This window comes from Corvus cornix, chromosome 7 (assembly GCF_000738735.6).
Source record: "Corvus cornix cornix isolate S_Up_H32 chromosome 7, ASM73873v5, whole genome shotgun sequence".
NCBI classification, from domain to species: Eukaryota; Metazoa; Chordata; class Aves; order Passeriformes; family Corvidae; genus Corvus; species Corvus cornix.
This window is the reverse complement of record NC_046337.1, coordinates 21900740-22044918: the sequence shown is the minus strand read 5'-3', so window position 1 is coordinate 22044918 and position 144179 is coordinate 21900740. Positions and strand designations below refer to the sequence as shown.

Genomic DNA, 144179 nt, shown 5'->3' with positions numbered 1-144179 from the left:
GAGAATGTTCACCTGGGAATAGGCTAATTGAACACTTGATGCCACTGCAAACCTACCTATGCATAACTAAAATGAGCACATATTTGACAACTGCACTGCATTTTAAAAGAAATTTTAAAATGCAGTGATTATAGAGCCCCAGGGCCTGATTTATATACATATCTGCTCAACACATATGATTTTATTTATGAAAGATAGGTTCTGTATCAATATTTTTGAAAATTAGGACCCAAAGATGTGTTTCATTAAAAATTTAGGGGAAGACCTTTTGGCAGAAAGTGGATTCAAGACCGTGTTAGGATTTTCTCTGGCTGTAGCTTTGGCATGAGATCTTTCTGATTTTACTGTTAAAGAGAAATAAAGCTTTTGTTATGTATTAGAATCTTATTTTTAAATCCATAGGTGTTTGGCATCCTCTGCAGAAAAAAAAAAACTGTGGGTAAGTGATCCCTGACATAACTGAGCTATTTGATATTTACATGTGACCATCATTATGATTTCAGATCCTCTCACAAAACTTAAATAAGGTGTCTGAATAGCCTACAGAGGGCTCTTACAGGTCTTTCTTTCTTTACTTGCCATGTCTAAAGGAAGTCAGGATTGGTTACAGCTGAATTTCTTCTAATTTTTCATTTCCCAGCAGTGCTGTATTCATCTAAGGTTTCTCCATCTTAACAGTTTTAGAGTTTAGTTAACTCTGATGCTGCTACTGTAATTCTGGAGAGCAGGTTACCAACAGTGCCCAAGAGAGCTGGTCTTCTCCAGATCTACTGTGTGATGTTCTCCACAAGGAAAGAGGACCCAAATTTCCCCACGCAAGGGAATTTTGTTACTGATGGTGCTGACCACACACGCAGCCCTGTCCCTTCCAGGCTCTCCAGCGTACAGCCTGAGCTGAGTACTGCTGCCACACACAGTCTGCCTAAATCTTGGCGGGGTTAAACATTCTTGGAAGAGATTGCTGACTGCACACTTAGCAAAGGAGCTTTTTTGGGGAGGCGGGTGAACCTCACCAGGTTCCCTGCTGGTGTTCTTCACTCCCAGACTGAATTACTCCCTCTATGGAACTACTCTGGAAAGCAGTGTTGAACCTCCAGCTAATACAAGCAATCACTGTCTGCCTGCTGAGCAGATTTTCCTACCGGGATTGTGAGCAAGAGCGTGATGCCCTCAGATAGGACTTCCAGTGGGGAACAAAGCACCATTGCTAGGTTTCCACATTCAAGAACAGGGCTCCTCCACACTGTGCAGGGCTCTGGTCAAGCTGGTGGCTGTGTGCCAGGGAGGAAACTCCCTGTGGCAGAAGTCTCAGTTGCCAGTGTAGGAGCTGAGGTACTGGGGGTGCAGACCCTACCTGAGTGGTGAGGCAAGGTAGTCAAACCTCCTTGTGGGGGTTTGGCTGCCATCCTGGATGTAAAAAGCTTGTTGTTTAGGTAGGATTTGTATAAAGAATAATAAAAATATCGAGAAAGGGCAGATAGGAGGTTGTGTGTCATAGTTTTGAATTTCTCTTTTTTTGAGTAACAAATGCTGATTTCTTTCATCACATGTTCCTTACAACCCCACTTTATCTAGCTATTGGATTTCTTGTAGGCATCACAGCATGAGCACAGAATTGGAAACATAGTGAGGACCTCAAGAGAGTGCCTAATCTGACCTTTTGGATGGAGACTAAATCAAGATGCTTGATTGCCTGGCTTGCCCTTCAGAGTGATGCCAGTGCATAGATAGTGTTTCCTGGACTGCCTTACACACCTGTGGATATGCACGTTAAGGCTCTCTATCGGTTACAAGAAAAGTGTAAAGGGCAGCGGGCTGAACAAGGCACCTGGGAAGGTCTCTGGAGTTGATGATTTCACTGGCATCCATTAATAAGTTGGGGCTAAAACCTCTAGTTTGAGAAGAAGCCAGCTGAGAATTTTACAGCTGTAGACAAATACCTAAAAGGATTCGGTTCATTAAGCATTAGCAAGAAATCACATAGGAGTGCCTGAATATATTTTAAAAACAAATAAAGTGTAAGTTAAATACACAGAAGGCTTTTCTCTCAGAGAATAAATAAAAATTTTCTCATCTTTTGCTAAAGGTCCGCAAGCAGGAGCTTTAATGGAGTTTAGAAAAAGCGTACAAATAAATGTGTGTGACCATTTCTTTCACAACCATTTAATTTCTGACAGGATTCATTGGCTTACAAAACTCAGGAGAGAAATTAATGTTTTCCTGGGATCTATGGGTCATCTCAACTTTTTTCTCAGTGCTCCTGAGACTCTACTACCCGTATTTCTGTTTTGTGAATAAAGTGGTTAAGTAACAAGTGATAGGCTTGAGATCATTCCAGCCAGTAAGTATTCAGACTTGAAGTGGAACTGGGAATGATGGGTCTTGGTCTCCTCAGTTTGTTGCCTCTGCCTTTTCTTCCTATAACGCTCTGTACTATAAACTTAAATTATTACTGCATGGCAGGAATCTTACCTTCATTAAACTGAGGGAGGTGTTAAAATTCTCCTCTGATCAACATCAGAGGAAAATACCTGTTTGAGGAAGGAATAGAATATCTGTATGAATTGTGATTATACTAGAACCATTAGAGCATTGAACTGACTTATTCTTTTATATGTAGTATCTGATATTGGGATGCTTGTTGTCTGGCAGACTTAGAGGTTGCCCTTTTGAGCTGAAGTTCTAGATTGGTTTGACACCATGCAAAATTAAAAGGCAGCGAGTCTGTGTATGATACAAATGCTTGAACACTTTTACAGCTGTCCATTTGACAAGTTTGGGGAAAATAAGCAAATAACGCTTAGCACACTCATTCACAGTGCTACACATTAAAAAAAAATTTAAAATGTGCAAACTTAGTTAATTGTAAGAAACCCAAAGAAAATACCACCACCAACAAAGCACGAAAAAAAAGCACCTCCCTGCAATGCTGTAGTCAATGGAATTAATGAAGTTCTGCAACTGCATTTTAATGCTTCCTTTGTAAAGAGAGAATCCCCTACATTTCTTTGACTTAATTCAGACTATATTTCTTCTATGCTCAGAATAAGAAAGCACTACAGTTTGTGTCAGTAAGTGCTACTTACTTATACATTGGATTTAATTATATATGAAGATAACCCTTCTGGCTTTAACATGCAGTCTTAGAGGTTGATACAATTTTGTCTATAGAATAGAATATTGCCAGTAAAAACTCAGTCAAAAGACTTAGTCTTGGAATGAATATAAAAGTTATGCTCCTTCTACAGACAAGCATATGAATACATATGAATGATTTATCTCAGCATCTTGGTTTCTTTCTTTTATTAAAAGTTACAGCCCTCTGTATTATACTTTGTTTCAGCAACATTTTCTGGAATGCTGCCTAGCACTGTTTTTCTTACAGTAGGTAGAAATTAAAAGAATATAAAAATGCCAAAACTAAGTAGTATTGATTATTCTCTTTCCAGTGATATAATCCTTCCAAACCCAAACTTTTAATTCCCAGCCTCCTTAACCTGTCGGGCTAAGTAGTCTAACTAGGCTTCACTTTTATGTGTTAAAAATGAGCTGGAAATTACTAATAAACAATTTTCTCTCATTTAAACTGTGAGAAACCTCTAACTTAGGGAAACTTTGCTTTTCCTTAGAAGATATCTTGACTTGGAGAAGAAAGTGTTTTCATTGCATTTAAGAGGCTCAGATATGATGAAGTTCCTTATGTGACACATGAACTTGGGAATGATCCTAGCTCTAGATTTTAGATACCTGTGATTCCCTAGGAAAAGTCAATGAATGTCCTGAACATGTAAATAGAGTTGGCTGCTGTGGCCTAAATATTGTTAAAAATCAATAATGATGGTGAACTGCTCAAAACTGCAGCATCCCCTGCAAGGGTCATGCACAAAGGCCTTTGTGAAAATACTGCTGTAAACTGAGGGTGACAAGAGAGGAGAGGGAGCTGTGTGAGATAGCAGGATCTAGCCCAGCCCATGCTGATGCAGGTGGCTCCAAACTGCTTTTGTTAAGCTGCCCTTGATACTGTTCAAGATTGTGCCAAGCACTGTGTATACAGCAGCTTTGAGCTCAGCGATTGGGAAGCATTTTTAAGTTGTCACAAGAAAATGAGTCAAAGCAGAAGCAATATTAATAACACCATTGTTATTCCTTTATTGTGGTATTTATCCCCACACTTAACATCTCATTTTACTATCAGATGCTCATACCAGTGAGAAGACAGTCTTTAGAACAGTTTATCAATCCTTTATCTAGAACAAGCTTATCAATCAAACCTTGTTGGTTTGGACTGTAATGGAAAGGCTTATCCTACCCTTTGTTCTCTGGTTTTCTCCTTTTTCTGCTTACACTAGAAACTTACTAGGGTTGATGGCTGTATCTGTCTAGTTGGACAAAGCACAACACAATTGATAAGAAAAAAAGCACGAAAACGAGACCTGAAACAGAGTATTGACAGGATATAGTCTTTAGTAGGAGTTACCCTATGGGGGTAAATCAAGGAAATAAATCAATGGGGAAAAAGAAAATGTAAATAAATGTATAAAACCGGGGAGATTTGTTACTAGAGTATCTGAAACCATAGAGTGACACCCTCCTAGTTTCTACTTTGGTCTGAATTTTCTTACATGACTTTAGAGAAGGAAAGAATACTTTAAATAAATTGCTGTTATCAGTGTGAAAAACAATTGGTTTTGCTTTTGTTTTGGAGCCTGCTTGGTGAATTTCCTTGAAATCAGTGAGGTTTGTGTAGGTCACTAATCTCAGATAATTAGTTCTGGAGGCAAGCCAGCTAAAGGGAAGCTCATCTTTCTCTTAAAGTAAGTGAGCAGTGCAGCATGACAAGGGAGAGAAAGGTCTGGTGATTTGTGCCCTAATGCTTATTTCTAAGAATTGAATTTTGGATGTGTTACGTGAGAAAAGAATACGAGTCAGAACTTGGAATGCAAAGAACGTATGTATTGGGTCTTGCCACTATAGTGGGCTACTGACATTGTCCATAAATTTGGATTGGGTTGAATAAGGGTATAAGAGGAAAGTAGGGTACAAGCTTGAGAAAAGCATAGGAAGACTTTCAGTTTAACTACGTCCAAAATTTAGATACTTAACTGTATAATAGCAGAAAAAAAGCAGCAATGCTTCATTTTCCAGGGTCTGCTGTAGCAATAATAACCTGTATGGAATGGCTCCCATGCTCCTTCTACTTCTGCTCTTGTCTGCAAGTCATTCTTGCAATAGGCAGGTAAGGATGAGTCAAGTATTCCTCCACATTTTTCTTAGCAGAAATAGATCCTGATACGTTTAAAAATCTGAAGGAAGAGCAGTTCTGCGTGTATTTAGTATTGGCTTTCATTGCAAAACAGGATATACTTCTGCCAATTTACAGTGGCAAAACTGGTGGTGTCACAGATCAAAGGACACCATCTGCTCAGTGCAGAGGGGAAAAGGAGGCAGCAGCAGGGTGATGGTTGAAGGGTGAAAATATGAACTCTTAGAGCCAAACCAAAAAACACTTGTCTGAGTGAAGTTTTCAGGACTGGGCCCTTTGGGAAATGCATGCTGATGAATGCTCTCTCTTACACTTGGTTGTAGAGCAAGATCAAGCCTTGTGCTACAGCTTTAATTTGATCTATGGTGGGTGTACACCAGGAGCCTCTGTCCTACTAAAGCATCTGTGATTTTGAGTTTCTGAGTTTGTTTTGACTCTCTTTTCAGAATTACTGTACATCCTTAAATGCCATTAATTTTGGATTGTTTCATACCTATTAAAATCTAAGAATCTCTCAGGAGACTCCAGGTATATTGCTAGAAAGTGTGTTTCCAAAACAAAACAGATTTTTTTTTTTTAAAAGACTGACTGCTGAGAGAATATGTGTGGTTTTTGAAGTAGAAGTTTTGTAGAAAGCCAGTTCACAAATGAAATTGTCATCAGATACAGTGGATCAAGAAAACATTTATAAAGCCTTCTATTGCTGAGCCAGGAAAGCCTGTTGTTAGTGACAAACATTAGTGATAGGCTCATATGACAGCTCTATCTCAAAGTTATTTACTTACTTTTTGTATGATAGGTACATTTCAGCTGATGGAGGCTAAAGTTTTTGTTAATATTAGGGATGACATAATATCTGCTGTACCAATCATATGTTTTTCTGTCATGGAATTTTAAAATATGTTAATTAATATCTTGGCAGAAAATGCAGTATGGCAGAGGTTAGTTCCTATGCAAACCTAAAAAATAAGCTACAGCAACAATGGGTTCTGGTAGAATATAATGAAAGACTGCTTGCCTAAGTAGGCAGGTGAAGCAGCATTTGATGCATCTCTGCTGTAGAGCTCAGAGTGTTGTATCAAACACACAAAGACATGCTGGACTTTAAGTCACTATTTTCTTATTGCAGAAGAGTGTACTCCATGTGCAGAGCTATGTGTTTGCTCTCACAATTGTGGTTTTCTCGCTTCCAGTCGTCCTGTTTGTAGTAGCAATTGCTTCTTGGTAGCCTGCTGGTGACCTGGGATAATCACCTTTGTTAGTTAATTACTTCGGGGAGCAAACATGGGATCAGATAATTTGTGAGTGATTAGTGGGTCTGGAAATGCGAGGAGGCTGATGACTTTGTACATGTGTGGAAGTGGACTGTTTGTTCTTCTGCTCCTCTGTATCGCCTATTAAATGTTTGACATTGCTGTAGTAAAAAGGGGGAGTTTGTGTGACTGCTCAGAGTGGTTGTGGTGATGGTTTCAAAAGAGAGAATCAGACTAAAATCACTAAAAATCTAGGTCAGCATCTCAAATCACCTTATGAATATCACTATAACCTGTTCAGCAGCTTACAATAGCTATTTAACCCAACTTGAGATTTATTTAATTAGAGAGTTTCTTTTAACAGTTTGTAAGTACTAATGGATGTGAATTTTATAAATTTTCTCACATGTGGGTTCATACAGTGTGCACTTTGTGTGTCTGCCAATGCAGACCCACATGCTATTTTTGAGATTCTTGATTATAGTGTGGTTAATGTATCAGCAGTACTTCTGCTGCATTAGTAAATGATGTTTATTTCTGTATGACCAGCATCACTTTGGGTCTGAATACATGAATATGCAAGTTTAAAATTCAATTTTTTTACCACTCGCTTTCCAAGTAAAACATTTAATAGAAAGTCCTCAATTAACCACAGCAGTAGGCATGTTTAGGTTCAAATATGGGACATTTGATGTCATAAAAAGAGTTACAAATGCTCTTCGCATATAATTAGCCTTGTGCTCAGGCCCTAATATTTCAAAGACTTGGATACATATTAAATCAATGGAAATATTCATCTATGAAATGTTAAGTAAATGCATAAATGTCTTTGCAGGATTGGGAAGTAATTAAGTGGAACGTTAAAAAATACCATTATGATCTTATCTAATCTAAAAGCATGCAGTATTAATGCTTGCTGTTTTAGTTGGTTGTACATGTACCACTTTCACAAACATATATATGAAATGGATATTTTCAAGAAAAATACCCAGAGGCTGGTTTAATAGATTTTACATTTTTGGCTTTCAGTATTAAAATGTGCTGTTACCACATTAATTTCCATCTAAGTGAACAGTAGCAATATGCTGCTGTTTCAGTGTGTATAAGCTTGGTGGCAGATTTTTTTCATCAGTGGCCAGAAACTATTTCCTTGTTATTACATTGAATTAAAAATGCATTAAAAATGAAGCATCGCTGCTTGCTGCAGAGAGACAGTTTGTCATGCTACCAGTGTTAAGACACTGTTACTTATTCTGAAGAGCAAGGAATTAAACACTCTGCAAAAGAGATCTGGGGAAGATGGCCAAAGTTATCCTGTCAATAGCAGCAATGTATCCAGGACAGCCGTGCTACTCCACTGATTGGGCTTGCAGCGTTTTTTAACTCCTTCTCATCTGTTCAAATGTAATTTTTTTCACCTGCTTTAAATTTATTAATAGCATCCATTCCTATTTTCAATATTGTATGATCTTTGGTTAAATAATGTGATATAAATACAATCTTGTATTTCAGATGGAAATATTAAGATTTATTTTAAATACTTATTAATTGGCCTCTTAAATGGCCACCTTGAGGATGCACCCACTTGTGTCTGGTAAGTGTAGTAGATCAGCCATTAAAAATGCCTTTTCCTGAAAAAGTACAGCTTTTGAGTTTTAGCAGTAGCCAAGCAATTGGTTTATGTCTTCTGTTTTGTTTTGTTTTTAGAAAAATAGGTGATGCTGTCTTTTGCTAATTCTGATTGAAGGGGATCTAGCTGAAGTCATGGTCCAATAATTGAAATACCTATGCATTATCAATATGTGCACAGTTGTCTTTCTGCTATTAACTGCACATGTCAGAAACATGATATTGCATTTATAGAGTTAAAAACAGGAAAAAAATTTTGTAAGTGTTCTGTATGCAAAATAAGCCAGCTGATGATTGCAGATATTAGCACCCAATACCTATGATTGTCATTGCATGACACATTTACACTTGTTCAAATGAATCATGCCTTTTTAGTTCAAAAAATGTGCCATTTGTGTCTGCATTCCTGCTACTAACAACATCATTAAAGTTTTTGCAAATCTTGTAATAAGATAAAACACAAAGTTCAAGATGCATTTAAGATATTCTGTGCTGCATCTTCCTGAAAAAAAAATTATTCCAGACAGAGCAGTGTAACTCTTTTGAGGAAGTTTTCCCCTAAATCACCGAAGTAAACACTTCTATCCATTTCCCATTCCACCAGCACTATTCCATGAGAGCTGGTGGTAAGCCCAGGCTTATTAGGCTCTGAGCAGAACTGAAATTTTTCTGAGACACTGCCCATTAGACAAGCAGCACATCTTCTCTGAGAGACATCAGGGTCATGGCAGTAGTTAAAATTTGTTCTCTTACTCAACATTATAATTTTTTTCAATAACAAACCAGTTCACTTCAATAATGTACCTAACTAAAACAATATCTTTTATTCTTTCTGATTTATTTCAAGTATTCCCTTTTATTCCAACTAAATTTGAAATAATAAAAATTTAAAACTAAATTTCAAAGGTTCAGTATCTGAAAACAAATTAAAACTGTAAAAGTTTCTTGGAAGTGTCAGTAAGACTGAAACAGCTAAAATGAAAATTTTCAGCTAACATGAATTTATTTTCAAAATCTGAAAAAACCAAGATACAAAAGAATGACTGTCCAGATACCACTTGTACTCAATAGATATATTTAACATTACTTAATGTTGTAAGTACTGATTTGAGAATGCTCAGCATGTTAGAGAGGTTGGAACCCATACCCAAATCCTACAAGGATCTGAGAACCCACGTTTAGTATTTTGGTATTAAGTCCAGTTTGTACAAATGGGAATGTATCCTGAATTGATCAGTGTTTGTGTTGTTGACAAAACTGATTTTTCTATCAGAAGATGACAGGTCATCAAAACAGATTTTTTTTGTTGTTGTTAATAGAAATTTTTCACTTTGATTAAATGTTTTTAAAAAGATTTTGCATGTGTCAGATTGGACTTTTTTTTTAAGAGTAAGAGAAATTTTTTTTTTTTAAGAGTAAGAGAAATTAACAGCATTATGAATAAGATGCCCGTTTAGAGAATCAGATATCACTTGATATATTGACTGACTTGGTTCTTGTTAGGATTTATTTTAATGCTGAATAGAGATTAATTTCAAAACCTCAACATTTTTCACAAAACACAACTGTTTTTCAGCCCTCTCAAGGTTTTAGGGCTCTGAGTAAGTGCAAAAGGTATTCTCAAGCTTATGAGACAGGAGTGAATGTGTTTATTGATGCCCTTGAGGATCACATTGTGCAGCAAGGATTGGTGAAGTGAATAATCAAAAAATAGAAACATTTGAATGCATAGGCTAAATTCTGTGTGTGTGTCCTAAGACCGGCTTAAGGATTTGTCTGTAAGTATTGTAAACTAACTAATATTAAATGAAATTTAGACTTGATTGAGTCTCAGCATGAAGATGCCAAGATTCAAATTGATTCATTAGCTGACCTGAATTCTCTGATAAAATTTAGTAGCAGGCACAGTCAGAGGATTTATCCCGGATGATGTTTGTGTCATTAACAGGAACTACCGCCGGCAACATACACAATGTCAGCCCACAAAAATAGAGAAAATAATAGACCATTTCAAACACTACAGTTATTTGGGGGGGGGGAAAAAAAGCAAATCTCTGTCATGTTAAAATATTGTTATTTTTGCTTTACTTATCACTTTACACCCAGTGTAACAGCCACAAGGCGACACAATGGAAGTTTTTGTGGAGCAGAGTGTGCTTGCTTCAAGGAGCTAGTGTGCCAATAGAGGCACACACCAAGAGAAGCTAACATACTGGGTGAATTATGTGTCCCATCACACCAATGACTGCAGAGCAATAAAACCACCCTAAGTGTTCTAGTTACAATCAATTACATCATGCTTTAATCACATTTTAATGATGTATTAACCAAGATTTCAACAGCAATTAGTTTAATGGGTGTTTGCTTTTTTTAAACTATTTTTAACTGTGGCTATATCCAGTAAGATTAAAAAAAAATAAAGCATTGATTGTGACCTCCTTCTACTCCAGCAATTTTGTGTGATGGGACTGAAGAGGGAGATTTTTCAGTTACTGAGTATTCATGACTGTTAAGTTAATAACGTGCTATGTGATTATATACTGCGGAATTCTTCTCATCTGCAAAGATTCTGCAAAATCTAACACGTTAAACTGGAAATAATTATTGCATCTCACATCCTTCAGGGCAGAAAGTAATACACTGGCTATTGCTATCTAGGCAAAGATAAAAGAAATGCAAAGTAAAATTATTAATCATACTAATTTTTAATAGAAGGGTTTAGAAAACTTCTGTGGCTGCCTGTAATATTCCCATTGATACATATTTTCCTTATAGAAAACTGACAAATGTCTCTGGAAATCCAGCTCTCTTTAAAGCACTCCTAAGCATATTAACAGATTAAGAAAAGAGATTTCACAGCAAAACCCACATAAAAACCAATATTAGGAGTGATACCAAACTTAAAGAATGTTGTAAAATGAGCATGGAAAAATGTACAAAATGAATTCATGCCCATTTACATGCTTTCAGTCAGGCTACCAGATAACAAAGCCTCTGTCTTTGTGTTAACACTGCAGATTAGGTCAAGTTTTTACCCCTCTGAGCTCTTTTCCTGTAAATGACGGGTTTTGATGTGAAACAAGCAACATGTCAAAGCAAGTTGAAAGATGTAGGCATTTTATGCCATGTCACAATGACAGGCCGGTGAATATTTGGGCCATTAGGGGCTTATTAGTGAATAAATGACCAGATGGTTCAGTGATGCACAGAGATGGACAGAACTGGATGCTACTAATCAGCACTGTCTGTACTTGATGTCAAATCACATGACACAGTAACCCATGGATACCGAATAAAAGTTACCATTAGCAAGTCAATTTGATATCTGTGTGGTGTAAACAGACTTATAACTGCACTTCAGAGCTGCCTGTTGTTAAGAAGAAATAATGGTAGGGTATTTATATAAACACACTCTATCTTATCAAGTTATGATAAATATAAATAGAATTTCAATTCCCAGGACCTCCTTTTTATTTTGCAGAAAGTGTGGAAGCATTTACATATTTGCCTCTCCCCACAGACAAAAAGGCTGGGCTGGAAATGCTGTAAAAGAGAAGCAAGAGGCACGTTCTTTGAACACCATGGTTAGCAGCACCAAGTGGTGCTTTGTTTGTGCATTTGTCACAGGAATGCAAACTTTGAGAACGGGACCCATTTTCTATGGGGAGGTTGTTTGCATTTTTGTATATTCATGCTTTGATTTTTTTACTGATGTTGATATATGTTTGCTTGCTGCTACCTTAGATTTTTCCCATGTGTTTTTTAAAATTTATTTTGAAAAACCCTTATTAGCAAGTCATTTCCAGAGCATTGCACCAGGGTCAGAAGCTTTGGGCATTTGGTAAGGACCAGATCCTGAGTCAGGGGCTGATCTTGAACCACTCTTGTAGAAAAAGCAGTGCCAGTCTGAATGGAAGGGTTGAGCCAAGGCTGGGGATGGGGGAGGCTTCACTGCTGCACTAAATCTCTATGAGCTTAAACTAAGTAAAAAAAACTTAAAATTCAGTTTTCCCCTGAATTTGGGGAAGTATGTTTGCAGACATAGAGATTTGGGATGCATCCTCATCTCCGAGCCCATGACAAACACACCAGTAATACATGTTTTTTGAGGCAGAAACACATTCATATCTGCTTTACTTCCTTCTTATGGTTCTTTTTAGCAAATGAGAACATATGTAGCATTAGGACTGAGGAGGATTTTTGATGATGTACTAATGTGATTGAGAAGGTGTTTTGAAATGGTGAATAAAACTTCCTTGAATTCTTTAGCCAGAAGTACCAGATGTAACTGTATGTGACCCCTTTTCTATGATATCCACATATGAATTTTACATAGTGGGTGAATAATGTAACAATATTTTGTGGCCTTAGTTGTGTTGGACCGTGAGTTACCCTTGATCCTGATTTTCTCTCTTGCATCTCCTTTGGGAAAGAATATAGGAAGAATTTTATGGTAGGAGTGGTCATGAAACTTGCTGTTCCCATGATTAAATAAGGAATCAAGTAAGAATTAGGCAAGTCCAATAAAAGAAGTACTCCTGTGTGAGCAGCCAAAAATATGCTCGCATTTTTGAGTGTACTAAATGTACTAAAAACTTGGATTAGCAAGAAATACAGCAGGATGGCTTAAAAGTGTGAAATATGTTGCCTTTTTAAAAATCCCTGTTGTGGCATGAGTGTGTTTTTATATAGAAGACACAAAGATAATGGAAGAGTATATATAAATTACACAAGATTGTCCTTCAGGAACATAATGCTCAACTGCTTGTATTGCTAAAGTAATTGTTGTGACATTGTATTAGCCAAAACCCTGGTGTTTTTTAACTGCACCTGAGCCAGTGATGATCTGAAGATGCCTTGGGAAAAAGTAAGAGGACACAGGACACACATGAAGGGATTCTTCAGCTGGAATTCATACTTTTGTGATGTTATAGAAGCTGAAGACCCAAATGGATTAGAGACATTTTTGGAAGAGAGCTCAGCAGCAGTTATTCATAACAATGGACTAGGTTCATCTTCCAGCTCATGAAACTCCTACACAATCAATTGCTGGAGGCTGGGAAGGAAAACCCTGCCAAGGGTGCTCTTAGGTTGGTCTTGTTCCTTTAATTTTTACCTAAATATGTTCCATCATAGCTTTTTCCCCCCCCTTAATATTAAATTCACCACTGATGTAATTTTAAAATCCCTCTATATTTGGAGAAAAAAAACATGCTTTACACTTTATGTGGGTTTTATTCTTTTTGCTACTAGACCTGGAAATGAGATATTCCAGCAAGCTTTACCAAAAGTTTGTTAAATGCCACAGTTTACCCAAATTGTTCAGCTGGCCATCCCTGAAAACTACATTTCAATCTGAAGTAAATCTTTAGTGGATCTGGGATAATTTCACTGATCTGACTAGAAACCGGTGCAATCTTAGTAGTTTGAGCACAGACTGAATTAGAGTTTGTACTCTTCTTTTAAATAAAAAAAAATCAAAATTGGATTCTGTAGTTAAGGAACTGTACAAGGAGCTAAAAAGGAGTATAATCCAAACTTATATAAATACTGTTTTAGCAAAATTCGTGTATTTCCTGAAGGTTTTATTTCAAAAGTAAATCTGATGCACAGGGGCTATTGATCAGCAGGTACTTGCTGTTAGGGACTTTCCCATTCCAGTTGCAACAGACTGCTTCCACCAATATTTCTTTCTCTTCATAGCTGGTTGGCTATGAGCTGTTGGTACAAGAGAACTCTTGGTAGATGACATGACATTCAGAGAGTATTCTTTTTCTGAAAATAAGGGTGTTGTCTTCATGTTTCCTTGTTGGTGGTGACAACGATGTTACTCCAAAAGAAATGCACCTTCCATAGAACAGCAATATCTTATAGAAATGCTTCATTTTTAGAAAAATAGATTTTGGATGAAAGAAATTTTTAAAGTTAATTTCATGGGAAGTCTGCCTGTATTGCTATACATAACACTTGCATGGCAGTAATAAATAATTTTGAGAAGAGATGTAAAATTGTTGTCACTTGTGGTGGCTGTCATGTCAGGTAAGGGCTGTTGAGTGGAAATGGTCAAAGGCCCTCAGCCAAAGTAAACATATAGAATGTTTATTGTTGTATGGAATGTATCACTGTAAAACAGTGAGAAACTAAGTGTCTGCAGCCTCACTGCAAAACACAGTGACCTGGCAAACACATTGTAAGAAAGGATTAATGTGGGTTTGCATGCAAATGTGATGGATACTTTCCCCTCTGGCTTTCAGGTTTGAAGGCATATGCTGGTACCTTATTGCTGGCTGGAGATTGTTTAGAGCCATCAGAGTCTCTGGAAAAAACTTTTCCCTCTTGAGCTTTGTGGTGTCACTTCTCCACCTGACCTGTGTAGCTCAGACAAAGATTTTCTCTGCAGCTTGCTGGACACTGGCACGGATGCTGTGGTGAGGCAGAGGACACAGGCAGTGCAGGAGAGCAGGTTTTGCCAGGCCTTAGGATCAACACTGCCTTGCTGTTCTTCAGTTTTCTTAACTCACATAACTCAAACCAATGTAAGGTAAAGTGCATCAAATGGCATATATTTGTAAAACTAAAAAACTTGAAAACATAGTTTACAAATGTTTATGAAAGGCAAAAGTTATGACAGAAAAGAAAAGAGAACACTATGTACAGATTTTCTTAAAATAAGATCACATCTAATGGCTTATCCTTGTCTCAGTGAGATCTGGAACATTGACTCCATGGACAGAGATGAAATTCAGTTCCATGTAATCTTCTGTAAAACTTTTTCGTTCAATGGTGACTATTCCAAAGCAACATGTCTCTGAGCAGTTTGACTGGGGTGAAGGTGAATACTAGCAACCTTCTGGCTGGTGAGAGGAGGATGAATGAAAGGGAAGACTATCCAAAACACACCTCCCAGGGTGTAAAATGTAAATGTACAGTAAAAATGTAGCCAAAATGCACAGAGAAATAGAAGAATCCCTTGCAAAATAGTAATTTGAAAATTTTACTGTGTATTTAGTAATCTCTGAGTAATCAACGTCCAAAGATTAGACAAGTATTTTGGAGGATAAATCTCATGGAATACTAACAGCTTTAGAGAAAGATTACAAAGAATGTATTAAGTAATTATGTATCTTAGTGGAGATGGAGAAAAATCTTCCTGCCCACTTAATGCCCATTTCTGTTCCCATTGCAGTCAATTGGAGTTTTGACATTGCCTTTTGTGGGAAAAGGTTGACCCTGTGTTTAGTGCACTACACTGAATAATTGCTACATACCTGCAGAATGACAATGAAAAAAATTATGTTTTTGACCTGCTGCCTCTGGTGGCTTTGTAAGTTTGCTGAGGATGCAGCAGCTTCATATAAGCTGCTGCTTATTTACTAATTAATTTACCTGTGAATATATGAATAGCTCTTATGCAGTGGTTTCCTAGCAATTCAGTTCTGATATGCATCCTTTGTTTTCAGTGACAGGATGCGTGGGTGACTGGGTGTGCATGACCACAGGCTTCCCTGTCATCAAATGTGGGGATAATTTCCATGATTACCTGTTCTTTTAGCAAATTAATTTGAGCAAGTCTCCTATTTGTCTTATACCTTCAGAGGTTTGGGATTTGAGTCAAACTCCTATCAGAAAAGCAAAGCAGATGATCATTACATCTCTATTCTGTATTCGAGTTCATTTTATGAAATTTATAAAGGAAGGTTTTTTAACACTTAAAGAAATATGATGGCTTAATTCTGCCTTGACAGAGAGGGTATTGGTTGGTGTTACCTAGCAAGCTCTTTCTTATAAACGCCAAGTTCTAGTCATGAAATTATTTCAGTATCAAAATTTGCAAGTGTGTGTCTGTTTTGTAAGTGTGCCCACATGGATTAGCTAAACTGCATAAAGGAAATGCTACTGGGTTTGTGTGGCAAGGTTGTGGGGGGGGATGTGGAGGGGGTGCCTAGGGTTGGCCCCTGTGAGAAGCTGCTGGAAGCTTCCCTGTGAAGCCAATGCCAGCTGGCTCCAAGACAGACCCACCACTGGCCAAGGCTGAGCCCATCTGAGATGGCAGTAGCACCTCTGGGATAACAGATTTAAGGCAGCAAAAGAAGTTACTACTCACAAGCAGTTGCAGCCAAAGAAGAGAGGAGTGAGAATATGTGAGAGGGACAGCTCTGCAGGCACCGAGGTCAGCAAAGGAGAGGGAGGAGGTGCCCCAGGCAGAGATGCCCCTGGAGGACCCCACACTGGAGCAGCTGGAGTCCTGAAGGAGACTGTAGGAAGCCCATGGTGGAGCAGGCTCCTGGCAGTATCTGTGGACCAGTGGAGAGAACAGCCCACACAGGAGCTGGTTTGCTGGCAAGACTCATTGACCCTCTGGGGGAGCCATGCTGGAGCAGCCTATTTCTGAAGGAGTAATAAGTTTTAATATTAATTTTCACCTAGGCTGGGGCATGAGCACCTACCCAAAAATACCAATTTTACAGAAAAAGACCAATTAACTATATAAAAGAACAAAAGAGGAAACAGAAAGTTCACTATTTTCTATTTCTTATGCTGTTCTTTTTCACTTTCCTGTTCTTCAGTCCCTCAATCTTGAATTAATTTTCCTCTCAACTGATCAGGAATTACGAAGAAACAAGTCTGGCTATGGAAAGGTGTGATGTTCCCTTTTTTGCCTTCTTCGGGTGAACAGACAAACTATGAGTGAAATACCTCCATAGCAAGAGTAAAGAAATCTGGAAATTTCTTCTTGTATGACCACGTGCAGGTGAGAACCCAAAGCACTACCAAAACAGACGAAATATTTTTCTAATATTTTCTATTCACGTTGGAGTTCACTCTGCCTGAGAAGTTTTTAGTTATCAGCTGGTGAAAGTAGAGGAGAGCTGAAGAGACACTGCTCTCATATGAGAAAAAGAAGAGAGGGAATTTTTCTCCCTGTTAACATCAGAGATGCTGTGGCAGTGCCCTTTCTGGGTTGAACACTAACCCTGAAGCAATGCATTAGGGCTTTGTGTAGACAGCTCGGTGCAGGAGAGCAGAAGAGGCTTACTCAGCTCTTTGTACAGACTTTCCATCCAAAGAAAAAGTAGCACACTGTTCTGTAGAGTCTGAAAAATCAGATGCAATGTGTTTCCTTCAAGCATCACAGCTCTTGAATATGGGCTGAGCTATGAAAGGCTCCTCCCTGCTCACTCCTTTTTTTTTTTTTATTGGTATGCGACTTTCAGCAAGCGTTATTAAAGAGCTTCAGCTGCCTCAGTACTTCCTAAATGTTAAAACATAAACATATGAAAACAAATATTCAGATTATCCTAAAATATTTAAACTTCTCTGAATTTGTTGTAGGTTTGAAATATTCAACACTTGCAATTTGGGAGTAGTATTGATTCCTACCTTTAACCAGGTCTATGGTTTAAAACAATTACGTAATTTGGGGAAATCTTAAAAAAAAAAAAAAAAAGGTTAGACTTCATTTCATACAGAAAACACTTTATATCCAAAGAAATATCCCTTTGCATTAAGTCTTATGCAATTATAATATTGTTTTCACTGGTTATGACTTGGCTCTAGGATATGAATTGTACCATGTTCAGAAACTAGCTTAAAATTCTGATTTACAATGAGCAAGGCATTTCGATGTTAGGATGGATGCTTGTTGTAATAAATATCTTTAACTGATGACATATAAAGAAATACAATAAATCTAAAATAAAAAAAGCAGCCGTACGTGTAGTGGTAACTCATCTTAAATACGTCTAACAGCAGATAACTTCCACTTTTAAAAAATTGCTTTTGGTTTTCTTATCCAAACAGATGTTTTCACTAGTCTGAGTCACAGTAAGAGAGGTCAATTTATTAGTTTTTCACAGCTGGAGATGTTTCATACAACAGTTACTACTGTTGGTAAACAAGCTTTTCCACAAACTGACTACACCACCTGTGTTTGCAGAAATCTAGATGTGGCTTCTGATGGCAAAGTTTTTTTTTGTGATTGGGACAGATCGAGGGAGGAAAAACACCATCTCTTCCAGTGATGATGATGCTGAGAACATGGAATACAACCAAAAAGTCATTGAGCTTTGTTTCTGCTTGAGTTGCAAGGTACAGTTCCTTTGCCTGAAGTGTCCATGCGTTGTTCCAAATGAATAAACCAAGTATGCTCATAATTCAGAGGAATGTGCAGAGATTATATTTATGCTACAGCATTTTGGAAAGGCAAATCTACACACAGCTGCATATTCCAATACTCTGTTCAAAGCCTCTAACTTTGTTTGGAGTCCTTTGCAGACCCCAGACTCTGAGGAGGGGGCCTATCTTCATTCACAGGTATGCCAGCTTGATGTCTTCAGTGACCCTCTCTACTATCAGAACACATGGAAAAAAAGGCAAGATGCTGCCAGTGCCAGGGTACTGTTGCAGAACAGAGTTGTGAGCCTTGCCCATGATCCTGAATGATTTCCTTCACTAAAACGATTGGAAAATAGCAAAGAAATATTATTGGGAATTAGAACGTGTCGAAAAGAGAAGCATGGTTTTGTTGTAGCACTAATAAGTCTCTTCTACTGTAATGACTCCTGTTTTTTCCTGCAGTCAGTTGGACATGAGTGAGTTCTCACAAGAAGCCCTTTAGTTTTTACTTTATTTTTCTTAGAATAACTAGGAATTAGCGACATTATTTTAACAATATGCTTGCCTGGGTATTTTAGGCAATATCTGTGGGCAGGCAATGGAGTCAAATAATACCAAAGATTTTCTCTAAGGTAGGAGGAAAAAAACCTTCTCGTATCTTTTTTTTTTTTTTTTTTTTTTTCTTCTCTTTCCAAGAGAAAACATGGAATCATTTTTAAATTCAGAGGGATTTTGAGACTGAGCTTTAAAATCCTGGGGTATATGTGTGAAATAATCTACCAACTAAAACCTACGGGCTGGTCAGCTGACCTACAACCCCTGCTACTCTGATACTCTCCAGTGTGCAGTAGTATATGATTCATATGCACTTACATCTGACTGTGTTCATCTTCAAAATAATCACTTCATTCTAGATAAATGTATTCAGTGCTATGACTACTCCATCCATCATATTAGGTAGGGTTGTGCAGCTGAATGCAGCTCTATTCCAAATAATGATGGTCTCTAATATTTTCCTGAAAATGTGGGTAATTTATTATCAAAGGCTAATTATGCCCAATACGGCTGCAGGCTGACATTTATTGCAAGAGGTGTGCTGAAGGGAGCCAGGAGGTATTGCATTGTCACCAGAGTAGTTTCTGGGAAGGAATTTAGCTGCTTGTCCAGCATTTCTGTCAGAGCTCTGGGAAGCATTTCCATTCCTGCAGTGTGCTGGATAAACTTGCTTCTCCCCTGTTTCAGGCAGGATTGATGGTTACCCATACCTTTCCTTGGTTAGGGATCACAAAAGCTCCTTCTCTCCCCACATGTGCTCCTGGGTAGGAGAAGCACAGCTGCTTTGTTTCAATGGCAGGGACATTCCTGCCTAAATCAGCCTCAACAGTGACCTCATTTGCAGGATACAGATCCCCACTCCTATGGCCTTGGTTTCTTGTCCAAGTGGCAACGTTCAACAATTTCTCTTCCCTATCTCTGAATGCACAGACAGGGACACAAAGCAGTAAAATCTTGGTTTATAGACATTTGCTTCTCACTTGTGAAAAATACAGCTTTCTGTGCCTGCCCAGGAAAACTCAGATCCAGAAACTTCCCTCAACATGCGATCTCTCAGGAAGAAAGAAGAAACATCACCTGTTCTTTCTACTGTAATTTAACCATTTATTTGGTTCTCTTCCATTGCTGCTTTTGTTCACAAATTAATAGCTGAGGAAAACACCATTTTAACAGCTGTGCAATAAGTTTTTGTTCATCTTGGGAATTTACTGCAGGATAGCTCTACCTAATTCAGATCAATGATAATTATTCATTGACTTCAGTGGGAATGAACACTACCTCTATTTTTTATTATTTATGCATGAAATATTTCAGTTTTCTGAATTCTTCTTTAACCCCATTTTTATGTTTACACTTCTCTTCTTGTGAGTGTTTTGCCACTGTGACCAAAGCATCCTTAAGAATGTCATCAGAGCCTTCCCATAATTATTAAGATGTCTTTTAGGACACATCTGTGGCTGTTATTTTCCAGGTAGAATAACTCAACCTCCCTAGCCTTTTCTTACAACTGAGATTCTAGAGACCTGATAGCATCTTCATTGGCCTATGGTGCACCCTTGGCAAGGCAGTACTGTGCTTCCTGCAGCACGGTTCTGCAACCAGGTCTGGGCGAGCTCCATATGGGTTACAGCTACTAAGGATCATCTTCTGTAGAAAACATATCACCTCCTGTTTACTGCTTTATCCCCTTGCTAATGCCACTTGATATTTGCCCCTGTCTGCTGCTGTGCACTAGGCTGATGGTTTCAGGGACTTTTCTACAATAACTCCCCAAAGCTATCGGCTGTGTTAGGGTGCTTCACCCAGGGATGGACTCAGCCATTTCACCACCAGGAAATTTATGCTGGGTAGCCCTGAAAAACAGGGAAAACGTTTTAGTTAAAGTGCTTTGTGAAAATACTTTTCTTAGTGAAAGCAATCACTGAAGATTATGCAATGATTCTGAACTCTGAAAAGATATTTGAGGCAAGAGAATAAAATAAATCATTTTAGCCATTCATTTTGACAAAAGCAAAACTGTAGAAAGCTTTATCCATTATTTTTGTCTTTGTGGAGCCATTCAAAAGCAATAGTAGCATCAGCAGAGTACACGACTGCTTTGTTAGAGGTGCAGTTCAGAGGAGCTCGATTTTGAGGTTCACTTGAGGTGAACAGTCAAGACAGCAGAAACCATACTCTGATCTGGGCAGAGATATTCAGACACAATCAGTAACTTCAGTGCCAGTGATTAATTTACTGAGACTTTAGGCAGAACTGTCTGCTCTTTAATTGTCTTTGAAGAAAAAATAAGCTTGGGGTTTATAAGCAGGTTACATATGTTTGGGCTGAATTAAGGGGAAGCACTCCTTCTCAATTTCATGATTTGTACTGGGAAACAAAAAGCAGGTTCACTTTTTAGCCCGATTAAGTGTGTTCATCTAATTATTGGAGTATAGAGTTCACTGCTGTCGTATGTGGGGTTTACTAGAGCACCTGTGGTCCAGCACTTGCATGCATGGTTCTCTTCAAGCAAGGCAGTACCTTCACCTCTCCACCTTTGATAAATGGTAAAAACCACACAACTCCCTAAAATCTTCTAAAGTCTTGGCAAGATGAGAGAGCTTTGTCCAGACTAAGTAAAAGGGAGAAGCAATTATCTGAATGAAGAAGGGTGTGTCAGTGAACACCTAGGATGAATCTTCATATTTATATCATGTATTTGTCGTATGTAGGAGTGAAGTCCAGCACTCGACCATTGATTTGAGGCAGGGTCACCTGAGGTACTGTCAGCCAGTGGCATGCATGCAAGACTACTTGGGATGGCTTTGGTTTGCCTTATTAGCTGTAGGTAATGTTATTCCTAGATATGACTCAGGAAACTAGTAATTTATTTTCAAAACACTGCATATCCAGAAGTTTTTAATTTTCTTTTTTCAGCTGCATCAACCCACAATTTAACTCTAAATTTCAGGTAAGCACCAACTGCAAGTCTGTGGAGGATGAGTTGAAAGGTGCTGTACCACTGTGTCAGGGTGGGCAGCCGTGTCAAGTGTCTCCTTGCCTCTGAAGACACGGGCTCAGCTGGGGATTGAGAGAGCATGTAAGCCTGGAACTGCAGGAGGTGAGCAGGCAGCATGGTGGGGGCACTGCAGTTTGGGGTGGGGAAATGGGGTGTCCTGAGATCTGGTGAAGCCCTGTATTTACAGGCCATTTTTCTCACTATATGGTTAATTTTTTTATTCTCAGTCTTCATTGAAGTAAGTGACTGTAAATAAGTTTGAACTTAAAATCCATTCAAAACTGTGAGAACCCTTATATAAATGTGTAGTTTCCACATGATCTGAAGTACTGCACACAGACAATCAACAGATTTCTATCAAACCATACTACACCATAACCTTTAAATCTTCCTGCCTGTTTAGAAAAGTAATACATTTTGTTTCTTATTTTTTGTATGGTACTCTAAACTGCAAAAGAGAAAGGATATAAGAATATGTATGAGCTAATGGCAAACCTTAAGTACTGTATCAATAAAGACACTAAAGAGGTGATAGAAAATAAAAGAGGCGGGGTCCTTTCTATCGATTGCCAGACCTGGGAATGTGTGGTAGCTGTGGGCATTGCTGTATTTCACCACAGCCACTGTCCTATGCACCCACTGCACCAGCAGAGAGTGAGGTGATGTGGAGATGTTATTGCTGATCCTGAACAAAGTATCAGCTGATTAATTAGAAAGTTATTATTTGAAGGCAGCATACTATTGAAGGATAAGCTCTAAGCTATCATTATTAATAACCACTTCTTTATATTGCTGCAGAACCATGCCGTTAAACCAGACCCTCCTGCTTGTCCCAGAGAGTTTGCAGTCTGCTCCTACGCTTACAACTCGAAGTCTCTACAGAGGGAAGGTAAGGTAGGAAATGTGTGCCAGGCCCAGGCTGTGTTTTGGGCTTCTCAGGCAGAGAGGGAACTGTGAGGTCTTGGTCCCAAACCTCCCACAGGCATTGCAGCCTGTTCAGCACTCTGGCGGGGCTCAGAGGTGCTCAGGATGTGACTCTCATGCTTTACTAAGGTATAGGATGGTCCTTGAGTAAAGCTCACATGGGCTAAGAGATAAGCAGCATTTTATCAGTTTTGTCCCCATTCCTCCTGCTACTACCCTTCTTGTCTTTGTTTCTGAGGTGTCGAGAAAAAAACCCCCATAAGATGCCTGGACATAAGAGGGCTATGAAATATGTTCTTCTGCTGTTCTTTTGTCCTCTATGTTAGAGGACAATTAGAGTAACAATTAGAATTGCTGCTCTTCTGTCAAATTTTACTTTATGCTTTTCTGTCAAAGTTTCTCAAAGTCTGCTGTGAAACCTACTAATGCTTTCTTTTCCTGTGTATCTGTTGAAACCATTGGAAATAAAACCAACACCAGAACTTCTCTGTAAAGACGCAGAATAAAAATACTTGTTTGTAGCAATTCCTTACATTGAGCTGGCAGGAGGAAAACCTCTCAGTTAGTGGAAAGTAACTTCTTTTCTGTGTCTATCTCCAAATTCCTGGAATCTGGTGTTGCTTCTCCCTGTATGCTATTAAATAAAAGACCATTAAGGAAACAATCATTACTGCAGGTAAACTAAAAAACCATTACACTTACACCAACTCCAAATGGGATAAAAATTGAGCTAATGAGTTTTTAGGTGACATTGTTTACCAAGAATTATAATTTACTTGTGTTTTTGTTAATTTAATTAATTGAGTAGTTAATTAAATATTGTCTGTAGGAAGCTGCCATGCAAAAAAAAAAAAAAAAAAAAACCAGTTTACTGCAATCCCACTTTTTTTAAAATGAATTTCATTGCCATCAAATAAAGAATGTGTTTGTGTTTGTTTCCTCTGTTTAAATTCTGCTTCCTCCTTGTGAAACTGTTAATATGGTAGAGCCCTGCTCTGAAATTGCCTACAAACTCTTAAAAACATAGCTAATTACAGATAGCCCAATTTAAACTTTACAGCATTCTTGATACATTCAGAATGTATGGAAGGCGGTTTGTGCCAGCCAGCAAGCAGAAACACATTGTACTTCTGTGAATTTGGAGATGAAGCAAGAAGGGCTCCTTCTGCTGACAGAAAGTGAGGCTCACTAAATACAACTGTGAAGAAAAAAATTAAAAATTATGGTGTTAATGGATTAAATTTTTGTAATTAACGCTGATCTTGGTTATGGATATTCCTCTGCTACGGAGTGCAGTGCAGGGGTAAAGTGATCAGAAGAAGAGTGCTGGAAGCACATTGTATCATATTCCAACAATATCAGCAAGTAGCTTGCACCTAATAATGGTTTGTTTGCATATTACTTCAGAAAAGTTCTGGGGATCGTTCCTGGGAGTTTCATGGAGCTGGGCACAGAGACTGCAGAAAAATGGAGCTGGGAAAGCAGCAAAACTGGACCATGCTCTGGATGTCCAGCAGCCTTTGGCAAGTGACTCAAGATGGATTTTTCTTTTAATTCTACTCTATAAAAGAAATAAAAATTATTTATCTTTACTGCTTGTAGGCCAAAAGCCTTCTATGTCAGGTATCACTACTAAAGGCTTTAGTGGTGCAGAAATGTTGTTCAAAGAGTGTGGCAGGATGGTGCTGTGTAAAGGGGCAGGATCTGGCAGCCAGCTTAGAGCTCATTTCTGTCACAAGAATTTCAGGATCACAGGAAATTGTAGAGTCTGAAGATCTGTAAGACATTGCATTTATTCTGAGATTGTACTATCTGAAATTGTTTTCCTAATTTTATCAATTTAAAATTGCTTAGCGTTTCAACTCAGGAAAAATGATGTAATTTCTACAACTCTTCTGAAGATTTGCCAAAACTGCAGAATGTGTGCCTGCCAAACTGGCCTGCAGCAGATGTTGATAAGGAGAAGTGCAAAGCCTCTGAAGCTCTGTTGTCCATGGGTCTGTGTTGAAAAGCTGTTGGTAGAGGATTGCTCCTGGGTGTGTGGTCTGCACAGAGCAAAGAAGTGCTGCCTTCTCTTACCTCCCCAGCCCACACACCCAGGCTCATTTTTCTCTACTCTTCTGGGTAGAATAGACTTGAAGGAGACTTCTTCCAGCCCCAGGAAGGCATCCCCAAGGACAAGAAGGAGGTCCTGAAACTGCTGAGCTCCTGTGCACTGTCCCAGCTAGGCTGTGTTCAGATCATCCTGAGATTCTGGAGGAGGACTGGGATGCACAAAAGCTGCCACTCAATGAGACATGTGCAAGGTGCTGCACATGAAAAGGAGGATCAAGGCCGTGACAACCTGGAGGGAAAGAAACCAGGGCACTGAATGAGTACTGTTTGCTTTTCCAGGTAGAAACAATTTTGGAGACGCATTTTGCACAGGAACCACCTGACATTTTCTCTCGACCTCTCAGAAGTTCTGCTTAGGAAATTAAATGTAAAACACCTTTATCTTGTTGTATGTCATTTCCTAAGTGACAGCTGATTACATTTTAGGAATGCTTTCTCATTTTCTGAATTAAATCAGTTTGGTATTCTGTAGCAGACAGTACTCATTAACCTTTTAAATATTGCCAAACTGGTTTGAAGCATTCAATGGAGGAAAAAAAAAAAGGAAAAAACCCCTCTGTTAAACATCTTTGTAATCTGATGCTTCTGGAGCAACAGGCAACAAATACTAGGTATTCTTGCTGTAGTGTATTAATGTGGCACTGGTTCACACTCTACTTGAGCAGATTTGAAGACAGCACAAAATACGAACCAAGCTTGTGATGTATAGTAGGAATGTCATTTATCATCTTATCAAAGTCTGATGTTTAGAATGATACTGATTTTCGTGATTAATGATTCCATATAACTCTTGTAGACTGTTGAGAAGAAGAAAATAAAAGTCCACTTTCTAAGCCTCACTAAGCACACATGGCAGAAACCAGGAGATAAGGAGTTGCAAGATCTCAAACCACTGGTTCTGTTGTGTACATGAATATGTAAGTAGAACTAAATGAGAAACTTAATGTGATTCTGCAGGTTTTTTGCTTCCCTTACCTCTCCCAGCCCTCAAAATACATTATGGGTAGTGACTGCATAATATCCAAGCCATGACTATTACTAAAAAGTACCTATTGAGTTGGTGAGTGAGGGGAAATGTTTAAAAGTGCTGGTATTATATGATGTTTGTGTGTCTGAGCAACATCTGTGATGTTTATCTTGTTAGTCTTTCTGCAATAACTATTGGTCCCTGATTCTTCAGTCCTGTAAAGACTCTATAATATCCCTATTTTGGGGAGGCTCAGTAAGAAACTAAAGTTACACAAATTAATCTATTACTTTGTTTATATCTTACACAAGTACCTTGTAAGCAGAAAACGTCTGTAGCCACATCCCCTGATAATGTTGCTCTTCCATGCAGAGCATGTGTGTGCCATCACAAAATGGTATCTGTACATGTTTTGGTGGGCTCTTTGGCTAATTAGGTTTTAAAACAACATAGTTAAATCGCTGGCACAGCCCTTCTCCCAAGAGAGGAAACTGGCTCAGACCCATTACTTTGGGGACCAATCAATATGGATCGATTCCTGCAGTATGGGGATAGAATGTTCCCAAATCCAGACTTCTTAGCCAGGGGGATTTCTCCCAAGTCCACTTTCTGGTAGCTTTGCCACCTTGTAATACAATGAAGGCAGCTAGTCAATCATTTGGCTCACAAGCAGTGAAGTACTTAGAGAGGAGTATGCTGGGGCCTTGGTATCAGCCAGCTGGTCATAATAAAACCAGCCAAGGCAGTTGCAGGCCAACTGAGAGAAATCACCCTTCTTTCCACATCTCCTGGCAAGGGGAAGTGCTGTTCTCAGTAGATCCATGGCAGGAGCCGTGCCATTTCAAGATACCTTCCTTGCTGTACTTTCTGGCCCATTTTTTCCTCTTCTGAAGAAAAGAAAAAAAAAAAAGGCAAGTTAAACTGTTAAGATGCTAAAACTTGTTCCTCACATTCCCCAAAAACCAACTTGGAACAGGAAAAAAAGAACGTAGAGGACACCAGTGTTCCACCCATTCAGTATTGTCAGAGTGAAGATGAGTCCTTAGGCTTTTTAGGAGGCTACTATATAACCAGCAGTCGTTAACACTGATATTTATTTAGAGTGTATGGTGAGATTCTTTTGTGCTGCTGAAAGAGCCACACTACACACTGAAAAGTAGGAATTCTTGTAATCTAAGGAGGTTTTATGGTTCCTTTAAACTGTGTCCTGGTGAAACAGTTGTGTGGAAAACCTTAAGACATGGAACTGTGAATTAAATCTTTATAGGAAATGTCCCTGCAAATAGAAGATGTATTTTAACTTGAAGTAGGCACAGTATAACCACAGTCATGTGGACTGAACATCAGCAATGGAAGTACTGCTGGGGATTGAGTGCTTTTCAACCCTGTTGTAGATAACTTCTCATACCAGTCGTGAGTCATGCCTAATGTGCATTGGATTTAGAACAAATCTTACTAAAGGGAACTATGGTGCACACACCCCACACCCCCTCCCTTTTACCTGCATATTGAATGCCTGGCCACCACAGAGGAAAAGAGGCAAGAGCAGACTCCTTGAGGCATGGTTTCCTGCCCAATGGCACAAATTTCACTGGGTTAACATGAAGGTCCTGTCAAGCCATGACTCTTCCTGAGCTTAGATGGAGTTTTCTGGCTACCAGAGCATGTCAGCTAATTAGTATTTAAACATCTGTGTAGCAAAGGCTGTATATGTATGAATTTTATGTTAAATTGAAATTATTTTTAACTCATAAAAGTTTATATTTTTTCAAGAATTTCTGATCTCTCAAGACAAGTGTTGTTTAAAAAATACATAGATATAAATGCACACACACACGCACACGCTTATGTAACAAATATACAGGTTAGAATTTCTCTCCCTGTCTTAAAAATCACAAAGGAATGAAAAAATCTTATGTGTATATAGTGTCCACACGGTAAAAGCAATTAACAATTTAGAGCATTTTGAGGCAGAGGGGCCCAAAATGGACACTGGTAGATACTGGGGAAGAACTGAAAAACTGCATCCAGCACACACATAGGCAGAGCCTGGCACAGCTCAGCGGTGCTGTGGGTGCCTGCTTAGTCCCAGCAGTCTGCATCCCCACACTTTCTCCAGGGACAGAGACAGAGCTTGCCTAAATTACCAGAAGGCACACACAGTTATTTCTCTAGAGTATGGTTAAGAAAGCAATCCATCCTCTCATGTTGTTTTCCAATTTGTTTCATCCTGGGACTAATGTGTAGCGACTGTGGAATATTGGGCTGTCCTTCCCAGTCCCTCCGAACCAGGACTCGATGGAGTTACAGGGAAGGGCTGGCTGTAGAACCACTGCTAGGAGATGCTTTAAAGAAGATGGTGTTAACTTCTTAAATATTTTTCACCTTTCCACATGCATGAGGTTTCCTAACTGGCAGCCTTTGGATTTTGTTGGTACTGGCTGCACACCTGCGCCTGTCTGTGCATTAAACCTTGACTGTAGGACTCTCGTCACAAATGAACTGTCAAATCATTACTACGTTTGATGCAGCATAATCTGTCTTGAAACTAGAATTGGTCCATCCAGGCTCAAATTTCACTTGCTACTGAGGCTAATATGCTGTTTTGAATATGCATTCATGGAGACTCGCATCCATCGGGATCCAGAGGGAGTACAAGCTAAGAGCAGATTTTCTGAATTAGCATGTCGAGAGGGAAGGGTCTTTCATTTAGACTGCTGCAGATGCCTCTCCCTCTTGTTCATTACAATTGCATTTCATCAGCTTTATGATGTCCACATGTCAATTGAGTGTGAGGATTTTGCACACAAAAGAGCCTCAGGGAAAACGACTTCACTAGCTAATCAGCTGATTATCATACCTCAAATGGGCTGCAGTGTGCTGCTCCAAATACTATATCAGCGAGAGTGGAATTGAAGATTAAGACAGCAAAAAGAAAGCTCTACAGCCCAGTTTAAAGAAATCAAACAGGAATTTGTCAGGGATAGAAAGAAGCAGATATAGCCAGGACAAGTGCCTTGAAAATATCCTGAGGCTGATTAAAAAAAATTACAAATGCCTTTCTTCAAAAGGTGTTGGGGGGTGAAAGGTTAATTAACTGTATTATCTGCCTGTTTATGCCCAGCTGTGTAAAGCTCAATAACACAAGCTCCCACCCTGGTTTTAACATTGCATCCAAGAATCAAGACCAGTTGCAAGAACAGCTTCTCCTAATAATTTAATTAGCCTCTGAACAAGCTGGATGCTCACAGCAAAGCAGACTTGTTCTCACAGCCTCCCTTTATGTGGATCTCTGTTCTATTTGGATCTGCTGTCTGGATGGGGTTCTTAGAGACCAATTTCAATAAATGATCCAAACACTAATGAAGAGGCTACTGCGGAGTCTCGCACAATAGCTCCTGGTTGCTCATATATATGGATTCCTCCAGCCCATGAATACAGATCTGTAAGAAGCACCATTTAATGGTTAGTGTGGGCTTTTACTTTTTGTCTGAAATTTACCAAAGTTTTATCCCAGCTCCCTGGAGTCCTCCCCAAGTCTATCTAAAATGCAGTTAGAGCAGAGGCTGTCTTTTGCTTCACAGAGCGTCTGCCTTATGCTTTCATCAGAGTAGTCTAACTCACACAGATGCACTATTTAACAATGCCATCCCCTGCTTTCATCAGAAGGGGGAAGGTTGCAGAGCTGAGCCCTGAAGAATAAGGGGGGCAGGTCCCCTGTGATCGGCGAAAGCTGAACATCGGTGCCAGTTTCCATCTGTCATGATAGCCTATCTCCGAACCTTCAATCTGTCAAAAGCTTGCTGCCTAGCTGAAGGCTCCAGGAGATTTGGTGCACTAAACACATTTGACAACAGCATTATCACTGCAAGGAGCCCAGCAAAATGCCATCAATGTGTTAATTGTAGCCGGCTATGTAAAATGTCACTTCCCATATCATTTTACAGCGGCTTTGCCTATTTTGCAGCTCCTAATTTTCCACCCTTTATAAATACGTGGATTGTTCATGTGGAAATGTGGTTCTTTTTCATGTCAGCTATAGTTTGTTGGGGTTTTTTCCTCCTTAAATGGAGGTTTAATTTGGGTCTAATACATTGCTCCAAGAAAGCAGCAGTATCTGTGGAAAAATAAATAAAAGGCATTCATGGAAATGAATTGTCTGTACATTGCTGCTGTTCTAATTTTATATCTCAATGGAGATTTATTTCTGGGTTTGTCCATTCTTTAGTGTATAAATGATTCATTGTGCTGCTGTTGCTGCAAACTCCCTTTATCGAGTGCATAGTATTTTTACATTCCTGAGAGTTTTCCTCCATCATGATGTAAGAACACTTCTGTAATGATAAACATGAGAGTACAGCATAAATAAATGAAAAATCCCCCTTGAAGGTATGAATGTGCTTTTTAGCACCCAAGTAACTAATATTCAATTTCTGGTACAACTAGTGCCAGGTGTTAAATTTCTCTAGTTACTGTCACTAATGCAAATTAGATTCTTTTTGTGCTCGTAAAAAATCAAATCCACATTAGAAATTAGCTATAAAATGTAATGACTTAAATGCTATAGTGTTTTACAAATCTCTCTGCATTTCTATAGCAGATAATGCTATAAAACTAGGAAAGGATAATAAAATATGGTAGAAAGTTGGGTTATTTAAAGGTCTATTGTGACTGCTTAGTCAGGGATTTGATGCATTATTTTGCTTTCTTTCCTTGTTGGTTGAAATAAGCATGCTTATGATTTCAGTTCTTTACCAGATTAGATGTAATCAAAATGCTTCTTCAAATGTCACGTTACTCTAGCTGCAAAGGCTGTTTGTATTATTGGAAAATATCATGTGGTGAAGTTTATAATATATTTGCAACTTTTAATCATTGGAATTGTAAATGTGTATGACAGCTGGTAAGAAAGTTGCAATGATCTTGTTAGTAGTTGGAATACTGAGATATATGGGGCTCTGTGACAATTTTCTAAACAGATTTTTATTTTTCCCCCAGCCCCCCTATATCTTTCAAAAACTCTGGTGAAAATAACTAATACAATGTTCATTCTTTTATACATTGTGGTTAAGTCTTTAAAAATTATGAAAAGCAAAAATTGTGTTTGTCAACCTTTAAATCCTATTTAAATCCTAGGATATATTGCCTATTGTGCAAAATGCCCATTTTTTCATCTCTTGCCAAGTGTTTGATTTACAGTATTAAAACAAAATTGCAGTAAAACTCTTAAGACCTCGGTGTATAGCATATTTCCTGCATACTAAAGGAAGTCTTGATTAAAATTAACATTTCTGAATTGCTGCATTACCATGAAGTGGATTCAAGCTCTGCAGTTCACAGTCTGCCTCTTTTCCATAGGAAGCATAAAAGAAATGTCATCCAGTCCCCCTGCAGCCATTGCCATGGGATGTGACCAGGGCACGGCACTTTCTCCACAGAGCTTGGGCCCCCTCTCCCTTAGAAAACATTTTCCCTATCTATTTCCTGTGTTCCCAAAACAAAAGTCATTGCAGAGGTGAAATATTTTTGTTCCACATACAACCTGTTATGCATCCCAGTTCTCATTTCACAATCATGAATTGGATAGTCCCAATTCAGGTCCCATCTGGATCTGAGCATAAATGTACGGACTGGCTCAAACCCAATCAGGAAGACTTGTAGAAATTCCTTTTATGAGTAAAGGTGATGTGACTGCAGTTCTCAGCCTTGAGTGACTGTAGTAAAACAATTAGCTTTGTTACCTGCAGTTGGACAAGAGATGAGAGAGGAGAAATATGGCTTTGATAGCTAGCTGGGAGAGTGATTGTTTTTTAGAGACTGATCCTGTTCAAGACTGAGTCTATAGAAAAGCTGCTGAATGGATATTATTACTGTTGCACTGTTTCACAATTAACAGTCTGTTGTGGCATCTAAAATCTGTGTCACACTGTTCTTTTCCTTTAGGTTTTCAAAAGTGACTAGGAAGAAGGAAGAGTGAGAGATTAATCTGGGAGTCCCTCATACAGCCTTTCTTAGAAAACACTATGGACCTTCTTTCTAAAACTCATCTGAAGTGCTTCAGGTACAACAAGTAGAAATATGTGGTCCCTTGAAAATCATGGTACAAAGATTCAGCAGAAAAGGTCAGTCAAAGCAGGGAACATGCATTCCTTGGGTACCTGGCTGGTGAGTGTATCAAGTACTTTGTCCCCAGTACCACAGGTATGGAATACTAATACAAAACTTGTCTTTAGAATATTCAGTAATTGGGAACAAAAGAAAGAAGTACTGAAACATAAGGGCCAGTACCTGCTATGGAGATCTCTTGGCTCCACCATCAAGAGTGGGTTTAAGGGCTGTGGATTGGCAGAGCACTGCTCTGTGCCACCTTTTCCTGCCAATCTGTCCAGTCCCAGCCAAATGATCTTGGTGAATTGTATGAAAATGCAAAATACAAAAATGCTTTGGTTTTGTTGGGGTTTTTTTTGGTAAATTAAATCTTTTCAGAAATTTCCACTAAAACACTCTACATTTTCACGTCAGGACACCATCAGTCAGTGTCTCACTCCTACATGCTGAGTTGAAGGAGAGCTTGCAAAACATACACTCATCTCAGAGAATTTTTATGTATGGCCCCAAATGAAGTAACCAGTAATTGTACCATGCAATGTGATCAAAAGCCATTGGGAAGTCCAGAGCTGAAACCTAATGCACGGCAAAGCCTGTCACCAAATATAACTGGTGTTAAACAACCTTGGGGTTTTCCGTATTCCCAACCCCACACAATCCTGTTTAGGCAGCTGAAAGGTAAATATCAGAAATGATTCTGTTCCTGACTGCTCAGCTCAAAAGGACTGCATGAGAAAGAGTCTGTATTTCTAGCAGAAAAAAGTACTTGAATTTTTTTGTCATTTCCCTGACAGTTTTCATTTATATATTCAGCCCCTATGTATGTCTTCAAGGTATTGAGATACTGCAAAATTAAAACTGAAATCAGCACAGGTGATTATTTAGATTAGTTAGTTTTATTCTATCCAAACCTTTCTAATACTTATTACAAGTTTCAAATATATGTTGTCAGGGCAGATCCTTAGCTGACGCCTTGCTGCATGTTCTCAGTGGGCCTGTGCTACCAAATATTTGTCCTGCCTTGTAACAAAGTTTTTCAAGATTTTGCAGCAGTCAGGATTTACCTCACACTGCAAGAAGTAGAAACTTCATTTGTCTGCATGCACTTGAGTCTGAGCCTCCAGAAGCCTGAGCAATGGGACTACATATGTTACAGTTCTGCTCAATATTTAATATGTGGCCTTTCCATTTGCAGTGCCATAAACATGCAAAGAGGTAGACAATATTTTCCTGTGATTGCTTGTGGTTAGTTCCTCTGCTACAAATGTTGAAATATTGTTTCTTAATTTTTGCAGATATTGTAGCAGATTGACAAATAGACACTTCTGCTGGTAATGAAAGGTAAGGAAATTTTCAGCCATAAAAAGAAGAATTTTTGAAATTTAAATAACAGTAGCGGAACCCTAATTGTAAAAATAATGCCATCGTAGTAAGAAATGTAAATAATAGCATATCATCTTCTACCCAAATAAAATTAATGGATAACCCTTGCATTTTAAACAGCAAACATTCTAATTGTTGTTTTTTTATTTAACTGTTATATTTTAGCAAATGACTTTGTATAACACATATACCTGCAAATAACATAAACTCTTTGGAGGGCCTGAAAAACAAGGAGAAGGCACCTTTCTCTTAAGTATTTAACTGGAATTTGACTGTTAACTTCTGAGTTATAAAGAAAGTTATTATTTTTATCTGAAGGGATATCCAAATGTTTTGGTCAATAATTCATCACCTTCTAACAAATACATTATTTAGTCTGAGATAACAAAGATAAATAGTAAGCAAGATGAACAAACACACGACCAGAGGTGTGATCTTTCTTTTCATGTTCTCTGTATTGGTGTCACTAAGGCAGTACCTGGCACATGCATTTGGGTCACCTAATTCTAATTTGGTTTCTAGACAGAATCATTTATTCATCGCCACAGAAGCTGCTAGGGTGGCATCTTCCAGTTCAGGATAGATGGCACATAAGTCTGAACTGGAAGCTTTGGTTCTGGTAAGTAAATTCTTCCTCCACCAAAGCCAATGGGAATGTCATCACTGACTTTGTGGGAACAACCTCACTGTGGTGGATCTTGGGAAATTTCTGATTTGTTTGAAACTCATGGGGAAAAGGGTTACACATGCTTTTCCAGTCAGGACCTATGCTGAACCACGAGGAGAGACTGCCCTAAAAAGCAGAGATTTGCTATTATTTTTCACATGAGTTGTCATTAAGACCTCATCTTCACAAAAATGACATTTTTGTACTCTATCTTCTTTCACCCTTTTTTTCTTAATATAGTTGTACTTTGCAGAAACTGCTTTTTTCAAAGCAGGCTAATGATAGCATGGGAAAAGGAGATCTTTACTTTCATACCTCCTTATTGGCAGTTTTACAAGATAGCAATATACATGTTTAGCATCACTACCTATGACAGTCTTTGTTAACTACTAAGCAGAACGTTATTTTTCCAGCAACATATAAAGCAGGCAAATGGCTGCTCATCATCTTCTTTTCAAGAATGTTGTACATACAATTCTCTCCTGGCTAATAGCTCCTTCTATTGTCCATGACTTATCATTGTCAGGATTCTTTGCATTTCCTCCTTATCTATTTTGTTGGAAATCTGACCATTTTCAAAGGACAGGCTGAATAATAACCCATGCAGTATAGTTTCAGGTAGACTAAAGCATATACTGTTTTAGAACATTTAAGAATATAACTTTCACTGGTATGTTTTTGCTCCAATTCTTTCCTTTTCTCTTCCTCTGTTTCACTCCTTTTTTTTAAACTCTTCTAAAGCCCTATAAAGTAAGTATCAAAGGTATCCTGGGTAATTAGCCATTACAGTACTGTCACAGAGGCTTCTGCAGTCAATACAGAGATAATTTGGGCAATGGTGAATGACAGCATTGTCCAGACTTTTGGGATAATCAAGGACACATCCAGCTGTACCAGACATCTGTCAGACCCATGAATCATTTCAAGTAGCTTTGCAATATTCAGGCAACTCGAGCAAAGATAAACACTTCAGCAGCACGCAGCCACGGAAAAATACTGCTGCCACAAGAAAGCATTTAGCTGCTCAGTGCTGCAGGCCTGTCTCTCAAAGCAGGAGAGGTACCACATACATCTTTTTGGTTTTGAAAGGGCACACATTTATAACATTACCTACTGTAGTACAACTGAAATAGCATCCCCTACACATGCACACACATATTCATTAGAATTAACTGAGGCAAAAAGAGAACAAGGGGAAAAGCCATACAAAAAACTCAAAGGCTGAAGTAATCCTGATAAGTGCAACATGCCCTCTTGCAAATAAGGGTATTTGTACTATTCATATTGGCCTGAAATTGCTAGTTGTATATTTTCTAGATTTTACATACCTGTGCTGGAACTGTTACTCTAAATGTTCATCAGGATTAACAAGGAACTGGAAAACTTTCTTGTAGTTCCTGTTGCTGTCACCTTAGTCATGTACTTGTGTGGGAGAGCTGAAAGAAAAAAAGGCAGTTCTGTGCTTTGATGTCCTGGGTAAGTCGTGGGGCAAAGTCTGGAGTTGTGGGGTTTGGGCTTTGCTGTGCTGCAGTCACCTGCGTGGCTGTGGGCAAGTATTCTCCAGTCTCTGTGATTTGGATTCTCCCTCTAACTACCAAGCCCTTCTTCGCAAAGCCCACTGACACCCCTCTGTTGGATTAAGTTATTCTCACTGCTTTGCAGGTGGGTGGGGATGGTTGCTGTGTCCTAGCACACTGGCTCTCAAGGATGAGTTAAGATGAAGGGGAAACCACTGGCAGGATGAGGTGAGCCAGTTTCCCTTTCCTGTTTGAGGTGACCACAGACTATGGAGGTGAGCAAGGAGTAGCCCAACTCGGATTCAGACAGTGTGGTTTTTGCTGCACTCTGCAGGCAGAAAAACTATATGGAATTGCTCCTCATAATTCTATAAAAATGCTATAATTGCACCAGAGAGTGAAGGAGGTTTCTGAACAACTGTGAGGTATCTGTCATACAAATATCTGCCAAAGACTTCTTTGAAATGTCACACTTCACACTGGAGTTGAAATTGGTTGTGTTTTTCCCTTGCTATCTTTATATAGCACTGATGGGAAAGAGTGTTATTAAGATTTCAGGGTAGCACTGAGGAGCTTTGTTCAACTCTGTCCAAGAGCATGTGTCTAAGAGCAAAGCAGCACTGGCAGAGAAAGCTCCTGAAAGCTGTTGCCAGTGAGTAGAAGGGCAGCATGGAAGGAGCTGGGCTGGGAGGTGCTGGAAGCAGTTGGTGATCTGGCAGGATGCAGAGATTGATTTGCTGTGAGTGCTGTGAATGCAGCAATTGCTTTTGGAAAGCAAGAGGAAGAATTGCTGGTGAGACATCAGGGGCTATGACTGACAGATTGGTAGCTTTCCAGTGACAGAATGAGGGGCACTGAAGTATTTGGGGAGAAAGAGTGAGCCCACCACCAGAGAAAATGCAATGCATTGATGTTGCTTCTGATTATGAAGATGTAGAATTGCATCTTGAAGAATTGACAGAGGTGTTGACAAACTGTTGCTGCATCTTCTAAACTTATATTTGTCTTTGTTCCCTGCTTTGGCCTTTTATTCTACCACTATTCCCAGCTACCACTGCAGTTCAGTGTCATTGTCACTTAGCTCTGAAGTTTAGGTAATTTAGGAACATGGGTTCCGTTCTTAGCAGCAAAGGTCTTCCTCTCATTTCCATACACAGGTATATTTTGTGTTGTGATAGAACTGTGGTAGATTGCCAGTTTCTAGCAATCCTTGCTGGTAGAGGACCCTGGCTGAGGGCAATCAGGTGCACTTTAATCAAACACTATACTTGAGTTCAGATAGTCCCACTTGATTTCTGAGTTCTGACACCAACTGCTGGTAGTTCTGTACTCACCTACAGTCTAGGTAACTCCAGTTCCTAATCCATAATGCATTGCCCACGCTATTTTGAGATGATGTTGGCTGTACCTAAGATTTTGCCTCAGTGGTTATTCAAACACACACACATAGACCAAATTTCCTTTGTGGCATGGTTCGTTCTCAGGTTTGTAAGTCTGTGTGCCAGTGGAAAATGACATAGTTGTTAGGGATTGCAACATCCCTCCAGCTGTGTTGGCTCCTTAATGTCCCCATTTGCATTGCTAAATAATTTGATCATCGATAAGAGAGAGTAGCTATTGATTGGAATAGACAGCAGTAACACTGCCCTCACTATACCTGTTTAATTTGCAGGTTATTTCTGCTATTTCAGTTTCCCAAGTTTATGTGTAGAAAGACACTGTTGAGTTCATATATCCAGCTGAAGATTTGATTTATTGTAAAATCATTTTTAGCATCTCATAGTAGCAATCTCTTCAGGTCACCTACCCTGTCATCCTCAAACATTCTTTCAGTATGTTTATGGAACTGTTCAGACCTTCTTTTGCTTTAAAATAATCTCTTGTTAATTGCAATTCATTTCCCCCTCTATTATTCTTCGAGCTTTTGCAGTTTGTGCAGATCTCCAGAACCAGACTTCTCCCTGCAGCCAAAAGCCTTGATCATGTTCATTATTTCTGTGCTGAAAGCACTTCACTAATTTTGCTGTGTTGCAGCAGGGAACCTTGAAGTTTATTTGCTCTTATACCTGGCTTTTGAACAGTTGTGTTCATTCATAAATGTGGAAACTCATTTCTCTTACTTCCTAAAATGTACATATAATTCTTCCACTGGAAACTGTGCAAACTGTCTGGTTATTTTTACCTCTTTATGGAAACTACCTCTCTTAAACACACTGCTCTCACATGATAGATTCTCTAGGGCCATTACTGCTCTTTATTCTTGTGGCTGGCTTTCAAGAAAAATTGCTTCAAATCAATGGGTCAGACTCTTTGGATTGGCAGAGCCCTGTCAAGTACAAACAGCAATGGTCCTGAGGAACTCCTTGCCACAGGATATCCCAAAGACCAAAATTATTAATATGTTTTTTAAGTGATTAGATAAATTCATAGATATTTCAGTTATTTAGTAATAATTAAATGAAGTGATCCTGAGAAAACTCTCAATACCAGTCCATAAATGGCTGGTTACTGGAAATTCAGTTAATATAGCTGACGAGAAACTGCTCTGCACACATCTTAGACTTTTTACTCTCTTCCTAGAGAACCAGAGCTGTTGGAGGATATCTGTCCTAACCCAGTTTATACTTTTAGACAATGTTTGTGGCCTTTGGAATCTTGTAAGATCATTTTTAGAAACAGGCTAATCAAAGATACATTAAAACTGACCTGAAGTATCCTAAAAAAAAATCACACGAGTTGCTATAGCAGTATGTCTTGTCTGAGCATGGGCAGTTGAGTCACTGTGCCTGCAGCAACAGCAGAGTCTCAGTAATAGAACTGGGCCCCCAGTCATTATGTGATCTCCCATCAGGAAGGGGTTCAAAGGTCCCCAGGAAATGAGACTTTGCCTCCTCAGAGTTACTGTAATCTCTAACCCATCAGCATATGGGAAGAATCTGGCCCTGCGCCTTCAGCTCACTTTAATCACACAAAGACCCAACTATCTACTATTGCTTTTTCATAATCTGCTCTAATTGTCATTGATTTGTATGTTCAGAATGTGCCCTGAGCTAACCGAAGCATTTTGTCTGTGTTTGTGGCTGACCGCCTTTGTTGCAGTCCTCGAACTGCTCTCCTTTTCATCAGGGGTCCCTGATGAAACCTTTTTCTGGGCAACACCTCCATGTTTTCCAGGCAGGGTCTTGCAATGCAAGGATTACCTGAGGCAGGTCCCTTCTGCACACATTTGACTGTCAGGTTGTTACCCTCTTCCTGGCTTCCATTCTTTGCAGTCATCCACACTTAAAACAATGAACAAACATATTTTAACAAGATAAACTGGCAAACAGATTATTTAATCAATTATGCAGGAAAAATTTATCACTGAGAACAATCTGGATAACCACAATCCACAAAAATCACATTTAACCAAAAGGACATATAACTTATGGTTGCAGTGAAAGAAACAGTGTTTAATTATTTGAACTCTGTGAGGTGACTACTCCAGTGGAAACTCAAATGTGATCAAGAAAACATTTAACACAGCAAGTATCTTTCATCTTGAAACTTACCATTTTTATGTGCAGTTAATCTTCTGGGCATTTGAATAATACACAGACTGATTTTTAGTAATAAAGTTGCTGTGTTTCAAACATTATTCAGTACTTTGCTGATTTAATAGATGAGGTAAGTTAACTGGACAAAATTTCCATGTAAATAAAGCATGGGTCAAAAGGACAGAAAGAGTGGTTTCTTCTAAATGTCACGTGTCATGGTGACCAGGCACATACTGGGCTCATTGTTCATACTTCTACCACCTGGAAAGAAGTGTCATTGTCCCTGCTAGTTCTTCAGTAAGGACAAAGCCTTGCACAACACAAGCAGCCTGCAGCAAAGATCCAAACCAGACAAGAAGATGGGTAGTTTAGTTGTGTGAAATGATTAGGATTCAGTTTGAGTAAGCTGAGGCACTACTGGGAATTTTTATGAGACCGTCTCGTTTTGATCACCTACAGTGCCACCCCTGTGGTGACAGACAGACAGTTCTCTGCTTGGGGCAGCTGTGAAGGGATCGGCTGGTTTGTGTCTCCATGTGGAGAGCCTGGCTTCAAACACGAGGCAGAGGTTCAAGAGAGGGAACCATTACATCAGTAAGTGGGACCAAAGGTAACCTGCATCTCAGGAGGGACCCTGACTGCCACGGGCAGTTCCTTCTGAGAAATAGAGCTGGGACAGCTTTGGGGTCTGGAACATCATCTTCTGTGGCAGCAGAAAATCTTAGTAAATATTTCAGATTACTTACTGAAAGTCCGCAGCAAATATTAAATAATGCAACTTGATCTTATTTCTGCCACAAATGGCAACATAACAAAATAAAGGAAACACTAAGGAAAGGGAAAAATTAATCTGATTTTTTGAGTACCTATCTCTTAAAACAATTATAGTTACTCTCAATGATGAAGAAATAAAAAGTACAGAATATGCAATGTCTGCTTAAATTAGTAGAAAAATCTCTTGTATTTCACTTGTACAGACAAAATTTAAATATTGGGGGGAAAATTTACAGCGCCAGGCACAGAAAAACAGTAGAATTGGCTGTGTTGAAGTTTTTCTCAGGAGAATATTTCTTTAAAAGAGAGAGGATCATCACTCAGGAATGATCAAGAGCAGTAACTTCCAATATTTTGCGTTTTTAAAAGCCTTTATCACCTGATAGAATTGTGGCCCCTCATGATGAGAATATAGCTTGCTGATAAAACAGCTTGCTTGTCTTTGCTGCCTCTTGCAGGTCTCTACACAGTCCCTGAATTCTCAGTGGTTATCAGAAGCTGTTTAGCCATTGTTGTAGGTAAATGTAGTGTGGCCTCAGTGCAGGGGAGCAGGATTCCTGGAATGCTTTAAGCGTCTCCCATGTATGTGATTTTATAACGGAACTTTGTCATATCTTCTTAGTAGCACATAATATTGGCAACAGCAGCAACAAAATCCTACCAAATTTATGTGGTCCAAATCCTTTCTGCTACAGAAAATCCTGCAGGAAAGGGTAAGGAGAGGAAAACACCACACTAGATTTGGAGGCTTCTCACAGCAGCTTGTGCCATAAACTGGGAGGAGACTCAGCAGATGGAAAGTTCTCTCTTTCCAATACTTTTCAGGATGAGTCTTGTGGGAGGTCTCCAATAGGGAAAAAGAAGATGACAGAGGCTGCTTAAGCTGCTTTTATTTTCCTGTGAAATGCTAGAGGCACAGGGTTTGCTGTGTAATGGCTTCATGCCTCAGACACTTACCTACACCTTTGCATTCCACTTTGAAACACAATGGTGGTGTACAAAGGCAAATCTATAAACTTGGCAGATAGAGCTGCCTGAGAACTGGAAAAATATTGCTTATAAACATCCCTTTTTTGTCCAATGATGCAATCATTATTTTTGTAACATCTCTAATAGTGACTTAGTAGACCTCAAAAGCTACTACCCCAATGAACCTAAGTGGAAAAGAACATTACTTTGCAGAGCAATTCTTCTGATTATTTATTCAAAGTACTGCTGTGGCTGTGGTGTAAGCACAAAGAATTGGACAACTCAGAACTTTTGTTCAGATCTACTGACACTGTCATCCTTGGGTAGCCTACCAAGGACAGTAATTCAGAATCCCTTAGGAGGAATTAAGTAGACACAGATAATCCTCAGTGCATTAAACATTTTTAAAAGAGTCTATAGCTATATTTTGTTCTGTAGACTTTTTTTTTAACTTTAGTAAGTTTATTTTGGTGATACAGAGTCATTTCTACAAGTGAAACTAGACACATGACTCTTAAGTTACCTGGGCTTTACCTAGGTTGTACTTGCTTGTACTAGGCTAAGATGAGTTCTACTTCTCTATGTTGCAGAGGAAGTTAGAATTATGAAAAAATATATAGATGCCCAAAATTCCTTAAATCTCTAGATACTAAGGCTCTTCAGGTGCAGTGTCAAATCATGCCAATATCACTTGATCCATCTCGACTTAGATAATCTGAAAGTTACTGTTTCTGTATTGCTCCAAATCTGTAGGATGGTAGGGGCAGGGGACCCAAACAAAAGCAAAATCCAAGACACCGCCACCACCTCAAAATATCTGGGTATCTCAACTTTTAAACTTAGCTGCCCTTAAGTCCTGCAGCACTATTTGTGGATGAAGAAGAGGGTTTCCCTTGTAGCCAGGAAAGTAAGAATAATTTAAAAGAATCTCTTTGAAGAAATTTCAAATCAATTACAGAAAATAAATGGTGCTCATTAAACTGGAACACAACAGGTATTGAATGAGAGCTTCGGTGGATCAATGCCATGTTTATTCCTACTGGGTCCCTCGTGGAGATGCTCAGGCGGCGCTCTGGCAGCACCCACGTGTGCACACAACCTCACCCTCACAGGTGGTCGCGAACAGCCGCTCACACCCACAGGCCGTGCATGAACCAGAGACAGAGGCGAGAGGGGTTCTCTGCGTGCAATTCCGAGGTGTTTAATGGCAGCACCCCGAAGGGAACAGAGGCAAGAAGAACACAAAACCGAGAGCCCGCGCCGGTTTTATCCTGAAAACTCCCAAAGGCGGGCAGAGTATCCAAAACCAGTAGTCTGAGGGCTAGGGGGCAGAGACAAGGTTGAATGATATAACAGGGGCCAGTGGGAGAAGGGATGGGAGGGGGGAGAGGGCCAGTGGCCAGTAGAAGCTAGACAAAGGGAGAACCTTCTCGGAGAGACCACTTTTAGGGTAGCTTGGGGGGTATAAAGTGAATTTAGCCACTGCAACAAACAGGAGCTTCATGTGCATGTTCAAAGGCAGGATTTGTATCCTAATCTGTATTTTTCCAAGAGCATGGCATGGACAATACAGAGCATTAATTTACTTCGAATGAGAACATACTAAATTTATATGCTACTTTGGCACACAGTTTTCTGAGCTGTTATTCCCAGTGTACTCCCTCCCATGAAGGTTACTGATAACACCCAAAAAGAGATTGCATTTCTTTGAAATGTAATTGAGCTTTTTGAGTTCCTCAACATTCATAGCATGCAAAACTCTCAATATGTTGTCTGTAGGTGACCGTCATCTCAGAAGCGTAACCCTTCTTCTGTCCAGAAAAGCTTGTTAGCTTTTGCAGCATGCCATCAACAGGAATATAGAGTATCTGCAACAAATTATTTTGTAAACAAGCAACTAATCAGGAATTATTTCCTTGCGTTATAGTACAATAACTTCCAATAATGAATGTATTCAAGAAGGCGGTTGTCTGTTTACAGATAATTCATGAACTGAAAAAGTGTTAAACCATATTTTTATGAAATATTAATATACTACAGCATCTGGCTTTGCTATATCATTGCAGTGTTTTGAATATAATTTAGAGTTATGTGAGAAATAATATAAACAATGTATTAATTCCAAATTCTATAGGCCTATTCTGTATCAGAGAAAGCATGTTAATGGTTCCCTGCCATATGGATGAAAATAGAGCTATCCCCTCCCTGTTCTTTTCATGAGGTTAAAGACCAAGCTAAGAAAAGATGTTAGAAGACGCCACAGGAAAGATTTCTCACATCATCAGGTTAAAAGTTCTAAGTGGGGCATCTGACATTTTCAAGAGATTCCTCTCTTTGCTTGGGACTGTTTATAGGCTGGCCATCCATGTCCCCTGAATACAGAAAGCTTGGGTCTTTCTTTCGCTCAAAAATCATGTATGGGTCTGCTTTTTACAGAGGTATCTATTCTGAAATTCCTGCATGTAAGTTTTTGATTTACAAGTGAAAAATATGTTCACTTGTAAGCATGTAGTTGTACATTTGCATTTGTAAGAATCTGCCTCTATAGGTTTCACTTAGCGTGGTGACCATTTTAAGCCGCGTGTAATTAATCTGCCATGGAAATTAATTGTTTATTTATTACGTAAGTATGCCTTTTATTAAAACTACTTTGTGAAAACCTAATTGCTACTATAGTTATATAGCATAACAGTTCCTCATATAAATACATGATTATTATGTACAGTCACTTATCTGTGAACGAGCTCTGCTACTACTTTCCTTAATTAATGATACAAAGGGCTCCTTCATCTTTGCATATTCCCTAGCTAGGACATTGATACTCATTATTTCCTAAGTCCAAACACTGAAACTGTGTCAAGAATGCATCTATCACCAGATGGGTACTTATAGTCAGCAGAATTTTCCACTGCGTCAGCAAATTCAGCAATTTGCAATTTCTGTATGTCTGATGTGTTTTTATTGGTGAAGATCACTTTCAAATACCAAGATCATGAGACTGATTCCTCGGTTAGTCTCTTCAGCAGTCGAATGTAATGACAGTAATTAACAGCCTGTGATTAGCAGCCACTCCAGAAACTCTTTGAATGTAAATTTGCTTCAACTAATATGCAGCACTTCTGTGTAATGAGAACTGTGCTATAGGTTCATGGTGAAATCAAATTATTTTCCAGCATTTAATCATACAAATAATTCTCGGTTAATCACTTAAACAGTAAACCTTAGTGTTCTAATAAATGACATTTGTCATTTGATTTATTACAAATATAGGTGATGGTATGGTGAATTGAGTACCATTTCTTCAAAAAAGGTCAAGAACACACTGTATGGATCACATAATAACTGAGGTGATCTCATTTTACCTTTTTGAAGCAATGTATTTTCAACCTTCCCTTTATCCTCCACTTTTTGATTCTTTATCCTCTCGCTTTCCTTGGGGTGCCTTTCCATATGACACCTGAAGTGTATCCCTGAATTGCACTTCCTCTTTTTCAGACTGTAGATTTCCAGGAAAACTGAACCAGTTGCACTTCAGTGCACTTGAAGAGGGTTGAAAGGAAGCAAGGCAGAATGACCTCACCTTGCCAGTGGACAGGAGAGACCATGAGAAAACCACAATGGAACCAGGAATTACCCATGTGAGTTGCTGTATTCCATTTTCTCTTTTGCATTTGCAAAGGTAAACCATACTGTTGAGAATAATCAAATTATTCCTTAGGTGGAGGAGTCAAACACATTTGAAAAAAAATATGCCTATTACCTAAGTGTAAACTTGAGAGAAAAGGTTTTCTCTTGTCTTCTGGCAGTTTGGGCAAATATGCACTGTGAGCAGTGACACTACAGATCTGGGACTGAGATGGGCTGCTTGCTTTCTCCTTCTAGAAGTCTATACTGACCAGAGCCCCCTGCATCAGCACTGTCCCGTTGTGGACCCTGAGGCAATACCCTCCTCACGGCAATTCTGTTGTCTAGTTCAATTCAAAACTGGGAGAAAGGAATAAAAGAACATAATTTGGGAGAGATATTTTGAGACTATTTTTAATTTATATTTAAAAGTCAAGTTTTTAAACTGGCTGGTTTGTCCCTCCCCATTCCTGACACTTTCTCTTCTAGCAACCTTGCTCTAAGCCATCTTCTTATTCACATCTTTCTCCTGACAGTAACACAGTTCTTCTTCTTGAAGAACTCCAGCAAAATTCAGTCCTGGAGTGAGTACAATAAACAACACCTTTAGCTGCAGTTGAGGCATGTATTAGCCCTGAATGCCTTAAGAAATGTTCTGAATTTATTGTAATGTGACTGTTGGATGAAATTTTCCCTCTTGGAACTTAGAGCTAAAAGCAAAGCACTGGGCAAGCACACAGTCTCTTTTATTACTCCCAACACCCTTGGCGTTGCACAGGAAACTCCACTTGACACTCCTTGCAGTGTCTGATGCCCTGTTCAGGATAGAGCGAGTGGAGCTCACAGATCTGATTCTGCAAGCTGGCACCTGCCAGTAAGGACAGGTTTGCAGCTTTTTTTAGCATTGTTCACCCAACACAATAAGGAGGGGATTTTGAAAGTCAGCATTCCTGAGGATAGGTAGAATGAAGGGGAATGGTTCTAATCTAATTGTAAATGCCCTGTTTTTAAAACACTTCTTGTCAATAAATCTTTCCATTAACAGACATTCTGGCAGCCCTCAGCACAGTCAAATCAGGAGTCCGGCTCCAGTTATGATATTTTATTTCCATTATTAAATGCACAACAAATTTGTAGAAAGTTACATTGAATTAGATGATTTAGAAATGTGTTCAGTCTTCAGAAGCTTTTTTTTGGTAGAAATACTGAGAATTTCCCAGACTGTGGCATATTTTCACCATTCTGCCTTTTACATTGAGCTTAACACTTAAAAAAGAACCTGTTCAGAAACCTATCTACAGACTGAGAACAGGATTGAGAGTGGGAGATTTTGAGCTACAATTACGTTTTTGCAGCCAAGTTGCTGTTTGGTTAAGCAGCTTATTTTCCAAGCATAAAGTGAATGAAATAATGCTTCTCCATCCCAGCAGTGAGTAATGTTGGTTTACAACTAGTTAATATTTTTAAACATTTAGATTTGTCTTCGAAGATGTAAGTAGAATCCTTTTTCCCACTATATTGCTTTTATCCCTATAAAGTCAGACATGGAAGTTGAGCTGAGTTCTCTTTCTAACACCTTTTATGTTGAATTTTTGGTTGCTGTCCAGTTTTCATCAAACTGCTGTCAGCTTTAGGCAGGTAAGGGGTATTCTTAGTTTTCTATTTCTTTGCTGCTCCCATGTCCCCCAGCCCTGAATCTGCCTCCATTTCTCTAATGTTGGCCCTACGCAGAGCATTGTGACCATTCCGGATATTGAGAACTGGTACCATATTAAGACAAGGTCTAACTGGCTGGGCCACATTCAGGTTACTCAGGGTTAAGTCTAACTCTTAAACCCCAAAAACCATTTTGTGAGGTAGTTTATCTTGTACACTTTTCACTTCTTTTTTATTTTAATTTATTTCTTCTGTTAAAAATCTTTTTATTAGAAGCAGGCAGCTCCATCTACTTGTGGCAGCATTCCTCCAATGCTATCATGAGATTCACTAGTGTTGTTCTATAAATGCCAGCCAAAATCTATCTGCAAGAACATCTGCTCAACAGTGCAAACCTGATGTAATTACCAACCATCATCTTTTATCCTCCTGCTGGGGCAACTGCTCCAAAGATGACTTTTTGCCCTGAACTAACAAGAAACTTGCTGTTATGTACAAAACCTGCCACAGAAAACTAACATGGCTTATACACAAATTCCAACAGAATCTTCCAGCTACAAGAGATAACAAATTCCCAAGCAGCATAAGTCTTGTGGAAATACTTATTTTTTTTTTACGTTCTTATTGGCTGCATCTGCTTCATACATTGTTGCTCCATGGGATAATTTTTAAGGGTTGGCAATAATCATATAAAAGAACTCTTTTCAAGAAATATGTAACAGCAAAAAAGATGTTGCAGATGCTCAAATTTGACTGTACTTAAGTTTTAACAGGATGTCATTTATGTGTGTATGTAAACAGGTGATAGATACCAGGAGATGGATATTCTGTACACATAAATATACACAATAAGTGTATACTGTACTTGCTTGTAGGAAAAACACTATGGTACTATGGCAGATAAATGTTGCAGAAATCTGATATACAGCCCAAACCTGCCAACAGCTTTTTTGTGACTATGTACTGATACCTTCCTCTCTGGAAATTGTTTCCAACATTGCAAACCTCCAAGGGCTTTCAATTAATTACAATCTTCTCTTTCAAGCAATCTGATAGATTAATGCTTCCATTTTCCTTGCACTGTAGAACTGAATTCCAGAAGAGCCGCCTACCTTGGTGTCCAGTTTCACATCCAGTCTTTGGGTGACTTTTCAGTCAGTAAAACTGTAATGTGCATCTTAAGTGTAAAACTCTGACCACCCCAGCACAGGAAATGTTATAATTACAGGGTTATACATTTCTCAAACAACATTGGTTTCACCTCATTCCTTAGGAAGAGCATCCAATTTTGATTGTACCTGCATAACCTTGTACCTCAGGTGTTTAGGGGAAATCACCTCACCTACAGTTTGCCATTTATGCCGTTTAAAAAGGCAGGGAAACCTGGACTGCTGAAATACAATCAGGAAGACACACCAAACCAATATTATTTGATGTGCAAATGCAACATGTACAGGCTGAGGTCTCCGTTGCATTTGTAAATAAATACATTTACAAACCACAGCTAAACTGGCAGAGCATCATGTCAGCATTGCCTGCCTGCCTAAAAATACGTGCCTGTGGCATCCAAGGCAAGAGCTCCTTGTTCAGGAACCTCTCTGCTTCTAATTCTTTATGACTTCCAGACTTGAATTCTGATTCCTGCAGATTTTGACCATCCCTTAGACCTTTGGTGGGATTATTTCTGCATAGCTGAAGCAGGTAGGGCTGTACTAAAATGGGCTATTTTCATAGATTTAGCAATGTCCCAGACATACATGTGGGGATTCCTTCTTGGAGGTAGCACAGGCAGGTAAATATTGGCACTAAGGGGCATTAATTGTGATATAAATCTATCTCCATGCAGAATGGTGGGCTTTGCACATTCTGTGCTATATTCTGATCTTGAGTTACTCTTAATCAACCCATTCTCAGTATTGAGGTCCACAGGGCTGCACTGTGCTGCACCAGCAAAGAACTTCTGTCAGCGATGGTGACTTAATTACATACTTCAAGGACATCTGCAGTAACGTTTATTCACCTCTTCATGCAGTTGCTCCAGACTTTTTGTTAAACCTGTTGATATTTTTATTTCTCTGGATAGCCTTCCTATTGCTGCATGTCTGTAGTTTATCATCTGAGGAAAGAAGCAATTGCAATGACAGAACTAGACCTTGTTATGCTATGAGTAATATTACACACAGTCCAGCACTTCTGGAGGGAATCTTGAATGCTGGTGCTCTATATACATGATAAACAAGGGGAATTGGGTTTGTATTTGAGATAATTTATGGTATAGGCTGCTTCATGTGTAGCTGCTGCTGTGCTGTTCTTTCATGCCAAGATTCATTACCCTTAATGGGTTGGCTAACATCTCTGGGACTTCTCAGAAGGTCTGTTAAAGAGTCCTAAAAGAAAAGTATACAGATGATAGCTTCACACGTTTTTAATAAACGTTTTAGACATTTGGAACATGTCATTAAAATTTTTCAAAAGGAACAGAAGGAAAGCATAGTACTAAGTATTTTCTTCTTCCTAGTCATTTTTGGGGTAATGAATTTTTTGCTTATTGAAGCCTATTTTGCCTACTCTTTGCCTGTTGATTAACAAAGAACCAGAACAGTTATCATATTGTTCAGTAGAAGCAGTGTTGAGTAGCACTCAATGTGTATTCCATATAAACCTGCATCCCTAAAATTGTGGCTTGTGCTTGTGGAGCAAGAATAGAAAATGGAGATAGAAGCCTATTGGATTAGAATGGCATCTTCTAGATCCACTTAGCAATTCTTTTGCAGAGGGATAAATGATAGGGGAGGGTAAACTGGGAGACTCAGGCTATAGCTACCAGTACACTAGACAATATGCAGTCCAATTACAAAAAATGAGCTAAGTTCTGAGCTACTATACAGCTGAGGCTAAACACACATTACTGGTGAGACCTGCCTAGAAAGCAATTCTAAATATTTCTATGCACAGCACATTTTTGGAGATTCACTTGTGTCAGATTTGGACCTCATACTGAGAAGTGCGTGTGGCAGCCAACACCAATTCTTGCCTCTTCCCCTGCAGGGAACTGGCTGCACATTCCTGAAGGGATCTGACACAGAGTTCTGTGAAGGTGATAGAACAGAGAACTGGAGAAGAGGCTACAGGCTGCCATGGTCTCTTCTGCCTGCATGGGGCCCCAGTGTGAGTAGGGAGAATCTTTTGAGGTTGGACACAGGGTCATGGGTGAGTGGTGGCACAAGGACAAGGATAGCAGGAAGAAGGCAGAGGGATGGGAAGCCTGCATCTCGTCTGCTTCATTCAGCAATGAGAACACCATTGAATCCAGCCCACTCCCCTGCTCTGCTGGCCCCCATGTCCAGCTCCTAAATCTCATTTGTGTTTGGGTGAATCTTTTTCGTCTTTGATCACCCAAACTCATTGTGGATGACACACCTTTGTTAATAATCAGTCTGGTATTCCCAGCTCCCTGGATTTCATTTTGGTTTAGAGTTAGTGGTCCTTAATTTTTAGAGTGATCCTTTGAGCCTCCACTACACCATTTCTAATATGGAATTCGGTATTTATATTTTGTTTAAAACACAGGGCTTGTTATCACAGTGCTTTTAGAGTTCTACTACACACATAAAATTTTTATGGTGCACTCCCTCCCTGAGAGAAGTCTCAGGTATATAACAATTTTTCTGGAGGGAAAAAAACCCATATTACAGCCCTGCTAATTTTGGGTCCACAAAAGTCTCTTGCTATGCATGACTGGTATCAATGGAAACAAAATAAAACTCCGTGGCTCCAAGAACAAAGCATCAGAGCATTTTCAAAACCAGCTTATTTTGTGCTGGCCTCAGCCCACTGCTGGTTTGGTGCCTGGGAGCCACAAGCTGCTGATGGCTGAGCTGGAGCCATGCTGGCCACCTCCCCACAGTGTCACCCAGTGTACATTTCTGGAGGAAAACTACTGTCTTACTCATCTCAGGTTTAGTGCTCTCTCCACACATCGTTTTTCCCTCTGTTTCAGTTTCCCTCCCAAGAGGCGAAGGTGAGGTCCTCACAGCCCAGCTGTGACGCAGTTTTGGCCCCAGTAGCAAGAGGCACAGAAACTCTGCACTGCTCCACTGCAGGAGCACCAGGGAATGGAGAGCCCCTTGGCTGGGGCCCTGCAAAGGCGTGGGGGAGATGCCCAGGCTGCCCTTACAGCGCTGCTGGCTTTCCTGCTCATGGTGCTTGTAGGCAGCAGGAGGAGAGATAGATGTAAGATGAGTAGGAATCAGATGTTTCCTTCCTCTTGTCCCTTCTGGTACAGTGCCTCTGTTGGCACAAAGCCCTTTCCCTGAGGCTGCTGTCAATGTAGTGTGACTGAAACTATTGCAAATTCCAGCTGGATGTCACCTTCAGGATCTGTACCTCTAATGCTCTTTACATCTGGGACAAACAGATGCTCCACCCCTTAGAGGCACTTTGTGTTCTCTGGTCATTTTTCTTCCATATGGAAGTTCCTGCTTTCCCAGGGAAATGGTGGTGTGTAACATTTCCTCAAACATCAAAAGCCTGAATGTGCACCTACCGGGTCTTCATTATGGGTTTATCTGTGGTCAGTTACAACAACCTGAACCTTTCTTCAAAATTAGTCAAACCAAACCAGGTCCTCTCTTAGCAGCTAATCAGACTCTTTGGAATATTGATACAGGTTTCAGACAATTCTTCAGTGCTTACTTAATCATCCTTTTCATCTACTTTGACAACATACCATAGTAATAATACTAATTATTTTTCTTACTACTTTAATCTGAAAGAGTAAATAGCATTGGAAAGGTGTGTATAGCATAGTTCCCCAAGGCTGAGGTCAGGAATTACTGGAAATATAACATCAAGTTCTATTCCTACAAGATTTCCAGACCAAAGTTATTTAGATACACTAAGTTGCAATTTACAGATTTTTATATTAAAAAACGAGATCAGCTGCAATGTATGAGATTTGGATTTTACTAAAAGAAAAAAAAGGTACATTTCAAAATTAATTATGCATGCTTGTAAGTATATGTAAGTGAACACCCTTAAAATCTATACACAGATTAGATTTATGGAGTAAAATTCAATAGTGTTTTACAAAGCAATAAAAGTACTTGTAGATTCTCATGAAAAACATCAATATATTTTAGTTTTAATAATGACAATGTTTAATAAATAAGATCCAGTTACCAGCTTCATGGATAATACAACATAAAATCTTTTCTCACATATCTATGCATTTCATTTTTATTTTTACCAGTCTCCTCAATTTGCTTTTACTATTTCTCCAATTTATTTATTTATTTTTACAATAGACCTTGGCAAATTGTTTTACTTTACTCCTTTTGCTTTGAATTTCAGGATGAGTAGTTTCATGCAGAATGGTTATTTATTTTTGTGAGGAAGTCTGTCAGGGAAATGGGTGTATCTTGTTTCAGTGATTTTTGCATAGAGCATGACATAATTATTTTTATATCTCTTGGCTGAAAAAGAATCTTGCAATTCTTACTGTCCTTGAGAGCTGTTGTCTTGGTATTTTCCTGTATTTATTCTGGAATCAATGCAAACAGATATAAAATAATCCAGTTTATTTCACTGGATCCTCTCTTGCTTTTACCAGAATACTAGCTTTTACCTACTACTTAGTATCAAATGGTGACACAACACTTAAAGGAAAAATTTATTTTTCAGAGATGAGGTTGTCTTTTCCTCCAGGCTTCCTGGGGTACAACTGCCCTAGGAGGGGGTATCACTGATTCTATCTACTTTATATGTGATCTTCAGATTAGCACAGAAGTTATTTCCCTTTGCTACAAGCACCACCTTTGAAGAAACTCCCCATTTCCGTTCCTTCTCTGAGCTGTGAAGAGGAGCTCACAGTTCCAGAGTGGCCAGACATCTGAACATGGTCATGTAAGTACAAAGTATTTGGAGTGAATGTTGCAGTGTGTGATTGGTGGTGGGTTTTAAACTGTACCCAGGTGCTGGAGCTGAAGCAGGAGGTGTTTGTTACTGCCCATTTAGCAAAGCACTGGCAGGACCCCTGTTGACCTTGTGTGTGTGACAGTGGGAGCAGCCCCTACTGTAAATGAGGATCAGCCTCTTCAATTGTTTTCTCCTTCTTGCCTTGGTGCTTATTTGGGAGCATGTATTAAGTTAAATCTTGTACTGGCTCGCTCAGCTGGTGCCACTCTGCCTCCCCAGAGCCAGAAGGACAAGCGGACAAGTCGTTTTCTGCTTTATTAAGAGATTTGAAGGTCAGAGCATCAAAATGGTAATTTCAATCAGAGCCAGTCTGGTTGCTCAGCAGACTAGCAGAGCTACTGTAGATTGCAGATCTTAATGCATGCAGAGACTGTGATCTAATTCTGAGCACTGCTTCTTGGGTCAGATCTGGTTGAGTCAAATTGCGATGCACCGGCCCATCGGGTCCTTCCTAAGGGGCTGCCTCCCACCTAGGTGGCAGCAAATAAAATACAAAGGAGAAAGGAAATGGAGACCTTGCTTTGCTGAACAAGCACAAATTTCTGCATTAAGGATTAGCACTTAGAAAATAATCCGCTGTTCCCGTTAGTGTAATCTCAGCAGACATACTAAATTCAGTGTCAAAGCCTTTGCAGGTACTGTCAAGTACCAGACAGGCACTCCTTGTAGATGGATGGGAGTAGAAAGCAGGGACTGGAAGAAAGAGAACAGATTAATTTCTTATTGTCTCTCAATTAATCCATGTAGTGCAAAATAGCATAATGTTGACTACAACAGGAGACATATCCAAAAAGGAGAGAGGGATTGCAATGGCTTGTTTTCAGGTGTAAATATAACACTTTTTCCTGACAGTATAATAACTAATGAGGATTTGTAGGCTCTTGAAGGAATAGCAGTATTTTTTAAACAAATATGTATGAGTTTTTAGACCCTCACTACAGCTCTTCCCTGATGCAGAGGTCTGTGCCCAGCCCCAGCACACTAACAATAGCAGAAACAGCAATTATATAGCAACTGTAAGTGAGTAACATTTTCCAGACACTGTGGGTACTGTGTTAGGAGGAAAAAAACCCCAAGCAAACAAATTAGCAAAATGAAAGTATAGCACAGCACTTAATCACATAGTTGTCTCATTTAAATCAGTGGGTCGACTCATTTTTGCGTAATTATGCATGTTTTTAAGACATGCTTGGTATGTCATGGGACTGTGTAATCTTATAATTGCAGCTATTCATTTCCCTTATGCTTGCCCTACCTTTGGAGGAAGGAATGCTCTTTTGTTCCTGGTCATGGGTAGCTGGTGTATGAGGTGTGGGCTTGTTAGCAGGAGCTGGTAAGAACTGCAATAGGACGCACAGCCACAGACTAAGTAACTACTTATTGTTGAAGAGATGGTAAATTACAGAAGTTGCTCGACTCCAGTGATACTACAGCAACCCTGCAGTAGACAATGAAAGTGGGAGGGTAAATGGCTTCTGCTGCCTTCCCTGTACACTGCAAAAGTTGAAACCAGTGGAACCCAGAGCAGGTAGGCATAATTACAAATGGGCAGCTCTGGAGAAGATGGAGTGCAGGTGGTGGGAGAACAGTAGTAAAATGATGTGTTTTATGTTACTGGTGTCCTGTCTTTTATTTACTTTAATCTGCTGGCAGGATGTTTGTCTGTAAACATTACCACAAAACACTTAAGCAGGAATAAAAGTAACTTTTATTGAAGGAATTTAAAAGTAGTCTCTGGAAAACATGCAAGAAACACCATGTGGACTCCACATCTTCTTCAAAGTAGAGCGAACACAGCAGGGATCTGCTACTGTCACCAAAACCAAATCAAAACTGCACCTTTTAATATTTATATAATTGAAAGTACAAATCCAGTTTACTGCCTGAAAGTACTAAACTCTCATGACAGCAAAAAACTCCTCTTTTCAAACTTGTAATAACATCAAATTAATCCTGTAGTTTTGGCATAAACCAGCAACATCAGGAAAAGAGGGCTTACCACATATTGCAAAATACAACTTTCCATTCTTTAAACTAATTAGAGAGGCAGCTAGTAGCACCACTATGGTTCTGTCAGCATTTCCACAATAAAACCCCCTTTTCAGGGCTTTATAACTTGGCTGTAAAAAATTAGCTTCAGGCTGAAGCTTGGCATACCATGGTTCACCCCAGCAGCAAATCAAGCTGTGCATGTGGTTATGTGTGTGGTTTGTTGATTGTTTCCTAAATACAAATTTTAATTAAAATTAATTTTGGCACTTCTTGGAAGACAATGATAAAATAAACGAATTTTTAAATGAACGAAGTTACATAATTTGGCAGGCTCCAGCAGCAAGTTGTTAGAAGTATGGAAATTTGAGGTGCAAAGAGTACAGCCTTGTGATACTTTTTTGTTTGAAATTAAATCATCAAGGGAAGCTTGAAAGCAGGTTATTGCACTTGCATGATGAACTTATTTCACAGGGTGTGACTGACTGCATGAAAGCCACCAAGCAGCTTTGACAGAAAAATTCCCCACGAAAGCAACTCACATGAGAGCGCACAGTCCCTGAAGCCCTTGGAACAGCTGTGCCAAAGGGAGGATCAGTGTCCCCTGAGTTGCAGGAGTGTCCAGGCCACTAAATGCTCACGTGGAGCAGCCATCAGTGCCCTTCTCCACTTTGCATGTAGCAATGACAATGTCAGCCTTTCCCAGAGATCAAACTGAGTCATCTCTTCCAGTTGTGGGTGGCAAACTGCTGATTGTTGAATTTCCGTATTATGGATGCTCTCAGTGCGTTATTTGTTCATAAGCTTTCACATAATCCATTGTATTCACACATTTTGCAGTGAGCTGACTAGCATAAATAATCTTGACTGTAAATGCTTCTGTTTCAGCTTCGCTGTGGTCTGTAAGAAAGCCCAAGAAGTCAGGATGCTACCATGCACCTGGAAATACTGCAGCATAGACAGAGAAGTGGAAGTATTTGAAAGCAAATCAGAAAGACTGGTAAGAGGGGCAAAGCTGACTAATTCTTTTTCGAGGGGAGTTCTCTTCATTTTAATAGAGTTGCATGTTTTGTTATTTTTCTTCAGCATTTTTAGAAGTTAATAATAGTTGATTATTAAATAAAAATAGGCAAAATATGCAAGCCTTGGAAGCTAAATTTGCTTCTTCCAAAGAAGCAAAGAGAAAGACTCTAAAAACACATAAGAGATGGAGAATGTCATCAATATGCAGTAACATGCTCTCCAAATCATTCTTCAATTTAAGTGTCACAAAGAAAACTAACAATCCACATCCAGTATTCCTCGATCAATGAACAGTTGAAGATGAAAATTAATATTATAGAGTAGAATAACCAATTATAAGCCAATTCAAAAGTCTATTCATCATGGACTCATTTTTGCAATGGGTGGATGAGACTTGAAAGGGAGAGAAAGTGAGTGAGCAAGCAGCACTGAGCCAACTCACCAGCTTCCCAAGCACAGAGCTTTGTCACTCCCCCAAAACAGAGTTTATGACTGATGAACAGTGAAATATTTGGGCTCAGCCCATCTCCCCAGCTACGAGGAGCCAGCTAAGAGCAGCCTCTCATGCAGAGGTAGGCTCAGGTCCTCCATTAGATCAACAAAATTTTGTTCCAGCTTTAATTTTCTCCCAGAGTAGCTGCCAGGATATCCTTGAACACATAAACCCAATTAAGCCAAGCTAAACTGATCATTAGGCTTTCAAGTATGTGTCTGCTGAAATTTTATAAGGCTGTAGTCTGCTTAAAGTTTCACCTCCTGCAGCCACTCGCAGTTGACCCTGGGAGTCCACTGAAACAACAGAGGCTCCTAAATTTCTGGGAGAGTCTTTGAGTTGTCTCAGAATTAGAGAGGCTGCCCAGATCACTGTGGCTCACAGGAGAATTGCTCCAAATTTTTTACTCCTTCCAGCTGCTGAGGTAGTACCCACTCAGAGTAGCTGGTGTGACTTCGACCTGACCTACACCTGTGGGCAACCCAAGAGTGTGCAAGTGGAAAAGCACGTGAAGCAGATGTTGTCAGAAGCCAGTTTCACTGACCCAAGCTAAGAAATCAACATTGGTTCTGTTCATCTGAGCTTTGTTTTCTTGCAAGGTTAATTAATACTTAAACAGACTGCAGGGCGAGGTGAGCAGACATATCAGAGAACACCTAGAGAGATTTTATACACAGTCATGGGCCAACCCCAAGGCCACAGCCAGTCTCTGTTCATCGTCATGTTCGCTTTTGCCTGTCTTATTAGACACTGTGAGCATGAAGACATCCTCTCTCTTTAAATGCTGTATGTTTCTTCATCCTTTAGCAGGTCTTCTGTGATAGTAAATATCTCACGTACAGTTTTGCTTAAGAGGTGTTTGCTCCCTTTGATTCCCTTCTGGGAGTACTCAACAGCTGGCTGGCTTAAATCCTGTTTTCTTAAATTTGGGGATGTGCTGACTACACTACATGACGAGCCAAATGCAGTCAAAAACATGTAAGAACATCATTTAGCATATCCTACTAGATTAAAAAAAAGATTTTTACATGCAAAAATTCATGTATTATAGTAGAGGAACATAATAACATAATCTTTTGTGGATCAGTAGGACTTTCAGGCCATCAATATCCATGCTATTGTGCTGTCGTTGCCTAGAACTGTATGGCTTCTACAGCTTCACATGCTGAATAAGCAATTGCCAATATTTAAAGATATCCTTTGCCTATTTGGAATCCCTTTGCTTGTTCTATTTTTTTTCTGAAAGGCACTGTCTGGCTCCTTTTTCCCAGCAGTTTTGATTTCTGTATTTCTACAAGAATCTCCTCTATGATTTCTGCAACGTTGCATACAACCCGACTGAATGGGAACCCAAGGTCTGCTGCCAGGGACTGCTGTGAACACAGGAGGGTGGAGGAAGACAAAACTCAAGCTCGGTCTTACATAATTCTGGCTGCTGGAAGAAATACCTACAGAGGGCTAAAATCAGAGGTGGTGTAAGAGGTAAGTCATAAGTACCTGTATCATAAACTAGTCTGAATTAAACGATCGAAACTAAAGATGGAACCATGTACATGAAAAGGGGAATACAGCAAATGATAGTACGAAATATATTCTTATTGCTTTTTGAGCTTCAGTTATCAGAAAATGTGTACCTCAGGCTGAACCTGACCCACCTGATATATACTGGGTGGTTACACTATGACTTCTGTCACTGCCTGTGACTGGTCTTGCACCGGCCAGGGGTCGAAAAAACAGGAAGGGAGAGTGGTAGTTTTTTAAATGTATATATTTGTATTTTTTAAAATTTCATAATATTCTTCATCAAAATCAAAAATTTAAAAATGATTAAAATAATTATATGGCGGTTATATGTACATATTTGTAAGTAATATGTATTTAATAATGCCTACAGTACTACACTTAGCTATTACTTCCTTGGCTTTCTTCCTTAAACTAAAGCCAACTTGGTGGTTTGTAACATTTTGGCAGCCAACAGGAAAGAGCAGAGAACATCCCATCACAGTACTGGCACCTACTGCCTATGCTGAAACCCTGTATGATTGCACTGTACTGGTTGCATTGTCCAGAAGGCCATCACAAGTTTCCTTTCTCAGTCTGTGGTCTCCAAACACTCCCAAGCCATGCTGGCAGGGAACAGTGACTTACAGGGAAATCAGAATGTTGTGCTACTGATGAATTTGGTCCTTTGTAAAAAGAGACTGGTACCCTTCTTTTCCTTCTCTCTCTCTCCAGCAGGAAATTCTTCTTTCTAATCCAATGATTCATACGAATCTCTTCATCTTTTTGTGTGAAGCTCTCAGTCCCACAATGAAGAACAAAAGCTAAATCCTACAGAACAACGTAAGGGAGATGCCAGTTATGATTAGGCTAAATTTAACACACTCTCCCGTGTATGTAAGTGTTTTATGTACATCATGCATGCAGCTAAAGGGGTAGATAGAAAAATAAGCTGGGAAATGGAAGAAAATGAAGTTCATAGCAAAGACTGTTTCCCCAAACAGAAAGACTGGGAATTCCTTCTTTCTTTTACTCTAAAAGAGTTTCCCTCCCAGCTCTATCTGACACCTTTCTGCTAACTCTCACTCTGCTTTTAGTTATCAGCTTGCTTTTGTTATCCTGTTCATAGGAAAAGAAAGCAAGCAGAAAAGACTGGAAAGCAGTGAGATGAGTATCTGTCAGTGTTTCATGAGAAGCATATCCTAGAGAGCAACAACAATCTAGATAAGGTTCAACTTTTCTTTGTGCTTGTTTTAAGGACAGTTTGGCAGCTCCATACTTCCTGTGTATACTTTGCAGTTTGTGCATAAACGTAAACTTCCTCCCCTGGGTATCATCCCACAAAGAAACAAATAATAATGGAAAAAAGTTTGAGGGAGATGCTTGTAAATTATAAAATCATATGCATCCATAGTGACATGTTTTGTATAAAGATTTTTGAAGTAGCCTTTTTACTCTCATGTGTAAGAAAGGCAAAATGCTTTTTTTTCATAACCAGTAACTATACAGATAGTTATGCTGGAATAGGGAGGGACAAACAAACCTAAAGATGACAGATCTGTACAGAAAGCTGTTAGTATGCCAGATCTTATTACAGAGCAGTGGGAGGCCTTGTACACTATGTACCAGCTCTATAGGGACCTCCATATTTAAAATGATGAAAAAAATGTGATTTGAAAAACCCCTCATGGGCAGCCTTCAAAGGCACAGACAGGTTCTGACTGGATTAACATTTATTGACTGTTTAAGCCTGCTTTTTTGCTTCAGGACAGAGATACACGAGTTTAATTGCAGAGGCTGTTCTGCCAACTGATCACTAGAGTGGCAACCAAAGCTTTACTAATCGGTCCTTCATTAAAGAAAAGTCTCTATTACAAAACAAATTAAGCATGCTCTGATCTCAACCCACAGGTCCAATGGCATTACAGCAAAGTTTAGGCTGCTAGAGCACTGAAAAACTTATTAAGGTTTAGCGCTGAGATAGCACTTTGGTATTGATTTTACAATACACAGGTATTATGATTTATGGAGTGCTGGTGTCACTCTAACAAGCTGAAGGACACACAATATCATCTCCAACATCATTAAAATTCAGAAGCCTCTAGAACTAGCTCATCAACCACCGTGCATTGTCACAGGCTATAGAGCTGTATTCCACTTGGAAAATACCTGAGTTTCCTGGACAGTTGTCTTCCGGAATAATTAAATTTTAAAAAAAACAACCAAAAAAACCCAACAACAACAAAAAACAACGCGGGGGGGGGGGGGGGGGGGAGGGGGGAGAGAATTCAAATTCTGCGTATGTTTTAAAACCCGTCCGGGAATGTGCAGCTCTGTAGTAGCAGGCGCTGTTCTTTACTATCGCCTGTTCGAACCGGGCTGCTCCGGCTTCTGCTGTCCGCTCTAAGGCACCGCAGAGCGCCAGGGCTGGCTTGGGCGATGTAAACCCGACGGGGACCGCTCGGTGACAGCCGGCCGCTGTTCTGCTTCGGTCTGTATCCCGAAAGCTTTATTTAGCCTAAGTTTGGGAGCGCACCGCATCCCAGCCCTCCCGCCCAGGCGGCCGCTCTCGCCCTTTTCACGGAAAAAGCCAAAACCCGGCAGTTCCGCATCACGTTCCCTTCCGCCCGATGTAAACAGAACCCGGCGCCGCCACCTCCAGCTGCTCACCACCCCCAGGCCGTCCCCGCCGGCCCGGCCGCGGCTGCAGCGGGAGCGGGCGGGCCCCGCGGCCCCTCGGCCCCTCAGCACCGGGCGTTCCGCGGAGCGCGGGCGCCCCCTGTCGGCAGCCGCGCGCCAGGGCTGGCCGTGCCGCGGGCGGGAGGTCCCGGGCGCGATTCCCGCCGGGCGCGGCTCCCGCCGGGAGCGGCCGGGCTGCCCCTCACACGGGTCCGCTGCGCCCGGGGCGCGCCCGCCGGCCCCTGCCCCCTGCGCTCCGCTCCTGAGCTCCTAGCGCCAGCCTCGTGTGCCGCAGCTGCTGGGGGAACGCAGAAAAGGCAGAACTCTGCCTTTCTTCTAGCGATCTCCAAGCGCAGGAAATTCTGCGCCTGCAATTTTGTAACTGGGATGACATTAGTACCTATAGCGTTGAGTGTGTCTGGGCTAGCTGAAGGACTTTGTCATGGCAAAATCCTGTTTTCGTGTGCCACCCTGCACTAAGTAGTCACAGTCTGTAATTATGTCGACAGGAATCCTCAAGCCCTGTTCTCTTATGTGCTGCTCTTCATACACCAATGGCATTTACACCGGCGCGACCAAATCGCTTAAAAAGGGGATGCAGGAACGACAGTACGAACCACCTGGCTATAAAACCCATTTGTTTTTAATGAGGCAGTGTAAGATGCCAGGTATCATATTATAAACATTTCCATTCTTTTACTCGGTGATCACTTGGTAGCTGTTACTTCCTACCTCAATTCATGAAAAGTGTTATATTGCTATTAGATTTACTATATGACTATAATCAAGTATAAAAACATACATTCTACCACCACTTTTGCGTGCAGCTCCCCTTATAAGCTGTGTGAATGTTTCGTGTGAAAACACTTCAAAGTCAGGCAGTTGGGTAGCTAAACTTATTAGAAAGCAGCCTTATCTGAGGAGTTCCAGTGTCCTAAATTGACAGAGCCTCAAGATGTGCCCCATGTTTCTATTTGGCATATACTTACCATTTTTTCCTCCCAAATTCTGGAATGTCTAAATATTTTTACCTCTAAGTATGCTTAAAAATGTCAATTAAAGTTCTAACATACTTCCTGAATTATTTTTCTGACTAACATTAAACTGGAGCTTATTGATCACTTTAATCTTAAATTATCCTTAAAACTCTTCAGATTTACATCTTACACCGATATAAGTTTTAGTTCAATCGGGAGAGTCTCTTGATCTCAAATTTCAGAAGTCTCATCAGCATAAACAAGATCAGGATCAGCCCATAATATGTGGGTAATAAATGTAAATGACTGAATGAAAACCCACACAAAAGTCTATATTATCATTTCTATGTGCTGAGAATTCAGTACCCTCCTTTTTTGGATCCCTTACAAATCTACTAAGACTCAAGCAGTTCTGCAAAGTGATACTCCAGTATGTACATCTGAGTAACAGCTAAAAGAATGAATTATTTTAAGCCTTCTTAAAATTATTATAATGTATATATCAAAGATTAGAGGGTTTTGACATTTGTGTAAATCTGTATTAAACAAAGACTTATTAGAGTGGTAGAAGTTGTTTATATTTTTGTTACTTATGTTTTTAAAAGCGTATTATTTCTAAGGAAGGAAAAAAAGGCTTTTCTTTCCAGTATAGCCAAGGATGCCTGATTGCAAAATTCAATCAGTCTGAAAATTAAAATTAGGAGGCTGGATCAGCATGAAAGCAATTGTGTTATAAGTCAGTGTTAAGATGTTATTGATAGAAAAGCTAATGCAATACATATTCTTCTGTCACACGTTTCTGGCCCAAAGCAATTTGCCAACCAGCAAACCACCTCAGCATAAACACTGGGGAGCCCCTGCTGGGTCCTGGAAATCCCACTTGTCTGCAAGTGCACAATATACAAGGCAAATCTCCATAAAGCTCAGTGCCACAGTTGAATACAAACACTCCTCAGGTCCTGCTGTGACTTGGCATACCCCGCTGGACAGCTGGAAACTGAGAGAAAAGGAGCTGCTGCCAATAACGGGTTACAGGGGATTGCCGGTGCAAAGTTTCCTGGAAGCAGGCAGCGACTGACATTATTATTTTGTTGGAGGATACTGATGTGATATATAAGATATATGCAATGATACACAGTTGCGTTTGATAAATATTTGATAGGATATACAGTAAAACAGCACCTTTTTGATATGATCCATGTGGTTTGGGTAGGAATTAAACACTGAGAAAAAAACCCCAAACTTGTCCCCACTTTATGTTTTACCCAACGTAATTCTGGATATCAGACATCGCCCTAAATGTCATTTTATTATGTGTATCAAAAAGACTTATTATGCTAAGGGTCATGAATGTGTATCTAACACCTTTGCAGCTGCAGTTTACTGTAGATAGTTCGCATACAGTCACTCTTTCATTTTTTTCTTGGAACCACTTGCAATGAATTGCTACCGGCGATCATTAAAAAAAGATTGCTCTTTTTATGTAGCTTGAATAGATGAAATGCTACTATCTGCATTCTGGTGTGAAGAATGCTTCAAAGACAATTCAAAGATATAAATGAAACAGCTAAACTAGGGATTGGCGTACATGATCATCATTAGTCTAACATAATATAATCTTTAATGTGAAGAAGCTACATTTTCTAACCCTGAATAAAAGTCCAGCATTCTCTATGTGTTATAATAAATTAATGCAATAAAACCAGGTACACTTATCCTGTAAAGAAGCTTATTAAGCAGACTGCTATGCTGCAAAATTCAGCATGCAGTAAACAATACTTTTTTTGTTAGAATAATGACTTACAGTTTATTCTTTTATACTGTGTAGCACTTGGGGACCACATCCATTTACCAAAATAATACCAAATTAGTACTGCAAATATTGAAATCAGACCTTTCAGACTAACCAGTGGCCTAATTTTCTCTTCAATCTGCTCTTAATCTCAATTCATCAATAACACTGCCTTATTATAGGACTTTGACAGTGAGCTGGAGCTTTTGATAAATTATACATCTCAAGCCAGATTTAAAATTTGAAGCTCAAGTGCTAATTATCTGTACAGGCCTAGTTAATAACGAGATTTCTTGTTAAGTATCTGATCACAGCATGGGCATCATTTGTCAAGAACCTCAAGTCTACCTTGGAGACTAGCTCTTCGAATTCTCCCTTGCCTACCATATGTAAAATTGGGATCTTTGTTTCTATAATAACCTTTTATTAGGAAGCTGACATAATGATTAAGTTCACTGTAGACACATACAATGAGTTAGACAATTACCCTTGCTGCTTTAAACTACTCAGGCTCCTAGCAAGACAAAATAATTAATATTGAATTTTAATTTGATGTGTTCCACATTTAAACCCCAATTTGCAAAGTACACCTGGAAGGCTGCCGCTGTTTCCTTGCAGTTTGTGCTGATGAAATAAAAGCTCCTGCAGTTTGAATGTAAAAGCACAGAAGGCATGATGCACCACAATCACTTCTCAGTGGAGCAAAGAATTTTCGAGCATTAATGGGAAAGGTAATTACCTAGGTCTAACTTTATAGCCTTTTCTCTAATGAAACTATAATCTCCCAGGCCTACATGGTTTAAGTATTTACATGATTTTAACGATTTCACTGCCATAACGGTTGTCACACATGGTAATTTAAAAACTCAGTGCCTTGAAACAAAGATGCTAATTATATTTCTATATTTTTATTATTGAAGTAAAGCTGGACTATGTGAAGCAACAGAACCATAATAAAAACAGCCATGCTCTGTGTTGCCTAAGTGGAAGGGGGTGGGGGACATATTTGTTCGCCAAAAAAAAGGCGCCTAAGAGCCTTCCCAACTGTACCTGTTAACTGTGCAGAGTAGGTTAGTTCCCCTGAGCTTTGGCTGTGGGGCAGAGCACACCCTTTGCTCTGAGGACCTTCAGTCTCTCAGACTTCAGGCAAAACTCCTACTGCGCAAACTTTCCTTATTAAAATACAAATGGTTCCCAACCATAACCACCAAAAGACATATCCCATCCAGACAGTACTGGCCTTGTAAGGAGGAGTCCTGGAGCCCTTCCCCTACACGAGCCCAGTGCTCCCATGCTAACACTATGCAGTCCTGATGGCAAGCACTTCCTCCCACATATAGATGAATTGAGCCTGAAACATGTGGGGAAATGGGCTTTTTGCCTGAAGGACTGGACAGTGCAGCTATTTGCAGGGTGTATCCTGCAATGTGGTTCCAATTTTTCAGAATGGTGCCTGGAGTGTCTGCTGGGGTGGGATGGGGCTCCCACCCAGCTCACATCATCTGCTGTTCCCAGCCTTTGCAGTCCCCTCTACGTCTCTCTCTAGCCTCTGCTCTTACTGTGCTGGGCGTCTTGGCTGTCGCCTCACCTCTGTGTCAGACGTGTAGGCTGGCAGGGGAGTAACAGCATTTGGAAAGTCGGCTTTCCCAATGATCTCAGCCCTGGGGTTGGGACCACTGCCTTTATTCAGCTCTAGCAAGGCTGGATGACTTCCTCCAGCCTTGGCTTTTGTCTGTGCTTGAGAACCTCACACCTTTAAACAAGCTGAAGTCATCGCTGCTGCAATTTCCAGGACAGTCTAATTTGATGCTCATTGTCATGGCACTGCTTTATTTTCCAAAACCTCACATCTCCTAGGTCTGGGCCTCAGGTGCAAAGTCTGGATCCATATCAAAATACAAACTTCCCAAAAAACAGGTGTGGAGATGCCTAATACAGATGCCTTCTGATTATTATTATTATTATTATTATTATTATTATTATTATTATCGGCTTGTGACACAACATGATACAAAGTGACACACTTAAACAGAAAAGTCAAAAGCTGCTTTGCTGGTAGGAAGGTGAGTCTCAACACCCATTTAGAGTGTCAGTGCGGAGCCAGAATTTCCATTTTGTAGAAAATTCAGATATTTCACTTTTTTTTCCAGTTCTTTAATGGAATGAGAAGACAAGAAAATAAAAAAAGATTTATCAAGATTATTTTTCTGGTTGATTGGAACTTACTGGTCTTCAAAATGAAGTCAAGACTGTAAGTAGTGTCTGTTGGCTTACAAATGTAAGTGAAAGATGCTGTAAGAAGATGTCTGGTAGAACAATCTCAGAGGGGTAAGCTCTGCAAACCCCTGGGGAGTATTGGGCCTGAAGGAGGAAACCATGGACAAAGAAACATGAACAATTTAAAGTGGTGACCAAACACTGATTTCTGCTTTAGCCTCTGTAACAACTGTGTTGTTGTAAGAAAGATTAGAAAAGACCCTTGGACGAAACTGTGTGGATCCTCTTAGCCAAAAAGGGGAACAAGTATCATTAGTTAACCTGGCAGTGACACAAGAAGCAAAGGAGCTGCCAGGCTGGGGAGGGACAAGAACATAGTGCTGGACTGTGGTTTTCTCTTTCTTTTTCTTAAGGAAAATCATCTTCTCTGCCTTAGCTCAAGGGTGACACTGCAGATGAGGAGGGAGATCATATGGCGTAACAATGTGTGATGACAGCAGGTAAAAGCTTCTTTTGACATGTTTCCAGCTCATAAACTGGGCTATATCATTCAGGGGAAAAGAATTAATAGTCTTCTCATCTCTTAACACTTTGAAGGAATACACCAGGATGCTGGATACTGAGGGAGAAGCCTTGTACCCCAGTTTTAAGGATATCAGCACTGGGAATATAAAATACTTTTCCGTTTCAACACTAGATGTTATAGAATTTCTTTTTTCACTTGAAAGCATAGATTTACAGAAACAGGCAGATGTTAGAAAGGATGAAATAAGAAGGTGCATTATTAAGATGGTAAAAATTGACAGATATATTTTTTAGCTACTCCAGTGTAGCCACTCGCTAGCAGTGTTGCCTAATTAGCCTCCACCTCTTACCCCAGGGAGGAGAAACTCTGAGAGCTGCTGCTTTCCTGCTCTTCCTCTTCAATGTGACAAACAAAAGCAGCCAATGCAGCTGCTCTGAGCCACTGGCTCCTTCAAAGTTGAGAACAGAGTGAACACCTTCTACTGCTTGCTTACTCCTAGCTTGCATATAATATAGTTTATATTTTATAATATGTGTAATTTTCTCCCTTGTCTCTGAAACATCTTGATTACCGTTGCTACTGAGTACTTTAAGGCATAGATCCACACCTTTTGAAGAGGCTTTGGAAGCCTTATGTTTTATGGTATGAGAAATATGAAAACTTCCAAGTAGATTCATGACCATTTCTTTCTAAAAGTTTTATAGAAAGAAGAAAATTATTATTTTACTAATAATGACTTTCTGAATGAGCTATTCAGATTAGGAAACTTCTAACAAAAATTTCTCATTAGTTTTAGAAAGAGGTCCTTTCAGGGTTCTCATGACAATTAAAAATTACTTTGCAGGACAGGTCTTGCTGGACTGACAGTCAAACCATTAATTTTTAGGTATGTAAAAATGATGTAATACTCAAGATATTAGATGTAAAATAACACTAGGATAAAGTTTAACTATATGAAAAAGCATTAGAATTTCAACACTTTGCAGCAATGTAGAAAATTTACAAATATTTACAAATGCACACAGGCAACACAAATTAGGCATCCCCTTTTTAATTTAGACATGCATTGGATTTTTTAGACACCATATTACCATGCACTAAAGCAGCCCAAATGGCTTATCAAAAACACTGCCAATGAAAAAACAGGTTTGTCACTTTGCTGATGGTCTTAGCAGATAAAGCAAAATTGCCACTATACATCATCCTTAAAAGAAAGACAATACCAAAGAGGAAGCTGCCAGAAGGTGCCATTTTCAGATGTCAAGATAAGGGATGGATGTCTGAATTAATGCAAGACTTGTTGCATGTTTTCTGTAACAGACAACCTGGTGCCCTGCTAAAGCAGACAGTGATGCTTGTGCTTGGATGCATTTCTAGGGTGTATAACTGAAGCAACCTAGAAGAAACTTAAGAAAACAAATACTAGTCATAGTATTCCTGGAGGCAACTGCTATGGGTTATTAATGGTCCTGTAAGCAATCCTTTCAAAGGTGTATGGAGAAACAATGTAGAGATTGAATCCTGGGGGTAACAATCCATTGGAAAAATCCATTAACCCAAAGGGTATAAATCGAGAAGCCACCTTTGGCCCTCCTGGGACAAGGCCTTCTAGGAAAGAATAACTGATGTCTGTGTTGTGAGCAGACTGTAGGTACTGTATGTCAGATACTGAGGGTGGGAATGTTGGTGCCATTAGGCAGAACAACAAGGTTAGCAGGCATTGCAAGGAGCAATGACAATATTGACAGTAATGTAAGAACTACAGTGATCCTAGGGATGGGTAAGTGTTTCCTTGGCAAAACAGGTGCCCACTAGGGCTGGCCGGGTTTCTGCACATCAGGAAGCACAGGTTTGGAGGGCTATTTTTTTGTATGAGGTATAATTCTGACAAGTGTCAAGATTACAAGGAGTGGTTGTCACCGAAGCTACCTCTGCTCTTGGAAGCAAGGAAAGGACCTCTGTGGAAGCAGCAATGCAGACTTAGGTTTACCTGGGCTTGCATGTAACATCTTTCTGAACCTTTCTGTATGTGGCTAGTGCTTGAGTTTGCTGGACTTAAGTGCATTGAACAAGACAATCTAAAACCTCAGCTGTGTTAAGGGTAGATTTGCACCTATTATGGAGTTCTGAAAATGGATGGAGATTAATCAATTTCATTTTGACAAGAAAATATGCTTCTCTGAGTGCCTGGAAATTAGAATTAATATTATTTTGGCCATGAACTTTTCAAGGAAGTTACTGTCCCACAATCTAAAGCTTCTTGAATGTGTCATTCTTAAACTGAAGAATCTGTCTGTACCACTTTCCTTTCCTATGTCTCTACCTTGCTATATTTTCAAGTTGTTGATCTTTCTTTTGCTATCAAAATTGCATTTCTGGCACAAACACAGCTGGTCCCCTTCACTGGAGTGTCCTAATGGCAGAGCTATAAGAACATGGAGTCTCACTAAGTTCTTCGTGTACCTCATCTTAGAGAGATGAAGGGTCCAGAGCAGAGGTATCTGTGAACAGGACATCTTGGTACCCTGGAGCTCAGAGCTGCTTCACTGCAGCACTGCAGACCCAGCAGGAACAGGACAGTCATGTGCTATAACTATAAAATCAGTCCTGTGACGCTCCTGCCAATGTTAAGGCTGTTATTTCTACAAAGCTGTGATATGTTTTTAAAAAGTGAAATCTAAAGAATTACCATCTCTTCACTGGCACAAGTGTAAATCCTGAAAACTCCTCTGGTACTGGGAGCTGTGACTGAGTTTGTCCCTACTGAGGGAGCTGAGAGCAGAGTTTAAATGTTAGGCATATTCCTTCACCTATAACCATGCTTGAGTTGGCTTCAAGAAAAGAGAGTTGTAGTGTTAAATATATTTAACTGCTAAATCTTTGAATTTTCACCGGTCATGTACAAAGCCAGAGTAATACCTGAATTACATTTCCACTGACTTACACTCTTCACAAATGAAAGCTAGTGAGATGACTTGCTAACTCATGCAGTAATTAGTCTTCAAGAGGGTAGAAGTACAGCATTAAATTGGAGCTCAGGTTACAGAGATGAAATCAAATGAACAAGTTCAGTATCTCTAACATCTTACTACTTATTCCACAAGCTGTCTAAGTACATCAAGAGATTTAATTAATTCTGAGATTCCCTGATCAGTTGCAGGAAAAAAAGACAAAACACAGAATATGGCAAAAGAGTTCTAATCAGACTGACCTGCTACGTGGCACCAGAATTATCAGTGTACCCTGTATACATGCTGCAGATGATATACTGTCTCTGCATCGGACTGTGCTGAGATTCAGACCTTCACCACAAGTTCCAGTACTCAGTAGGGCGGCTGGAAGAACCTGAGAAGACCTTAACTGATCAATTTGTCAAGTAAATTATGTTCATTGTGAAACTTCAAATATAAACCAAGTTTCTCACAAAATGCAAGACATTCCCAGCAAGTACAAGCTCTTCTGTGGATTAACAAAGATTTCTGTGTTTGCCACTCTCTTCCCCAGTATAAACCTTGTAAAAGCCAAGCCCTGCAGACAGCTGAGGCCTCTGTGGAGGAATGAGTGAAGCTTGAAACTGCCCCAGGAGGGAAGGGAGGATGGTCTCCCCACCACTTTATCTGACTAGACAGAAGGGTTTGCCCTGTCCCTAGCCAAGAGCTCAGCAGAGAGCAGTGTCACGCAGGGTCTGTGTCTGTCCTGCCCCGGGGGAAGCTGCCTGAGCATCATGGAAGCAGCAGGTCAGGCCTGGCTTGAGGAGCACCTTCAGGTTCTGGTTTAATTACCTGCTCTTTTGACTTCTGCAAAAGAATGGAAGCAATTTTTTGAGATGTGGCAGGTTCAGAGAGAAATCATGGTGTGCTGGGGAGTTTAAGTGGGGCATGGCTTATTTAATTCTCTTTCCTCCGCATAGCAGCTGGGCTTTGTATTCCAACTAATTTAGGTAGGAAGCTTTCTTTTATTTCATTGACTTGCAGCATGAATATCACCAACCGTAGCTGATAGCAGTGACCACTGCCAGAAATTCACCAATGCTTTTACGTTTGTAGATTCACAGTACTCCTTATTATGCCTGTAAAACACATAGCTATTTATTCTAGAACAGGAACTACTTAAAGCTCAACTATGTTAAAAAAACAAAAGTGAAAAAAACTAATCTTGCCTCCATCTCTCTGACAGGTGTTGTCACTGGGGAAGGACCAACTTCAGAGCCTGTGACAGTGTTTTCTTATGAGCTATTGGCACATTAGAGACCTACACGTTCACCTGAGGAGGAGCACACCTGTTCAGTCAGCCCATGTGCATGATAACATATGATAATCGTGCATCAGTGCTTCCGGGGACTCTGCCATTGCACCCAGACTGCCGAGAGATCATCCCATCTGTAATGCCAGTGCAAGGTCCTACACACACAATAATGTTGCAGCTTGTTTGGTACTATTTTCACATGCTTGTTTTGTAAGGAGAAGCTGACAAGGTCATAATCTAAATTCTCAATGGTCTTTTGATTTCAGAAGAAATTTTTAGCAATCTACAGGAGCCTAGAATTTGGTCAGCTTTCTACATCATGTTGGTTTAAGGACTATGCAGAATAATGTTTTTTCTTTAGAGGCTGATAAGTTCAGTCTTCTGCAGAAGCTGTTGACTACCATTAGTAGTGGGTTCATTTGTTCTCTGCTGGACACTGTCAGCCAGCAGGGGTTTAGGCTGTTGTGCAGCTCCCAGCTCAATTATTTCTCAGGGCTCTTTGTTTAATATAATGGGGTCAAATTCAGACTGTAGGTGGCTGATGATTTCTGGTCCAATTTACAATAGCCTGTCTGCAAGCCCACCTTGAATCCAGTTAATCTCTTTTGTAAAATGAAGTGAAAATTCTGCGAAGTGTTCAGTGTTTTGGTCCGATATTTAATTTTTATAATGTGAGCTGTTTAGCAATTTTTCCTGTTCAGAGTGGTTCTGACATGTTTGTACAGCTGTGCTGATAGAGGGATTATATTTATTTCCCATATTGTAATGCACTGCAATGGGAAGTTTTACTGCTGAAAGATGAAGAAATGGGAACAGGTTGAATACTACCAATATCTACCATTAACTGTTTTGTAAACCTCAAGTTTACAATTAATCCGATGCTCCTGATCACTGTTAAGAGTGTAATTTGATCTTAAGGAGGCCACAGTACTCTGGTTTGTTAGAATATAGGCATTGTACCTGACCAGTTGGCTTTTTGGAAAAGTTATTAAATTGCCACCTTGGCTGACTCACAAACACTGAAAAGGACTGTGAGTCTTAACTGCTTCAGCTCAGCCCAAATCTTTAAGGCTGGAACATTACAGCAGGGAATAGGTGTGATACTTACCCCAGGGATGAGGCAGAAAGCTCTGGGAATTCAAGGATCTTTGCAGAATAAACTGCTCCATTTATTTCTGTGTTTTATGGAAGGGCTGAAACAAAAGGTCTCAATCTCACACTGTCTAAACAGAGCAGCAATGAGACTACTTATCATCTTCTGGATTCAGGCTCTAATCCAGACTGTAACTCAGTGCACAGAGATACAGAGAACACTTGACATTTCATGATTTTTGAAATGAGGCAAACAGATAAGACCTTCGGAAAGCTTTAGCAACGGTGATCCAGAGTGCAGGCTATGCTCCTGTATCAGGCTATTTTTACTAGGAGGTACAGGGTTTAAGCTGGACCTCCTAGTAGTCTGTTACAAATCTTTGTTTTGCTGAAACAACAACATCTAACTGCAGAGACAATTTATGGCAGATTTTGTGTATAGACCTAGTGATGGACATAACCACCTGCTTGTAAAGGCAGGGTAGGAAGGCTTTGCAGTTTTATGGCGTATAGTACCTTTTCCTCTTAAACAAGTATCCTTTCTATAGCAGTCACAGTACCACAGCAGCATTTTTGTTTAATCTGAACTAGGTGTCATATTTACTCCCTCTATTGCATTCACTTCAATCCATGCATGTTTATTTCTTTGATACATACACAGATCTGAGCACTTGCTATTCCTTGTAGGGCAGGAGAAAGAGGCTGATATTTTGCTTATATTGCAGTTATCTGGTTTTACTCATTTACAAATAGAAAGGCTTAATTTTTACAGTTGTATCAAGAACTCTGCAGCTTAGAGATGCTTTCCAAATGTAACAAAACAGTTACCAGAGTAAGTGACTTAAAATGTAAACTAAGGTAAGTATAGGATTCTAAATATATTTGACTTTTTGATAAAATAAAGTAAGGTCTCTTTGCTGATTCCACAGTTGGTGGAAAAAGGTAGAAAACCGATTCCCCTTTATTTTCCTTTGTAGGTAAAAACATGAACGTTGATTCTTTGCCCATGAGATAAAACTTCTTTGTGGCAGTAAAGGATGCAGCTTGCAAACAGGAAAGCAGGTAAGTAGGAAAAAAACCACAAAGCTTACTTATTCAGGAGGAAAACTAAAACAGATATTTTATCTTTGAAAGTTATCTCTCTATTGAGTAAATAAGATGTCAAAACTAACTGTAGCCCTGGCTCAGCTTCTTCCTTAGGAACATTGAATAAAAAGTTTGAAACTCATTAAAACCTATAAGGACATAAGCAGAGGGCAGTAACCTTTAAAAGGCACTGAAGAAATTTCTAGATGACTCTAGATTTAATATTTCTATTTTACGTGTCTTCATTTCATATCTTAATTATTATTCTTTATTTCCACTTCTACTTTGAGCATTTTTATTGGAGTTAAGTTCTGAAAACTTTCAGAATTTTGAAGACAGAATAAATATTTCCTGTCTTTTTTTTTTCCCCTAGATGAGCACGCTTTTGTTGCCCTTTTACTTTCCTTCAGTTCTAGTTGTTAATGTATAAGAAATAGAATACGGTCTTATGAAAAGTTGAGAACCCTGAAGGTAAAAAGCCTGAAAAGTAGAATGTGGCACTGTGAGTAAAAGTTGTTGAAGCACCAGTTCAGCTAAGGTTTTGGTGAAGTGTCCCAGAAATGTCAATAAAGCACCGGCAAAAGAATCCGATGAGCAAGAAACTGCCCTAACAGTAGATATTTATCTGCGCTGAAAGAGAAAGTTCTTGGAAAGAGGGTATTGGTTCAAAGGCTGATCAAATATAAAGGGCTGAAAAAATGTTATTATGACTACCTTGACACAAAATAGGTGTGTTAATGAACACTGCAGATGATGCAAATTTTGAAGGCACTGATGGTTTGGAACGTGTCTGGAGTATCATAAGGTCAGAACTTAGGGGGAAAAAAGTTTGAACTAAAACTAAATGCAATGTTCAAAAGAACTCTAGCTGTAATCTGGAATTTCATCAGAAACATCAGATGAAGTGAAAGTACCCTTTAATCAGTCAACCTGTACAAGTTCAAGCCACCAATGCAACACATGTAGTAAAGATGTAAGAGTTCAGGGCTCCCTCTGTGTTTTTGCATGTTGTTGTATTTCAGAACATGGGTGTGCTCCAGGTATGCAAGGTTTGTCTAGCCTACTAATAATAAAGCTGACAAGGATATATGATTCTGGCTTTGCATATAACCTAAAAGAAAAAAAAAAAAAAAAAAAAACAGAGAGAAAGAAGATTCTATTTAAAAATTTATGCCAAATAGAAAAAGACTAATTTCAGGCCAGTTTAAAATTTAAATGGAAAATGAGAGAAGGTCCATCCAGCTCACCAGAAACCTGAGTTTTAAGGAAAGCAGAATGTGTGGAATGTGATTGTTATGGTGGATCCCTTACAATGACATGATTATTTATGGCTTCTAAGCCCTCTGAGCAATGTTTTCTTCATTTGATAGTTTGGCTAAATTGCAGTAGCACCTTTGGGTGCATCTTCAGCTCCTCTCAGAAATCAAAACTGACCATTAAACTAACATTAAACAGTGTCCAGAAAAGATTATCAAAACTCTTTCATCTGCACGTTGTGTTGTTAACTTTCTGGAGACTCACAGTCTTGCAAATGCAGTTCTCAATATTTTAAGATATAACTTTTACCTTTTGAATCATCTATTTGTATATCTCTGTGGAGAAAAGAGGGTTTTCCTGAGTTCTAGACCTCAGTGTACTTTTCATGGATGTTCAGGCAAACTAACTGCAAGCATGACGTGGTTGAGGAAGAGAGTGCATGAGCACAGTGGAAGGGATGAGGTGTCACTGTTTTGCTGCTTTATCGATAGATACCCATAAGCTGCTGGACCCCTCCTGCCTGCAGCTCTTCCTGGCAGGCACCCAAGAATGGCATGCTGTGGTTGTACACCGTGGTTGTCAGACTCAAGGGAAGAAGGCATTCCCCTGAGATTTCACACGTTTTCCATCAGTTTAGTTCTAACTGATTTTCAAGTGGCAACGCCAAACAGCCAGTGCTGCTCTTGATTCTCCAGGGTGACTAGGGAGACAGTAGCTGCCTTCAGCTCAGTAAAACCTTCATGCCACATAACTGCTGGGCATCCCCTTAGAGAAATATGCTTGGAAAGATGATATATCAACTTTTTTTTTTTTGTCATTGTCAGCCACCTTTGAAGCATTTTCTATGTGTGAGTCACCCTTTAGGCACCAGGTGGAGATAAAATTCCCAACTGTCAGAAAGTCAGAAAAACTGCTGGACCTTTTGGTACAAAAGATCATCCTCTTAAGGATACTTAATGGCTGGGTAGCAGTCTCCTGTGTGAATGTATCCAAGGAATTATAGCTTAAAATTGTATTAATCACTCCTAATAGAGATGGGCTCTTACCCCTGCTGTGTCCCTCACTGCTCCCAGATGAGAACTATCCCAACAACTTGGGATTAGCAAAAACAAACACTTGTTATACTATTATCTTCATAACTTTATTAACATCTTTGATTATAGAACAGATGGATGAATGTTAATCATTATATAATGGCAGATTAAATAGCTTGCACTGTATCAATCATATTTAAGTCTTTGCTTAACAAAGCAATAATTTAAGTTGGGTCATGGGTAGAGTTTGAACGCCAGGCCCTCAGATTAGCTGCTGGCTTCCTCCATTAAAAGAGTAAACCCATTAGCTGCTTGCAGTTGTACACTTACATCTGTGTACACTGGCCATTAAAATATGTGACTCATGCTGTGCTGGTGGATTACACATTGAATTTTGAGATTAAGAATTCCTAGGTTCCTTTTGTGCCTCTCAGAAGGCACAAAAACTCCTTTCAGAAGGAGTTTTGCCCCCTGAAAAGAGTAGGCAATGAGAAATGGGTCAGCTAGTGATAGCGTTGTTATATTTTTACATAAAACTGGTATAAGTGTTCAGGTATCAAAAGACTTCATAAAAATGTCTGGTTTGGTTACCATTGGTTCAGAGATACTTAAGAGCCAAATGAGCGTATTTGGTGTATGGACTTCGAGATCCAGACAAAAAGAGTTATTGAATTCCTATCCTGTCATTATGAGCAGAGTATAACTATGAGACTACAGTAAAAATTGCAGGGATTGCTTGCAGTATACTTTTTATCATCCGTTGCAGGTTAACTGGTTCACTGTAAACAAAAGTTCTTAGCGGATGTTTTTCCCTCTATGCTGTTTTTTGCTGTGCTACTTAAACCTTAGGTAACCTTAGACACTCTTCGTGACCTCCCCCAGAGTCAGCACTGGTTTGCACTGACTCAGAATCCTGAGTGCAGCTTATTAAAGTCCTTTATCTGCTGCTGTACCAGAAACAGCATGTCAAACTTTACTGAAGGTGACAAATCATGCCACTGACTGGAGGTAAGTTGTGTAATTCTCTGAACATTGAATGAAAGAACCAGTGGAGAGAGGCTTAACAAATCTAATGTGAATAAGAGGTCTTCAGTCTTAACTGTAAATTTGAATGCAGTGTGATTACAATGCCAGTCTTCAGAAAGCTTGGGTTTTATGGCTGTGTGCAGAGAACTGACTTGCTCATTTTGGTAAATAAACACACAATGTGTGACTGCTGCTTGACACTGTTAATGCAGAGCTGCACTTCCAAAGCTGAAGGCAAAATGTGGTAAATTAAAGATCAGCCACTAACTCAGAGTTTGAGAATATCACCTCTGAAAGCTAAAAGCTCAAGAACACACTTGGTGGGAACAGAAACTACTAATTCCTCATAAAAAACCCACTTCCTGTGGCATCATTTGGTTTCCTTGGGGGGGATCTAAAAGCAGGTCGAACTCTAGTTAACTTTGGAAAGCTCACAGTAAAAGGTACAATTGCATAGGAGCTCCATAGCTGTATATTAAGCCCTATAATTCTGCAAACTTTGCAAGTTTGCCCATCAGTCTTCCTCAAAACTTTACATACATACTTAAGATTAAAATTTTATTTGGAGATGTCATTTCACTTTACTGCGAATCAGTACATCAGCTCTTCTATAAGTGCACTCAGTTACTCCCTGAAGAGAGAGAAACTTAGGAGTGGTATATATATTTCCTGCTCATTACACTGTAAAAACCCATGGAGAACAGATACATTGATTAGCACAAGTCAGAAGTGCATCTTTGCCTTGATCAATACATTTGTGTGTTGTGGGCTGGCTAATGGCAAGTGTCAGAGTGCCCACCTGTTTGGAATAATTGCAGGATACAAGCATTAGCCTATTGAAAGAATGCATTTATTGGGCACAAAGAAAAATTTATGATCTTCAACTATACAGCCTGTGCAATAACAGTGACTGCCAAGTAGAGAAAAGATAGTTCAGCTATATTAAAATAGCAGGTAAATCTGGAGTCTGGGGTTTGCTCCAGGTATTTAAAGACCTGAGCAGAGCATAATGAAGGAACAGATGTACCACTTCAAGCCAGTCTGGTACATGAGTAGCCTCAGAGGAGCACTGGAACACAAAACGAGAAAAGATACAACTCTGATCAAAAAAACGTATATCCAAAGGCTCAGAAAATACAGATGCCTGCTTACAGAGCTCCTCTGTATGGATCCTTCAAATTTGGATATAGATATGCTGTAACTGTAATTCATGTCACTCCCTCATGGGAGGGTACTTTTTTATGCTCTTATAAATTATTTTATGTCTTAAAATAGATTTTACAGGTGAACTGAAACACTGTGGTGCTTTTAAGTCCTTTGATACTTCTGAAGGGCCATGTTTTCATTTTAAACTCACAAAATGAAGGAGGAGCTCTCTTTTTTTTTTTTTTTTTTTTGTTAATCCTATAAACCAGGAGATACAAAGTTCTCACTGGAGATTAAGTTAGGTTGCCTTTTTGGAATGCAGGAATTAAATGTTTCCCAGGAAAGCATCGAACCACAACAGTAAGGTTATTCAAAGATGAGCTGCTTTCAGTATTTTCTGCTGCTACTCCATACAGCACATTACACAGCAGGAGATAACTATTGTCTGCTGGCTCCACATCTCACTTGGCATTCTAATTTTGGGTACTCCAAAGCACAAAGAGGCATGGCTTTCCCAGCAGAATAGAGGAGACTCACAGCAGCTGAGCTGCCAAGAGCCCTGGACCAGCCCAGCCCGCTTGCCCTTCTTGGAGGGTACAAGAGATGGCCGAACACATCCTGGTGTACAAAGATGGAAAGTGAGGAACTTCCAACAAGAGGCCACATGTGTTGGACTGAGCTACCCTAGATATTTCATATGGTTCTAGGGATGAGGCCTGAAACACCACAGCTGCCAAAGCTGAATCATTATGCCCAGGGAAACATGAATTGGAGGAAACAATCACCTGAGGAAAGCACATGGTCAAGTGCTGGTACCCTGAGTGGGTGTCCTGACTTTCCTCAAAATAGCCTGATACAGAAATGAAGAGTTATTTGATCTGAAACTAACTAAATTTGTGTTGCAAGAGGATCTCTTTCCATATTGGAGCAGATAAACCTTTATATTTTCCCAGTTTGTTTAATACAAAGTGTTTCCAGTGCCCTTTCTCAGAGGCCATAGCCCTGTGGCCTTCTCCTGCCCCAGTCAGCTAGATCACCTTATCAGGTCAGAGCTGGAAGACTGGGGCTTGCACATCAATCTGGTTTTAGTGTGATTAGGACTCAGGACCTGTACCAAGTGGCAAACATGGCTGTTTGAGATTGTTCTCTGAAACCAGATGCATTGAGATTTTGTACAATCCACAAAGGTACAGGAAAATAAGATGGATTTTAAACAGTGGTTAAAGGGGAACACTGAATTAACAAAGCAGCAAATGACTCCCTCATCCTGTAGTTTTGTTTTTCACATGAGAAATCCTCTAAATACTGGTGTTAATTTAGCTCTGTTTTCACAAACTCTAGGCTGATGCATTCATTCTTCAGCAAAAGCCATCCCCTGAGTGCTGTGGCAAGTGTCCATGCTAACTGGAAAGAACCCTTTGGGACTTGCTCTCAGTACACCTGTCTTTCTCAGTTTGGAGAGCTCCAGATTTTGAGGCAGGCTTTAACTAAGTGTAAAAATGTTTCAGGAAGGTGGCAATGAGTAGCACAGAGAAACTACATTCTGGACTTGGCTGCTGAGTTAGATGACCCTCTGATACGTGTTGAAAGGATTTCTTGTGCATCCAAGAGGAGCAGCATAGGGTAAGACACCAGTGACGTGGGTTGTGGGAGAACATTTCAGATCCACTGATTTGTTTGTGAAATTTCTCTGGTGAAATATTCTGCTTTTGTCTTCTGGCTGTCCACAGTAGCACATCTCATACAGAAATAGTGTGCAATTGTTCATGTGAAGTTCAGTGCTTTGTTTGGATGCTCTGCTTTGCAGTAACGAATACAGTTTCAGGTGGGAACTGTGCTGACCAGGTGGATGGAGAATTTGTCATGTGTCTGCTGTATCTCAGCAGTTGTCACAAACTTGCTAAAACCACATTTTATTGGTGTCCCTGTGTGATGCCTGCCCAGGGAGAAGGCAGTCCAGGCATACAACTCTGCAGCCTGAGGGGAGAAAGGGTACTTGCAACCTCTCAAAAATGCTCAGGAAGGTGTTTCCTGCTTGATGTGCAGTGGGCATAGAAAAGCCTGTTGCACACAATGTAACTCCTTGTAGGAGTGTATGCTTCTCCTGTTTAGAGAGTTTGTCTGCAGTACTCAGCTGCTCATATATGTCTAGACTTACTATATGAAATTGGAAGTTCACATTGCACTGTAAATGTGACCCTTTTCCAGCCTGTAACATGTAATAGAGCCGTTTTACTACATTTCATTACATTTTCTTACATACCTTTTATAACCCCCCCAAATTTCCCTGGATGGATGATTCCCAAGAAACAAGAAAACTTCTCAGCATGGCTTTTAATTCTCTTCACCATGTGAATCCATGCCAGCCTGCTTGGCATTAACCTCCTGAGCTAGGTAAGGAAACATTGCCATAGGGATTTTGTAGAGTTATAACTTCTTACTGATAATTTATTCATATTCAAATACCTTTGGGACATGTCCTATGTAACAGAATAACATTACCTTACCTAATTTTTACACAAAACTCCAATCCCACTGGATGGATGTTTTCCAAGATCTGGGACAAGTGCTTAGTGAAGAAATTACTGTCATAAGGATTTTTCGGAGTTACAGCTTGGTGTTGTTATCATATTCACTTTGGAAATTGCCTTTATACCACATAGGCAGATAGGCAAGCTGAAAAAGGGAGATTAAGTCTCAATTAATTTTGGATGCTTCTTAAACATTCTGCTTTGGAAATGCAAGTCTTTGGAAAGATTGAGACTGTGTTTAAAGAACTGCTTGAGCATCAGTTGTTTAAGCTGCATGATAGCTCTGAAGCACGGGTTCATAAGCTTTGTTTTTATCAATTTATACATGAAGATTACAAAGAAAATTACTTACTGAGAGGAGTACATAGCGAAAAAAACCCAAAACCAACCTCAATTTTAAACTTGGGGCTTCTTCTTCTTGGCATATCCTACCCTTCTTTTTTATGGATCATTTCCCCAAATGCATGTATGTTTAATATATTTGAAATAAGCATGGTTGCCAGACTGGGGTGGGGGGAAAACAAAAAAGAAATTATGATCAGCAGTTAGTGTTTTCTTGTGGAAAATTTTTTCTTCAATCAGTTGTTCAACACTTGCCCTGTTGCTGAGATAACCATCAAACTGAGATGGAATGAGCCATAGGCAACTGTCTTAATTGTGAGACCATTCTCCCCAACACATGTTTAGAAAATTGTATTCAGACTTTGCAGTGAATGAGAGATCTCTGAGTGTTTTCTACCATGCAGTGCTGCAGAGATGCCTTAGAGTACAAATACATACATAAGTACAAGTTTAAATTTCTTCATTTTAAGATGATTTCAAACAATGTTTCATAGCTCTTCTCTGCAATGATATTCTCCAAAATATTCTGGGTGGAAGCTGGAGGAAAATAAAAGTAGATGATGAAGTTGACTCATTAATAAGGTCTTAAAAGTTAAATCCTTTTTTTGAAAACATTCATCCCCATTCCTGTCTCATCTCCTAACTTTCTTTCCACCTCCCGTTCCTTGGCTGGAACACTTGGCTGTTTCCACCCTTTACAGCCAAGATTAACAAGCAATCATGTCTGACAAGTGGTGAATAGAGGATCCCACCTTAAATTCTAGCACACAGGCAAGTGGCTCTGAGGGAACCAGTCACCCCAAAAAGCACCAGCCTGTAGAGCAGCTGGGTCAGACACTGGTGATAATAAGCACCCAGAGGAGCTGCAAGAGAGTGGTGACTCCAGAACCTATAAATACAGATCCTTTTTAGTCCAGTCACACGACCTTGCTGGAAGAGCTTGGTTCTGTCCTCAGGACAACTGTGTGCCAAGAGGATGATGACATTCATTGGGAAAACCTATTTTTTCAGGTCAAGATCCCTTTTTGGTCTGCATCCTATTTTATTTTTGTTTTACCTAAACAAAGGCCTTCTCAGTCTGACTATTGAAGTCCACGGTGAACTGTTTAGCAAATAGATGATAGTGAATGTTCTCCAGGATAACCTTGGTCAGGGATGCCAGTTACCAGTGCTGCTCATCTGAATGGGTTTTCAGGTTGGTGCTAGCTTTTGCTGGACATTTGCTTCACTGCCGTATTCCAGACTTACACTTCATGCAGTGGTACAGCTCTCAGTTGCACTACTGTTTCCATTTCTCCTCAGCATGAGGGAAACAACTCGAATCCTGGCTTGCAATCTGTCTCACTAATGCTTAAGCTGGTGCTCATAGCCCTAAGGGCTTGTAGGCAATCTAATTACATTCATTTCATAATTTCAAGTGATGGTATTTTGTAAACATTTTTAATGTATCATCATTAATATGCTAAGGAAAGAAATCTATTTCTGCCAAGAAAGAGGAAATAAATCTTCACTATCTCTTTAGTCCACTAGTTTATGTTTAGTATAGAACACCTTTTCTGAAAAGCTGTTGGAGACATATGCTCCCATTATTATCTCACAGTGATTTATCACTAACTCTAAAATAAACATTATATCCAACTTACCTGCTTGCTATTGCCCTTGCTATGCCATTTCAAAATATCTTAAAGACCCAGCATATGAACACTGATGTAGGTTTGTTGGGCTTGGGGTTTTTTTTGCCTGCACTCTGTTTTAGTATTGTTGCCACATGTATTTTTTCAAATAGTATTAAGTGCAAGGGAGAGAAACAAAACCAGAATTGCCAGCTGAAATCCTATCTAGAGAAGGCAAACTCACACGTAGGAACCAGCGCTGAAATTTTCTTATTGGAAGTATGCTGAGTGGAAGAATTTTCATGTACTAGGGGAAAGGGAAAACTCACTAAAATATAAGGTATGCTGTACTCTAAAGGCTGAAAGGATCTTTTCACCTATGTATTTGGGGCTGGGTGAGTCTGTGCAACCCTCAATAGCTTGAAACAGGCATAGACCATGGTTTAAGATGTAATTCTTCTGTGAGCTGCCCACAATGTCTCCGTTTGTGAAATCAGCCGCCTGTTTTCCACTTCCAGCCACTTTTGCAAGTAACTAATAGCCCTGGTTCCAGTAGAGTTAAGAAGGTGATTTCTTGTAGCTGAAAGATCACGGTGACCCAAGGCATAAGAAAAGTGGAACCTGTAGTTCTCTGCCTTAGCACATGTTGCCTGCCTCTCGGTTAACAAATCACAGGCTGCAGCCATTTCAGAGGAACAACTCCAATAAATTGTGAATATATGCTTATGTTTGAGATAAGAGTCCAGTGATCCTCTCAGTATAAGGGATCTTATTATGCCAGAGCCGGGTAAACCAAGAATAATAAACAACTCACCTTGAACTGAGATTCAGGAAGAGAGTGTAACAAAGAAGAGGGTGAGGTTGGGGGAAGTTATACTTGTGTGGCTACACTTTAAAAGAAAAAGATGACTGAAAGCCACTGGAGTACTTCCTAGTGGCTAGTCTTTTTTTATTTTGGTTTTAAATGTTTGATCTATGTTGCAAATCTAGTTCTCACACTCTGTACAGAATTAGAGATCAATTAAGGTGTTTGGTCACAGGATGCATCATTGCCTCAACTTAAAAAATGAGGTGAAAGAGGGAGGAAGGTCATCCCTTTGTTACTGTACCATTTTCTCCTTTGTTTTTAGTGGTCACTGTTAATAGCTATGTGAGGAAAGCTAGCCAAGCTGAGGCATCTCTGCTTTTTCACTAAAAACTTCACCCAGTGTCAGTAGCTCTTCCTTTAAGCCTCTTTGTTAAATGTCTTGGGCAGTGGATTAAGCCTGAACATTTAGGATATTTGTCTCCCTTTTGGAAAGGCTGGTTTAGGCTCATAATATGCAGGAAACATACTGACCTGTGCTGTCCTCTGCTTCCACTTTGTTCTGAGGTTGTGCAGTGGCAAAGCTGCTCTGCAGAAATTCTAGGATGGTTATTTTAAAAGATAATAAATAATTGCCATTGGGTAGAAAACTCTGATTGAGTGCAGCGGACACTACCGATTTAGGATTATTAGAATAGCACTTCATGGTTTTAAAGCATTGAAAAGAATTGCCTTTTTACCATGTTCAAACTGATGTATGCAAATTCAAAACCTGAAGGATTGCCTATCAATATTTACAAGATACAGCGTAAGTAATGCTATGAGGTCCTAGAGCAATGTTGCCCTGTGGAGGCAAGTCCTGCATTGCATATTTTTTTACTTCAAATGTTTCCTATTTTTCAACATCATCTCTCTAGTTATTTTATCTGGTAGGTCTTTAATATAAAATATAGGTACGCAGCACAGAATATCACAGTAAGTTTTTCTGGCAAAAATGCATGTAGCCTGCTAGAAGACAGGAGCTGAGGTTAAAAATAGTTAGTATGTAGCTGTTCAAGGTGGTGATTTGGGAGTTTAAGACATTCTAATTATTCACTAGACTGGTATGCTGCTGTCATCTTCACCAATTCAGAATAACACTTGGAAAAAACAAGTGACCCTCACTATCATACATAATGTGGCAGCTTAATTGGCAAGAAGAGGGTGAAAAGTAGGCTAGGAAAACCCTTTGAGACTGATGGAGCATATTTCAGTGGCTTCATCAAGATAATGTCCCCCAGGTGATTGAAAACAGCAAATATTTCATCAGGAAAAAAATATAAAGGTGCTTCAACTGCAGAACCCCAAACATATTATTAAAACCCCCTTTTATTTTAGGAGACATTCATATCCTACATATCTAGAGGAAAACGAGAAGAAAATGATTAATTTTAATACCCATAAATTATGGTGCTAGTGTACCTAAATATACCTTGCATTTGCAGTGAGGTTTTACTCAGGCTCTGTGACCATGAAATTCAGGGTACTTCAGTGTTATTTCTGTTCTGAACACATGTGCTAAAGGGCTTACTGTGTGGTAACCTGCACAAAAATGAAAGCAAATATGTATTACAACTGGAAGCCTATCGAGAGCCATCAGGCTCACAAAAGCTCACATTTCTTCAATATCCAGTTTACAGGCAGATCCTATAAAGAATCTTTTGAATAATAATAATATAGACCACAAATTAAATCATTAATTGAATGAAGATTTTGGTTGTTGTTGTTGTTGTTGTTGTTGTTGTTAGGACTATCTAGATAGCACAATAAAACGACAAAGGCAGGAACTTCTGGAGTTTCCTGGACAAGTACACTGATTCTGTTAAATTCAGATTTAAATAAATATTCAGAATTTTAAATATCTATTTTTAAACAAAATTCATGGTCCCATTATTAGAAGAGGTATGTGTCCCCACATCAATATAAAGTTAATCATACATATTTTTCAGTAATATTTTCTGTCAAAAATACATTGTTATGTGATTTTGCTTCTTTAACATTACTTGCATGTACCATGGCCATAAGCAACTGATTTGACCCAACACAATGCATGGGAAAATGGAAAATATTCTCCTGTCATTACCTGTACACACAGTGTAGGTTGTTGCCACCGAAGGTCCCATGTTCATATGAGCAGACTCGATGCTCTAGAAAGTCTGGATTAACGTGGGTACAGCTTTAAATCACTTATCATATTTGAAATGGAAATATGCTAGCTAGTTGTTAATTACCAGTTAAAATAATTGCTGATCAGCAGCAACTAAAATATTTGAGGGTAATAGTGTTAATCCCAGTTTTTTGGGCTATGTGTTTGTATCCCAAGATCACACATCCACATATATGCTGTATGCAGAGGGAGTGAGTCAAGTATCTGGATGGGCCTGGCTGGAGTACTTTTTTTGGTTTAAGACATGTTTACAGATGGTCTGAGCATGGATATTGTTTATGCTATTGGAAAAAGAAAAATTTGATTTCACAACCACGAAAATATAAAATGGGAATTTCGTCTGATACTGAAGTACAGATATTTATGACCACCATGCTCGGTGCTGAGATACAATCAGGGATATAATATTTATATTTTACTGGTTCTCTAATGCCTACAGCTTTGATCTGAAAGTAAACAGTGTCATTATAATGGGCCATACATGATCAGAGATGTTTCTTTCCAGCCTTATTTCTTCTAACAATTTTCAAGGCTGATAAAATCTTTATTCCTGAATCCAATAAGTAAATAAAAATACGAGGGGATGTTTCAATTACACAACCTATACAAAGAACAACCTATACAAAGAACAAAACATTTCTTAAACTGACTGCTGTGTGGTATGTTAATTAGTCATCAACAGAGAATGAAGGGCTCCATTAGCAGGCAGGTGCATGTGAAATGATGTTAAAGGAATATATATGCATGGAGCCTCAAATCTAACCATCTCATTTACAATCTGTTACTGAGCTAGAATTTAGTTAAACATCTTGAAGATGTACAAAATCTCTCTTGTAGAGGAGGCACTGGCCCTTAAGTAATTGGCAGCAGTGCTACTCATTAGAATAGCCCCTCATCTGAGGTGCCAAATGTGCCCTGTGTTGAGCTGTTCAATAATCAGCAACCAATCGTTCCTCTTCTCACATCATTCAGCATGACAAATCAGTGATATTAACCACACGGGTTAAGGCAAATGCCAGTCATTGTTTACATCTCAGGTTAGCCAGTTCCCTCTCAATCAATACAATGTCTCTAAAAATACAATACAAATAGACTGGTGGTGTAGGCTTCGTAAAAATCCCATGACTTCCCCACATTTCAAAAACAAAACATTAAATTGCAGAAGCGCAATACAAACAGTGGTATGAAACTGGCTATGTTTAACTTGAAGAATATAGGGACTGCACTCCTGAAAGGAACTGGTTGCTGCATTTGCCAAAACCCAAGTTGTAGGAGATACCAAAACCTGGAGTTTCAGAGTAACACAGTTTAAAGAGCCCATGTGCAGGAAACTGCTTAGCTTTTCTCACAGAGTCAGCTTGTCAGTAGTACACTCACCCAGAAAATGCCCAAGCTCTTCTCCAAAGCAATTGGAGTTAAAAGATGAAAAGCCTGGCATGTCCTTTCTTGCATGTGTTACTTCCCCTTGGTTGGCAGTGGATTTCAAACACTGTTGCACATCTTGTATTTGGCTTAGTTAAGTTCCTCTCAAACTCACAGCCTTCCCTGGTCTTTACCTAGCTGAATAATTTAGTGCACTTTATCTGTGTAATCTGTGCCTTTTATCACCTCAGTGTTCACCTGTGGTCAAAGATCACTGATAAATAAGGAAAGCAATAGAATTTGTAATTCAACCAGTACTATCTGCTGCCTTACCGTGCCAGCATTAGCCATGAGGGCAAGCGTCTGTTCGCTCTTATCCACAGCATATTGCTGATCATCCCTCAGTTCTGGCATAGAACAGTGCTGTGCTTTCCACCCTTTCACTTCCTGACTTCAGCAACAGCATCTCATAGAAATGAGTAATGAATCTGTGACTGAAATATTTACTTGGCAACTACATCTCACATTCTTCGTAGCTCATCACTAGTTTTGTAAGCAATAGTGATGGAAATCCACGAAGTACTGTGACTATCCCAAATTTAAAATGCAGATAATGCGCTTGTGTATGCATACCAAATCCTGCTGATTCTGTCTGTTTGGAGAGAGCTGCAGGCTAAGTGGAGCAGGGTGATGTGCTCTGAAGTTAACTGAAAGGATATGAATGATAATTCTAAAGAGAGAGGCTGGAGAGAAGGACAAGAAAAAGTAGCCAGTAATACTAGAAATTTCTTGAGCTCTCTGTTCCTAAACAATGTGTAAGCTCTGACAAAGAGGCATTTCCCTTGTTCTGCACATGATGTTTGTGATCTGCTAGATCTTGTCCCTGCAGCCAAGGACATAGTAACATTTCAGCTCACCTACTTCAATCCCCAGCTTTCCACTTTAAGCCAGAATCCTGCAGCTGGTTACCTTCTGAAATGGCATCATTTTTTCACCAGCTTTGCTTTCACTGATAACTGTAACACAAGAGCAACAGAGGGCTCCTTGAGTAGTGCCTATCATGGGGTCTGGCTGCAGGCTGAGCAGTAACATAGCACTAGTTACCTGGTGGCAGTCTCTCAACGTGGCTCTTTGTCTCTCTATTTTCTCCCTCCCCTCTCTTATTCCCCCCATTATCTATAAACAGTCACTGGATTTCCAAAGTTTTTTGTAACATTGGTTTTTGTCTGAATTTTGACTATATTTCCTGTTTCATTTCTAGCGCACAAAGGTTTTGTTGCATTGCTTTTGGTAACTCTCTTTACATAAAGAAATAAAAATCTATATGCCACATTTAAGTATGTATTTCTGTAGTATAGAAACTGGAGAAAAGAAAAGGCAGACTGTGGATGCTCAAAAAATTCAGTAAATACTCATAGGGGCTGTTATTAAAAGTACATTCATCCAGAATCACAATGGTCTCCCTGGGCATAACTGGGCTCCCTTGTGCAGTAAACGAAGCACCACTCTGGGAAAATGCAGTGGGGAGGGAATTTTTTTGCTTATGATGGGAATAACATAAGAAATACATTCTGAGATGGTCAGAATAGCTGTTACTGTGCTGAGCAAGCGTGGGTCTTTAAATACCCAGCCATATTTCTTTTTTTAATGGCTCATTTTATATACGGTTCATCATTGTACCACTGACCTTTTCTCTTCTGACTTGTGCTGGTGACATCATGGAAATGACAAGATTACCAGGAGCGATGGAAATAGGTGCTTATCATTGTACAAATTAGCAAAGAGCTGCCAGCAACAGGAACATGATAGGTTGATACGTCTGCTCTGGTGCAGATGAGAAAGCCACATCCCAACCATCTAAAATTGGCAGTCAGAATTCAGTCAGGGACAAAAGCTCCTGTTTGTCTAGGAGCTTCTTTCAGTGTGGGAGTATTCAGATGAAAATGTCTGATTATCATCTATTACAATATGGAGCTAAGCTATTTTTCAATAAATAAATAGCACAATTCCTTATGAGTATCTCCTATTTTAAATGTGGAGCTTAAGCATATTTTCTGGGCAGGATTTCAGTAATTACTTCCACATAAGAACCTCCCCACTCATTTTAATTCCCTTATTCAGTTTTACAGTTACAGTAAGCACTGATATGCTTTAGCTGTATTTCACGCTGGTTTTAGGGTTCTCATAAGAATTTAGGGTTCTCGTGCTATCATTTGAAATGCATTGATATTCCCAAGATGTTAGTCTTGACACAGTACAGTAATATTATTAGGTTTGTAGCAAAGCTTTATTAGTAGATTCATACTCAAGGTAAAAGTTAGGAATGGTCTCAGTACCATATTGAACTGGGGCCTTGGAAACATAACAGCTGATTTACTAGGATGGTGCTGCAGAGTGAATGAAATAGTTAAATGGATGTTAGCTAGGTAAGAGAGAAAGAAGATCACACAGAACCAAATAGTTGTGTAATCACACCCTGCCTATGATGTGAATGAATAGAATATTTTGAATTTTGTTACCTAGGTGATCTGCTGTTCTAACAGACCTTTGACTTCTGCCCCTGTCACCACCATCCCCCCACAAAAAACCAAACAGAAGACAAGAAAAACAAAACTGGATGCTGTTTTCTGTTTATAAATTTGTTTTCTGTGCATTGTCAGAAGTTGCAGGTAACTATGGAGTAGATGAGGTGAGGATTAGACTGCAGTAGGTCATTCCAAGGCCACTCAGGTGCAGCAGGTATTGACAGTGTTGCGATGACTGCAGGTGTAAAAGGAAATTCCGGTTTTCTTAATACCACTGCAATGTTTTTTTTGGTGGTCTCAGCACCTGCTGAGAATGTTTGCTTTTTATCATTCACTAACAGGTAAATGTTTATGTAAGAAAAGGCTTTTCCTTTATGCTCAAGAGTATGATAGTTTTTACTACCTCAAGACCCAGACTAAGGGAAGAAGTGAAACCACAATCAAATATACAGGGAAAAAAACTGTTTTCCTGGGAAGGTCACAATGAAGAAATAAGGAATGTCCTTCAATAGTCTTTGTGGTTTTAAGGGAAATAATTATGTAGTATCTTCTGCCTTTGCTTTGTCAGATTTTCCTGGAGCATTCTTTTGTCCTGTGTTCCCACTGCTCCTGTGGATCCTGCATGTGGTGTCAGTGAGATTGAACGAGCTGTACTGGGTAGCGCAGTGCTCTACAACAGAGAAAGATGGCAGAACAGCATCTGTTTCCCTGACTGCAGGCCTTCTGGTACTTCATTTGTATGTGCATTGCTGGAGGCTATACTAGATCTCTTTGCTTCTGTGGTTTGGTAATTCCAGTAGCAGGTAACTTTGGCAGCATTTCACATCCATAATTGTATCCGTGATTGTCTCTTAGTGACGTGGATGTGCTCATTTCTCTCCATGATTCTTTTATCCTAATTGCATAACTGGAGCTCACTGATGTCCAGCATGACTCAAACTGCAGACTGGGCGATGACCTTCATACCACTGTGCCATGTCATGGTTTGCCTACTGCTTTTAGATCTCCCTGTGAATAGAGACCTATGGGCTCCCTGCCTGGATTGTCATCTCCCTGGGCAGTGGCTCTTTGCAGCTACTCAAATTAATTAGCATACACAGGGAGGGAGAGAGCAAGGGGTTTGGGGAGAGACACCAGCTTTAGTGTAGGCAGGCTCATCTTTCTCTGCAGTCAGTGAAAAGGGACAGGTCTCCCCCACATACAGTCCTTGTTTTTCAAAATATTAAGTGACTATGCCAGCCATCACAATTCCCCTTGAGTTTTCAAATTTTTTTATCAGACACCTAAAAATTGGCTAGCTATGACTATGTAAACAACAATGAATATCAGCAGTCTTAGTCCAAATAAGGAATTACCAAAAACCATCAGATTACTATAGTTAAATGCAAGGTATTCCTCAAATTTGCCAATATATGAACGTCAGTAACTTTCAGAAAATGTGTCCAAGTCCCTGGCCCACTCACAACTTTCTGAACTCAGTTAAATATGCTGTTGATTAAAGTGCTTAGAATAGCACATGTGTAAAGTTTAATGCAGAGCCTTTCAGCCTTTCATTCTACATGTGACAGGAGATGCTTCCGTTTGGGCTCTTCATTTTTCTCGCAAAAGTGTGGGTGTAAGTCTCTTCCCATCATACTCCATACAAGCAGTCTAGACAGCCTTGCTTCCCAGGACAGCATTAGGCTTTTGGAGATCCCTCAGTGTATTTCTTTCTTGTAAAGATCCTATTGCATTGTCAGCACTTAGCACCAGCTAATAATTCTGGAGCCAGACACTCCCATCACAGGCCACAAGTCACTTCTATTGATTTCAAATACAATGCCGCTTTTATCTCCATTCCATTCAGGAAAGAGTGTGGCTGGGCCACCCCCACTATGTACATTATAAGAGTATCAAAAGGAACACATTGGAGGAACTCTTAGATAGAGGCAATGCTGCTTTATCTCAATTTCTGGAATGGGGCACATAAAAAGAAGGATTTTTCTTTTTTCTTTGAAAGTGAGATATTAGTTCCAATAAAATTATGGGAGTACTGTTGCTACTTTAAATATGGATGGGATATGATAAATTTTCCTCTTCAATTTGTAAGTCTTTTGAGCAGATGTTTAATAGTTACTAGTCTTTGTTACTGGCAAGAAACAAAAAGTTACCTCTTAGCCCCAAACTAACGGGCGTAGAAAACAAACAATTTCAGTGAAGAAGATTGTCTGGAAGAAGTCTGGTTTGATCAGGTTCCTTCACCATAACAAGAAGAAAGAGAAAAAGGTACATGAAATGAGCACAGGTACCACACTACCACGAGTGAGTGAGGAGAGCACATTTTAGAACTTTGCATGTGTCTTGCTTTGGAATCAATCTGAATGATGAACGGTGAGGAAGAGGGATTAGAAGGGAACCTTTAACTGTACACATTACCGAAACAAAGGCTGTTATTAAGGCACCAGTAGAATCTGAAGTTACAGACTGACATTAGACATGGCTGCTCATAGCAGGACCCAGGTGCCAAACTAGAAAAGATACATAATGCTTCCCATAGCAGCATCTGGCTTTTTGGCAGAGTCTACACACTTGGGCATTGATGACTGGATTTGCTTTGTAGTCTTTCAAACAGTTGCATTGCAGTGGCCCTGGGCAAAACTGCAGAACCTTTTCCTCCATAGCACATCATTTCACATAGCATTTCACAAAAGAATTACCACTGAAAATGAACATAGTCTGTGCAATTAGTCTGATAATTAAGATTTAAGTACTGGACAGAGATCAAAGTGCTTGTAATCTGCAATAAAGTTCCTAGAGTTGTAAGGATTTTCAAAATGTTAGCTTGTGCTTTATTGCACCTTCCATTTATTGTGTACCCATGATAGCAGCAAACACATTTTCCCAGTGGATATCAGCATGTATAACTGCAACACCTGTTACTACATAAGCCTGGTATTTCTCACAATATGATTACTCTGTCAACGACTGCCATAAAAGGTGGCATCTGTATTCATCAAAAAGAGTTATCAATAAATGTAAAGCCATACCACAATTAGAGATCTCCAAGGAAGGACAAATCCAACCAAAAAAAAAGTCAACGACAGTATTTAATTACTAAGATTGTTAATCAATAAAATGCCTTCATAACTTTTAATTAAATTTTTATTTGAACTGGATGTTTAGAAAATCTGATTCTTTGTTTTTGTTTCATTTAACAGTTGCACTACTAAAGTACTGGTGGCATCTGTGAACAGCCTTCCTCGAGGGGACACTTCATGTCTGTAACTGCATTTTGTCACCTACAGAGGGTGTTAAGAATCTTGTTAAAAATAAAGGAAATAGTTAGGAGACATCTCACTGTAGCCATTATTATAGTGCAAATTACCAGGTAGAGTAATCCAGAAGCTGTCACAAAAGGTTAGTAAGAAACAGTGTCAGGAAATCAACCATTCAGCAATTCATCATGGCCTCACACTAGCTCTAAACTGAATGCTTTTAAAAGGCATTGTGTTATGAGGTAAGGGACATTATCTTTTTTTTTTTTTTTTAACAGCATTGAATAAAGATAACTAGGAGAGTGGTTCTCTCATGAAAGATATAAAGACATAATGATGAAAAATGTCAATTATTTTATTGCATAAATCTGAAGGCAAGGTAAAAAACAGAGAGAGATTGCTACAATTGAAGTAGGCCATTGCAATATAATACCTCACCTTTATTTTAATTTTAATTTTGGAATATACTGTCTGATTTTTGCAATCCTTATTCAGACAATAAATGACAGGTTTTCTAGATTACCAGTCCAGTCCCTAGAGGCTTTGTAAGATGTCACGAAAATACAAAATTTGCCTTTCAATAAGTTTTTAAGAGTGAAGTCTTGATACTGATTTTAACACAGATTGCCATTGTTCTGTTAAGGGATATTAGAATACTTTGTTGCCATTTGTCTTGTAGGTAAATAAACATTATCTGCCTCTTCCTTTGACTTTCATGTTTAGCTAGTGAATGAGTGCCTTCTGAGGTTGACTCTCAGTAGTGGTTCTCTACTGCTGCAGTGCCACTGATGTGGCCGCAGCTGCTCTCTGCTGTACTGTGCGATTTCCATGGAGCACTGTCTGAGGAATGCCATCACTGTTGTTTGGGAGTTTCTTAGCTCACTTTCAGATTTATGTCAGAATGATGCCTTAGGTTTCAACTTTTGTATTTTTCAAATCCCATATGTAACTCTGAAACTTCATACAGCCTGTTAGCTACTGTTCTCTCATGCTGGTTAGATATAACAAACCCTCTCTGGGCCTGAACTCAAGGACACCTTGTTGTCCCAGGCCCCAAAATATATAAACTAAAGCCTCTGACAGGCGGAGCAAACTTGGGGTGATTACATCACTACCTGAAATTATAACTGGAGAATTAACCTTGATATGCAAATGGACCAAACTTATAAAAGTGTGAAAAACCCATGACCCATCGTCCATCTTGGGTGGAGCCCCTTGGAGGCTTTTGACTGCCCAAGGTGTACCTTTGAAGGCCCTTCAAATAAACACCTGCTTTTATTCTCTTAATCTTGTCTAGTCTCTGTTTTCAGGTAGCCACTTCAAGGCATCAAGAGCACTGGACACAAAACTTGGTCTTCTGTAAAGCACTAAAATTATACTTGGGGTTAGGGGTGGAACCAAACACAAAAACTCTCCAAACAGCCAAAATACTGAACCAGTAAAAACCCGATAGTTTGCATAGGCCAGTAGTGTTTTCCTGGTTAATCGTGGCTGGGTGAAGTGGAAGGAAGGCAGTAAAGTTTGCTGGAGGTAGCCATGCTTAAAATTTCCCTTTACAAAAGGTAGACAAACATATACTGAAAACCTGATGTTCAGAGGCTTTGTTAGTTGCCAGCATCCCCAGGGCTCCAAAATAGCTTTGTAATACTTAAGAAGCAGAACTCTGTCAGAAAAGATGACCAAAAACCCGTCTTTATATTCTATATGAAAATGTCTTAAGAAGTACCAGTAACCAGGGATTGCATTGGCATTAAAAAATACATAAGTGTTAAAAGATAGTTGTCTCAGATTAAGGGCATCCCCTAAGTTTAAGTGATAGCTGCAGGAGCTGTGAGGATGATAAACAGAAAGAGTAATGAGCAGAAGACTGTACAAGATGGCAAGGTCGAGCATACCACACTTTACTGAAACCTCTGAAAGCTCTTGGTGTGCTATACAGCCCTATGGAAAACCATGGAGAAGAATAATGCAATTATCAATTAAGAATTTTTTTAATGGGGCTGAGTGATGTTTAGATGGCAGAAAGTTTAATTGCAAGCACAAACTCACATCAGGTTTGCGTTGCTGGTTAAAGGTTATATTTATATCCAGCCTTAATGTGCTACCAAGGGCTGGTCTTCATTGCAATGTTAGTGATATTTCCAGAAGACTTGTCAGAATGGAACACTCACTTCTCATGGATATAAAAATACCCTTATGAACAGATAAGAGCATCAATCACTTTTAGTATTTGAATGTCAGATATGTATGAAAACCCTGCTAACTACCTTCAATAAAGAACTTTAAAAATTACTCCTCAAAATACATATACATGTATTTTAATCCACAGGAGAACAGATTAAGAGAACGCTCCTTCCATGACACATTGGATGAGAATCTGTCTTGTTGCAATGCTAAAAATTCTCAATCCATCAATTAAATGCAGATTCAAGGCACCATCTCATATGTCCTTGTCAAATAAATTATGCCTTATATCAAAGACCACACAGATTCCTACTGAACAAAACAGGAGTATGTCTGAACAAATCATAAATGTGAAATATGATAGAAATCAAAATGAGACAGACAATAAAATGTAAGATTTGTAAGTCAGATAGCATCTACCTTAGAAGTAATATTACCAGTACTCAAAATCTGTGATTAAAGAAATATTCATAATCGGTCACTAATTTTCCACACAGATTGGATTTTTTTGATAATACAAACTAGAAAAAAAATTGAGGGAAATTAAAAGAAGAAAAGTAGCAGATGAAATGGTGTTTAAATGTTCGTTTTTCTATATTTGCATATATATACAGATATTTCCCTTTATTTCTCTCCTTTTTTTCAATTAACAACTAAGCCGGAAAAACAATGCATGTTATCCAAGGACAAAGTTTGAAGACATACAATTATTGGGAATAGTCAAATGTAAAACCATAAATAGAAATTGCCTGCAGCTGTCATAATAACTGTCTGGGTAATAAAATGGTAGCTGAAATTCAGTAAGGGCAAAATATACATGCTGAAGTGTATGAAGTGTATGAAGAAATCAGCTCTGAGAAAACTACTGCCACTCAAGGAGGACATCTCAGATTGGGTTGCTTCTTAAAACCATGAACTTGGTATTCCTTAGTTTTCACAAAGCAAACTCTGTCAAGAATAATTTGGAAAGGACTTTCAAAGAAAATACTGAACTGATTAGACCTTTGATGTCCTTGCCTTGGATATAGCTTGTTGTTGACTCTAATCTGGTCAGATTAGAGTAACAAGTTACAGCAGAACTGATCTCTAATCAACATAAAACTACATTAGTAATGTGTGCTTTTCTTCCAGAATGAATGTTCCTCATTTTGTTTCCATTTATTAGGAGCTCTGCATGCTGAAGCAGCTTTCACAGATGAAGACTTGGAAGAGGCTCTAGCTGAACCAGAAAACCAGCTACAAGGTAAGAATTGTAAAGTATGTACATAATTAGATAATTATTTTTTTAGTGATTTAAGTAATATGCTGTACTTTATGGACAGCTGACTCCTGCCAATAGACTTTCACACTGATATTGCAAAGAAATGATCATATGCCTTGTTTTCTGATTAAAAATGAAGTTTTGTGGTATATAACTGAACAACAGCTCATTCAGCCAAACCAATAAACACCTTCAAAATGTCTTATCTTTATATGAATAGGCAGACATACTCATTCTCTAGGAGCTCACATTTATCAGCAATGATCACAAGTTCTTATTAATCCTTCATCAACCCTGCATTCATCTGATATTACCTGGCCTCCTGCATGAAAGAGGCTGTAGAAATTCACCTCACGGTCCATGCATCAAGCTTCCAAGTTCTTGGCAAGATATCCTGCTTCTTCAGACTGACATTAAACTCGATATAAAATCTTCAGATGAAGATGAATCTGCCATGTGGAAATAGTTCCAGTGTTTAAGTACCCTTTGCACTTTATTCTCGCTTTATGCTTCACTGTCTTCTCTCCAATCATTACATCTTCCTATACTCGTGTCTGTTTATAGGTATCAGATGTCTTCATCTGTAGATAATTATGGACCGTGATCAAATTATCTCTTAATTAACTGTGGATGAACTAAATAGACTGAGCTTATTCCAAATCTCTGCAGAAATGTAGGTTCCCACTTTTCAGGGTTTTTCTTTCTCAGAGTTTTTCTGATACATCAACACACTTCCGAAGGGTGGGTACATCCCACGCCAAACATCCTACTTCAGAAATAGATTTAATGTCACATATATCACTGCTATTACCACATTTCTCCCAGTATTTCCATCTACATCTTGAAGAACCACATTAGGTCTTTCTTTTTTATTCTATGACATCTTTTCCAGCTGCTTTTCAGCAATGACTTCCAAATCTTCACAGCCCCTACTTTCCAAGCATCGTTTACTGTCCTTCTAACAACTGGTGCATCACCCACAGCTCTTCATTATTTCCTTTGTTTCGCTTTTCTCTTATTCCTTATACCCAGAAAATATTATGTGAAAAACAACACTTCCTGAAAATGAAAATAAACCAATATGTGAATAGATGATATCCTCCCTAAGTTGCTGAAATGCAATCACAATTTCTGTCTCTCTTCACCACTACAACAGTGTTTTCCAATTACGAAGGAAGTGTGATACAAGGAATATGGAAAAAATACTTTGTTACTCTGTGAACCTTTTCTATTTTAACAATTTCTCTCACATTTCATCCTAAGTAGATGAGCAAGCACAGCATACATATATTTGCAAACACAAAAGAAGCATATGAATTGTGCTAATGATAGGGGTGGTGGGATCAAAAAGGAGATGGCAGTTCATAACTTAGGTTCATTAATCAAAACTGTTTGAGCTCCTGTCCATGGGATCTTGCAGGTCTGTTTGGGCAACCTGACCTGACTTTACTATAAGGTTCTTGTAAGAAATGGGTGATTATTTTTTCCCCTAATTTGAGATCAGACAAAAGTGATAAGGATTTTACCAGCTTTGGATAATATTATTAAATTAATAGCAGTAATATCGTGTCACATGTTCATGAAAATGAATAAATGAAATTGGCTAAATTGTTCAACAGTGTGCTCTACCATCCTGGATCAAGGTCAAGAATTTTTGCTCAGAGAGGCAGCAATATATGCACCTACATGGTGGAGATGAAAGCGGTGGGTATATGGGTATGTAACTTCCAATTTAGTTTATGGTATAATGCACATGTACAATTTTAGAAGCTGTCTGTCTGCTGTGTGGTCAGCTGCAGCCGATTACAGGAAGGAGGGAAGCACCATGCTCCTTCAGAGAGGCTTCATTTCTGCTCTTTCACTTTAATCTGGAGTTACAATCCTTCGGCTGACAGTGAGATGTGCCTTTCCTTTGTGGGGAAAAATATGACTGAGGTCTTAAGAACCTTATTGTGACTCAGTGAAAGATCCATCTCATCAGCTGCAAGTGAAGTTAAGCTGCTAAAGGAGAACATATATATATAAAAGACACTTTGCTCAGGCTATACAAAATATCACTTTAGATGATATCAGCTCCTGTATTCAGGAGCTGCTAGTATTTTCTGAAAGCATTTTGTCTCTCTCCATCTATGTGACCATTTCTAGCAGAGGAAACATGAGTGTAAGCTATTTTACATGCTCACAGCTGTTCAGGAAAGATGAGAAGCTGAAGGCCATGGCAAAACCCTTACCATGCAGATTGCACCGTGTTTTACCTACCACCGCTGTTAAGAAAAACATCTCCCATTCATGAGGCTGTTGGAGGCTTTAGGGATAGTACAGAGGGTCAGAATGGAGACTGTAACACTTGGGAGGAAATCTGTAATTTTTTTTTGTTTTAATACAGAGTTGTACCCCCGCTAAGTATCAGTTACCAGTGCTCATTTATGCAGCAGTACAAAGCCCTTTGTTAATTTCAGGGTGGTTCAGTGGGCACCCAGGCACCCCAGCAGTCACGGCTGGAGCCATGGCAGCCTGTCTGGGACATGACAGCTGGGAGAGAAGGTGGCTAGGGCATGGCTCTATGGCTCTTCCATGGCTTTAATAGGGGAAGGTACTTAAGACTTGCATCTGTCTGTAATGGCCAGTTTCACTACGCCATAGCCAGACACAAAGGGATCTTCTCAGAGGAGAAATCTCAACTCTTTAAGATATAACCTGGAAATGCCTCCAAGGTTTTTACAAAAAACAGAGAAGGGGAGGGGGAAGTTGAAAAAAAATTAGGTTGAATTGGAAACAAGACAAGCTTTTCTATTTGTTCACAAAACCTCTCTAAATCCTCATCTAAAAAAGTTAAATTAACATCTAAACCAGAGCAGATACTTAAATTTTTTTTGAGTGTTCCCAATATCAAGATGAGTACAGGGTTTTGTTTAATCTTTTTCGTATTTGGAACCTGTCCAGTGGAATGAAAGGTATGGCTGATGTGCTGCTCCTTTGGTCTTTCATCAAAGACAGTAGTCCCCTCTTTCTGCCTATCCTTTCATTGCAAAATGTTATATCAATCCTGATCATTCCAAAAAAGTCTTATCTACAGAAATAACAGAAAAATTAGAAAAGTAAGCCAAACACTTTCTCTTTTATTTAATCCCATTTCTTCCTTCCTACAACATATGTTTGGTAATCTTGGTATACGGGTCAAGAAAAATGAATTTTCACAAAAATCTGCCAAAATTCTAGCCCAGAACTATCCCAGTGGCTAAGTCACAGACGTGACTACAGTCTTCCATGGCATTCTCTCTTTCTCTCAATTTTCTAAGTTCTCTGAAAAGCCAAGCATCTGATATGAACATGTGAAGGTGAGAAGGGATACCAAACAAAGTGGGTATCTTTCTTACTCAGTAGGCCTGGATAAAAGCATACATTTAGAATTCGAAAAAAATTTTTGTTTGTTTCTTTTTCCTACTCTAGTGTGTGTTTCTTTTCAAAGATTGCAAGTGAAAATATGTAATAGGGACTTTCCCATATATATTGCTGAATTTTAGAAGCGGGAGTGGGAATGGAATATTTGGATCATCCCTGCTGTTGCTTCTCAGTCCTGACTACTGCTGTTCACTTCCTTATCATTAATAAAAGATCAAGGAGATGACACAGAGACCGTGGTGAGAAACAGCAAGTCTGTTTTGACATGAATTTCCAAGAATAATTCTGTTTCTGTACTGATGCTGAAGTATCACACAGGGAGGTTTTCTACTGGTTCAGTATGCACCAAAGAATGTTAATAAAGGAGATGGTTGAGTTAGTAATTCCCTTTCAGAAATGCTCTGGGACTGTGCACCATTGGGGTTTTTTGGATTGGTATATATAATACAAGCATGATGGACACTGATTATCGGTGTTGCTGCAAAATAACTAACATTATAGGTCTGCCACATCCTTGCCCAGTGAAGTATGAGTGCACCTGCCAGTGCAGGACATCCACATGCTCCCCTCGTCTCTACCAGTGGGTGGGAAACTTAAAACTGTGAAGAGAACAAGGGGTAAAAACTATAGGAGTGAGAATTTCCTGAGTATTAATAAAAGGAATCAGTATCCCATTTTTAACCAAAAAATCTTAAGGGACCTATACAATCCAGTAAGTCTAAAATTTAGATGTACAAAGAAGCTGAATGCCTAACTCTTTGGGGCTTTTTTGAAAATTCAGGGAAAAGGTGCAGTGTCCATTTCTTGGTGTCTCTGTGAAGAACACGTGCATGATTCCTTGCCTGATTTGATGATCCCTGAAATGTGGACATACATGCAGTCCAGCACAGTGGAATATTTATCAACAAAATAGGTAAGTGGTATTTAAATTTAAGCAGCCAAGAATAAAAATGTAGCAGAAGGCTCTCACAAGCTATTGCAATCTACTGAACTAATCACTCCTAATTAAATATTCCATATCTTGTTTTTGGAAAACTACCCAGAAGCATCCTTCAGCATTTGTTCAAGGAATGTTTTTCTGATAAGGGGATTATTTGATATTTTAAAAAATTTAATATCAAGTAAATAATAAAATAATAACTTTTATATCAAGTGGAGATTGCCAAGAACAGAAACTGCAAAGGAGCTTTCTCATATTCTTAAATTTTATTGTTACAGAGCTGTTTTCACAACATTTTTTGTTAGCTTGGATTTTTCTGCATATTGAGAATTGATGGCAATATGTTTGTTACCCAAGTTGAACATTGTAAGCAGTTTACAATCTCTGATATTTTAGCCATGTTAACCAGAAGTGGTGATTAAAGAAACTCCATCACCTGTGGATTCACTGTAGATCACTGTCCCCACAGTCTTAGAGGACATTGAGCCACAAAACCAATAATAATTAGGACTCCTAGCCGAGGTGAAAAGCTATTGCCTCATGGAACTATTTTCCAATCCTCCTCCTTCCAGCTGAGCTGGACTAGTGACACTATAAACTGGCAATTAAAAGACTCAAGTTTAAAAATACCTTCAACTTCCCAGGTCCCACAATGGCAAAGGTTAAGTGGATTATGTGGAGATAATTCACTCAGCTCCAGGGGGAGGGTGCTGATTGCCAGGGCTGTTGGTTACCTCCCTCTCCCCTTCTCACTTGCTGTGTCAGCTTTGCCAACCTAAAACAAGAAAAGGACTGGAAAACTTTCCCAAAGGACCCTGCAATTACTAATGGGCACTGACTGGTACTTGCAAATTTTACTTTGATACAGCCTTGAAAGCTAGGCATGGAGGTGGTCCCTACTCCTCAGCTAGCATCTTAATGCTATTGACCATTCATGCAAGTCTTCCAGTAAAAACACCCTGCTTCTTCAAGGGAAAAGAAATATGAAAAAGATTGCTGGCCTTACATGAACAGCTACTCTCCCCCATGCTCCAACTGAATTAAAACCACCAATTACACCTCTAGTTGTGTGGTAACACCTACACTGTGTTTCCAATTAACTTTGTAAGTTTTTAATCAGTGACAAATGCATTTTTGTAAATTCAATTTGCCTTTTATTGCAGCACCTATAAAATGTCTTGCAGCATTCCGGAACTTTGTGAAGGTTTTACTTGCTACTGACATAACGCAGCTGTCGGACCTACAACAAAGGCTAAGGTTTATGAGCAGCTTGAATTAGGATGTAGGTTAAGCAATTAAAGTTCAAGGAGGGGGAGGGGGAAATGGTTTCCCAAAATTTGCACTTGCCAATTTAAAAAAGCATAACAAAAACGTGCTGTACACTAGGATGGGCAAAGCTAAAGCAGCTAAGGAGACCATACTCAACTTTAAGGTTGCTATTTTGAGAGTGTTCCATATGTGAAAAGGTCACCCACATTTCATTAATAAATCCGCACTGCTGTTTGTTTTCTTTTTTAATCAAACTCAAATGCATCCTGTTAAAGGTCTGAGTGATTAGATCATAAATCTGGATGTCCTTGAAGATGATGAAGAAAATGCTTATCTGTAAAACAATCATCATACTGCCAGTTCTATCATTTACACATTTTTACATGTGCTGGAAAAATGGTTTAATTTTAAATCATTTGCTTGAATTTTTAGGTAAGAAAAAGAAATCTTGCAGAATTTACAGTTAAAAGAGCAACTAGATTAATTGTGACATATGGAAAGAACCCATTACATCTAATCTTCTGCATCTAAATTCAGGATATTAAAACAATCAACATTTACAATAAACATGAATTAATATTTCATCTTAGTGAAACTCAACTCTCAGTACATTAACTTCTGGTTCCAGTTATATGATAAAATGCTCCTAAATTCAACAACTCTGAAATTAGTCAGTTTTAATGGGGCCTGAGTATAAATTTGCTTTGCTACATTTTATTTGGACTGGTACAGGCAATCCAAAGGAAGCTACCAATTGGTTTTGATGTATTAATGCATGAAAATCCTTATTCTCTGGGGTCCTGACCAGTACATATTGTGCTAGATTCCTCTTTTTTTTTTTTTTCTATTTTCTATTTTCCTTGTATCTTGGTTTTTCTGTTTGTTTGCAAAGTATTTATTCAGTATTTCTGGCAGTATATTTTTCTGTTGTAAGCATAATTAGGGTATTGCTGCAACTTCTCCTGTGTGCATTTGGCTCTTACAGCTGATTTGTCACTTTGTCTGAACCCAACTGTGGACATGACTATGGCCAGCACCAGCAGCATATTTTGCTATTGCAGCGCTAGCAGGAAGTTGGGAAATGAATGTCTCTTTGGAACTTTATTAAAACAATGGATGTGAAAAATAATTCTTGTAGATTTACAAACATTCTTACAAAAGGAATGAGATATGGAGCAATATTTTGAGGTGGGTAAACACATTTTGCAATTTTTTAGCTGACTGCATGACCTGCTTTTACTTTAATGTAAATCCTGTCTAGTTTGATTCAATGGAGCCATTTTGATTTCTGGAGACTTGATCCTTAGAGGTAAAAGTTACAAGATAAGTCCGTTTGGCACTGATGCTAGTGCCAAAATGTGGCTCAGTCGAATTTAGCACAGTGCACATTATCTGGTGACAGTGGAGGTGTTGCATTATTTACTGCATAGAATGTCCAGCCTGCAAAGATTTACGTGTTTGTTTAACTTTATTCTGTCTGGTTAATTACTTATAGTCACTGAAGATCCTTATGTGTGTAGAGTGAAACATCAATGTGTTTTATTCTCAAAATATTTTTTAAGTTTCTTGCCTAATTGTTTACTAGTTGCAAAGGCACCATAGTAAAAGCTTATTGTACTTACCAAAGGTCGAAGGTTTCTAAATCATATTTTCCCTGCAGATCATAGTGAGCAGAGGGAGTAATAGCATCATTCTAAAATTTGCATAGATGCATTCATAAGCACCTAATTTACTTCACACAATTTTCTTAACTGACATTTATAACCATTATTTTTATTTGTTTTGTTGTAGACCATGCGATCCTTTCCTCATAAACGCAAACACTAACTTAAATTGAGTTCAGCAAGCCAGTTTTGAACTGCATGCAGAGAAGATTAAAAGAAATAGTACGAAATCCTCTCCTGGGAAAGATCAAATGGTTACTGAAATGAAAGCAGCCTAAAACTGTAGGGTTTAGCCCAGAGGGGGGGAGGGGAATTGGGCATTTAGCTATAATTAACACCTTCTACTTACACTCTCCAGTGTTTCAAACGGATTGTTTCTTATTATAGGTAGCTGCTCACAAACCTGAAATCACTTTATTAAAAAAAAAATAGAATCAGAAAAATATTAGCAACTAGTAAGGCTAAATTCAAGTGTTCACTCTTCAGGCAATGGTTCTGTAATCCTCAGACTTCTATAGTCAGCCATAAAGTCATCCAGCATTAGCTATATATAAAAATACACTATTTCTGTGTGAATATGTGATTGCAGAGAAAAATTACACTTTTTTCTTCTTTCTAAGGAACTTGCACTGAAGTTTTGCTTGGGTGAGCTCTGTATTAGTTTATTTGAAGCTTGAGAATAGCAACTTTATCCAGGATAAATGTCTTAAATATTCTTAATGTTATTTCTTTGATCCTCCTTTATTTCTGCCAGTGTTGCTTAAAAATATCTCAGACAGCTACCTAGTACATTTTAAATGAAGATATTGTAGCTCTTTCTTTTTTCAGTTTGTCTTGATAAATAAAGTGCCCAAAGAAACAGGAAAGCTGGAAAGCTTCTTTACTTGGCTTTCAGAGACCCTGCTCAGTGTTTTTGGTATGTTGCATGCTGGAATCTGAAATACAACTCATTTTCTCTCCCTTTCTTCTATCATGAATCAATCATTGTCAGGTCATAGCCTGCTGATGATTCAGTCCCTCAGTCTGGTGCCACAAAAGTACTTGTTTTTCCAAAAAATAACTATGTTGCTACCTTGCATCAGCTGATCTTAAAGTAAGATTTTCTGGCTTTCTGAACTTTGATTTACATGTTGCTACTACTACACTCCTTTGACATTTATAAATTCATATCCTGTGTAGGTTCATATCCTGCCCTGGTAATGCTTTGCAGGCTGTTAGCGTACTTCTTCAACTGGTGGAGATAAATGCAGGTAGTGCATCATAAAAATAAATTCTGGTTCCCATGTGTATTAAAGAAAATATAATCTGTGTATTCTGAAAAAACAAGACAGTGGAATTTGTTCTGGAATTCTTCCGTAACTGCAGAAGTGCCTCAAAATCATCACCTCTCCTTTTGCCCTCTCCTGCTGAGCTGTACAAGGAACCTGAGAAGTGTGAACAGAGTGCAGATGTGTCCTGCTGAGTTCTCTGTTCACCACTGATCTGCCTCTGCACAACATACCTGGTGATTCTGATAAATGTATGCATAAATTTATGCACATAACCTTGTTATAAGATTAGCAATGTTTTCTCTGTGTGAGGCCAAGACCCCCAATACCAGGAGCTTTGGGGGGATACAGTGGGTAGGGTGATGACAGATAGCACTTATTGATGTCAGCGATCCATAGTAGTGCATACTGAATTATTTTGGCATGTAAGAGGAGATAAGGTGTTTAAGAAAGAAGCTGATAAAGCTAAGATTGTAATAATGGTTCCTTTCTTCTGTGGCTGAAGTCTATGAGATGTGTAGATTTGTTTCCAGTTTTTTTTGTTTTGTTCCTAAAGAAAGACTGTATTGACTATAAACTTATTTGTAGTAATTTCTTTTTCTGCAGATAAGGTTAATGCTTTTGAGCTTGCTCTTTCATGCCTAAGGGGTGTAACACATATGGTAAGTAACAATAAAATACTGATCTGACTGTACAACTTTATGTAAGGCATGTGTGACTAAAACCTGAGCAATAAAATCTTCTTTCCTGCTCAGACAGAATTATATATGCCTGTCATATTTTATTGGTTGTTAAATAGCACATACACTTATGGATCATAACCAAAACCAGACAGCCCACAGTATCATTGCGTATTTGTCATCTTCAATGAAAACATTGGAGCAGATTTCTGTATGTTTGGGCAAATTAAACTATAGGAAAGTGAGCAATTATGTTGCTGATGAATGCACTTAAAGCATGTGGAAACTTTAGCCTTTCAGTACTAGTGGCAAAAAATATTTCTGATTTAGTGATCAATGATGCAGTGATCAGAAAGCAACATTGTAAAGAAATATTTTTTAAAGATAAATTATCACCTTTGCAGATTGCAGACAAAAACAGCTTATGGGTCCAACAACTCAGACCCATTTTAGCTACATTAGTAAATACCATGTAATTAATTAATATCCAGTGACTAGTGCTATATGAAAGAGATACACAGAACTTCAATTGCTGAATTATTATTAGTATCACTGTTAATAGTGTCACTCATCCTTCTGAGTTCCGAAATTGTTGGTTCTTTTCTTACATGGTAGACAATTCTGGGAAATGATAAAAATGACTTTAGAAATTCAAGAGGAATCACATATAGCAAAATTGAAAAAATGGACTGTGTTAAATATACAGTGAAAGCATGCTTTAAATTCCCTTTCAAGGAATCCAATGGCAAAAATTAATTAAAGTGATTTTAATATTAATTATTTATATGAACGCATATAAATTAATAAGATCACATGCTGCAAACCAAACTGCACTGCTGTATTTTAAGTGTGATAAACACAAGAAATGCTACAGTTACACTTGTAATCCATCCTCTGCCCTTTCTTCAAAGTGGCTAAAATTATATTTGTTTAACAAAATAAAGCCTTGTGACTTTTGTTTAGCCCCTATGGCAGGATAGCCCACTGAATAAGCTGTTTGGACACAGTAACACTGACATTTATCAAAGATACTTTTGATCAGGAAAGATACGAAATTTCTTTCTTTGCAGGTATTAAAAAATGTACGGTCAATGCCCTGCCCTCAACCAAGTAAGTGACTGGGAGGACCATGCTGATGTGGATTCTGAAGAGTGGTGTGTCATTACTGTAAAGCCTCCCAAGGTAAGAAGATTTAATTTTTTCATATTATTGACACCAATAGCTAAAAGACTCCAGAGTGCCAGTGACATGTCAGGAAACTGAGAGTGGATAAATGAAATTTTGGTGACTAAGTATAATTTACTTATGAAACACTGTGAACATTTCAAATAGCATGTGTCCACCTCCCGCCTGCCAGGCATTCTGACCAGATCCTTAGCAGGTTAGACAGGCTGAGAGTAACCTGCAGTAGTGCTTCCTTAGGCACCATCTCTGACAGCCAGGCGAGTTGATACCACAGTGAGGGAGAGCCCAGAGCAACTCTGAGATCCCTCACTTCTTTTCCTGCAAGACCACCAGCAAACCCTTGATCTTTTCTCTGCCTGTAATATGAAGTCTCCATAATTACCATTTTCCCCAATATTATTACTGCTTTACATTCATCAGAAATAATGTAATAAACGTCAGGCTGATGATGGTAGATAGGCTTTCAGTTTTAGATGGCTGGTTTTGGGATGAGCTGAACTGACCTGATCCTGGGCAGGAACTGGGCTGCTGGGTTTGTCTTGGCTGTGTTTATAAGCACGTCATGTTTGTAGTCAAAGTATCTTCCATTAGAGGTGCTGATAAGGTTGAAGGAAGACAGAGTTCATGTGCACAACCTTGTCATCTAGTCTACAATAGCATAGGTGTTCATATTTGGTGAAGATGATTACTGAAATGGGTGAAATGTCAGAGAGCCAACTAATGTATTCACTGGCACATTAGGACTCAATTAGGAGTTGTGTAGCAGAGGGTCTCTCTACTGCTTTCCCACAGCAGAAGTGTTCAAACCCAGAGCTTTGGTAATGGACTACACTGCTTTAAATCAGAAGTTTTTTTAACAGCTGTGAATTTCCCTTTTTTTTTTTTTTTTTTTTTTTTTAGATTGGTTGAATGAAAATGCTAAAATGAGGACTGATTTAAGGATTCTGACACTTTTAAACACTGTCTGAAAGCAAACTACAACAACTGACAATTTTGAAATGCATTCCAACATCTTTCAAAATCTTAGGTCTCAAGTAACTATAGTTTTCATATTTGAACTGTGTCTTCCCACAGAACTGTGGTTTAAGTTGCAAAATCAGGAACAGAGTTTGCTAAATATCTCTGAAGCATGATTTTGGCTTATGAGATGTGATGGCTATGGTCTGTGTAGTCAGGTCTCTGATCTCTTTCCAAATACCACTCGTATGCCGTATATTTTTCACAAAGCTGTGAATGTGATGCTACTCAATTAAGGGGGTACACAAGAGTTTACTTTGAAGAAAATAGGAATATTTTAACGTATTCAAGGATCAGACATTTTTCTTTGGTTCCTGCTGACAGCACTAGAGGTTTTTCAGGGTGTTTGCAGAGGGAATTTGGCTGATGGAGTGGATTAAACCCCCACGGTTTGTGCAGCTCAGTCACTGCTGCTCCCTCTGCTGGTGATGAAAGATGAAATTACAATCAACGTCGTGGAGTTATACCTGTTCCAGAATACAAAATAAAATATTCACAGTTTATATGTGTAAATTAGCTAATATCCACAATTTATGTGTCAAACAGAGCTCTTTTTTATCTGATGTGTTCAGTGTGGCATACCTACTGCAATTTAATGTATTTTCAACCATGTTTCTTTTTATAAAGTGCTGAACTATCTAATGTAAAAAAACCTCGTTTTGAAGCAGCCATTTGATAAAAATCAGGATGGATTCTGCCCCAAAATTTGTGAATGTATGGCCAATACCCTGTTGCCAACAGAAATTGTTCAGAAGTACAATAACAGAAACAATAAGCAGCTTACTCAGGAAATGTATGTGCATAGTACTCACACGATTTCCCAGCCAAGACACTCCACACCTCCTACTATGTCTTTCTTTAACACCGTGTGTGTGAAAGGTATTCTTATTTTCATAATATGAATATGGTAAAGGGCTAAAGGACTTAATGACAGTAAATTGTTAATTCTTTAAACTAAAATTCTCATCTGAGGCAAATGGATGCAAGGTTGTATTAATTTAAAATTTCATCTGTGTATGCAACTTTCACTCACTGCTATAGAAGTTGCACATGTGCATCTGGAAGAAGAATCTGAGCCTGACTTTAGTGTTTAGCACACAGCTTGTACCTCCACACTAACAGGAAAGCACATGGCAATGCAAGTGTTGATCATTCAGACACAAGGCGTGTAGATTTCCCACTCATTATTCCCTAAACTGAAAGACAAAAATCCCAACAGCCAGGTGCCTTTAAGTCACAAGAAAATGTGTCTCCCCCCTTTTTATTTTTATGAATAAGGGAGCTTTCAAGGAAATGTAATAGCACAGCTAAAACTAAAGATCCAAGTCTACTTAAGGCACCTTAGCAAAATAAGTTTGTTGGTCTCACATCAGTGCATATTGCAAAAAACATTTCAATTCAGTTGATAGTCTATTTAAGCTGAGCTTTTTGGACTGAAATAATAGGGAGATCTACATAACTAAATTACTTTCTCCTCAAGAGATATTCTTGTCTGTGAGCTGTCAAGGGTACACTTGGAAGCAGTGACATGATAATAGGAGTGCTGACTACACATTTGCATGGAGGTATACAAGGAGCAAGGTTTAGATTAGTGATCTGAGCTACCAACATTAAAATACAGTTTTATGACAAATACAGAAAAGCTTTCCAATTACTCGTAATTCTTAAATTGGCTGTCCAGCACAAAAAACCACCACCAGTGGCAGCAACCGCATTTTTGAGAGGAATGCAATGAGAACTACAGTATAGTTCCAGTTTCTTGATTTACTCTCTTATAGGAGTGAGTTACTTTAAGCTAATTCCAATGGAAATTTCCATGTGGGTGTCCAAGGCGTCATCCAAGGAAGCACCAAAGTTTCACAATCATGGAAGAATGACATTCAAGAAAAAAACCCTAAGTTTAAATTAGGTTAAGTATTTAGTATAATGAACATTACTCCACGTTTTTCCAGATGAAAATATTTATTCAGGACCCCCACCCCCATATCAGTTTTAAAGACAAATAAAAGGACTGTCAGTTTTCTACACAGTATTTATGAGTGAAATCAAGGACACTCTTGCTCAGTTTGAGTTCTTGTGTAATAGAAAGAAAGTCAAGATAAAATGAACATGGTGTTTTCTCCAGTGCACTCTGAACTAAGACACTCCTTTACTGCAATTCCAGCTAGGGAGAGTTTGTATTTTTGTCAGCCCATTAGTTTATCCCACCAGGCAAGAAATTTCCATAGCATGTCTTAAGCACCAAGGGAAAAAGCTCCCCAAAGCTCTTGATGTCATATAGCTTTGCATGCTTCAATTAATGTCAATTTTCTGGGTACTTTCAGTTTTGGTTTTTTGGTGGGTTTTTTTGGTTTTTTTTTGGTTTTTTTTGGTAAATAAATAAATAAAAACAACTTCTTTTTCTCACCACACTGAACAGTCCACTTCATGGTAGGAGACCACCTTATCTCACATCTCTGGATGTAGGTTATCATGTCTTACAGGGAGGCCGTAAATAACTGCATGGAATTTTCTTCTGTAAAGAAAAAAAATGAAATATTTTTATACTGGAGACAGGATTTTCAAGAGTGTGTAGGGAAATTCCACATTTCAGTGAAAGCTTAATTCCTTGGACTCTCAATTCTTACTGATATAAAATTCGTATTTTACACAATTCTTGAACAGAAAAATGACTCACAAGCAAATTGAAGTTTATGATATGCAGAAATGTGAGTTATTAACAGAGAACCTATTCTAGGTCTGGGAGGTTCAGGATATTTTGCACTCCAAGAATGATGTTTCTGGAGATGAATCCTTAAGGTTGAAAATGTTCCAGCTATAATCCCACTGAGTAATGCTTCCTGAATGAAGTCATGGTATTACTTCTGGGAATAATTCAGCCCTGGAACTTGGTCATTTTACTATTTTAGATTAGATGAGCCAATTTCTTTAACACACTTTTGCTGTGACTGCTGTTTACTTTTTTCCAAACTCTTAGTGTTTCTTTATCTCTGGCAATTACTAAATGCCTGTTTGGAGTTAAGAACAAATTTTAGGTTTACTCTGTGTCAAGTTATCATGGGAACACAAGGGGAAAATGAGAGAAAAACTCAAGGATGTAGACTCTGTAAAGAAAAAAATAGTTGTATTCAATCAAAAAGGGAAGGCCGGCTCTTTCTACCTCCTGCAGAAAAGTCAGCTTGCCTTGGCAGTGCCTCCCACATGCTGCTGGGCAGGGGAAGCCACCACCTGTACCTGCTCCATCGTGACAGGTCTCCCTACACACACCGTGCCCGTCTGTGCTCACACATCCTGTGTGCCATCCTGCATGCTGGTGGCTGCCTATGTCAACAGCAGCACTCTTACTGCACACCGGGGAGACTAATTTCTCAAAACGAACCAAAACTTGGCTTCCCCCTAGGGCAGCACGTGGTCCAAATTTAGTAATTGCTTTAGAAATCTAGTCATTAAATGCAAGATGATTCTGTTGTGTGATATGCAGTTTAACGACTTCAGCTTTTTCCATGCTGCATGGATACATTTGGTGAAGATTTTAAAACACTAACAGCTTCTGCTAAGCATTAAAAATGCAAAGTGTAGTATAACAGGTGCAAAAGCACTTCTTTAATGTTCTTTTGCTTTCCTCAGGAGTTAGGTGGATACAATATATTCAAAGAGGATAAACTGCCAGTTTAATATACCCGCTAACTTCCACTTAGGAACTCTGAAGCAGTGATACATTATACAACTACTAAGTTTTCTTTACATTGTTTCTTCTGAGGAAGATGAATTTTCTTTTCTGAAGTTCTCTCAGCTATAATTTGGGTTTCTGTTTCTCAAAAAAAGCCTTCTGCATTAAATCAGATGTAAATGTCCTGTTAAACTCTCTCGTATTGTTACCAAAAGATAAAAAGATAGTAGGTAGTATGGAAGATTCTTTTATATTAGACTTGTCAGTCTACGTACACTAGTAGCTAAAATATAATTTAGTATTATCTCCTTTCTCTTGTTTGTGTGTGGTGTTTTGGTTTTGTATTCTACCAGTGTACTCATTTTGTGTGATTCAAAGGATGCCTTACTGATAAACAGAGAAATTAACTACGTGATGCTCTTCAGCAGTTACAGACAGCCAAAGGGGAGGTCCTTCCATGATTTGAAATAGAAAATTGTAATAGAAATAGTGTATTTAGTGTTACTTACTAAGTATGTGTCTTCCCAGACCAATATCAACAGTAACAGAGAGGCCAGCTTGCTTCATCCTTGCAGCTGTGCCATCAAGTGTACTGCTCTTCCCAGTCTGGTTTGCAGTGATTGAATCACAGGGGGTTTCCACCGTTTCCTATTTGCAGTAAAGTCTATTGGTTTTTAATTTTCAGTTTCAAATTAATTTAACAGTTCCTTCCTTTCACTATAGTACATCACTGAACTTCCAGGGGAAAAAAAAAAGTTAAAAAGAAGGGGGGGAAAAAAGAACTATCAGCAAAAAAATGTTTGCATTATAGTCTTCTGTAAACCTGCAGATTCTCTGCAGCTCCAATAATTATTTTGCTGGTATTTCTGATTTTTCAGTTAAACATTCAGTGCTTCCCAGGTTTACTACTCTATCTATAAAAGTCTCAGAATGTTTTTCCCAAATGGACATTTCTGAAGGATGCTTCTGAACTCAGATGCCCCATACCCATAAAATGAAAAGAATAAAAAATATATTTGGTTATTTAGGAAGCACACAATTATCCCAGATCCCCTTTCAAAAGCAAAAGCAAGTGTTAGTCCTAAATAGTTTGTAACTGAAATAAAAACATATGAAGGAAGAGTGTGGAAGGCAAGGAAAGCCAAGCGACTACTACATGCACTTCAGTGAGATTGCCAAGTTAGACTTTGATTTTTCAGTCTGGCTATTTTCTCAAGTATAGATTATCCTTTAAAAGAGATTTCAAAGACTGGCAGCTGAAGACATATAGAAGGAAATTTTCAACATCACAGAGTAGCCACCAATTCCTTGAAATTCAATATTGTAGAGAAGGAGCTCACTAGGATATATAAAAGCTAAAATCTGTTATCCAGGAATAACATTATGGTGTCTTATAACCACTCTATGTCTGTGAATACATTAGAATCCAGTTAAAGAAAAATAAATAGCCCATTGTTAAAATTGATGGAGAGTACAGACCAATGGAGAATATTCCTGGATGGCTAATATTTGATTTATTCTTTCCTAATACTGTACAGAAGTATTTTAAAACATATATTCTAATAAATGCAATAAAGGCACTTTAACGTACATTTCATTATATGTTCTAATAACATAAATATGTAAACATACATACAGTTTTCTAGTCATCTTGGAGCACGCATAAAAATCACTTTCTAAATTAAAATCAAAATCTCTCTCAGGAATTTCACTTTCTTTGGAAACTATTAAGAATACTCACGAGTCACATCCATAGCTTGCTTGTAGCACAGAGCTATAATGTAAAGGAAGTTTCTTTTACTCGGTAGGGATTGATTCTCCCTTGAAACCTGCCTGGATAAAACTGTTCCGACACTACCTGAAGGATCAGTAGAGGATAGCGCTTCAATTACAAGCAAGAACCTGGGCCAAAAAGGAGCTCTTGGTAATTCTCACAGTGCTCATTACCTTTGGCTTTCTGCCTTTACAACTGGCATGTACTGTACCAGGTGTATAAGTGTTCTGCATGGTTGTTGCGTATTCTCCACACTTGACCTCACTTGGCAGACCTCTGTGTCTCCTCCTCTGCTGCCTTTCACCTTGGGAAATCATTATGTCATTTACATATTACATTTACATTTATGTAAGGCTGATCCAAGCCACTTCTGAATTACAAGCCTTTAAATGGCATCCTCTTTGCAAAGGTGTGAGTGGCCACACAATGGACAAGGAAACAAAATTCCTTGCACGGAATCCAGATTTCTGAGCTGTGCTTTGCCTTGATTTTTATAGTAAGAATTCCTTAACAGAAGTGGTGCAGCTGAAACAAACACCAGTGATTGCTTTCCAATTCACTCTTTATATGAGCTCATAAAAATGACCTTTGTGTGAATTTGCCAGGGAAAAATGTTCTATCTATAAGCTGTACAGATCTGGAGATGTCAAGAATATAAACTCAAACAACATTCTGGTTTTGCATCTGGCTTATATTAGTCAGTAGTATATGATGTGATAGTGTAGCAGAAGTAAAGAGTGTATGGAGGGATTTGAATGCTCAGTTACCACATCTGTCTCTCTACATTATCATCATTAGCATGTTTAGATGCAATTTATCTCCCTTTCCATTTGGAAGATTCATGTTCCCTCCTATGAACTGGGCATCAGCCCAACCATGATGGGTTGTGTCCACAGGGGAACACCTTCACTTTGATGCCTGCTAGTAACCATCATCAGCCCAGCAAGCTCTCCTTGGCTTGTTTATCTTTGCAATATTTAGCCAACCAAGTAAGGAACCAGTGTATGCTTGTCTGATATGGAAACAGGAGAGGAAACCAGGGTACAGAAAGATAAAGGTATGTCCACTCTTCCACAGCGGACAGATTTTACAACTCTGACATACCAAAAGTAACAAAGCTGGGCTCTCTTTCTAATTAATTGTAAGTAGAGGAGAAGGGTGCTTCTGGGTTTAAGGCCATTGGCTAAGGCACAAGAGATCAAGAGTGAGTCACTAGCAATGGCCACAGTCTGACAGTGGGCAAATCAACCTCTCCATCCCAGAGTTACCAAAGAGCTTGTGTATTTATACTTCACATTCTTTTGTGCAGGGATTGACTTTTACTATGTTTTTGCCAGAATCCAGTACCCTGAGGCTCTGATCTCAGTGAGGTCATCTGGTTATTATCATAATGCAAACCGTCCCATCCACATCTCTGCTCTCAGGCCTAGATCTTACCCAAAAAACCTGCATGTAGAAAGGAACTGAGGAAAAATACCTAGATGGAGGACAGAGAATTTTTCCTTTGGGTCAAAATTTCTATTATGTTAGAACCAAATTGCTTATTGCTAATTAAGGTATAATGAGGAAAATTGGAGCTGGAGCAACTCCCTGGCATTGATGGCAAAATCAAAAAGCACTAAGTGATCAGAAGGTTCAGAGTACTGTCATAGTGCATAGTTTGTCATATCTTAAAACTTCTGGACATGGTTGTTAAAATATGATTTCAAGGAAGGTACAAGGATCCCTATTTTCTCAGCCTTCTACTAGGGAGAATAAAGTAGGATGGTCTGCACTTCTGCTAAGTCTCATCTTACTGGGATGTGTAAGTGGGTGTGATTCCTGCAGTGTGCGTAGGAGTTATCATGCGAGCTTTAATCTAGAAGCTGGCCTGTGCAGGCTGTGATGACACATCCAGTTGCAGCATACACAGATGTTAGATACAAACGAAATCTAATTTGGATCAGGAGATCTGGATTCTGTTAGTGTCTCTGCCATATATTTCCTGTATTGCTTTAGGCAAGGCGTTCAGACCCTGATCCAGTCTCCATTTAATTCCACAGAACCCCTTTCTCTGGCAGTACTCTGAGCTGGATTAGACTGCTAATTTATCACTTTCCCAGGCTCTCCGTATTCCTCAGAGGTATAACCTTACCTGCTCACTCCATAGGTGTCTGATATAGCTTAAACCATTTGCCTCTGAAGTGATTTGCTACTTAGGCATAGCATGAATATGCAATTGAATTAAATTCTCTATTCAGCAAAAGCCTGAACTCCTAATAAGCTTCAATCAAGTAAACACGTGCTGGAAAATTTCAAGTTCTGTGTCATTAGGTGTCGATACATACTCTTAAAAATTCAAGAAGGTAAATCATTTCATTGGAAGTACTTAGGGGCCTAAGGTGAAGCATACTTCGAAATACCTTGCTCAAGGCCCTATTATCTATCATTAGCTATACACAGGTACTTAAAGTTAAGCAGATGCTTAAGTGTATTGCTCAATTCATCCCTAAAAGCATAATACTCATATGCTTTCTAGAAAACACAAACATTTGAGCCTAGAAAATACTGAAAGTAATCTACATGTGATTACATGAAATGTCACAAATTATTAGTTTAATCTTTTTAATAAATCTAAAGAAACAAAGAAAATTTAAGGTAATGTAGCCCATACTAATTTCCAGGAATCTTACTTACACTATAACTCTTCACTTTTACGTAACACTGAAATCACAATACGGATGTGTATTTTGAAGTAATTGTGTTGGTGGTCCCTTCGTGCTTTCTGAACATCTAACAGTTAGCTAAGCAAACACACATGACTGATTAAAAGAAGAAAGGGAACTATTTTTACAGGGACCATTAAACTTTAACTGCCATCTGGCAGGGAATGATTAGAGAAGATCAAAATTAAGGCAGTCAACACAAATACTGTGTGGATACCTCAGGGAATTAATGTGGATAGAAGACGGTGGACTTGTGGCTCTGTTAAGAGACAGACGGAGAAGGAAGTGGTGAACACATCCTTTATGACTGCTGCCCTAATGGCCACATTCACAGCAACAGAAGCAAAGAAAGAAGAAATCAAAAACACCTGGGAATAATCAGACTCTTGCTGTCATAAAAAAAGAAAGTTAAAGCATTATACAAGAGCCACACCATTCTTGTTCCCCAACAAGCCAGGAAGGAAATTTTTATTGTGGAGGTGTGTTGCAGTTGGCAGGTTATCTACTATCTTTACATAGGCATTTTAAATAGGGTCTGTAATAAATCTTTTAATTAAAAGGCTTTACGGAACACAGACCTGTGGTTGATCTAACTGAACACTGGATGTCACTATTTATACACACTATTAGTCATTTTAGAGGCATTAAAAACACAGTCCAGCCATGAATTGGAGCAATCCAGACATGGCTTTTTTCAAATCAGCTATCTTTAATTATTGGTGTTCTAGAGATAGCAGTTTCAATGAGCCAAAGCTTCCAAGCTGCCTAGACATGCACCAGTCATTTTTTACAGCTACTCAACTGTGTGCCCCGGCAATGCTGCTGGTAGGTATTCCCTAACAAGCGTACCACGTCTGACTTCATATTTTAGGGAAAAGATTTGAGGTTTGTACAGAGAGATAATGGACTGGCTGTTCACTGCAACATCTCAGAGATGAGACTCCAACCAGGCAGCCTTATAACTTTGCTGTTATGGCTGGTAAGAAACAATCAAAATACAACTCACCCAAAAGTGCAACAGCCCTCCCATGAGGCAGCTCCTGGTCTGACTGTGCTGAAGTAGAACCTTCTTTTCACCTCTCCTGAGCTATTGGGTTGGAAAACCCTTGTTCTCTCCAGCATATGCCTTGAAGTTTTTCATTCCATGGCACTAATAACGTACACCTCTTCTGCCACTCTGCTGCCCTTACCGGAGGGACAGATGATTTCTAAGGTATACAATTATTATGAGGGGGCACTTTTAGGAGGCAGGGGAAGATAAGAAAAAGAAAAACAAAATACCTCTGAGTCCAAGTGGTACGGAAAACAAATCAGTGCTGACAGCCCACAAGGTCAGGTTAGCTGCCAAAAAGACTAAGGACAGAAGACAGGTGAGAGGATGTAAAGATCAGTTACAATTGATACAGTAATCTACTGTGAAATGAGGCTTTTTGTTTCTTGAGCTCAATACAGTATTTTGAAGTTATCAAAAGCATAGGAAAAGCACATTAAGTATCCTTCAAAGCCTATGAAATCTTGTGAACTGTACCCAATTTCATAAACATGCTAAACAATAACAAAATGATCAGAAATGTACATATTACTACTCTGAAATGTACAGTCAGTAGAAATGTTCGGTTATTTTAAACCTTGATTCCCAACAGAATTTTTCAATATATTCATGTGTCTACTTGTCACTCTGCGTCCTTGAAGTGCTAGGACTCTAAAAAACGTTTGACTCTTCTGTACATTCTTAGATTCAACATTTTTTAGACAGAGGTAAAATACAACTGAAAACAGCCTTCGGTGGTTTTTGCTAGTAAAGAGAACAACTGAAAATACCTTTTCTGATTTGCAAAAATACATTTCTATGCACAGCATGTGAACCGAGGTCTTCCTAGTGCTATTCAGCCAAAACACTACGGGTGTTGAGGGGGTTGCGTTTTTTGGTTTATTTTCCACAGATCCTGGCTGAATGATGGAATATCTAAGAGTCAAAAATGATGACTGGAAACACATGGCTGGAAATTATCTACCCTGAATCTTATTTTATTCCAAACAGTATTTTCTGAGGTATATTCTGGGCAAAATATTCTTTTGCTTCACTACAAAGTTCTATTTCAAAATTTGAGCTTAGTGGGCTGTCCAGTTGAGGCTCATGAACAGGTTTTGCTCTTTCCTAAGCTATTTCTAGCTTTTATACAGTACAGTGTAATTCTACTAACACAAGTAATCTGTTCAGGGGGCAAAACAGGAGTCAAGTGCAGCTACAATATACTACTATGATACTAATGTGATATACATATAAATACAATATATGTATCCTTATATGTACAATATGTATCTTTTATAGAGCATTATATAGACTAATAACTTTAATAAGCAGTATTAATGTTGTAGTACATATCTGCCATTTTACAATTGGGTGGGGGCAGAATATGCCTTACACACAAATCTGTTGCGAACCTGGAAAGGCAAAAGCTGTGGTGCAAAACACAATGCTCTATCATTCTCTCCTCAGAACAAACTACATACACAAAGCAGTCAAAAGGCACCTGAAAAAAGCAGCACAGCTCTGCTAAACTCTGCAGTTTGTTGTCCCAGCTTTGATGCAGTAACCTGTTAAGACTGCTCAGAGTATCTAACAGCCTATGGCTCACTCCTGCTAACAAGGTGCAGAGCATTCATTCTCCACACACAGAATTCCAAGCACTGAGCCAAACTGAAAGAGAAATACAGTAGACATTTGTTGATTTTTTTTAATAATACCCACAAGCATCTACAGATGTGATCCCATGTAATGAAGCATGTGGCCTTAAGCTGGAATTATTTGCAAACAGCAGGATCTCCTGGCAAAAGAGATGGCACTTGCTGTGTTATGAAAGCTGTCCCTCTAAAACCATGTTTGGTTAGCACCTATGCCCTGTTGAAATTGGCATCAATAATTCTGAGTGGGAACAATGCCAGCATGACAGATGGGAATGAATACAGGCATGCCAGAGAACCAGGATGTTCATTGAGTCTGAGTATTAGGGACAGAGTCCTTTCCAAGAATTTAGAAATGGCAGGCTGTCCAGAGTTTGTCTACTTTAGGTACGAAACATGAGAATATATGATCTCTTGTGTAACTATGAGCAAAATCAATTATAGTAATTTAAAAATAGCTCATCTGAGCCATGCAAAGCATGACAGTAGGCAGCTGAACTACAGCAACTTTTTCTCTGGATTCAGACTGGCACCAGGTCCTAGAGGGCACAACCTGTGCACTGGAGTCAAAGGATTCCACAGGTTTTCTGCTCAGTGGTTCAGACTGAAAAGCTTTCAGATGATAATGAATATTGTTCATTTATACACTGCCTTTTAGGCTGTGAGCCTAAAGCAATTTGCAGGGGTATGAGAATCTAAACTCGTAGTTGGGAGGTGTGTCATTTACAATTATGCAGATGAATCTCGCATGTATTAATGGGCTATAGCCCCATCTCCCCTGCAACCAGGGATCATCAACTGGAACTAGAGCCTCTGTGAAAAGGGGGAGGAAGGCAAAATCCTTCTGCCACAGTCCTGGCAGATACGTGTGTACCCCACTTCTGCTCTTTACATGGCACAAACAGCCATAACAGATCAGTTATCCAAAACACTAATTTAATATCCAAACAAGATTTACTAATTCCTGTGGGGTTTTTTTGAGCACTGAACAGTTACCTTTCCTATTTCTCTTTTCAGATTGTGAACAGCCAAAATGTATTACCCAAAAAGCCTTGTCTAGTATCATTTATATAATTGTGGGAAACAAGAAAAACAACAAATCTAAAAAAAGTTGCTTAGGTATTTCTGTTTAAAAACTAAAACTCTGGTGTTGCAATTCTCCCTGCACAAAAAGCCAGAAGAGCCCATTAAGAAAACTTTCCTCCATTTTGGATTTCTTCAACTTCAGCTATGAAAATCTATGGATGCTTCTGAAAAAAAATGGCTATACTTTGGGCAAAGTCTTGGCTGGCTGTGCTGTGTATTATATGAAAGGTGTTAAAATTGGATTGCCAATGTTGTGTTCTAACCAGTGCAGCCAATAGTGTCAGCTTACAGCTGAACTATGTTTTCTGTTCAAAAGGTGTTTAGTACTGTTAGTAGGAATATAAAGCATTGCTGAATTTCTCTTCATTTAAGTCCAGTAATATTTTGTAACCTAGAAATCCATGTGTGTGTTACCCAGTGAACTGACTGACCATTTCAGGTATCAGCTGTTTTTTGCAACACAGCCTTGAGAAATATCATGAGTAAGAAAACTTAGTTAAAGGAGTTCATGTTCTAAGGTAAGAGGTAAGAGGTATATTCATTCTAAAAGTTCTGAATCTTCTGTGCATTTATAAAAATTACTTTGTTTAAACATCAGTGGATTGTCTTATTACAGATTTTACTCAAAAATCGATTTCCAAAAAATACTGGGTAGGTACATAATAATGATATTTAAACACAAGAGCTCACCCTGAATGCGGCAATGCTGACACACACAGTGTAATAGATGTAAAGCATAAAGTGAAACTATTCATGAACCTTCCACTTTAAGTTACATTGGTTAATGGTTGCACTCAATAATCTCTGAGAATTTAAAAAATTCTATCATTGTATGAAATACAAATAAAAGTTACATTAAAATAGGGAATCATAATTTTATAGACAAATTATAATTTTTGCTGACATATAAAATTAATTTCAAAAATACAGTATTATCTTCCACCTTGTGACATGCTCGGTTTTACAAAAGGACGGCTGTATTTTTTAATGTTTATACTGTTGTACAGCATCATAAAAGTAACCAGTAGAACCTGAACGCTAGACAATAGGACTTGTTATCTAGAGGGAAAGCAGCTCCACCAGTCTTTTCTGGCATCCTTAGAGCCTTGATGTCACTTTCCACCAGAATCCAACAGCTAGGATGAAGATGAGTATGCCTCTCTTCCATGCTGAATTTCTGCTGAAGCAGAATGTTTCTCCTCTTGACAACATCCCATTTTGACATATATAGGCTATGGTGTAGCAGATCCTACTTATATAATCGTTGTGGTATTTAAAGCAGATCTTAAAGACCCAAAAATTTAATGATAAGGATTATCATGATTTCCCATTCAAGTTGTGTGAATGTTCTGAAGAGTATTAGCATATGTTCCAAATCTTACCTAGTATGAACATGGTATGATGTTTGTGGTTAACCTCACCCATTTCTAGGACTCAGGTGTTAAAATAATCAATGGTCTGTTGACCAGAATGCTCTACAGCCTAAATTAGCTCTACTTTGTTAATTGCCTCCTGCTCTCCACTGAAAGAAGCCATTGAGACTATAAAAAACCTAATTTTAGGAAAAAAAATTGCTTGGGTAAGTGCTCTCAGGGACAAAGATCACTGAAGAAACAGTTTCTCCCTTTCCCTTGTGAAGGAGAAGTTTAGAATTTAGAGAAAAAACTTTATCATCTGTATTCCTATGAAGCATCTCTTATAATCCAGTCCAGTCTGCAATTAAAACAACATTACTTATGTCAAAATTTGGCACCTACTAATAATCCGTAAGGTAAACAGGTATTAAGACAGTGCTACCAAGAGAATTTCTACTTAAAGCAGAGCCATCTAATAATGGCTTTGTTCCTTCTTCCCAGAGCAAAAATGGTTTAAATACTCCGAGTGTATTCATTCTCTTTTATGTATCTTCTTTCCACAAACCATTGCTCCAGTTCTATGAGTCCTGAATGGGAAGATTCAGTCTTGAATGGGAAAATTCAACCACACAGCTGTGAATGGAAGAGGTAGGACTGAAACATGGCCCAGGCTGTGAAAAACACTGAAAACCCCTGACTTTGTAAATCAATATCAATCAATGCCCTGCAAAGTACGTCATAAATCTGGATGTTCAAGAGAGCTAACCCTGAGGTAATACCCCTTAAGTTTTAAAATATTTCACAAACATTAGGATAATCTCAGGAGGCCTTTGATCCAATTTCATCCTTTGGGGGTCTTCCAACAATTAAGAGTTATTGGAATATATTGGTTTTCCAGACACATCTCCTCTTCAAAACAGATTTTAAAAGAAAGACTAGTGTGAGTGTGTGACATGTTTTGAGTTAATAATCCTCTGCTGGGAGATAAAATTTAACCTGAAGGAATTGGTTTCGATCTAGCAGGAGAACATTTTATTTAGGCTTTGGACAATGGGATTTCTCTTAAAAAGCCAAGATTCCTCCTTCAGCAAATATAGAACATTCAGATACAGACATTCATCTTTTATAAGCTATTAATAATAAATGTTGAATTCTAGCAGACCCTCCAGTGCAAAGCACTCAGGACATGCTCATTTATTTAGCCTTGTACAGGATTTTACTTGTTCAACTGAACCAATGTGCAACTGCCATGATTTGTCTGTACCTGGAGGAAAACCAACCCATATCTACCAGGCAGGCATTCCAGTTTATGGATACTGTGCCAAGTTGCCTTATTACCTGCTTTCTGGACAGATACAAGGTTTGATAGTACTCTTTAAGAAGTCACCAGAAAAATGCCATTTGTATGCAACATCCATTCTGCTGATACTCGTGCGTGGTAGCATTCAGAGCCTGATCCGTGTAGATACCAATTCATTTCAGGGTTATAAAGCGGAAGTGCATGTCACTGTAGGACTGATCCATTGCATGGGGAACCTAGGAAATGAGCTGCTTGGCAGCGACGGTGAAACAGATGTTGCTGTTCTAAAAGTAAGGACAAAAAGACTGGGAGAAGCTTTATGGTTCCAGGAGAAGTCTTTAGAAAGCTTGGAAAACTCGGGATGACCTTTTCTCTTTCCTTTCTGGGAAAGAAGAAGGCCATACTGGTGAACCACAGCTAGTGGTCGCTGTTCTTATTGCCCTGACAAAAACCTGGCTCAGCAGCAGGGAGCTGTAAGGCCGCAGGAGCTGTGGGAGAGGACTGGAGTGGCTCTTCAGGCGCCATGTACTGCTCAAACATCTGCACTCTGTCTTCCTTGCTAGAGGCAAAATGGGGAGAAAACTTCCTCCGGCATCCTTGGCTGCTGTCCACACGCATAACTGGTCCTGATGGGGAGAGACAATTGGAAAACTGGGAATCTACTCTCAAAGATTTTCAGAAACGTGGTGAGAAACTAGAAATTACACTGTCTTTAGTGCACTGATGCACTTCCTTGGGGACCTACCAGCAGGCCAGCCATAGGATAGGAAATGGTGTGAGATTAACAAGTCTTTCTTTATGAAGATCTGCTTGAATTAAACTCAGCCTGGCCCCAGAGATCAGTAACTGCTCTTCAAAAATCCTCCTGAAAGGAAGAGCTGAGTCGCATTCAAAATACAGTATCAGCTGCTATGCCTTAAAAGTAACAATAAACTAGTGTTTAATAGTGGTTTTGACACTGTTCACAACAAACAGCTTGTGAATGCATTTTTTGCAAAACATTCCCGGGGTGGGAATTATGACAGAAGAGGGCACTTCTTTTGTGAAAGAAGAGGGTTTCCGTTTAATGCAGTTTTGAATCCGTGCAGCCTTGTGCTGTGTGTATACAGGAGTGTAGTTTCCACTTTCTTCTCCATTCATGAGAGCTGGAGGAAGGTTTGTTTCATGCCTGGAGGTCCAGACCTCCAGTTTCCCAAGGAGAAAGCATGTCTCTAACTGCTGCACTTCCTTCCGTGAGCAAGCGAATTTCTTTGTTGCCGAGATCTTCTTTGTTGTACTCATCCTCATAAATGGGGTACTCTGTATGCTACTGTACAGCAGCAGGTCACATTTAAGTCATTCCAACAGTACAGCATTCACCTTGGCTTTATGGTTTTATTCATGGTGCTGGAAATACTTGTTCCCACAACAGCATATGGACTGAAATTTTTTTTTGAGTGAAAAGTTCTGCCTAACCATTAAAAGGTTTTGCCATTGATACTTATTTCTTAGTGTTGGTCTATGGAAGAACGACGTGGCAGACAATGCAGATCTGCCCATGCACCTCAGTTCCCAAAAAATTCGTGTAAGCTGTGAAGAGAGAAAAAAAAAAAAAAAAACAGAAAACCAAAACCACCGGCAACTTACAAGCTGTTTTGCTGGCCTTTACAGACTGAATTTTTACTGCTCTGTTACTAAGACAGATGCACACTGGAACCAAACCAAGCTTGCTGCTGGATTGAGGCAGGGAGCAGAAGGCTGGGAAATTCAAATTGTACTGTTGTTTCTCACCTTCAGACCTACAGCTGAGTACACCTCCCCGGTACCTAATGATCAGAAGACACCACGCTGTAGGTTATAAAAGCAACATTATGCTTAACATTAGTATGAAGCTGTTGAAAGCACCTATTGTCCATGTTTGCTGAGGGGTGTTCAAGCTGCTGATATGGACCATGTCTCAGCTTTGTGGCACCTGCGCTTTAACCAGTGACAGCGGTATCAATCGTCCTGTAAGTCTGCAGGAGCCCAGCACCTAAGACCTAAGAGACTGTTCCCATCCCTAAATAGAGCACACACAGCTCCTTACTTGGTCCATTGGAGAGCGTTTGCAGCACACAATTTTAGATTTTTATGGCACAGATTGTATCAAATGAAAATTTTATAACCTAAATATGTATTTTCCAGTGTTTTACTCGAAACCTCGATTTTTCAGCATCTTTACTAGTTGGCGCTAATACTACTAACAATAGCAAATGACCATTAAAATAATAATCCCGTTAGCAAATGAAAAACATCAAAGCACATGTAAGTGATTAAAGCGGGAATCTCGGGAACACATGCTCAACTCAGTGAAGATAATCCTATTTCGGTTAATCTTGATTAAAAAGGATTTTTTCGTTACTTGGGTGTGAAGCTGCTCATCGTGCAGAAATGACTAATTAAACAGTAGGGGCTTTTTACACAGCAGGTGTCCTCCGACACGCCCCCTTTCCTTGCCGCGATCCGAGCCCCAGCGAGGGGGCGCGACAGAGACCCTCGCGGCGGCTCCGCCCCGGCTCCGCCCCCGGGCGCGCTGCGGCTGCGCGGGAAAGCGGCGCGCGCCCCACGCCCCCCGCCGCTGCCAATGGCGCCGGCACAAAGTGACCTTGGCCGCGCCCCGCCCCTTCCGCCGCCCGGCCCCGCCGCGCCTGCGCACAGCTGGCCCAGCCCGCCCGCCCGTCGGCCCGAGCGCGGCACCGCCACGGTGAGAGCCGCGCCACCCGCGCCATCCGCGCCCATCGCCGCCCCCGCCCGCCGCACCCTCACCCTCTCGCTCTCTCCGCAGAGACGCTGGATCGCGACCCCCGGGACGCCGCCCGCTAAGATGTTCGCTTGCGCCAAGCTCGCCACCTCGCCCTCCCTGGTGAGTGGGGGTGCGCGGGGGACGCCTGCGCCTCCTCACCGCCTCCGTCCCTGTCGGCGACAGGGTCGGTGACGGCCGCGAGGCTGCCGCGGGTTGGGCGGACCTCCGAGCCCCGCGGCAGCGCCCTGGGACGAGCCCGTACCGGGCGCTGCTCAGCCGAGAGCGAAGGGGTGGGGGTCGGGCAGACTGCGGCAGCGCCGCGTTCTCCTTCCCGCCTCCTTGGCGCGGCCGGGGCCCTGTGCCAAGGTGAGGGGCCTTCGCACACGGGCGGCGGAGGAGAGGGAGGTCAGCGCAGCCAACAGCTCCTGGGCCTACTGCGCTCTGTGCCTCGCTGTAGGTCAAACTCCAGCCTGTTGCTAGTCCTGTGCAGGGCCGGGATTTTTTGCCCCTGCAGAGATGAGAGACTGTCCTGCATGAAAATGCCCTCTCTGGCCTGCAGAAGGTCTCATTTTGCATGGTGCAGGCCCAGGTTTCCCCTGCAGGAAGAGCTTTGTGCAAGAGCCGATATGACCTTAGACTGCTGGGAGCCCAAGGACACATGCAGGCCGCTTGTGAAAAAGGATTCATTCATTTGTGCCTTGCTAAATTCAAAAGTCTAGGTTACATCTGTGCGTTTAACAACTTTGAAATTAATTTTGATGACTTTTATTTATTCATTTCAAAATGTGTTTCACTGCCTACTGGTCGGTCGGGCTTTTTTATCGCTGTTTTCCTCTATTTTCTCTCAGCATAATGCATGTATATGTTCACTGAAGGATGCAGCTGTTTACAATAATATCTCCTGAGAACAGTGCTGTCAGATTGCATGGCAGTGCTTGCTTCTGTATTGTTTATTGGATATCCAGCTGTTCAGAGATTTCTGTCTTTCAAGGAAGATAAATGGCTTAGTAGCTTATAGTCTTATTCACTTACTATTGTATGGAATAGCTATGATAAAGTGTTTCTTTTTTTATAGTTTTTTTCCTTCTCTTACAGATCCGTGCTGGATCAAGAGTCTTGTACAGACCAATTTCGGCATCTGTGTTGTCTAGGCCAGAGGTCAAGAATGGAGAGGTACCTTATAAACAAAATTCTGTATCTTCCTAAATTACCTGGTGAGCCTAAATGTCCTCAACTTAGAGTTCACTTGTACTAACTCAAATACCAATAGTGTGAAACTTGGTTTAAGTCAAACACCTGATAATACTCATTGCTGTCTTGCTGTTTCCCCTGAGAAGTCTTTTACATATAAAGTTGGTGCTTTCAGGTGGAACAGGTAACATTCTGAAGTTTATGACTCTTACAGTCTCATCACTCTGAAGAATAACTAGACATTGGATCTAATACAGCTTTTAAAACTGCATAATAACACTATCACCTGGTCTTTTGTCTGAATATAATGCTTTTTCATGTTTTGTTTTCTTAGGGCAACTCAACAGTTAACGGGGCCCAAAATACTGTCTCCCGACTAGCACTTAGAGAATTCCAGACTAGTGCTATCAGCAGGGACATTGACACTGCTGCCAAATTTATTGGTGCTGGTGCAGCCACAGTAGGTGTGGCTGGTTCTGGTGCTGGTATTGGAACAGTCTTCGGTAGTCTAATCATTGGTTATGCCAGGTAATCAATCTCTCTCTTTAAAAACTCTTGAATTGTGTGCAGGTGTATCTTAAGACAGCTGAGCTGTAGAAAGGATGATGGCACAGTAATAAATCCTGTTAATGATTACTGTTACTGACAAACATGGCTGAAGAGAATTGTATGAAACTGTACCATATTCGTCAGGATGGCTCTGTTGTTAAATTCAGAACTTTCTACACTCTTCCTGGAGGAGAGCCATGAAAGAAATTGCATCATTAGACTTGGTCAGTCTTATGGTCATGGAAGTCCAGTGTTTGAGCATTTGGTTCCAGAAATGAACTAAAAATCCAGACTGGATCTTTTCTGTGTAAGGGGGAAAATCCTAAAGAAAAACAGTGTGAGAACTGGTAGTAAGGAATGAGAGTCTGTATGCTTTAGTCTTCATAGTCAGAATCATGGCTTAGAAATAGAGGCCTGATTTGCTTTTCTAACACATTCACCTTTGCATCTCAGAATATGCAGTTACTTCAGCAAATGAGTTATTCCTTCTAGAAATCTGAAGGGGGCAAGGGTGAGGATTTTGTAGTAGGGATGAACTTTCATATAATTTTACAGCATTCCTGTAATAGAAGTAGTTCACGTGGCATCATGAAAGAGCAGAACTTACACAGGCATAGAAGAGGTTTCATGTTCTTCACTACTTTTCCAACCAGTTAAGTCTTACTTCTTAATAAGGATTTTTAAGCCCTTCTGAAGACGAGGAAGTTCACTTTGCACCTGAAGAAACAAGTGTTTTCACTACAAAATTCATATATTGAGTTTTGAATTTGGCATGAACGTGACAATAAGAGGTTGTAGAACATTGCTTCATAGTTTTATGTTGGACATTTTCTCCTCTCACTTCTTGAAGGTATAGTCATTGCATTTTTGCCACAAACTGCTGCATATTTCTTTGTTTGTTTGTCCTGCTCTTACGTGGTTTCAGTTCCTGTATTTGTCTTGAGAGCTGCCTAAAACACGATATGCAGAGAATTCCTTGGAGTATAGTTCTCATATCACAGATGTGAAATAAACTTCTGAAGCATAGTGCTGATAGTTTCTGCATGGGAGGATGGAGACAGTCAAATTCAAAAGTTACATTAGTACAGTCACAAAAACTGTGCACATTTGGAAAACTGTTACACCATCTGCATAACCTGAATCTAGTCTTAGTTGCCAACTAGTTTATCTTGAGTGAAAGCCTTGCAAAAGAATTGCTTGGATTTATTGGATTTTCCTGTTTCAGAATCTGTGGCAAGGAAGTGTGAGGTTAAACTGTATGAAAAACATTTAATTGTAAGGATAAAAAGGTCTTACACCTTCTCTTTCTTTTAGAAATCCTTCTCTGAAGCAGCAGCTGTTCTCATATGCTATCCTGGGATTCGCCCTGTCTGAAGCTATGGGTCTCTTCTGTCTGATGGTTGCTTTCTTGATCCTGTTTGCCATGTGAATGGAGATCTGCCTGTAATATTGGCATTGGAATGTAACTGCATTTTATGGGACTCCCAAAATGTTGGTGTCATGGAAATTGATGCTATTTCCAAAGTCATTTCATTAAAGATAACAACTTTAACTGTCAACTTGTTGCCTGCATTTATTGTCTTTGTCACTGGGATATCTGGAAGGTGGAATTCTGTAATTCAGTCTCCATGGATTACTCCTTGTCGGTGTTTTCGGTGACAAACAGGATGGGGAGCACCTTTTGTGTTTCCCCACACTCCTGATAATGACATACTGCATAGAAGCCTTCCAGTCAAACATCTTATTTGTTTAAATTATTGTGGTATATACTTGAAAGATCAAAGGATGCAGATTAGGTGTGAAAGGCTGTACTGCTGGCCTTGTTCCTTCGCTTGTGTTTTAAACTTCCAGAGCTGTTCTTCTACACAATTTGTTTTTTCCCAAGCTAGTGACACACACGTTCTGGCACCTCTTGATGGAAGGAGCTAAACACAAATCCATGAAAGTGATAGGAAACTTCATATCAGTTTTCAAGCACACTAGATATTTTGATTCCCGTGGTAGGTTTTCCACTTGGATCTGGAGGGCGTCCCCATTGAGCTAAATAAACCACTGCTTTCCTTTGGTCTAAGGCATTTAGTTGTGATACACTGATGTTACATTTTAAATAGTTAGTGCATTTTTGGGATCACCTAATTAAAAGGAGAGCTTCCAGCTTTCTAATGTTTTAGTCAGCCTCACAGTATCTTGCACATTCTTTTAAGAGGGTTAGGATTAAAGCGTTTTGGTTAAAAAAAATAGCTGCAGTATCTACCTTTGCTCCTTGTAGTATCTACTTTTGCTCCTTGTAGTATCTCTCTTGTAACAATCTACATGCATTTATGCTACTATACTAACCTGGTGAGGGGGTTGATAGCATCTCAAACTTTATTCAGAATATTAAATAATCTGATCATATAACAACAATTACAAGCTGAACTTTTTAAGAATGTAAGGCAAACTTGTTAAATGTTTTGTCATCTTGCTGTTAAGTAATTACTGAATTAAATATGGGAAACTTTAATGGAGGAAATGGAGAAATTATTAGTGACTCAGATAAGTGCAAGGTGTGGGTAAGATTTTGTTTTAATCTGAATTTAAAAGTACCAAGTGGGTATTCATAGAGATAAAGTTTAGTGGACTTTAGTCCACTTCAGTTTATGGTGGACTTTGCAGTGTTAACAGTTGGACTTAATGATCTTAAAGGTCTAAAAGACTTTTCCTTAAAGGTGTTTCCGAACCTAAATTATTCTAGAATTTGTGTAACAAAATTCTAGAACCCAGCATGAGAAATAACTTCCCCCACATGTTCTTAGTAGAAAATAGCAATCTCTGTTAGAGAATGTTCTTCTATATATGTGAACTTTAGGAGTGTAGAATATGTAGCATCTTACATTTGTAGCTTTAGAACAATATTAGTTTCTTAAGTGACTAGATCAGGAAGTGGGGGTTTTGAGGAGTGAGAGGGGGTAGGAGGTGAAGCATTTTGCAGGTACCTTCCATGTGGTTTATGCTCATGCAGTGGTGACTTTAGGGACTTGCTATTATGCGTTCTTGGAAGCTGTTGATTTGCAAAGCTGACAGTCCATTTGTCCTGGCTGAAAGGTATCCTAGACTCTAAAGCTCATCTGTTTACTGCTGTCCTGATATCCTGGTAGGTGGTGAACTTGTTTCTCTTCTTTCAGTACAGCAGAGATCTCTACAGGCATCTGAGGTGGCAATCTATATTTCCTAAAATCATGGACAGTCTAGTGGACTAGCTTAATTCAAGCTTCAGATTTCCGTATCACTGGGATTTGGCCAAACAGGTATCTTCAGACTTTTCTCGGTCAAGTCCAGCTCCCATTCTGTTAATTCTGCTTAGGAATTTGTTTGCATATAAAATGTTTCTGCTAAGCTGTAATTGTGTTTGGTGTAGATAGAAGACCCAGCTGAGCTATTGCTCTGTAACTTCAGTAAGAAAGCCACCTGAGTCACCGTGAGTTACTTGAATCGGGTTTGAAAAACAATTTGTGGATTTACATCCCATCTTTTACCACATGCACCACCCTCTCAACATGAACCCTTTTTCTTGTGATCATCCTTGCCTGAAAGACAGTGGACATCTTGGGTGATCCTGTATGTGGATGTGAAGGTTGTTTTAGTAGTAGCATCTCCCCAAGCTTGTTTCCTTTTAATTCGCTCTTAGACTGGTGAGCATAGGCCAGACTCAGGCAAAGTGGCTATTTAGTTATACCAGTCATGAAAGAATCAGATCTGGGTTCTACAGATAAAGATTAATCAAGGACTTTTCAAAACACAGCAACAAACCTTCACCCAGAGGATTATCCTCCTTATAGACAATAAGGAGCTTAGGGTTAATGAGTGATGAGCAGATACTGACCGGTGAACTATTACAGGGAACATGGAATCCCTTTCCAACAGAGCTTAGTTGGTCAATTTGAGTGGTCTGACAGAGACTACACTCAGTTTTCCTAAAATGCTCACAAAAGTAGCAATTATGAATGTATAAAAGATCCATTTTTTTCTTACAAAAAAACCGCCAACCCAGTCTCTTTGCATTAATAGGGCAGCAACAGACCAAGGTCTCTTGATCTTGTCTGTAAGAGTTTACATCAAGAAATCTTCCTGTACGTCAGAGAAACCAAACTTAAGTTTTATGAGGTGTTACTGTAGGCTTCACTTCCCTGAAACCTTTTTCAGTTTCTTCTGATATGGACCGTGCTGAACTTAGAGATTGTCAGCTCATGAAAATTTGTCTTGTAGGTTCTCTAGATTGAAGGACTGTTCATGTTTTGTTGTTGAAGCCAGCTAAAGCAGAGATCTTCATTGTCTCTGAATAACTGTTCTGCCTGCTGTCCCAGTAGATCAGACATCATACCACCTCTGAAATAGCCATGTTATTTTAATAGAAAATGAAGGAACTGTTAAAGTTACCAATTATGCTCTTAAGTTATTGCTGCAGGTAAAAGTAATTAATCCCTTGCTGCAGGTATAAGTGAACATCCTGCTGCTGGTTTTTGCCCTTTTCCTGCTTTCCCTTTGTTTGCTGTTTGCATCAATTTCAGACTGAAGAAAGGCACTTGCAGTTCAGTTTTTTAGTCTAGGCTTAGGACTGCTGCTGCTATGTAATGGTGAAGCTAAACCATCAAAAAATACTTATATCTAATACAGCTCTTAGTTGCTCCCTGAACAAAGAAGTAAGATCTCTATTCCTCTCTTCTGCACTTAAAATTGAGTCCTTGCAACATGCTACTTTAAAGAATAATTCCACCTTTAGGTAAACAGGGTACTTTTATGCGGTGCTTTCTATCCTACCATATATTAAAGAACTTTGCAAAAGTGCTGTACAGTGCCCACCAAAACAACACACCAAGACATGAAACATACCATACTGTCTTGTGCAAGTTCAGAGAAACTCGGACAAAATGTATGTTACTGGAACTGATACTACTTTTTTAGAAGTACTTTATTGTTATGGCCTTAGACTCTCAGATCACTCTCAGAACAAGACCAAATGATACACATGTACAGAATTAAAGCTTAATGTGTGATTCAGAGCACATACTAGCTAAACTGAGTTGCCGTATAGGGTTATGCTACTTCTTTAACGAATCCAAAACTCTTTTAGTTCCTCCTGTGTAAAATGTAGGCGTTTGCCACTATTCTACAGTGCTGCAGCATTTTTGATACATTAACTAAGGTGAATGTTTAGCACAACCATGGCTTCAGGCATACACCTCGCTCCTGCCCTGAATGGAGGTGTGTTGAGAGATGAGGAATCTCGCCAGTACAGGCTTTGGAGCGCTGATTATTCCAAAAGTTAGATGTGACAAGCGCATGAAGACTTGCCGCTGAGCGAAGCCTTGCAGTGGTTTAGTCTCTACGTGGTGCCTGTCGTCCTCCCCTGGCAGCAGCTGCCGGGCCTCCTGCAGATCCCGCCGCAGAGGATGGGCACCTCATCCTGAGCTCCCCTCCGCCACGGCTGCACAAATCCTGCTCTACCACACGAGCTTTGCCCGAGGTGCCGAGCGCAGCAGAAGCGCTGCCCAGCCGCGCTCCGCCGCGGCCGCTGTGGGGAGCAGGGCATGGGCCCGCCCGCCGCCGCGCCCCCGCGCCGCGTCACCGCCCGCGCCCCCGCGGGGGTGTCCGCGCAGCTCTCGCGAGAGCCGACGGAAGCCCGCGGGGGACCCGGCCTTTAATGTGCGGTCCGGCCGCGTTCGGGGTGAGTTTGTAAACACGGCCCGGCCCGGCTCGGCCCGGCGCGGTGGCTCCTCCTCCCTCCGCGCTGCGGCGGCGCGGGCGGGGGCGGGGGCGGCGGGGCGGGAGCGGCACGGCGCGGCGGTAGGCGGGGGATGCCCGGGAGGCAGTAACATGGCGCCGCTGCTCCTCTCCGCGGCAGCCCCCTCCCCCAGCGCGGCCTGCGGCTCCCGCCGCCCTAGAGCGGGGCGGGGCGGCCCGGCCGGCGCCGCGGACACCGGTACCCGCCTGGAGGTAGGGCCTGGCGGGCGGCCCGGGACGCGGGGCGGCGAGGCGAGTGGGTGGGGGGGGTGAAGGGGGCTGCAGCGGCATCCGGGACGCGGGGTGCCCCACGGCGGCATCGCCGGGACCGGCGCGGAGGGCGGGAGGAGGGAGCAGCCGGGCCTCGCCTTTCCGCCTCGTCTTTGCTCCAAAGGAGGCCTCCGTCTGCATCCATCGTCGTCTCTGGAAGGAGAACTTGGTCCGTGCCGGTGCTGGAGTGGAGGGTGCGGAGAAGGGTACGGGTGTGGGGGATGTTGGGCGCGGGGGTAAGAACAGCTTTTCTGCACCAGAGGGAGGTGTTGGCCTGCCTGGGGTCTGGCCGTGGAACTGAACCTCCTGGACCAGTTGCCTCACTGACTTTGCCTGTTATTGTGCATAATGTCTCTCTAGTTGTCTAATAAAAGGTTTCACGTGAAAAAACATGCCACAGACCCTCAATTAGTGGTAGCTGCACGGTGCTTTAAGCACAAATGTTTTATGCCAAGATGCAACCTCATGTTTGGAGTTAGGGGATATGTGTGCTGCCATGTTGCTTCTGCAGTCTTACTCATTCTACAGCCTTTTTGCATCCCTGTTCTTGGAGGGAGATCCATTCGTGTGTTTTTATGCCCTGTTCATGCACTGTGTGTCCCTCATTTGCTTTTCGTTCTGTTGCTTTCTCCCAGAGGTGTTTATCTTCCAATAGTGTTGCTGTCACCTGTTTCCTTGCACTGAAATGAGAAATTTGAATGACCTGAATACTCTGAATCATCCTCTACTTTCCAAATAATGACCACAAACATGGCTAAAATGTATTTTATATACCACTTTTTAAAACAGTGGGTTTGTTTTCTTTTTGACATATTCTGCTCATGGCAGTGAATGTCACATCCCTACTTCTTGCTGAGCGTAAAGCCAGGTAAGAGGTAATAAAAACAAACGTTGTGAAGTTTGGGTCATAAGACTGCTAGGTCTGTGTTAGATGCTGAATTCAGCCCTCCCGATAGGATGTGGACCAGTCCTTGTGGTTCTGGTCTTCCACAGGTGTTTTAGGTGGGATTTCTTGAGCCATCTGCTGAAACAGGTTGTTGTCTGTTAATGGACATCCCATTGCAGACGTAATTTCAGAGGGACAAGCTGTAGTCCAGTTTGGCATTCACTTGGATTAACTCTGAAGTGTTTATAATTATGCAATCCAGAATCAAAATTGTCAAGTTGTCTTGTTAAAAAACAAAACAATAATTTTGTCAGGGACTGGTTGTTATATAATGCTTCAAAAGAATTGTCAAATAATAAGAAACCTTAATGTGTACATAAAGTGAAGCAGCTCTTTTAAAAATCCATTGGGATTTTATGTTTCAGTACTGATGTTGCATGCTAATGCTTAATCAAGTAGTTGAGCTTTTGATCTTCTTCATAATGTTGTTGATATTCTATCCTGACTTGAATTCTAGAAATACGAATATGTTTGGTAGGTCTTTTTCCAGAAACTTCTAGACTATGTAGTATCTAATAAAATGCTTTCAGATCATAAATTTAATCATACTTACTTTTATTAATAATCTTGTTTTTCATGCTGCTTTTCTTTTATGACCACATTGAACAGCATGAACTATGGTATTATTTTCATTCTTTTGTCATTAAATTTTGAATGTGCCTAGTGCTAAAAATCCCTTTTCTGTCATCAGCTTTTTCTTCTTCTACTCTTAATTAACTTGAACTTAAAAATATACATTTTTACCTCCATGAAGTTTTCCTAACCTAAAGTTATTTATAATATTAACATTCTTAATGGTCTCTTAACATAGTCTTGAGTTTCTGCATAAAAATTACGTATTTTCGATTTTCAAAGAAGCAAATGTGACTCAATACTTTTAACTTTTATTTTGGTACTGAATAGATTTCAAGTTACCATTGTTCTGCATAACTGAACTATATTTGTTTCACATATAATATGCACTCTAAGGAGGCATTGAATATAGTTAGTGACAGAAATATTAGTCAGTATTTAATAATTATGCAATAAATGTTTTTTTTTCACATTTATGCTGTACTGTTTTCAACTTTGTTCAGTGTCAGCTTTGGTTCAGCCTGAGAACTTTTCCATTAGCTTCCCTTCAGATAAGAACTTCTCTTCAGGAAGGCGTTCCAAGAAATATATCATGTTTCCTTTCTAGGTAAAGCCAGTGGTCATTTCTATAAGTGCTTACAGGAAAGAAAAAGATCATTCTGTTTTAATGAGCAGGAGGAATCCTGTAGTGGAATATTTGATATATTTAAAGATTTTTAGAATTAAATTCTTAATTAATTAATTCAATTTTAGACTTCAGGGATGCCATCTAAGAAAATGTAAAAATGAAGTAACTTTTTGTTAAGCTTTTTTTTTTTTTTTAATTTGTTGAAGCTAGTGTATAAAAATGAGCTTGGATTTCTAATGTGTGTTAGGTTGAAGATGTTCAAACCTAGATAAATGAACTGGGGCAAGTAAGCCCTAATATCTCTAAGCAAATTGTGAAAAGATGGGAGGAATATTAACCCCTCTGTGCTCTTTTCTGAGGTTCATTGACTTTTTGCTTATCTACAAGAGCTGTATTCACATAGCCTGAATTTTTACTAAGTTAAAGAAAGATCAGGGGTGTCTCTGAAAAATACTTAAGCCAGAGGGTTGAATTAGAAGCCACCATGTTCAGCCAACAGGAAGTGTTAGGCCTAAGGACCTTTCTTTATGCCATTAGTGCTCTCTGTTTACCAGAAATGTGTCTTCTTGTGGAAGAAGCCACTCCTGCAGCTGAAGGAATTTATTGCTTTGTTTCTGCATATGTGACTATCTGTCCAACTGGCTTTCTTGTTCTTATTGCAACTTGTTAAGTCAATCATCCTTACTTGTATCTTTCCTTCTTGTCCAGATGCTCTGCCCTTTATAGAATTTAGACAAATTGGGGAAGGTATGGAATTAACTTTAGACATCAGATACAAGCAGTTACTTAATAATATCAGCAAAAAGTGCCTAACATTTGACTTTCTAGAAGAAAAAATTTGAGCATTATGCTAGCAGCGTAGTGTGAAGAAGGAGCTCCTGTTTTCCTGTTTGCCAGCTATTGCTATTTACAAACTTTAAATATTCTGGACTACACCAGAATCTATTAGGTTACTTTCTGCCAATCCCACTTTCATTATGAGGAGTAATGTTTTAATTTTTCAAGTTTTATCTCCTCCATTTCCTTCATTGTTCAGTTTTATTTTTTAGGAATGCCAAATTCGACAGTGTTATGGAAATAGAGTCAGATCACTTCTGAAAGTGTCCTGTAATGGTCAGGTATTAACTACACCACTTTTGCTTCACCTTTCTTCTTTTGCTTTATAGGAAACAGAAAATACAGCTGTTCCAGTCCCTCCAGGTAAGTAGAGCAATGGGATTTTCTTCCTTTTAAAATACAAATTAATTTTTTCAAATTTATGTCTCTTCTTTTTAAGTGGTGTATTCTACCTGCTAACATCGGATTTTTACTGAAATCACAACTTGCAAATCTACCTGTATAGTAAATTGTGGAAATAAGATAGACTCAAATGTGAGAAGTGATTGAAATTTATGATGTGGCTGCTGTATGCAAGCATTGAAAGTATAAGGGCGCCGTGTTCATTTTGATTTTTGTTGATATTTGTTTGGTTGTATAAGAAAGCCATCTCTTAATTGTGAGGCGTTTAAATTTAGAAAACAAAAATAGCTACCTCCCCCCATCTAAAGAAGTCTTGGGAGGAGCTAAGCAAAACACTATATTCAGCTCTTCAGGTAACCATTAAGAAGCTGTTATTCTTTACTGTGGCAAATATGTTCAGTTCACTTTACTTTCAATAAGTATGTACTCTAAGTAGAACTCGTAAAAGTTGATAAAACTTAAAGTTTTTGACCTGATTCTTTTATGCTTCAGTTTCCTGTTATAAAATGAAGCTTTAAAGTAAAGTCTTACATTACCTAAAGTAGTTATACACTATGATGAGATCAACAGAAAAGTTTAGTAAGAGTTAATAATTCTCTATACAGTAAGGCTTTGTATGTTGCAGTAGAAGGGGGCACAATCCCAGATCCAATGTAATGAATAAAAGGAAATGTTGACTAGACATGATCAGGCTTGAGGAAATGCAAACATCCGTAGGAAGATACATCACTGTTACTCTAACATAAGCACTTTGTAATGTTTGGACTCAGAGGAAATCAAATGCTGATGGACTACTATAATTCTTACTTGTCTCAGTGGCCTGATACAGTTTTTGTCCACCTTTTCATCTTTTTCAAACCAGACTGTACAGGTGTTTCTTGGGTTGGAGCCACATGCAAGTGGTCAGTGTAGCTGCAAGGCTTGGGTGTGCTGCTCATGTAAGCAGTAGGAGATAAATCAGCTGCTACTGTAGCTGCAGACTGACACATTGTCCTCTGTGGACTATCCAGTTTGGGAGGGTGGCACACTTGTAAGAACATGTATCTCTTCTTGCATGTTGGCCAAAAGAAGAATGCTGTCATCAAAAGTTTTAACATTTTTGTTTGTTCTTGGGGCTGTGTGTGTTCGTAGTTGTGTTTTCTGTGTTCAGTTCTGGCAGTTTTCTTCTGTGCTGTTTGTGTCAGCCCTGATGTTACAGGAGGGCAGTCTCTGTATTGCTACAGTGCTTAAAATAAGTAATCACAGGGTAAGACTACACAGCCTGTGAGTGGCTCTGTACACGGATGTCTTTTTGCACACACCTTGCTTTCTACAGGTACATATGGTACCATTTACATATGGTAAAGTAGAGGCTTCAGCTGCAAGTTTGGTGAGTCTTTAGTAGGTGTGTGTGAAGAATTACTTTTCTCAGCAAATTTGAATAAGTTTTTGCAAAGACTATCGATATATATACATTTTAAACAGCTGTTTAAATGTTCAGTAGAAAAATTTTGAAACAAGGTGTCAGTTGTGTTTTCCATGCTCCCATATGTAGGCAATTAAGAGAAAACAGAAGAATCTGTAGCAGTTAAAAAGCCAACAAGACATGACTTAAGTCAGTGTATGATTGTATTCTTTGTAACATTGTCTGCAGAAAGGTATTTTGAAAGCAAGCCTCAGACTATGTAATAATAGTTTCCACAAAGTGTACCCAAGGTGTTTAATTAAAATCTTATGGAAATATTCAGATAATTGTTGAAGCTATTTTTGTAGCAAATTTAGATAAATATTAAGGTGACATTTTGTAGAGACATCTTTATTTTTTAAATAAGCACACTCCTCTAAATATTAGTGAATTACCTGCAAACTCATTTTTATTTCTCCATATTATATATATTTTCAAGATGGATGTATACTTATTTATATATTTACTGTATCATTTACATTCCAAACATGATAGAAGAGGCTTGCTACATTTTAAATAGGCATGATGTGAATGTATTTTACTTTTGTGGTGAAAGTACAGAGCAAACACCAAAAAACTGAGATTATTTTCTGATTTTAGTACTGAAGTTGATTATCCTGCAAGGTTATTTCAAGTTTTTCCTGTGTTCAGCTCTGATCCTGTTACTGTGTGACTGGAATTCTACATATGGACTTCTTTATGCTACTGAAAGGAATGTAGGGTTTGAAGCTTACAGAAGAAAGTTGCAGTTCAGTGGACTGTAGTAAGAATCATTTCACTGAATGTTCATTCTATCTGAAGAGATAAGGCTGGAGTTTCGCATTCGTGTTGGATTCCTTCAGGAACTGTCTTTTTTTCTATGGGACAAGGTGTTAGCTGTTGCCTAGGTAACAGTCCAGGGTGTCTATAATTCCCCTTTAGTGACAGGGTTATCACTTCATCTATTACACTTCTCATTTGGCTTTGAGAGTAACATTTTTGTCAAGATGGCATCTAAGTTGCTATTTTGGCTTTCAAGGGAAAGGTATTTCCTAAATTGTTCTTTCTTACTGTGATATTCTCACTTGGAGCAATCAGTCTACAAGAGAGAGAGACTCTTTTGAAATTAGAGTGGCAATTACAAACTTTTTTTTTCTGAAAATTTGCCTTCTCTGTGTTAGTTTTGTTATGCCTGTCAGGCAACATGCAATCCACAAGGAAAAGAGGAGGCAAAGGATGGGGTTTGTGTGTGTTTTGTAGCAGCAGCGGGTTTTTGATCATGCAGAGTCTTCTAAAGGTGTCAGAATATTACCCAGGTTTGGATGGTCTATTGCAGTTGTTAACCTCTGTTCCTTGCTATGGTATCTTTATGGTATGCTTTAAATTTCAGAGTTATCTTGGATTGCTCAGAATGTCATCCAGTCAAATTTTGAATTTCTGCAAGGGTGGAGATTCCACAGCCCCACTTGGCAACCTGTTCCAGTGTTCAGCAGCCCTCACTGTGGGATTTTTTTTTTTTTTTAAATACTGTGTTTTCCTCTTCCTCTACACTTGCCCTTAACTTTCTTGTTAACTTGTGTCTTGTGAATGTTACATCTCATCCTTTTATTATACTCTACCTAAAGTCTGGACCTGACTTCTCTATATCAACACATTAGATAGTTTAAGACAGCAAGTAGATGTTTCTTTAGCACTCCTTCTCCATTCTGAATTTGCTTCCTGATGTTCCTCTTGTTATGTAGTAGTCCAGCCTCCTAACCATTTTGACGGGGCCCCCAGATGTTTGCTCTCCAGTTCATCAGCTGTCTTGAGGGGCTCAGCACTGGATATGGCACTTGAGCTATATAGCCTTATGGTGCCAGATAGAGGAGGATAATCACTTCCCTTCATCTCATTGCTGTGCCATTGCTAATTCATCCCAGTAGCCTCTTGTCTTTCAGTGCTGCAACTGACATGATGCTGAATCCAACTGGCTTTGTTGTCCACCAGGAGTTACAGGTTCTGCCCCAAAGCTGCTTGGCACCAGTTGCCCCTCAGCCTCCACTGTTGCATGGAGTTATTTTGTTCTAGGTGCAAGCCTTGCATTTGTCTTTGTAATAGGTAAATACAATTCTAACCAATTTGGCTGCACTAATGAATGTGAGCCCTTTGTTTTCCCATCCTGTCAGATCTAGTTTCTGTTTAGATTTTAAACGTCCAAGGTCTTGCTTGGAATGCGAGTGAACTTCTTTTCTCTTTTAGGTGCAAAAATTTCAGTGCTTCAACATAATTTTTTTTCCTCAGATGTTATCCGGAATCTCTTTACAAGGGATTACCTCACAAAATTCCATGTGGTCTGCAGTCAAATAATGTTACAAAGATGAGGAAATGAATTTATCTCCAATTTTTTTCCAGTAAGTTTGCCAGAAGGACAGCGCTGCTTTTCTTTTTCACAAGGATTGATTTTTTAACTTGTACATCAGGCATTCAAAATTCACAGGCTTTGCAAACCAAAACATGGAACCAGATACAACTTCACATGCAAATACGAGCTCTGGTAATACTCCTTTAAAAGAGAAAATGAGTGGACTTAAAAAATTGATCTTTACGTCTTCTCACCTAGGAGAAATACTAACAGCATGGAGGGAGTAGGTTTTATGGCCAAAACTGCATCTTTCAGAGACTGGCAACAAGATACAGTAACTGAGTAGAAAAAATGTCCTACATGCCCTTTAGTTAATCAAAATCTTCATCCTTTGGATAAAAAAAAAAAAAATCAGAATTGTTTCTTACATCATCTGACATTTCTGATATGGATATTACTAGTCGGCTCATAATACATATCCATATGTGCATATTGGCATATGTTGGCATATGTAGCCATTATGTAAGTATATGGTGCCCTATGATCACAGGTTTAACAAAACTAATTCCTCTTGAGATCTAAATGAGACTAACTCTGTTAGTTTGAGCCTGCATTTAAAGAAATAAGATTGTTGCATAGCTGAAGAAGAGTAATAAGCTTGTGGGATAGCTGTTAAGTCTATTGAAGTTCCACATATTGTAAGGATATATTCCTAAAGTGTCATGGATAAGGACCTTATTTCTTACCCTGGAGCCTTAGTCATGAGTATTCAGACTTGCCCATAACCTCGTTAATATTCCTTATTAGTGAAAGTACCAAGTTCACAGTTTGCACAGTTCAAAAAATACTTCATTCATTCAGAAACTTGAGACAGGTTGTGAACTCTTTGCAAAGAACAGTGGAACAGTCTTCATCCCTGATTTGCTTTGGCATCCTTCCTTTGGGATGTAAATGTTTCCCTGAGCTGTCAGTGCCAAAGACTCTAAAGTTTTCTGGCAGCCATTCGTCTCTTCTCGACTTCTGATCTCAGCTCAGTATCCTCATTCCTTTAAATGTATATATTTAGAAGTGACAGTTTAAAATCTCCTCCATGCCATGTTTTCCTTTCTTTGCTGTTGGGTGTACATTACAAAGGACACTGGGATCTCCTCCTCCTTGAAGGAATATCCAAAAAGTCTATACACAGTAGTTTTTTACTGTACAGGTACATCCAGAAGGATCAGGTACTGTGCAGTAATGAGTATGAAATGGTTTGCTTATGCTTACTTGATATGTCTTGTGTCTAGTGCCCAGGTGTGTACCAGAAGTGTGCATTCTTAGGATGGTTAAACAATTTGAGAATCCTTGCAACTCTACATGACCAGCATGCTGGGGGAGAGATGGATTTATTCTGCCTATGATATTTAATCATAAAAACATCTTTATTCATCTTTATTTGCTTCATCAGTCTAAGTAGTGTTCAGAACTAACACTGTTAGTTCTTCATACAAATATTCATTTAAAGATGAATGTATTTCCTCCAGCGTAAAGCCACAGATGCCACACTAATTAGAGGATGTATTGAAGTAAACAATTTCTTTGAAAAACTGTTGTGTTTCATGGGTGGATAGTGGACATTTTATCATTTATCTTTATGAAATCATGCATTATTTCATTTTTAGCATGCACAGTAATTAATATCTTCTTTTAGTTACAGTTCATTGCCATGAAAAGGAGGATATGATAGTTTGCCCTATGAAACAGGTTTATATGTGAAATTTGGCAGGTATGTGTATTATTGTGTGGGGTGAGTATGCAAAACAGCGCCAAGTATAATTAATATCTTACTTCTTTCCTAAGTATTTTTAGTCTGTCAATAATTTAGTAGCTGAAACATTAGTATAGTGCATGTTTTTGTAATTAGATTTGTAACGGTTTACACAAAGGGCTGTGTGCCAACTTACCTTTAATGATGAGCTTTAAATAAAGATTGTGAAAAGGCTAAGTAATCAACACTTCTTCCTCATCTGTTGGCACCATAACCTTGACTGTGTGGTATTGTCTGCTGCTTTGATTTCTTTTTTAACTGTGAGAATTGGATCATTAATACAATGTATTTGATTTCAGTGACAAGTTGTTCTTACTATGCTTTCAGATACTTTTTGCAATTAGTCATGTTACATACAAACATGTGGATTTCTGATTGAGGTGTAATGTTCAGAAACTGCTGTGGTGGATTTTGTGTACCTTCCTGACAGAGCTTGAAAATCCATTTGAATCATGGGTATTTAGAATATTAGTGTAGTCAGAAGGTAGAAATTCTTGCCCATAGGATATTAAAATAGCCTGTGGATGTTGATGTATTGATAATTTGTTGGAATATTTGTAAAATTTGTTCCATTCTAATTTTAATACAGGTAGCACAACGACCTGTGGAATATGAGTGATGACAAACCCTTTTTATGTACTGCCCCTGGATGTGGCCAGGTAATGGTCTGAACTGAAGTTACTAGCATTGATCAAATAAAAGTAAAACAGTGAAATGTATTTTTAGGGATTGATGGAAAGGGGCTTATGATAATTGCTAGAAAGTATTTTTATTTTGCTGAAAGGCAAGAATTTGTAGCATGTTATATGTTTATCCAAAATGCTATCCACAGAAGAAAAAACTAATTAAATTATTCTTTCTGAGCTAAAAATAATTTAATTTGCTAGCCCTGCTTTACTTGCTTTCATTAGGAAAATAATCAAGACCTAACTTGTATGAGATAACCTGCATTTTCTAGGATATTTCAGTGTTGGTGGGGAGCTCAATGTGAAGGTTCCTTGTCACTACTCTTCATAGCTGTGGTGACTGCAGATATTTATTGGCATAAGTTTGTTTTATGTATGTTGTTGTGTATAGGAAGATTGTAACACTATGCATGCCACAGAGTATATTTCAATTCCTATTGTAGTTTTAATGAATTCTAGTAAATAGCATTAGTGTGTGTGTGTGTGTATATATATATATATATATATAGGTGAATGTGAACCGAAAAGTGAAAATATTGTGGAGTATTTTAGCAGATGGTTGCTTAAAAGGAAGCTGTCTTAACACTTTTATTTAGTATCCTGAAAATAAATGCATTTGCATTATCTGCTGTGTGTGGTGGACATCCCTGCATCCTGTGTATAAAATTATTTCATAAGCTGATTTTTTTTCATAATATAATGGTTGCTGCCTTTATATAGAATCGATTTCATAAACAAGATGTTTTTCCTTATATTTGTGCGCTTCAATTTATTTGGATTTTGAGTTCAAAATACTCTCATTTTTATTCTGGAAACTTAGCTTTTATGATGAACGACAGTATTAATGTTATATTAATGTGGTCTTCTGTATTTAAAGCAGGAGAGGACTAAGATTTCTTGTTATGTCTAGTATGTTCAGAGATATCAAAAGTAACAGAAGAGGATTGCTTTCTCCTAAGCAACGTGTTTGTCCCCATCCCAATTGAATCTCATTGCAGTGTATACTGTCAGAAGTTTTGGTAACTAAATCTCACAGAAGACATATCATGGGGTCTACAGCAGTGCATGTTTCCAGGGAAGGTGAAGAGAGAAGTTCGTGTCCCGGAAAATGGGCAAGGCTTCTCCAGATGCCAGCTTCGTGCTGTAGGACGGAGAGAGGGAGTCAGGATCTGGACGTCCTCTTCCCTCTGGAAGAGCTGGTGCACCACTTTGTGAGGACAGAAAGCTACATTTAAGTCTTTTGGGGTGATAGAACGCAGAAATTTCTGACTTACTCTGTATGCAGAGATAAGGCACAGGAGTTACGGAGAGCTGGGTATTTGCAACCCTGGGCAATAGAGTTGTAAGGGAAAAAAAGTCCCTTGCCTGTTTCACCCTTACAGTGATCCCGCATTTTTAATTTCCCTCACAGTTCCACACGTACATGTCCTTTCTCATGGAAACATTCTGAGTTACTGTACTCTGAGGTCAATTCAGCTTGTATGTTAGTTCCTGAGAGGTGATTCTTGGTATGTGTCTGTTGTAAGGTACATGTGGAGTGACTTAAATTAGTGAGGCATAAGAGAAACATAATTTGTGGCTCAAATGTTCACAAAACACATTAAGAATTACTATGTTTTGTGTAAAATGTGTTCTTTTTAGGAAAGCTGCAGCTCGGGAAACATTTTTTTAGATTATGTCAATTGAAACACTAACTTCACCCACAATTACAGATACATAGCAAATTGGTGAAAGTAAATAAATAGTGAAAGTAAGAATTTCTCTTTTACAGCATATAGTTTGTCTGCTTACTGCTTTTTTTATAGCATAGACCTCAAATTTTGGGGAAAGTGTGCATGCAACAAGCAAACCTGAGATGTTTGTAAAGTGCTGGTAGGTTTAGTTCATTCACAGCATTACAGTCGTCTGACATGGTTCTAGTGTTTCCCTTTCTACCTGCCTCTTGTTTATGTAGTAAATGGTCAGGGGCAGGAGCTATAGTATATTTTATCTTCATGCTGTTAAATGCAGTGAAGTTTGTGATTACAGATCAATTGTCATTATTGTGGTTATACACACAATGAAGTAGTCAAGTAGTGGTAATGAATTACTAGACATTGTCAAGAACCATTAATACAGCAAATGGTTGTTTGCTGCTGGTTGATGGAGGCAGCACTCCGAGATGTTATCTTGGACTTTTGATATATGCAGGTACTTACACTACAATTTTCCTGGTACCATACTTAGTTACTATGAGCATCATTTGAGTTTTATAATATTTCTGCTTGGTACTGTTGACCAAGGAACAAGATATATCTGCGTTAGAGGGTTGTCTTTTAATGTAGTAATGATAGTTTTACATGTTGGAAAAATTGCTTTCTGTGGTATGGCATTTGCTGTGTTCACACTCCCAGTTTCAACTGTTTCTTGAAACTTTCTGCTGCAGCGTTTTACCAATGAGGATCATTTGGCTGTCCATAAACATAAACATGAGATGACACTGAAATTTGGTCCGGCTCGTAACGATAGTGTCATTGTGGCTGGTAAGTATATACTTCTGTTAAGTTTATTCACTTTTCTGCTGGAATAGGCATATGTTTTATGCATTTTCTGTACATGATACACAGATTAAGAGAATGTGATACATTTTCTTCACTATACTTGTCTGCAGTGTGTGCTTAGGCAGTGTTTTCTTACATAATTCATGTCGGAATTTGAAGTCAGTATTATTCTTCATAAGTTACTTTTATTTGGATCTGGTATGTAATCCAAATATTTTTAAATTATCAATACTTAAATAATTGATTAAATTATGTAAGCATTCAGTAAGAACATGCTAGCAAAGGCTATGCCTAAGAGGATCTGGAACTAAATTAAGCTGTATTTCCGTTTTAATTATTCATTGATATTACTTGTCTCTTAAATTTTAAAGTATGTAGCATCTTTTACATATCACAGTGATATTAGAAGAATCAATCAGTGATTATTCTTCTGATGGGATAGTAGAAGAAAAATCAAAATTTTTGTTTTCATTTTGGCTTAAATTCAAAATACTTTATTTCCACCTCTAAATTCATGTTATACCCTTAGTAATTATAACTTTTGTCCAGGATCAGAAGTAATCACCAATGGATGATTGATTGCATTATATACTTGAGAGTTTTTTAATGAAGATGGCATGTGCTAAGTTTCTGTAGTTACAGTCAGTCTGGGGTTTTTTTCAGTGGTGGAGCAGCCTAAATGAATTTCACAAAGACTTTCAGACATTTTCTGATTATTTTTTTTTCCTTGTAAGTGGCTAATTTGTTACAATGAGCAGATAAAAAAAAGATTGCTCTTGAACTAGCAGTTACAAATTTTAAAATTCTAAATCTGCTCCTTGTCAATTACACCATAAGAAAAGAGACCTTTCAAATAATCAGGTGTTTAAAAATGAAACCATGACAGTGTCTCTGTGCAGCCACATTCCAGTGTAGGAATTGTTGTAAACACCATGCTACATTACAAAGTTCAGACAATCATACCACTTTACAATATTTTAAATGCAAGTAACTTTGTGGGAAGTCTGGTTGATTTTGACCTGATAATAAGAGTGAAATAAGGCAAATTTGTATACTAACAGAAATTTTATATAAAGATGGTTTTGAAACTACTTCATGGAATAGTCACCCAGATGCTAGAAGTCTTATGATTCCAGCTTGATATAGAGGCATCAGAGAAGCCAGTGCAATCTTGTGTACAGAGTCACACTTTACTTGCCTTTGGAAGTTCCATGCACTTGGAAGTAATCACTACTGTTGTCAAATTATGAAAAGACAGAAGCAAACT

General features: G+C 39.2%; 2 protein-coding genes and 4 long non-coding RNA genes across 16 annotated transcripts in view; 5 read left to right on the top strand and 1 right to left on the bottom strand.

Annotated features, from left to right (window-relative positions):
- Positions 1 to 21784: 21784 nt before the first annotated feature.
- On the top strand, positions 21785 to 24255 carry LOC109145654. The gene is made up of 3 exons (XR_002047193.2): positions 21785 to 21916; positions 22613 to 22703; positions 24146 to 24255. It is a non-coding gene; the product is annotated as an uncharacterized LOC109145654 (long non-coding RNA).
- An 8950-nt stretch (positions 24256 to 33205) lies between these two features.
- Positions 33206 to 55017, top strand: LOC120410254. The gene is made up of 4 exons (XR_005602270.1): positions 33206 to 33269; positions 44270 to 44412; positions 51830 to 51958; positions 54908 to 55017. It is a non-coding gene; the product is annotated as an uncharacterized LOC120410254 (long non-coding RNA).
- Positions 55018 to 56893: 1876 nt separating this feature from the next.
- Positions 56894 to 100876, top strand: LOC109145672. Of its 2 annotated transcripts, none has more exons than XR_002047228.3 (6): positions 56894 to 57017; positions 69403 to 69623; positions 71541 to 71625; positions 94100 to 94177; positions 98379 to 98510; positions 100792 to 100876. It is a non-coding gene; the product is annotated as an uncharacterized LOC109145672 (long non-coding RNA). The 2 variants fall into 2 exon arrangements; XR_005602408.1 differs by lacking the exon at positions 56894 to 57017 and adding an exon at positions 65135 to 65200.
- On the bottom strand, positions 98797 to 122675 carry LOC104693851. The gene is made up of 4 exons (XR_002047232.3): positions 120234 to 122675; positions 115051 to 115122; positions 108028 to 108135; positions 98797 to 106087 (listed from the first exon to the last, which is right to left on the bottom strand). It is a non-coding gene; the product is annotated as an uncharacterized LOC104693851 (long non-coding RNA).
- Positions 122676 to 122852: 177 nt separating this feature from the next.
- ATP5MC3 (ATP synthase membrane subunit c locus 3) lies at positions 122853 to 126255 on the top strand. 2 transcript variants are annotated; one of them, XM_039555457.1, is made up of 5 exons: positions 122853 to 122917; positions 122999 to 123076; positions 124052 to 124129; positions 124482 to 124675; positions 126011 to 126255. In XM_039555457.1, exons 2-5 carry the CDS (start codon positions 123038 to 123040, stop codon positions 126123 to 126125), a joined length of 426 nt encoding a protein of 141 aa, XP_039411391.1. In that variant the 5' UTR covers positions 122853 to 122917; positions 122999 to 123037; the 3' UTR covers positions 126126 to 126255. The 2 variants fall into 2 exon arrangements, with proteins under 2 accessions (XP_039411391.1, XP_039411392.1); XM_039555458.1 differs by lacking the exon at positions 122853 to 122917 and having other exon boundaries at positions 122924 to 123076.
- Positions 126256 to 130334: 4079 nt separating this feature from the next.
- The window catches only part of ATF2 (activating transcription factor 2), a 50663-nt gene continuing 36818 nt past the window's right edge, over positions 130335 to 144179 (top strand). For 2 of the 9 annotated variants that reach the window (XM_039554874.1, XM_039554870.1), the window contains exons 1-5: positions 130335 to 130400; positions 134040 to 134073; positions 139570 to 139644; positions 140276 to 140345; positions 142798 to 142894. In XM_039554874.1, the coding sequence (XP_039410808.1) occupies positions 140298 to 140345; positions 142798 to 142894 (145 nt within the window). In that variant the 5' untranslated portion in view covers positions 130335 to 130400; positions 134040 to 134073; positions 139570 to 139644; positions 140276 to 140297. Of the gene's footprint in view, positions 130401 to 130530; positions 130670 to 130783; positions 130933 to 134039; positions 134074 to 137818; positions 137929 to 139569; positions 139645 to 140275; positions 140346 to 142797; positions 142895 to 144179 lie in introns of those variants that run through there. The other 7 variants (XM_039554872.1, XM_039554873.1, XM_019290384.2 and 4 more) reach the window with 7 other exon arrangements.

Coding starts and splice junctions, on each gene's coding strand:
- ATP5MC3 (XM_039555457.1), top strand. CDS start 123,038: ATGTTCGCTTGCGCCAAGCTCGCCACCTCGCCCTCCCTG. Junction 123,077..124,051: donor TCGCCACCTCGCCCTCCCTG/GTGAGTGGGGGT, acceptor CTTCTCTTACAG/ATCCGTGCTGGATCAAGAGT. Junction 124,130..124,481: donor CAGAGGTCAAGAATGGAGAG/GTACCTTATAAA, acceptor TTGTTTTCTTAG/GGCAACTCAACAGTTAACGG.